Source organism: Stegodyphus dumicola, chromosome X1, assembly GCF_044657685.1.
Source record: "Stegodyphus dumicola isolate Sdum_Otavi_A_Nest chromosome X1, ASM4465768v1".
NCBI classification, from domain to species: Eukaryota; Metazoa; Arthropoda; class Arachnida; order Araneae; family Eresidae; genus Stegodyphus; species Stegodyphus dumicola.
This window is the reverse complement of record NC_140780.1, coordinates 205308331-205430226: the sequence shown is the minus strand read 5'-3', so window position 1 is coordinate 205430226 and position 121896 is coordinate 205308331. Positions and strand designations below refer to the sequence as shown.

The window sequence follows — 121896 nt, the reverse complement described above, 5'->3', positions numbered from 1 at the left end:
GTTTTTCAAACTATAATTTCTGCCACAAGATGGCACTGTATGTCCATATGGTTTCAGATACATGTGCATTAGACCTTCTACTTGAAACGAGAGAAGCATGACTCACATACATGTGTTTTTGATTATATAAACAAACGGGGAACTAAATGTTTCCGAATGGCGTGATTTATGACGTCTCTTTAAATCGCACTTTATTCGCACGTGGTAGTTGTTTATTTTAAGTAGAAGTTTTGTATGCGCTAAAGCGTTGAGTATTTCCGTTTACAGTTCAGTTTTTAGAAAATAATTAGATCTTGTTAGACGTTAATTCTTTCTGTTTTTACCGTTTCAATGTCGAAGCATCGAAAATGTTTAACAGAGCATGAAATAGCAGAAATGATGCAAAATATTTCAGATATTGATTCTGAAATTTTGATATTCTGATATTGATTCTGAAAGATTAACTGAAAGACATTTTCCAAAACTTTGTTCAGAAGAGACTGATAAGAAAATGAGACGACGATGCTTCGTTTGTTCATATTCCCGGAAAAATCCTCCAAAACGGCAAATGAGTTATTACGAGTTCAAGGAATGTAACGTAGGACTGTGTGTAGATCCCTGTTTTAAAATTTTTCATATGAAAAAAGAATTTTAAGTAATATATTTAGTTTTCAGATTATAATGTTAAAAGTCATAAAATGGTGAGTAATTAAAATAAAATGTGTAAAATATGCATTTAAACAAGAAATAAGGTAATTAAAGTATATATATATATAAATATCTATAAAGCATAAGCCGTTTAAATACTCTATAGAGCATTATTAAACAATGTGTTGATACTTCGGAAATTTCATGGATTTAGGCTTAGTAGCAAAAAAGCCCCCGGCCCTGGAGAGACGCTCACGGAAGACACTGCCGGCCTCCGCGATAAGCGCGCGTTTTCGCTACCCGGCTCGAAGGGGTTAATAATACAATAAACTTTGATCTTAATTTTTGTAATCCTTAAATGAATAAAATTGAATTAACTTAAAATTTTTTTGTAACGTAATTAACGAAAACTTGTGAAAATATTCAAATTAAAACCATTCTGAGGAAACTATTCTGTGAAAAGTATAGCATTTAATTTCATTCAGAATGAAACGTTGTTTAAAAATATATTCTTTTCATATACTTAGGCCTCTGAAATATTGTGGAAAAGAAAATATGTACATTTATATGTATATTTATGATGTAATTACAAGATATTTACATCCAATCGTGTCAAAACCCATTGAACTTAATGGTAAATCACCCAACCTTTTTAGTCAGTACGAAGGGATCGTCAGTGCTTCAAAGCAGTGTATGGGGGAAACCGGTTAGGGCCTCTCCTTCTTACTTCCTACCTCCATGATATCAACACTGTGGAAGGTATGTGGGTTGTAACAAAAAAGGATTTCTGAACAAAATGCTACCGACAGTCAGGCAGTATGGATTATACTTTTAATTTTTAATTTTATGAATTAATGTGGCGATGGCAATATACAGATTCTAGTTTGGATAATTTAAAATAGTTTTTGGGTGCTGTTAAGGAATTATGTGTGTCACACATATCGAAAAAGCAGAAATTTTTAAATAAGGTAAGTCGATATTTCCTTTTCGTACTGCGTAGATTACATAACATGTATTTCCATTATTTCCTTGTTTGATTTAAATGCAGTTTATTAAGATTATATATTTTTGTTTTAATTATGTTTTATTGCATTATGTTTCGGATGCCATTTTACTGGGGAGGGCATTAGATGTAAATAGAAACGGCACCAAAAAAACCGCCAAGACGTACCCTGAAACATATTTTTACTGTTATTTCCTTGTTTGATTTAAAATGCAGTTTATTGAGATTACATATTTTTGTTTAATTATGTTTTACTGCATTGTGTTGATGCCATTTTACTGGGGATCGCCAATTTTCTCCAAGGGGTACCCCTGAAATATATTTTTACCTTGAATGCAGATAGAAACATAAATATTTCAGTGCGCTCATTTCTGTTGATAAAATGGATACATCCCCCATACACATATATAATAATTATATTATCTATTTATTTATTCATTACATACATATATATGTAAAATATAAAAAAAATACGATGGCTTTGCTTTTCACGAATATGCAACCTTTAATTAATTTTCTGCAATTTAGGATCTTCTCCCTAGACCAGTACCTTCTAGAATCTGAAAGCCTACTACGTAACCACTACTATAAATACTGAGTATGTGCCATTTTTCAGTCAGATTGCTTCCTAATCTCGCTGCTACAAGACTCTGAGCTGCCCTGTCCATCTTTTCTTCCTTTGTTAGAATTAGTTATGATGCATAAAGTTTAAATTTAATCATACTTAGTTAAAACCACTGTGGATATGTAATTTAAAGAGTGCTATCTAAAGGGAAAATGATCTGCTAATTGGAGTAAATAAAAATGGTCAATTAAAAGCTAACTCAATTTGTGTTGTCTTTGGATATCCTCCTTAACACTCTGCAAAAAGCAACGCCATTGTACTTTTTTATATTTTACATCTGCAGTAATATTACTGAACATTAGTAATTTGCTCCGAGGTTCAAATTCCATGAATGGGCTGGCTGCACGGGTGTTTCTATGGTTCTCCCCATGTGTAAAGAGGTTATCACACATGCCTACAGTCCCTGCTAGACGGGACTTTTCTGAGAAATGAGATTCTGATAGCACTGGTTTAAATGGGAGGATTCCTAGAAAAAAGAGCCCTGCCTAGCTACAGAAACAATGTTGCGGCTACGCGGGATTTTTTCAAACCTCACCAAAAATGTCTCGGATCCTGGGTAGACGACCAATCAGACGAAAGTTCTGGTTCTGAAGGATCATGTGATCCTGATTTGAGCGATAATCAATTACTGTTTGCCGTTCAAGTCTTTGTAGTAAGTGAGAATGATAACCTAGCTACGTGGGTTTCCTGGAATTGTGCGGGTTCTTAGAATTGTCCCTTTTGACGTCAAGTATTGCGTAGGCAAAACATAATGTGATTGGGACCTAACATGTATACGAGCCAGTTTCCCTTAGAAAGTCCTCCAAGATGGTATCCTTCCCCTTAGGCAGATAGTCCTTGAGGCTTAGCCGTACTCACATAACCCAAACCAAACCATAATATGTGCATATACATACAGTCAAAAGTCGTTAATCCGGACACCCATAATCTGGAATGATCTATAATCCGGACCTCAAAGCTACAAACTTTCTGCACATGCGTCAATGCATAATGCGTTCACGCATGCATATATGCGTGTGAGCATAATACGTTTACGCATGCACGTTTAATATATAACGCATGGTATAAGCTAAGCTAAAACTATCTAATTATCTATTTCAGTTAATGTTGCAGATTGCGTAGTTCCTTAATCTTCGAATTGGATCTGGCTTATTATTTTTTGCAGACTGTTAGAGCAATTTTATAAAAGTAAGCTTGAACTTTCGATTATGTCAAACAGAATTTCCGATGCTGGAGCTGCCAAAGGATCTGCAAACCGAAAGCATGTTTCGATGTTCATTAAACAAAAAGTGGAACTGCTGCAAAAAATGGATAAAGGCATGAAGAAAATGACAGAGAGGTGATTTGTTTCTCTAACCATTTCGAAATCTGTTTATCAATTTCACACTGCTCTGCGGAAAGGGGGGGGGGGAACTTCGCAAAGCGCAATGAACTGGAAGTTGATCTGTCAGCACTATCCTCATCTTCAGGGCAGATGGGCTGATCTTTGGAACATGGTAACTGGTAGTTTGGTGACATTTTGGAGGCGATAAAGGTTACTACCCAGGACTTTGGTAATAATGTGAGAAGTACTCAGTTCCGATTACGCATTATTTTGTGTGAGGGAAATGAGAGATCATGAGATATGTCATGTGACATTAATGGACGAATTACAGTTCTTTAATCGGAAAAGGGGGGAAATCTGGAAATTTTGTATTTAGCTTTATTCTGTGTTGTGTGAAACAGTGTTGGTTAATTTTTGGATCCCATGGCCCTAAATAAAGTGAATTCGAAATGGGTATTTAGTGGGATTGAAAGGGGTAGTAATAAGTGTATTTTTAAGGTTGTGCGAGATAGAAGTAAAGATTTTATTAAACAGTATATTCTACCGGGTACAATAATCATATCCGATTGCTGGAAATCATATGCATGCTTGCAGGATAAAGGTTTTCAACATCTTGCTGTGAACTATAAGTTAGATTTTAAAGATCCTGAAACAGGCACACATACGATTGCTTTTTATTTAGCGGAGGAAATAAGAAAAGTGTATCCGCCACGTAATCAAGATTCTGAAGAAGATTAGGTAAGTTAGTATTTTTAATTATTTGAGGATATTATTTTTATGCAGTGTTCTAAATGTAAGGAGTAAATAAAGTAATATGGTATTATTGGAAAATTGTTATTACCAATGATTTAAAGTAATTAGGATTGTAAGCTAATTTTTATTAATTTAATGTATGTGCTTATTTGTATTTTAAGTAGTGTTTTTGAATTTAATTATATTTTAATTAAATGATAGTTATTTTGTGAATTTTATGTTTGTAGGAATTTGGTATTTTGTTTCAGTTGAAGTAAACGTGCATGGAAATAATTTAAATATTTGACACTAAGTATTTGTAACCATTAGTAATGTTTGCGTATGAATTCGTTGGGGACGCTTATAATATAATAGATAATTTAGAGGTAAAAGTTTTTGGATATTTTATTTATTTTATACGTGGAAATGTTCATCTTTGGAAAGGGTATATACTTTTTCGCGATGAGGTAATTTCATATATGTTCTTTTTACCGGGTTTAAAGATTCACAAAATTTTCATGCATTTTCATGAAATTTTTCTAATTTATGAGAAAAAAAGCAGTGTACATGGATATAGTGAAGAGTGTACGCAATGCCATTTTTGTGCAATTCTGGGATTTTTTTTAAGTAAAAATAAGTCGACGTGTACATGGTTTATGTGTATGTGCTATTCTCAAAAACGCGCAAGGAGTTTGCGATTGTGCACTTTTTCCCAATTTTGCAGTTAAAATTTGTCATGATTAAGCAGTTTTGTTACATAAAATTTCTAGCATAAGTGTAATTCGGCTAGTAGATTGTTGGAAAAAGTGTTCAGTAAATAAAAAGAAAAGAAACACGTCTTTACTTCGTGAAGACAAAATGGCGGCGAAAAAAAAAATAGAGGGTTGCTGTAGCAGAGTTGGTCGCCAAATTTTCGCCAAAAAATCGCCAAGTTACCATAATTCAAAGATCAACCGGCAAATGCTTTTATTTTATTCGGCTTGTAATTCCTCACTAAATGTAGTGTTTCATCTCGATGTACTCCGATATAATTTAAATCAATTTCCTCATCATTATAAATATCACGAATACACATCAAATAGTTTTCTGGTTGCGATTTTCTAATTTCGACTATGTGTAATGTATGCTTTACGCATGCGCGCATTGAAAGAAATGTTTAATAAAGTAAACAAATAAATATTAAGCTTTTTTTTTGTAAATTTTGATACTCTTTAGATCATAATTGTTCTTTATTTCATAAATTTCGGTTTCATATTTTTAATTTTATAATTTCTGCATGCCATCTTACCACATTTAAACTGATGATCTATAATCCGGGATCGCCGAAGTCCCAACGAGTCCGGATTAAAGACTTTTGACTGTATTACTTCCTCTCAAACAATATTAATTGCACCTATCAATGATTTATAAATTATTGCCAATAGACCATTTCTTAAATTTCCTTTCTCCTACACCAATACAGCAATTCGTGCACAATGCAACAAAATAATCAGGAGCATTAAGTTATAAAGATAAGAAAATGTAAGTATTTATCACTAAAGCACTATTTATTGATTTTACATTTATGAAACTACAGAAATAGCAGAGATACAAATAGCCTGCAATTAAAATTACCAATCTCATTCTGTCAAAGGTTGTATGGTTTTAAAAATGAGTATTTTTAAATTTTCTTGTTAGCTAAAATAGAAATCGATCAGTTATAACTTTACAGAAGCATTTCTACTTGAAACTGCAGTCATAAAATATAACATTTTACTTTAAAATTATTTAAGTCAGCTCACTGCAAATAATAATAGTAATTATATATATATATATATATGTATTATGTTGAATTCTAAAATAAACACAATCAACTATCACAGATAAAACAAAAAAATAATATGGAAATGGCAAAAAATAACTAATAAAAATGTCTCAAATTATGTGTTGGTCTTTTAAAGAGAATATAATGACTTTTAAGCATGTACTAATGCTTCATAAAATAAGAAACAGGCAATTACACAAGCAAATAAGAAGCAAATTTGTGGGAAAGAAAACAAACTGTTTAATTCAAGATTAAAAAATGCAACTAATAAAACATAACTGTTGAAATTGAATTGTACATGACACAAAATTATCCTGCATATTTGCTAAACAGACAAAAATAGATAGACTGATATATCACGAGATTGGCATACCGGCGCGATAAATTAGAGAACCAGTTCTACGTAATTTAGTAGTACCTTCATCTCGGCGTATCTGTGCAAACAACAAGGCTGTGGCTTGCGGATCACTGTTACTTCTCTGGCGCCGATGGCCTAGTAACTTTGATTTTTCAATTCCACTTAAAGATACAGACATATTAACTTTAAGGCATCTCCTTTACTTACATGACGTTCGCCATGCATTTATACATTTAGAGATCTGTCACCAAACGAACACATGAGGTGATGTAAGGTAATAACACACATCATGATTACAAAAGTAAACAACAGATCAAAAAATGAAACATATATTGCAGAACATGAAATAAGGATTATGCATAAATAGGATCTGATCAGCGTTAACTAACATTTGTGCTAACCAAATATCGAGACAAACACAACACTTCCTCACAACCACATAATCGAGACAGAAGTAACTATGTTTATTATCGAGCGCGACATCTGTGAGAACTAATGGGAAGTATTCGTAAATACAATTTTTTTGTGCTTGCCATTCCTCAAACATATTTTTAATAAAATAATTAAGGGTTTTTGCTAGCATTTAATTTTGGAAAATATATTATTCTGTGAAAAGCACCTCAATATTTTTATACCACTCATATCTTTTAAGAAATGAAATACGCTTTCTTTTAACATAGGCTCTTATAAACATAAGCTTTAATAAAAAAAAAACTAGTGTATTTGAAATATAATGAAGATCATTGCACGATACTAATTTTTGCAATATAAAAGTTAAAAGAAATTTTAAAGAAAATAATGGCTTTAATGTAATATTTATTTTATAAAGCACTTTTTCCTCTGTCAGGAGGCAATCTCTTAAACTTCTGTGTCATCTAATGTATGTAAACAAACTTTCTGTTATTATAGACCGGGATAGTCTGCTTTTGAATTGCTAGAGTTTTTGCAATGGATCGTGAATCTGTATCTAAGTAATAATTTTTATAATTAATGTTGTTCATCTTTGTTATAACAATCTTCTGTTTTTCAAGCATCGTATTAATTTGCTTCGACAATATTTTTCTACTTCTTGCTTGGGTTGATTTGCAACATAATCTGAAGGAAAATAAAATTTCTTAAAGTTTTAATTTATACCATACTGAGCGAAAAACTGTGATTTGAGTGCACTAAAAGTAAATGCTGTAGCATAATTTTTTTTCAAAAAGTGATACATAGTAATTTGCCTTATTGACTAAGTCACGATTCTAGAAGCGAACGTACTGAAATTCTGTCATGTGTATGACTGAGTGGGGGTGAGTTGTCTTAAATTATTTTTAATTTTCCATGTAGAAGGGAAATAATTTCTTTAAATGCCTTTATTTATTATTAAGTAATAATTTATTTCTAATCTTGTTTTATTTAGTATTGTTCAAAGCAACTGAAAGCCTGAAAAATTAATTCAGGAAACTTTTTTTAATCCACTTCTAAACGGCTGGATACATGCTAGCTAAGCATTTTCTTAATCATTTATCTGCTTTGTCGGTGTAGATGAGGAAAGGAGAGTCTCTAACTGGTTCCTTAACAGTACTGCTGTAATCCTGACCAAACTTTCTCATGATTTCATTACATTCATTTCTTTACCTTTTCATAAAGTACATTTAAGACAATATATGAGCATTTATAACAGAAATAAAAATTCACTTAAAAATATAAATTAGTATTAATGTACTGAAATTACCCGGTTAAACGTGATAAACGAAAAAAATTTGTCTTAAATTCCAGTTAACACAGAAAACAATATATTCCTTACACCAGCAGTGGTTTGCTAATTTTGATGACCTATAGTGATTTCCTGTTATGTTTTTACCACCAATCCTCGAATTCCATATCACAGATTATGTTCTTACTGCATTAATATAAATATTAACAAGACATAGTGCACAATAAAAATTAAGCTTTATTTAGGAACTTCGCGCACACTGCCCGACAGCCTGCCTGTTTCGCTCTGCTCGCTACTCGTAAGAAACTTCTCCTCTAGGGTTGCCACACTTATCGGAGGGCGCAAGGCGCGCTCCTTACCGCCATCACCACAGAGTTTCCCCCCAGTTCCTTTAATGGCTATTCAAAGGAACGACATAGGTTATGAAATTATCTCAGAGTATCCGTGCTGTCGGGTATTTTTTTTATGATTACAAAATTAGAATATAAAATTAGAAAAGATCAAAATGAAATTCAATATATAACAAGGTATTGACACATATAATAAACATGAAATAACAAGAAATATGTTAAGATATGAATTTAAAAAAAATGTTTTAAATTGTTATGTAAGAAGCAAGTTTCTTAGGGAAGTGAACATGTCTTCCCGATCTGGTGACAGTTTGTGTCTTAGAGAGTTCGTTTGCAGATTTATTCTGCTGAACTGTCTTTAAGTCTTTATTTGTTTTCAGTTCAGGCAAATTAGAGTCCGAAAGCAAATAGGCTGGTTTCACACGGTCTATAGACACAGTAGATTTCAGACCGTTAACATCAATTGTGAAAGTTTTGTCTGTTCTAGAAAGGACTGTATATGTTTGGCACAGAGGTGGCTTTACTCGATCGACACGTAAGTATACATGCGTACACGACTTTAAGGTAGCACTTACGTAACATTTTTCTTGGCAATGTGCAGATGTTGCTATTGGATTCAACTGTTGCATTCTATGCCGAAGATTCGTGATAAATTGTGTGTCATACGGAGATATCTTAGATGACGTTATCATATCACTAGGCAGCTTGAGAGTTGTGCCGTACACCAGTTCAGCACAAGATGACTGTAGATCTTCCTTTACGGCTGTCCGAATACCAAGCATAACAACTGGTAGTGTTTCAGTCCAGTTATTGGTCTCGTGAGCCTTGAGAGAAGATTTTAAATGTCGATAAAATCGTTCAACAATGCCGTTTGACATTGGATGATTGGCTGTTGTTGTGATTCTGTTCGTACCCAAAATGCGCGTGAATTCTTCAAAAAGTGCGGATCTCATTTGAGAACCTTGGTCTGTTGTTATGATCGATGGGCAGCCAAAACGAGATATCCAACAGTTGAAGGTGGCTCTGCAAATGGTTTCCGTTTTCATATCCGGGATGGGAATGGCTTCAGGCCATCTGGAGAATCTATCTATTAGAGTCAAAAGGTACACATTGCCTTCTGATGGAGGTAACGGTCCGACGATATCCATATGGATTTCTGAAAAACGTGCATCAGGAAGAGAGAATGTGCCCAGTGGTGCTTTAGTATGCCTAGTAATTTTCGATTTTTGGCAAGATTCACAGGATTTCACCCAATTTTTGATATGACGTTTCATATCGGGCCATGCATAACGAGAACAAATAAGCTTCGTAGTAGCTGCAATTCCTGGATGTGACAGATTATGCAGATGATTAAAGATGAGTCTGCGAAAGGAATTCGGAACAAATGGACGAGGAATGTCTGTTGATATGTCACAAAGAATATTACCATCAGAATATTGGCACGGTTTAAATTCCAGTTTCAAAGATGATGTGTTGTTTTTGAGAAGGTCTTGTACCTCCGGATCATGCCGTTGAGCTTCCGAAAATTTTTTAAAATCCAAAAATGGAGATTTTGTTATGGAATCAATTTCGATTCTTGAAAGAGCGTCAGCAACGACGTTTTTTGAACCTTGCACATGCCTAATATCAGTAGAGTACTGAGAAATAAAATCTAAATGGCGCAATTGTCGAGGTGAACATTTATGAGGGTTCTGTTTAAAAGCGTATATTAACGGTTTTTGATCCGTATAAATTATAAAATTTCTGCCCTCTAACATGTGTCGGAATTTCTTAATTGCAGAATAAATAGAAAATAATTCCCTATCGTACGCGGACCATTTCTGTTGACTTTTACTGAGTTTCATAGAGAAAAATGCTATAGGTTCCCATGTTTGTTGAGACAACTGCATAAGTGTGCCGCCGATTGCGACGTCTGAGGCATCTACCCAGATGCTTAGCTGGGCTCCGGGAATAGGGTGTCTCAAAAGGGTAGCCTGAGCAATGGCATTTTTGGCAGCAATAAAGGCTTGTTCAGCATTCTCGTTCCAATTTAATTGTGGGGATGAATCCTGAACACGAGAACGAGATTTCTTTTTATTAATATAGCCTTCTAACAATTTTATTAAAGGAGAAAGAATATGTGCTGCTTTAGGTATGAAACATCTATAAAAGTTAAACATGCCTAAAAATCGGCGAAGCTGAGTGAGAGTGGTAGGTTGAGGAAAATCTAAAATACATTTGACTTTGTCAGGAAGAGGTTCAATTCCGTTTTCACTAAGGTGAAAACCTAAGAAATCAATAGATGTTTGACCAAAGGTGCATTTTGAAACATTTATGCAAAGTCCATATTCCTGAAGTTTGGAAAATAAAGCTTTCAAATGCCTGCAATGTTCCTCAGAATCTTTAGAGGCTATGAGCAAGTCATCGACAAAAGCGTAAACGCCTTCTAAATCCCGCGTGACTTCATCTATAAAACGTTGAAAAGTCGCAGATGCATTGCATAAGCCGAATTGCATACGGATACTTTCGAATAAACCGAATGGTGTGCATATGGCGATTTTGTGGATGTCGGCTGGGTTAATTGGTATTTGATGGTATGCCTTAATCAGGTCGACATGACTAAAAATTTTAGTACCGTGCAATGCAGCAGTAAAATCGGCTAAACATGGAATAGGGTATTTGTCTTTTATTGTTTGAGCGTTCAATGCTCGATAATCTCCTACAGGTCTCCATTCCAGACTTCCCTTTTTTGAAACCATGTGAAGTGGGGATGCATAATTGCTGCTCGAAGGTCTCAAATGCCCCAATTGCATCATAGTTTGAAATTCTTGTTTTGCTATTTTTAAGCGATCTGGAGCTAACCGACGAGGTTTTGCAACCACAGGTGGACCTTTAGTTATGATATAATGAACGGTGTTATGTTTAACAGGTTGGTTAGGATCTGGTAATCTAGTAACTGAAGGAAATTCTTTTAAAATTTTGTGATATGGTGTATCACTAAATACAGTTTTTACTGAATAAATGCTTGCATTTTTCACGCAACCGACGGTTTTAAAATGCGTTTTTAAATCTTTGAGACATTTGTTTCTGAGATCAGGCACCAATTCAAAGAAATGGAGAAAATCTGCTCCAAGAATGGGTGTACTAACATTTGCTATAAGAAAAGTCCATGTAAACTGTCGTCTTAATTTGAAATCCAAAGAAAGTGTTTTTTGACTATAAACATGAATAGTAGAAGAATTAGCAGCGAAAAGTGTTTGTTGGGACGAATTCCGTTTTTGAGAATTATTTGCTGGAAGTAAGGACACGTCAGAGCCGGTATCGACCAAGAATGAAAGGTTTGTTCTACGGTCACGAACGAACAGGCGACGTGAAACTTGAGGCAAAGAATAAGTCGCCTCTATTCTTTGCTGGTTTCGTTTCCCTGCCATGAACAAGGTTTTGTACATTTGTCATCTCTACACTTTTTCCCAAAACGTCTATGATACCAGCAAACAGAATAATCTCTCCTTTTGGAATTGCTTCTTTCCTTATTGCTATCTCCGCGATTTGGCGAGCGACCACGAGAAAGAGAAATGCGATCAATACGTTTGTTTAATTTTTCTATTTGTTTAAATAATTTATCCTCAAGAGACTGATCGACTGTGCGAGAAACGGCACAAGTCCCTGGGGTTGGATTTACTTCTAAAATTCTGTCGGCAATTTCTGCAGCTTTATCTACAGTTAAATTGGAAACCGCTGCCAAAATAGACTGAACAGTCGAAGGCAAACGTTGAAGGAATAATTCTAACATTAAGTTATCAGGAACATTTAAAGATTCTGCTCGACGTTTCATATTTCTAAGCAAATCGGAAGGTTTTCGAGAACCTAATTCTTCTCCAGATAATAATTGGCGAATTTCTTGCTGAGAAGATTCTCCTGAACGATTTATTAACTCAGTTTTAAGCTTTGCATATGGATCAATAGGGTCTGGTTTCATAAGTAAATCCCGTACTATTGATGCAATATCTGGAGGAAGATGAGCAACTACATAATTATATTTAGTAATGGATTCTGTGATAGGTTTGGGGGTGGCAAGAGCAAAAGTACTTTCACACATAATAAACCATAAAGATGGGTCTGATCGGTTATAAACCGGAATTTGGACGGCATGAACATCAGACATTGTGCAAGGTTTTTAAGCCAAAATAAAAGCAAAAATTTAACTAAAGAAAATTAAATTAAATGATAAGTAGAAAACAGAATTATAAAATGATCTATAATTACTACTCATCTGTGATTCGGAGGATGAAAGCCGATGTAATCCATTACTTCTGGTTTGGAGATCTTGAGTGATGGCTTGTAGTCAAAACCGAAAGTGCTTGAGAACTGTTCATACGATTTAACACAGTCCGGGTTACCATTATAGTGATTTCCTGTTATGTTTTTACCACCAATCGTCGAATTCCATATCACAGATTATGTTCTTACTGCATTAATATAAATATTAACAAGACATAGTGCACAATAAAAATTAAGCTTTATTTAGGAACTTCGCGCACACTGCCCGACAGCCTGCCTGTTTCGCTCTGCTCGCTACTCGTAAGAAACTTCTCCTCTAGGGTTGCCACACTTATCAGAGGTCGCAAGGCGCGCTCCTTATCGCCATCACCACAGACCATAGTGATGCATCAAACTATTCTGTCATCTTAGATAATCAATAATATTTTTTATTTCAATTTAATCATCTATTTATGTCACACCTGCCATCCTCTGAAAGGTTATTATTAGAAAAGCATTAACAATATATCATCTTGTTAAAATTTTACACCATAAAAATTGATTTATTCTCATAATTGTAGATGACAATAACCAATAATAAAAATAAAAGCATTACTTAATTATTTAAATGCACATGCACATTTTTTGCGGCCTACGGAAACAAATTATTTTAGAGGTTGGAAACCTAATGGTTCTGCTCATGGTTCTTAGATCTGTTAATAATTAAGAACACAACGTGAACAGCCGTGTTACAAATTAGCATTCACCCTTCCCGCCGTATTTTCTTCCTTTCATCCCGAACCGAGGACCGGCATCTATCTACGAAAATATTTCTATCTATTCGTTGTTAAAAAATTCAGAAAAAATAATAATAAATAAGAGAAGAATAATATAAATCTGTAAATGCGAACAACGACAGTGATAATTCAACAAAAGGAACGCAAGAGGAATGGTTGCAAACTTCGAACAAGCGAATAGGATAAATCCGCTGGGTTACCAGGTTTGAACTGTTATCGCCAAAGTTGCTGATGTTTACATTTACCGGGTTCTCTGCGGAAGTGCTTCCAAATTTAATATTCCTTTGAGCTAATATTGCTAGTTTCCATGCTAAATATAGGTATTTCGGAATATATTTATTCCCCCCTCTTACATCCCATCTCATTAATAAGGTGAGATTGCATTTCTGAATGCAACCATTGTATAATGTGCTAAATGCAACCAAATAATGAATATGCAATGCAAAGTCTGAGATCCAGACGTCCAATATCTGGAAAGATTTAAAATCCGGACCTCAAAGCCAACAGCAATTCTTTTTGTATGCATTATGCATGTGCATTTGATTTTTTTGTCTTCCATAATAAAACATTCAGAGAGTTCCGATTCTTAATTTCACTTTGGCACTAAATAAAATAATTAGTTATTGAACAAACAATCATTTTAGCATAAATTTATGTGATTAATAATTTGATTCCATAGCTGTGTATGTGCTTGGCATACATCTCAGGCTGATACATAGAAACCTTGTTGATTTTACATCTACTAATATTTTATATTTTTTACGCCAACCTGGTGAATCATTATTTATTATATTTTGCTTTGGCTAATCTTTGGAATATGGTAACAGGTAGTTTGGCGACATTTTGGTAAGGCGATAAAGGTTACTAGCTAGGACTTTAGCAGTGTACATGGATAAAGTCAAGAGTGTGTGCAATGCCATTTTTGTGCAATTCTGGGATGTTTTTTTAAGTGAAAATAGGTCGATGTGTACATGGATGATACCCTGTATGTGCAATTCTTAAAAGTGCAGCAAGCAGTTTGCGATTCTGCACTTTCTCCCAATTTCACACCTAATCTTCGTCATGATTAAGCATTTTTGTTCCATAAAAGTTCTAGTACAGTCAAAAGTCGTTAATTCGGACACCCATAATCCGGAATGATCTATAATCCGGACCTCAAAGCTAAAAACGTTCTGCGCATGCGCTGCGTTGACACATGCGCATAGGCGTTTGCGCGTGCGCGTAAGACCTTTACTACTGCGCATATGCGTGTGCGCAAGCGCAGAATACGTTTTCGCGTGCGCGTTTTATGTATAACGGACGGTATAAGCTAAAATTATCTATTTCAGTTAATGTTGATGATTGCGTTGTTCCTTTTAATTTTCGAATTGGATCCAGCTTATTATTTTTTGCAGACTGTAAGAGCAATACTATAAAAGTAAACTTGAACTTTCGATTATGTCAAATAGAATTTCCGATGCTGGAGCTCCCAAAGGATCTACAAAACGAAAGTATGTTTCGATATTCATCAAACAAAAAGTGGAATTGCTGCAAAAAATGGATAAAGACATGAAGAAGGTGACAGAGAGGTTAGTGAAAACGAAAAAATTTCGATTGACAAGTTAGTCGGTATTCTCGGCACAGCAATTACGGGACTTGAACAGCGGAACTTTGTAACTGAACAAGAAATTATGTCTGTTTATAGGGTGTCCGCCGATAACATCGCGGACGATAACGTCGCGGAGAAAACAACGCAAGGCGAAAACATCGTGCTACAAAACATCGTGGGAGAAATCATTGCAAAGAGAAAACATCGTGGTACAAAACATCGTCGTCGAAAATAAAGCGGTTCAAAAACTTCGCAGTTTAGAAACATCGTCGTCGAAAATATCATGGTAAAAAATAAAGTATCTACAAATCATCGCATGACGATAACATCGCAGACATGCTTTTTCCATACATGCTTTAATAACTGTAAATGAATATTCCCATAAAGATTTGTGAGCGCAAAATGTAAAGAAGGATAATTTTTACTTTCACATTTTTTATTAACTAATAAATTTTTTCTGAAAAAGTAAGAAGGAAACTTCAGCATAGAAAATTAAATGCAACTTATAGATTATACTTTTCACGAAAAATTACCAGTAAAAACTTTATGAAAATTTATTTATTAATGGCCTTTGTTAGTTAACTATGTCGGTTTAAAATTCTATTAATTGCTATAAGTTGCATTAATTTGCTATGCTTAAGTTTCCTTCTTACTTTTTCAGAAAAAAATTATTAGTTAATAAAAAAATGTGACAGTAAAAATTATCCTTCTTTCCATTTTGCGCTCACAAATCATTATGGGAATATCCATTTACAGTTATTAACGCATGTTTGCGAAAAGCATGTATGAAAAAGGCATGTCTGCGATGTTATCGTCAAGCGATGATTTGTAGATACTTTATTTTTTACCACGATATTTTCGACGACGATGTTTTTAAATTGCGAAGTTTTTGAACCGCTTTATTTTCGACGACGATGTTTTGTACCACGATGTTTTCTCTTTGCAATGTTTTCTCTTTGCAATGTTTTCTCCCACGATGTTTTGTAGCACGACGTTTTCGCCTTGCGTTGTTTCCTCCGCGACGTTTTTGCCGCGATGTTTTCGGCTGTAACCTTTTATAGAATTAAAGAGAAAGTATTATCAGATAAAACGAAGCAACTTAAACAACTTACATTGAAAGAAATGTTTAATAAAGTAAACAAATAAATATTAAGCTTTTGTTTTGTAAATTTTGATACCCTTTAGATCATAATTGTTCTTTATTTCATAAATTACGGTTTCATATTTTTAATTTTAGAATTTTTGCATGCCATCTTACCAGATTTAAACTGATGATCTATAATCCGGAAAAATTGATAATTCGGAATCGCCGAAGTCCCGACGAGTCCGGATTAACGACTTTTGACTGTATAAGAGTAATTCGGCTAGCAGATTGTTGGAAAAAATGTTGAGTTAAAAAAAAATAAAAATAAAAATAAAAAAAGCCTTTACTTCGTGAAAACAAAATGGCGTCCAAAACAAAACTAGCAGGTTGCTGTAGCAGGGTTGGTCGCCAAAAAATCGCCAAGTTACCATAATCCAAAGATTAACCTTTGCTTTCATTGCTGCATGTTTATCTAACACATGTCAACTTGGGTAATGACTCATGCAGCGATGTTCAAATAATTTTTTATATTACTATTTGAATAACAAAGGGTATGGTAGCCCTTTCTTTTGGTAGTGATTACAGATTTAAGTTAAATGAAATATTGACGAGGAAAAAGTTAACAAAGATTTCTTTCCATATGCTAAAAAGAGTTCGTTAATGATACTCATAGGCCAAAAGATTACATTTAGTTCTATTTAAAATAAGAATAACTAATTTGTTATTCACATAAAGCCAGAATTGGCACCACAGCTCGTATGGCTGCACCAGACGGCAGAATTTAAGGAAGACAGAGTTTTGGAATTTAGAGAAGAATTGAGCAACAAAATTAAGGGATGGCAAAATCTTTAGTATTTAGGTAAATCACTAGGACCCAAAAATTTAGGGGTGGCAAAAATTTAGAGTTTAGGGAAGTACTTCGTAGCAGAATTTAGGACTCGCAAAGACTGCATCTGGCAGTAAGCTATCTAGAACAGCCCTCGATAAGTCTCAAGTATAATGTGGGAATTTATTTATTGTGTGGGAACTCAGGTAAGCCTTAAACATTTGCCAGAAATAGATGTAAGTATAGTAAATAACTAATACAATTCAGGCTTAATTGCCTCAGTGCGCAACAGAAGCAAGACAAAATTTAGCGAAACAACCCGACTTTCATCACCAATCTCATGCTGTATTGCCAATAATGTTAGTGAAAATTTATCTGCTGAACAAATTTACAAAGCTGATCAAACTGGCCTTTTGTGGCAATACATCCTGTGAAATGCCTTGGCAACCTCTACAGAAAAGACTCCAACTGGTGTCAAAGATTCCAAAGCGAGACTAACAATTTTAGCATCCACAAATGCTGTAGGAACGAGCAAGTCTAAAGTTTCATATTTGGAAAAAATACACGGCCTTGAGCATTTAAAGGAGTAACAATTTTTCCGGTTATATATCTTGCAAATAAAAGAGCATGGATGATATAAGCGTTAATAAATGATTGGTTTGAAAATCGTTTCATACCCAAGGCTCAGCAATATTTGAATTTGGCTGGTTTACCTGATGACGCAAAAGTTGTCCTGATCTTACGCAACTGTACAACTGGTACTTCACTAGTGAAATATAATGTATTCATAATACGAGTATTTTTCCCTCCAAATTATACGTCCATCATTCAGGCTGTGGATATCGGAATAGAGTGCGCGCTGAAATGCAAATATAAAGTAGCATTTTTAAAGTGCATGTTAAATTTCTTGAATAATGTCAAGACAATTCAAGAATGTTTTAAATATTTTAGCATAAAATCTAGTGTGTGGAGTATCACAAGATCATGGGAGGATGTGTCTTCAGATACTTTAAAAAAATGTTTGTCATAATTTATGGCCAGCAACTATATTTCATGGTGAGGATGATGAAGATAATAGCCACAAATATAAAAGTTTTCAGTTATCGCAAACCAAAGGTAAAATTTTTCAATTAATGCATTTTGTAAATAAATGTGGAGAAGTGGTAATAAATGAAAGTGATATAACAGAAGTTTTTCATTGCAATGGCAATGCCCCAATTCATCAGTCAATGAACGAACTGCGAAATCTGTAGTATGATTTAGATGCAGAAAATACCACTACTGATAGTGAGGAAAGTGACGGAGGGGTTATTGAAAATGAAAAAATTTCAATTGACAAATTAGTCGGAATTCTTGACATAGCAATCACAGGACTTGAATAATGGAATGTTGTAACTGAACAAGAAATTATATCTGTTTATAGAATTGAAGACAAAGTATTAGCACAAAAACAAAGCAACTTAAACAATTTGCATTTAAAGAAAGGTTTAATAAAGTAAACAAGGAAATATTAAGGTTTTTTTTTTTTCCTTTGTAAATTTTGATACTGTTTAGATCATAAACGCTTCATTGTTTTATAAATGACGATTTCATATTTTTAATTGCATAATTTCTAGATGCCATCTTACTAGATTTAAGCTGATAATCTAATATCCAGAAAAGGCTCTATCTACTCTTATATATGCCCACCAAAGATCACCAAATGTGTCGATATGTGTTCTACGCTGGGTTTTGGGGATGATGTTATTCATATGGCAACCCTTTTGACATTGAAACTTAACTCTTTTGCTGCGGTGGTTTAATTGCTCATTGGTTCGTGTCGTGTGTGTTTTGAAATGGCCTATGTTGCAATGATAGACGTGGTGGCAAGATTTCAGTGGCGTATTTTAGATTGTGTGGAAAGTAAATTTAGTATTAAAGGGTACGTTGCTGGAGTTGTTAACGAGTCTTTTGTTCACGGGTGTGTTTATGAGGATTGAAGTGTATTTTTCGAATTTCTGTGACACTTTTAAAACGGAGTCTGAAATGCGGAGTTGCTGTGAGAACTTGGATGAAGAAGGGCGTTTCTGATAGTTCTTGTGTGGATTTGCAGTTAAATGGTTGCTGGTAAAGTATGTGGCTGTCAGCAGAGTTTAAGATTTGGATCGGGGTTTTTGTGTAGTAAGTTAACTTTGTAGGAAGTTTCTATCGTTAGTTTCGAAATTTTGAATCGCAGAAAGACATGTGATATAGCAAAATTGTGGCGCTTTTGTTGACAGACGTTGTGTGACTGGCAAAATTTTATTAACGAATTATTATGGTTTGTGCATTTTATTTTACTGGTTTTATTTTGTAGAATGTTATGTTCATTGTTTTTTTTTTTTTTTTTTTTTTTTTTTTTACTATGAATTTCTATTATTGCTTGTAATTTTAGTTTATTTGTGCGCAATGCCTAGATTGTGCAATTCGTAGATTTTTTTTTAAAGATTAAACAGGATGCTGTGTACATGGTACTCTTTGAAATTTATTATTGTTATGTTAATTTATTAAAGCAAGGTGTGTGTAGTTCGCAGATTCTTTCGCTGCCTAGATTGTGCAATTCGTAGATTTTTTTTTAACTTAACAACATATTGCTGTGTACATGGATTCTTGCCAAATATTTTTGTTTAGAAACTTTGTTTTTACTATCTAAATTTTTTGTTTTTGTTTTGGATTTTTAGCTTAAATTGTGTGTTCAAAACACAGTTTTTGCACGTGCGAAAACCGCGTTTTTGGAGACATTTTAAGCTTAAAGTTTGAAAAAATGTAGACAAAAAATTTAGATAGTAATATGGCACCATGGAGTTTCTTGCCAAAAACATTTGGTGAGAAATTTGTCGCCGAGCGAGGTTAGTTCCCTAGAAAAATCCCAAATCTGGGATTGCCAAAATCCCGACGAGTCTGAATCTCAGACTTTGTACTGTATAATGGACTAAAATTCCATAAGCGGGGTAAGTTGGTGCCAAACTATTTTGGCCTTCAAAATTTGGAGAATTTTTTAGGCGCACTAAATGAAAGCACTAAAATGTGATTTCTAAACGTAAACAGAATAGTAACTTTTAAGTTTTGCAGTTGTGAAACGCCGTTATTTTATGCAAACAGAATAGTAAAATCAGATGATAAAATACTAGATGAGTAAAACAAAGTCCAACAACTTTGCAAGTAAAAGCATAGCCCTATATATATGTAATTCATCATAAAATAGTATAATGAACAATTCTTGTAAATAATTATTGAGTAAATAAATGTATACACTTATAAGGTCAGAGCACTGCGAAGTCAGTTTTAAACGTAAACGGAATAGCAAATTATGCGTATTCAGCATTATAAACTAACTAAAATATTCAAGTTACTATCGTCGTGGAATTCAACACACTAAAGAATTTTCGTTAAAAGCTTTTAATATTCCACATCTTTCGATTGCCACATGCAAGAAACAAAACTTTAAAAAATAAATAAATAAAATTAAATGAAAACATTCATAAATTATAAACTTCATGTTATATGAAATCCAACATTCTCCCACCAACAACAGCTTAACCTTCTGCAAATATTTATATAAATATAATATATATAACAATAATATTAAACAGTGAAACTTTTAAAAACAAACACAGTATTTCAAAATTAAATTTAAAAAAAAAACCTGGCTACACTAAATTCGCACTTTTACAGTTACCGAAATAAAGCTCTAGGTTTGCCACAAGAAAACATACAGCTGGAAACCACAACCAAATTAAAATCGCGCCAAATAAAAAACTCTCGCCAAGCTTGGCGCTCACCCCGATTATGGAATTTTAACTGTATAATGTTTAATCAAAGCGAAATCTAATATCCAGAACAAATCCGGGATCACCAAAGTCCCAACGAGTCCGAATCGCAGACTGTGTACTGTATAATGTTTAATGAAAGCAATCTAAAGTGTTACCCTTGATATATAAAAACTTGCTCATCAACAAAAATAGTGGAGCTTCTTTTATTTCTCCCATTATGCCGGCATCACCGAAAATGTCGTCCAGGGATGGATGATATTACTCTTGCAGAAGAGTGGTTAAGATAAGACATAAGCAGCCAGTTTAATAGCGCAAAAATAATATAGTTCAAAAATGAAGGTGAAATCATGTAAATCAAGAGCCTCAATTTTGAATTAACAGTGAGTCTGTGCAAACCACCATGCCATCACACGTAACATCCAAACTGTTATAAAGTGTAAATAATATCCAGTTCTTTTTCTTATTACTGTTACATTATTGAATTGCTGAGGGATGAAAGGCAGTTGTAATCTGCTACAACTCTCCGTCCCAATCTTTTTTTTTTGGGGGGGGGGAGGATGTAAAATCTGTTAAATTTAAATATCTGGCAGTAAGTCTTGAAATAACAACCAATTCACGTTGTGCAGGATGGTTATAATTAAAATGACCCTTCTCAGACATATGTATAGCCTATTCTGGTTGATATATTTTGTTGAAACTTCGTACGTATCTTATATAGGCTATGGGAAACAGAAAACTACAATTTAAACTAACAGTTCAAATTTTTTGACCATTTGATGGTGCTTTTCATGCATTGTAGATGCTTATGCAAATTAGGAACTTTTTAAAATGCCATTAGTCAATGCTCTATATAATGATTTTTCACCATGCCTTTAAAGAAGAAAAATGAACTTTACTAGTCGAGTTTTTTTTTTTTTTTTTATTTTTTTTAATCATACCTGCAGTAAGAGTTTTGCTGCATTGCGAGGATATTAAAGTTTGAAAGCCATGCAGAAAGGGCTTATGTTCAAAAGATATTTTGTAAAAGCTGATAACAAAATCTGAAGAGAATGGCCATTTGGATATGCTGCTAGGAACAAGACATAAACAGTTTTAAGATGAGGCTAAAGAAGTCACTGTAACTGTGTTTGACAGAGTGTCCTCTTCCGGATATTCTCCAAGAAGTCTTTGAGCATTGTCACATAATTTGTCTACCCCTTAATCTGCAGTATGAAAAGTTTTGCATTCCATTTTAACACTTTGAGTGGTATGGGTTTTTGGATCTGTCAAGAAGACCTGTAGGTACTGTTCTGTTACTGGGATCAGATTCTGAAATGTAGGAATGTGTGCGTGTGTGTATGTATTTGTATGTGCATATATGTGTTTATGTATACACATACATTCATGTTTGCATATATACATGCATATATGAACACATTCATCCATACATACATGCATACATTTCGGGATCCGGTCTCTCTCTTGATAACAGAACAGTCTCTTGATAATCTCTTGATAACTGTATTTAAACAGCATTTATTAGCTAAATTTGTATAATTTCTTATTTTATTCTCTCTTTTCATAAACTTACATTCATTAAGATTGAGGCTCAATTCATTGAGGCATTCAGCATTCATTGAGGTTCTCGAGTCATTCATTTACATTATTAAAGAAAGTGAGAAAGCAAAATATCTTAAATTATGAGCTAATATATACCAAGTGATAAAATTTCTCATGACTGAATAAAGCCAATCATGGTAATCAGAAGACTGAAATGGTATCCATAAAAGATCCTCATGGTAAAAAAAGCTGCACACTCTAGACTCATATTAATGCACTGGCTGAATTTCGGCATGGATATTCATTGACACTGCATGTTTGAACATCTAGTGATGAGACAAGGAGCAGTCTATCTAGATGGAGCAGCAAATTCTTAGACCTGTCTCATGTGGGGCGATTCTCATATAGGCCACAAGTTTCAATGGTGGGTAAGAAATGCCTCTGCATTTTGATTACCTGACTGTATGGTTTGGTTTTACTGCTGACTTCATTCTTGGTCCCTTTTTCTTTGAGAAGAGTACTCCTGAAGGCCCTAAAACGTGTACCCTCACAAATATCAATTACTTGCCATTACAAATGCTAAAGCAGCAGCTCATTCCTGCTTTACATGAACAAGAATGGTTAGAGACTGATGTCTTCTTACAAGGGAGTGCAACATACCAAATTGGTCAACAAGTGAAGAAACTACTTTGTACTCACATTTGAGATGATCAAGTAATTTTGAGAATTTTTTCCGAATGCGTGGCTTTCTCATTTTCCAGATTTTAATTCCTGTAATTTCTGGTTGTGGGGATTCCTATATGATCATATCTGTGGAAGAAGCATATGGACTCTGCCTTAACTTTGAAAGAGAGCGTAGCATGCCATGATGTTGCAATTTCTTTAGAAACCCTTCACACTACTGTTGAACATGGTACAAACCTCTTTCATGACATATAAGACACATGTCAGTGACGTAAATATAATGCACATCGAATAAATGCTGTCATTAAATAAAGTTTTATGTTTACACTTTGTGTTTCTTGTTCTTGATGCTCCACTTTTTATCTGGTGGTCATTATTTAAGGTATTAAACTTTATTTCAGTTTTTTTTTCCTTGTGGTCTATGTCATGTATGTGTCAGGTTTCAGTGAAATACAGAGGGTGTTTACATGTTTTCAGAAAGATTCTGATAAAGACTTAAAAAAAAAATGTTTTGGAATAAAAATAGGTAGCAACAGTTGTTATTTGAAATGAGAAATATCATCTACTACTTTCAAGTTTATTCTTCATTCAAAATGTCACGTGTGAACAAGTTGTGCATTGCAGAATATCTTTTTGCACTTTTCAAAGAGAAATATTCCTATTTCGTGATAAAAAAAAATATTGTTAAATGTATTTTAAAACTTCTAAAAGGGAAAAACCATCGGTCATTACTTCTACATGGAACGAGGACTCCAAACGAATGTCCAAAAGAGATACATACTGCCAACACAGATATCAAATGCAGAGTCTTTAAATACATCTGCGGCAACAATAAAATAATAAGCCAAGATTTACAATTTTAAAAAGCTAAAAAATGTAATATTTGTCAGCAATTTCTGTGGCCTGTTTGAAAACTATTTAGTAGGAGAGAAATTGAAATACATTATGACCTTTGATAAAGCATGGGTTTACGTAAATGATGAGTAAGGGGTTTATGATTGTTTACAGGATTCTGTTATTATGGAAAATTAAAAGTAAGAAGAGAGGGAGGGAAAAAACCCATTAAAATCAGCTCAACGTGCTATCAAGAGAATGTTTTACATCCGTTATTTACAGAAGAAATTCTATTTCTTTATCTCAGTGACTTTCAAATAGTGAAATTTTATCAAGACAAGCTACAAGTCACACTTCGAAAAGTACCATTGCATTCCTTAAAAAAATTGATACAGGTATTACATATATACCTTCTCAACATATTCTTGCAAAGCCCTTGATGTTTCACCTGTGGACCATTGTGCCTTTGTACTTTTGAAAATAGATCTTTTTAAATGCAAACTTCTCATGATTGATGGATTGTGGAACGTAGTAAAAGAGAAATGGAAATCAGTAATCCTGGAAATTTTGCAAAAAAGCTCTTCTGTCATGGAAATCATGAAACAGACTAGCCAGAAAAATCTCATAGCCATCTCATAAATAGAAGAAAGGCTATGAGATCAAGCATTTAAAAAAATGTTGTTAACAATTTAAACATTAATTAAATGGCTCTGATATCACTCTAAAAATGTGTTAGCACCCTCTGCACACCGACCAGAACAGACTCTACATACATCTGAGTAGGGTTACTTTAATTATTACCAACCTATATATAGTTAGTTGATATCTGAGAGCAGGCGAGGAGACCAGTGCTTTACTGTGGAATTCAAGGGTGCTCTCCTTTCACTGCAACTTTCCGTGAGATAAAGGCTTTCTCAGGATGGAAGACTTCTCTTATGCTTGAGCGGATGTGGGAGAATGAATTCATAGTACATGTGTGACCTTTGTGACCTTTGCAGTTTTAACGATGCAATGCTTATGATGAGTTACTTTGCTGAATATTTTCTCGGAAGGTATTTATAAGATAAACTCTAAAATGAAAAAGGCAAACATTTGTACTATTCTTATACTATATGCCCTCAGATGTATGGCGTCGCCAAATGGGGGGATATGTGTTCTACACTGGTTTTTGGTACGATTGTGTGTTCTGCGCTGGTTTTTGGCACGACGTTGTTTGTATGGCAACCCTTTTGACGTTGAAACTTTTATTTTACTGGAGTGGTTGGTTTGGTGGGCGTTTTGAAATGGCTTATGTTGCAATGAAAGGCATGATGGCAAAATTTCAGTCACATATTTTGGATTGTGTGCAAGGTAAATTTAGTATTAAAAAGTATGATGTTGGAGTTGTTAACTAGTCTTTTGTTCATGGGTGTATTTATGTGGATTTTTATTCACGAATGTATGCTGCACGTTGTATGCTTTGTTGTCTCAGAAGATAAGGTGGAAGAATAAAGTGGTGGAAATTGATGAGTTTTGCTAATGTTTGAAATTGATATTTCTGCTCTTTGAAGAAGCATTCGCAATGGTAAGTGCATTTTATTTTATTTTTGTTCTTATTTTGTAGAATGTTATGTTCGTTTTTTTTTTTCTCCCCTATGAATTTCTGTCGTTATTGTTGTTTTTTGAATTGTTTGTAATTTATTTTGTTGATTTGTGCACAATGCCTAGATTGTGCAATTCGCTGATTTTTTTGTAAGTTAAACAGAACACTGTGTGTGTGGTATTGTTAAATTTATTGTTGTTAGTTTATTTTAGCGAGGTGTGCATCATTCCTAGATTCCTACGCTGCATATATTTGTACAATTATCTGATGTTTTTTTAAGTTAAAGCAGGTCGTTGTGTACATGGGTTCTTGCCAAATATTTTTGGTGATAAACTTTACATTTTTGCTATCTAAATTTTTTGTTTTTGTTTAGGATTTTTGGTATAAATTGTGTGTAAAAAATGTGGTTTTTGCACGTGTGAAAACCGTATTTTTGCAGACAATTTAGGCCTAAAGTTCGAAATGTAGACAGAAAATTTAGATAGTAATATGGCGCCATGGAGTTTCTATTTGGCAAGTTTTGTGTAGCGGGAAAATTGCCGCGACACAAAGATAAAATAACAAGTCAAAGAATGCACAAACTCGGTATCCTTGTACACATTGACCTATTTTTCACTTCAAAAAACATCAAAGAATTGCACAAACTAGGCATTGCGCACTCCCCTAACTTTATCCATGTACACGTCGTCCTATTTTACCGTAAAAAAGGAGTCAAAGGTGTTGACCTGCTTATGAGCATGAGTTGGTATTACTTTTAAATATCTTGTGAATGTAAATAATAAATGTCTTTACATGAAAAAAGATAATTAATTATTTTTATTTTGTTATTCATTCATTTTTATGTTCGTTTAATTTTTAGGATAGGAGTTTACATCTTTGGAATGTAGAGCCAACACCTTAGGACAAGATTTCTGCCTTCAAATTAATATGGTAAGCATAGGTAAGTTCATTTGGATAGCATTTTTTCTACTTGTTTTAGTATTAGATTTTCATTTTTTATTCGTAATAAAATTTTTTGGGAAGGATAATTTTAAATGTGGGAAACATTTATCTTTCTTGATTTGCCAGTAATTAGTTTATGTTCAGGTAGATCTCACATTTGCTTCAATTATAGCTTCAATATTGTGGCTGATCATAGTTGCAGCTATATGGGGCCTTTCCACGCCGTTATTACGACATGGGAGTGCTGGTATTGAAAATGTTTCTGCAGATAATCTCTTGAGTCAATGGCTTGCTGAGTTAAAATTTCTTATATTGAACTGGAAGGTAATTAACTAGTTCATAAATGTATTTTAAGTGTTGTTTTTATATTCAGCATATTTTTTAAAAAATTTTCCTGTATCGCTCTAAAGCTATCTTGCTTGAATCCAGAAAAGGCTAAATTTACATTGATTATTAATTTGCCTGTAGTGGTATCAAAACTTTTTAGCTGTCACTAAATACATATAGCAACTGAAATGTTTGAATTATCAAATTTTGTTTGACGGAAACTTTTTCACTTGTTCTGCTGAATGATACTTATTACTTAATAGTTCACATTATAGCCTTTTAGGGGCAGAGCTAATTTGAATTTTAAAAGGAAAGGCACACATGATGTTTCTTTGCTAAATAATGTATTCTGTAGTAATATTTTATCAAAAATACTTAACCAGAAGTTGTTTAAAAAAGTCATCATAGTTGGAAAGCAAGAAATAAATTGATCATTAAGACATTAGTTTTATTAAATTTCGGTACTTGCATATTAACGCGACCACCTTGGTGCAGTTTGGGCGATTTTTTAGGGGTAAAAAGGTAAAAATTACTTATCTTGTGCAAATTGTTGGTTTTTGTGCCATTGTTTTAGAACAATTCCCAAACTTTTGATATTTATTGTAAACTGGTAAATATAATCAACATATGAAAGGAAAACTTACTTTAGCAAATTAAAATACAAATTTGAATTACTGAGTAAGGATTATGTGATACATTAAAAAATAAAACACTTATATTCTTCAAGTCTTTCTGTAATTTTTACATGCTGTTCTTCTCCTGAAGTTAACAGAAATCTGGTTTCACTTAAAATTCAGAGAATTGCAGAGACTCAGCTTCATGCAATCCTCAGCAACAGTGGCTATCTTGAAATCATATCTCCTTATTATTTATTCCCTTCAGAAAATTTTCAGCAAAATTCTGTATTCCTACAGAAATTTTAATGCAGTTTCTTCCATTGCTGGTAAATTCCTAAAGCTCATACTTTAAATTTAAATTTAAAGCCAAAAAAAATTATGATTTGTTATAAAAACTGTTGGAACTTGGAAAACAACAAAAAGAAAGCATGTGAAAATGGCAGCATTGCTTGTGTGAAAGCTTGCTATGTGCATGGTTGCTGGAAGAATGGTTATGCACATGGTTGCCAGAGTTTGGCACATTCTGAAAATTTGGTGACAACTACTAAGGTATATGTTGATACGAAAGTACCTAAATTCTAAATTTCTTCGTAAAATCTTACTTTAACGTCAAAACAAGATCCCCCCTTTTTTTTTGGTGACCTAAAATGACCCATTTCATGCTGTTTTGGTAAGCAGTTCAGTTTCTATTTGTCGTGAAAACACTCACGTAGCTCTTTATTTTCTTAAAATGTTTTCTAAGCATTAACAGATATTATTGTAATTTCTCTTCATTAGAGAATGTAACTTACTATAAACTCTTTCAAGTATCAAATCTGAGTTGCCTTTCATTAGAGCTACTTATACAAAAAGTTTGTTTACTAGCCCTCTTCACTGATTGTCAAAAATTCTTGCCATTATCTTTTCTATAGTTACAACATGTATAGATTTTTATGGAGCAAGATGGCTAATAGAGATATCTGTTCTACAAAATCTTGAATCAATTATTTTCAATGTATTCTGAGAAAAGTTTATTATATAATGTATTAATAATAATAAAACCTATTGTCTATTTAGTAGAACTCCCAATATCTGGCCCAACTCGTATCACAGTCCATCTTAACATTAGGATTAGGATTACTTGATTATTACGTTTGTTCCTAATTTGAATTATAAATTGGTACTATTTGGTTTTGAGGGCCGTAAAAAATCGCCAACCTGTTGTTGATGCCAGTGCTGCCAAAAATAATTGCGGCAACCCGGACGCAAGATGTTTTAATTTAAGATGAAAGGTTAATTTCATATAATACTTTTTTATTATTACAATTTATATAAAAAGGCTAAACATGACTGAATGGAAGCATAAAAGCAAATAACTATTTCAGATCATTATTATAATTTATATAAAAATTGCTAAACATAACTGAATGGATGCCTGCATCGCTATTTCGCTACTGAGTTATCGCTAAAGCATAGTTTCATCTCGTTGGTTGTTCAAACATAATTTTCTATAATGAATGATGCCTTTTCTTTGAAAAAATTCTCGGTAAAGTGCAGAATCGCCCACTTATTTGTTTGCCGCTTTTTACAAGTGTAAAAACAATTGGATTTTTGTCAATTTTCTTTTAAGTGAAAGTAGGTCGATGTGTACATAGATAAAGTCAAGGGTGTGCGCAGTGCCATTTTTGAGAAATTCTGGGATTTTTGTTTTGTTTTTTTAAGTGAAAATAGGTCGATGTGTACTTGGATACCGAGTATGTGCTTCTTAAAAACGCGTCAAGCAGTGCGTGATTCTGCACTTTGCCCAAAATTCTATTGCAAACTTTTCGTCATGGGCAATTCCCAAATTGTTAAATCCATAGGATATCAAAAAAGGATTTAAAATAAAAAAAAAAAGGATTTTAAAATTAAACTCGTATTTCAATGCTATCTTAAGAAATATAGAACTATATAAACTTACGCAATCTGAAATCAGCGCGTACGCTAGATTTGGTGCATTGTTAAATGGGCGCGTTTGCTACATTTGGCGCTTTTGCGCATACATTTTCACTGCAATTTTTTTACGGTCCTCAAAACGGAATAGTACCTATACATTTTTACAAGTAGATGCATAGAGGATTACCTGAGCAGCATATAAATTGAGAAATTTTCCCTCTTTTTCTGACATATTGTTCGTATGCAGTGCCGAAGTAGTGTAATGAGTTACAGTGAGCTTGCATATGGTCGGCTCAGGCAAACTCATAGAGTTTCGCAAAAACGGGTACCCGCGTGAAGTCGCTATCCCGGCGTAATGCTTCCGACTTTAGAACAGTTTGTAGTACATGTCGATAGAAATGAAAGTTCAGAGCAGTAATAAAAGTCTGGAAGAGTACGTAGATGAGTCCAACGGAAATACCCCTGTGGGTGCGGGCCATGACGAAGGTAAGTGCGCATGATGAGCAATTGGCATTGAGAGAAGAAAAACAAAAAAAGTCCCTAAAGCTCACTGAATATGAGAGTCCTCGTGTGAAGTGAACATAATAGTAGTAAGTAACATTGAATATAAAGCATGGTGAAAAATAAAATATATACAATATATACAGGTCAAACATTTACAGCAAAACAGCAACACCAGAAAACAATCAGTATGAAATAGTGTATAGATATATTTAAGTTGTGACAATTAGGTGAATGCGTAAATTAAAGAGACAGGTTACTGATCTAGGTACCTGAGGACCGCAAGCGGTCGTTTTCTATTTCTTTCAGTATTAAAGTTGTAGTTAAGCACTGGAATAGTGCTGTTGTTGACATTAGGGATATTTTTGTAGAATATTTCAGCAAGGTTAGCAAAATGAACATATATCGTTGGCATCTCAAGCTCTTGGTGAACTGCCGAGTTTCTGATGAACCATCGACAGTTCGCCGCTTGTCTAAGTAATATATTTTACTGTGTTTGAAGTTTCTTAACATTAGTAATACTAGCGTATCCCCAAACAGGACAGGCGTATGAGAGTATGGGATGCAAAAGGGTCTTGTAAATGAGCAATTTGTTATCAATAGAGAGAACTGAGTTCCGGCCAATTAAGGGGGTAAGTGTTCGTTTACGGGCACGGAACTTGGCAATAATCTGTGTAATGTGTAGGGTCCAGGTGAGTCGCCTATCCAAAGTAATTCCAAGGTATTGGGCATGCTTAGTCTACTGAATAGGGGTGTCGTACATATGAATGCAGTCTTCGTTGTCGATGGTAGTTCTTTTGGTGAACCAGATAGCTTCAGATTTTTCGACGTTGGTCTTAACTTTCCAGGCATTGAGCCAGGACTCAAGTGTGTGGATGTGTGTTTGGAGTGCTTGTATAACTGGGCCAGGAGATGCATTTTTTGAGAGAATTGCCGTGTCATCGGCGTACATTGCCAGGTTGGTGTGTGGTGCTTGTGGGATATCGTTCGTGTAGATATTGTAGTAAATGGGCCCAAGGAGGCTCCCTTGCAGGACGCCAGCCTTGATATCCCGTAGAGTGTGAATTGTTTACACGAACGATAAAGTGTCTATCCTTAAGATAGGAGTAGGTGATGGCTGTGATGTACTCTGGGAAACCCAGAGTGATGATTTTGTACATGAGGCCCTCAAGCCAAACCTGATCAAAGGCTTTAGCTACATCGAGGAAGATGGCACCTGTAGCTTGTCGGTCTTGAAGTCCTTGTGATATCATCTCAGTGACTCTGTAGAGCTGGTGAATAGTAAAGTGCTTCTTACGAAACCCATACTGCTGTGGGATGATGATGTTGTTTAGCTCAGTATAGGTAAGGGTTCTCTGTAGGATGATGTATTCAGCTACCTTGCTGAGCGAAGATAGGAGGCTGATGGATCTGTAAGAAGCTGGCTCTGTAGGTGGCTTTTCCAGGCTTTAGGATTGGGGTTATGATGGCTGTCTTCCATGGCCCAGGCGATGGAATAGTGATATAGGGGCCCAGGCGAAGCATATCGTTGATAATAGCAACAAGTTTTAATAGCATGAGGGTCTCCATGCTTTCGATCATTTTGTTTGAAATTTTGTCCAGCCCAGGACTCTTGTTTACGTGTAGTTTCTCGATGTAGCCGTAGACCTCTGATGGTTTGACAGGAGTAATGTTGTTCGTGCGTGGCTTTGAGAAGAATTCTGTTAGTGTACTGTTAACCAAGTGTTCTGCTGGAGTGTGGGAGATGTTGTTTGTGCAGAATTGAGAAGCATAGTGATCAGCTAGTGACTCAGCTTTCTCAATTTCGGTGGTGGCAATTTGTTGTTGGCCGTTTAAGGGCGGAATGTTGGTGTAGCATCTCTTTAATTTTGCAGTTGCCTTCCAGGTGGAGCTTTTCTCCGCTGAAAGGGAAGAGAGATAGTTGGCCCAGTCGCGTTGTGCGTGTTGGTGTGCGAGATCCCTGACCTGGTGGTTTAGTCGATTTAATACAGTCTTATCCGCAGGATATCTGTACTTTTGCCATTCCTTGCGGGCAGCATTTCTTTTTTGGATGAACGTTTTAAGTTCAGGGTCTGTGGCCTTTTTTCCTGTGAGAGACAGGAGTGCTGTTGGCATCAAGAGCATTTATCAGATCAGTAGTGAAGCTGGTAACCAATGCGTCTAACTCATCACTTGTGTATGCTGTTGGAATGTGTAGTGTGGTGTTGTTTAAGGCTTTGGCATATCCTGCCCAGTTTGTAATAAAGGCCCTTTTGTGTGATGTGCTACAGACAGAGGTCCCTACTTTAGAAGGAAGAAATCCAAAACATTGGCTGATTTGTCGTTGTAGCGTGTTGGGGTATCTGGAGCTGCAATAATAATTCCTGCCTCATTGGCAAAGCGGTAAATTACAGTACCTAGGTATGTGGAGTGATTGCAGTTCCATGCGCGGTGGTGTGCGTTGAAGTCTCCGCCTATTATTGTTTTTCTATTGAGTTGGAATAGCGCTTCAAAGTCACGCGCAATATTCGCTTGAGATCTCTTTTTGCATGGGACATAGGCAGAGATAACTGTGAGTATGGGTGACTGTGATAGCAGTGGCCTCGACGGCTAAAAGCTGTGGCAGTGTTGTGAGGTGGTGGGTGATGGAGCGCTTAATGAAGATGATAAGTCCTCCTCCTGGATGTCTGATACCTGTACGCTCACGGTCATATCTGTAGAGGCGATAGTTTGCAATCTGAAAAGTAAATTGTGAACTAAGCTTGTGTTCTTGTAGGAGTAAAATATCAGGGCAATACTCATTTGCAAAGATATGCAGTTCGTCTAGTCTATGGAGTAACCCGTTAGCGTTCCATGTTACAATTCCAAGATCATTATCCATAATTACACATTATTAGCTAGCCCGTGAATTTCTTCAAAAATCATATGCAATACTTGAATTTTGTCTTATATATTATCACATTTGCGAAATTCGGGTAACTTGCTTTTGTAAATATAAATAATTTGGCTGATATTACATCCAAATATATTTTCAAGTTCTTTCATAACTTTGGTTAATTCAAATATATAATTTGTGCTATTTTTTTTACAGAATTTGGATTTACATAAGGTAAATCTTGACTTTTAGCATTTGCAGAAGTACTGGTACTCTTATTAGCAGGAATATGAACAGCATCACTTTGTACATTTTGTTTAGTAGTGTTACCCGCATCCGTAGAGACATTGGTGGCAGAGGCATTGCTTGAGTTTGTTGAGGATTTTATTGCTTGGACATAACTAACTCCTGGCTTAACAATAGATGGTTTAATAGACTTTTTGTAGGTGGGGAACCTAGGGTACCCCTGTAAGAAGTGACATGTGGCCCAAGGCAATTTACACAGACTGGATTATCAATTCTGCCAAGTTTGTCACAATTCCCAGTTTTACGAAAACCGGTACATTTGACGCACCTGATTGCAACATGGCAATTTTCTGATGAGTGGTGCCACTTCTGACAGTTATGGCATTATGACATTGTGGCACCGGGTTCTTAGAAACATATTTTTCTATAATGACATTAAAGTACACGAGATGTTTAACTTTATAAATTTCATTAGTATTCTTATCTGGAAATATCTGTGCTTGAAAGAGAGGCATTAGTGCTTTAGGGCGATATCTAGTAAGTTGAACAACTTTGTTTACGTTGTAATTCAACTTGCACAAGGCCTCTGTGATTGTGCTAATTTCAGCATCTATAGGTAGACCTCTAATGAGGACTTTAATTGTTTTTTTATTCTTAGGATTAACTACATAATGCTCTATGTTATTTAGCAGGAAGAATTCACTTAGTGCTCTATGATCATTGAGGGTGGAAGGTTCAACTTTTAGAAATTCTCCTGTTACATGGCCAAAGAACTTACATTCTGGTAGTTCGCTCGATAGGTCTTTAAGAAAGTCATGGGGGGTTGAGTGTCAAACTGCGGATGTGGGTTTCCTGTTTGGGGATTTACATCACCAGCAGGAGTATCCATATTTGCATTATTATTTGACATGTTTACATTTGCAGCATTATTGTTAGGCAAATTTAAATCAGAGTCAGTAACATTATTAACAACATTTTCTATGCAGGCATTAACATGATCATAACATACATCATTACACTGTATATTATTATTATTAGAATTAGCATTTTGTACAGATAGATTTGCAAATTTATTTTGCAAGGGTATTAGGGCCTGGGGCTGAGTCAGCCTAACACCCTTGGCCATTTTAGTAGGTTTTCGGAATCCATCATTATTCTTATCAGCGTGTTTAGCTGAGTTTTTTCTCTTATGCTTAGCAGTTTTACTAACATTAGTATTAATATCACAAAAATTTTCATCAAGTACATACTTAGCAGTATCATATAAATTATAACATAGCCATGCGCACTTACCTTGAAGATCAACAGAATATTCCTGGTACAGATGCACATTTTTTCGAATTTCCTGTATAATATTTGATGATAAAAACACAGGTGTATCAAGTAATCCATTATCATGTTGCATAGCTAATTGTAGCTTTTCAAGACACACACCATAAAATTTAATAACTGCATCTGCATGAGCTTGATCTAACTTTTTAGCTAATTGCACATTTATGTTGACACACTTTTTCTCCACATTAATATCTGTAGGATTGAGACGATCAACATTCCGCAGAAATTTCAACGATTCGTTTTCCGAAATCACATTATCCGTGTTATTTGCAAGGGTATTGATATCCATTTTATCGGTACTTCCCATTATATCACTCCATGAGGTAGGCTTAGCGCCCTCGCCATTTTGATATGGGGTAGTACATAACAGTGGAAAATTATCCTCCGAGGAAGAAATATTCACTTGACTCCCTAGCAATCATGCCGAATACAATTCACTTACAAGCAGGAAAAAGAATGCTCCTCGGAAAAGCAAAAAGTAAGTCGGATAATTTGCACAGAAATAAGCAGCAGTTTCGTCAGACATTTTGCTTTGTCTGCATATGGTCAGACATTTGTGTTGGTTAAAATAATCTGCTTCCCAAGCCCTAAATCGTAACTTTAAATTCATCACTATGTTTACATAATCACTTAAGTCAAGGCCTTTAAAATGAAATCATTTAAGATCTAGCTTCAGTTTTATTTAAATCGTGTATGCCAACTATAGAAATGCAATGATAATAACATTAAGCCAGGATAAAACTCCAAATTTATATTCCTTACAATCTTGACATGTTCATAAAAATTTTATGAAAAATTTCAGAATCAAAAATTTTGGTACTATTCGGTTTCGAGGGCCGTAAAAAAATTGCAGCGAAAATGTATACGCGAAAGCGCCAAATCTAGCAAACGCGCCCATTTAACAGCGCGCCAAATCTTGCGTACGAGCTGATTTCAGATTGCGTAAGTTTAAATAGTTCTATATTTCTTAAGACGCCATTGAAATACTAGTTTAATTTTTAATTCCTTTTTCGATATCCTATGGATTTAACAATTTAGGAATTGCCTATGATGAAAAGTCTGCGATAGAATTTTGGATAAAGTGCAGAATCACCCACTACTTGACGCGTTTTTAAGAATTGCACATACTCGGTATCCATGTACACATCGACTTATTTTCACTTAAAAAAAAAAAAAAAATCCCAGAATTGCACAAAATTGGCACCGCGCACACTCTTGAAATTATCTATATACACATCGACCTATTGTCACTTAAAAAGTAAAATTAAATTTACAAAATTCCAATTGTTTTTAACCCTTGTAAAAAGCGGCAAAGAAATAAGCTGGCGATTCTGCACTTTACCGAAAATGTTTTCAAAGAAAAGGTGTCATTCATTATAGAAAATTATGTTTGAACAACCAACGAGATGACATTATGCTTTAGCGATAACTCGGTAGCGAAATATTATATGAAATTAACCTTTCATCTAAATTAAAACATCAATATTTAGATAGATATTTACTATTGTACTTCCTTTCTTGCGTTAGGGTTGCCGCAATTACTTTTGGCAGCACTGGCATCAACAATAGTTTGGCGATTTTTTACGGCCCTCGAAACCGAATAGTACCCAAATTTCCTTCTTATTTTGTTGCATTACTCTTGCTTACATTATTAAAGTGATATTCATAAACAAAACCAAATATTTAAAATTCACTTCAACATTTAAATAACTTATTATTAAAGCATGTTCTAATCTTTAATGATAAAGTTATTTTTGCTGTTAAAATAATTTAATAAATTGTGTAGCTGGGAAGCCTTCATGAACTCACTGTAATATCAGTTTTTTATGTGTGATTTATTTCATTTTAATAAATAAGTAATTTTGAAATACATCTTCTTCCCCCCTTAGTATATTTTCCCATTTTTAATAAATCAAAGTGGATCTGCTGTCTATGCCCTTGCACTTGGTTCAGCAGGTATGTAATTTGAAATAATTGAATTTTTGTATGCATGAAATATCAGGCAATTTTTTTTCTCTTCCTTCAAGCCAAAACGTTATGACCACCCTCACATGTTTCAATGAACTCATCTGGATGACATGGAGGACACATGATTAAGTGGGAATGGTATTTAACTGCTGCTGGAGAAGGTAAGGAAACATTCTTGCACTTACTTTTTGTGAGTGATGGGAAAGGCTGCTGATTTAAGCAAATTTGAACAAGGGCAGATTGTAGTGGTCCAAAGACTCGGAATGAATATCTCTGAAACTGCATGACTGGTAGGTTATTCATGACTAGCCATTATTAGTATTTATGCAGAGTGGATAAATGACGGTGAAAGCAGCAGTAGACACCAAGGTGTTAGAAATCCACCTTATCAAAAGAAAAAGAACATTGGAGACTATCCCGCTTAGTAAAGCAAAATTGGTACGAGATTGTGGCTCAGCTGACAGCCTAATACAACGCAGGCCCAAGTCCAAGACTTTTGGAACACACAGTTCAGTGCAAACTGTTAGATATGGGACTGCATAGCAGACGTCCCACTCATATGCCTCTGTTGACCAAGTGTCATTGTTAAGTACACCAACTGTGGTCTTGGATAAGTGTAATATAATTTTCGCTGGTCAGATGAATCATGATTTCTCATTCATCATGTCGATGGACATGTCAGGGTAAGCCGTTTTCCAAGCAAATAGTTGCTTCCTCCCTGTACAGCAGGTCATACACAGGCTGATGGTGATGGTATTATGCTTTGGGTAGCGTTCTCATGGGTGGCTCTGGGACCCTTAGGTGTGGTTGGACCATGAAAGCTGTGGACTATCTGAACATAACTGCAAATCACTTGCACCCTTACATGGCATCTGTCTTCCCAACTGGAAATGGAATCTTCCAACAAGACAATGCCTCATGTTACGAGGTTTGTGTTTGAGTGGTTCAAGGAGCATAAGGATGAATTGTAATTAATGTCCTGGTCACCTAACTCGCCGTATGTTAACCCAATAGAGTACATTTTTTATGTCATGGAAAGGCAGCTCAGAGCTCAAGCACCACCACGTCGGAATATCTCAACTTTGCATGACTGCTGGTTAGACATTTTGTGCAACCTGTCTCCAGTCATCTACCAAGAACTTGTGGCATCCATGCCAAGACGAGTTGCAGTTGTTTTGCAGGCGAAAGGTCACCAGCGCTTTGTTGAGTAAATGGTCATAATGTTTTGGCTCTTTAGTGTATATTCTTGTGTGGCTGAGGGAGGATTAATTCCATGAAAAGTTAATTATAAGAGTTATAAATAATTTTAGCAGATACATCAGTTCTTTTTTGATTTTGCGCCTAATAGTTACGAAAAATTATACAGCATTTTATTCTAAAATGTTGTTTTATGTGGAATATTTTGTTCTTCCTTACAAATTCTGTTGCATCATATCTCATTTTTTGCTTTTTATTTTGAATTATTTACATCTCTTATGCTTCTTCTACAAGTCACATATTTATGGGCATATGATGTCCATGATAACTGTATGCCTACTTAGTTTGCAGTTAGTAAAGCATAATAATGTTGCCCAGAATTCAGAATCTGAGTACACTAAGTAAAATTTTTGTGTACATTAATGTTAAATAAATGTTTTTTAGGTACTTATGTGTATTATCTAGTCAACCGTGAAATTGGCTACCATCAAACCATGAAAGTTGGAGGAGATTATATAAAGGTATGCCAGTCATTTCTGCGGAATTCTGAAGGAACTGAAACCTCTTTATTTAATAACCAAACAGTATCTGATACACTTGAGAAAAATACTTTCAATTTTTACCGTTTAGTTAGGCCCTCTGATTTTAGTGGAAACTATTAGTATGCTATGAGTAAAAAATTCTGGCAGGTAACTGTTCCACTTTATTATTGTTTTGTTGGCCATATGTAACTGACTACATCTTGTTCACTATTACACAATTTTTGATGGCAGATTCCCATAATTTTGAAAAAAATCCGCTCCGTGGTGTTTTGTAGAAGGCAGGTCCAAAGTATTAATATTTTTTTTATCAAAATGCAAGGAAAAATAAAGTAATAACCGTTAATTTATATCTCTATTCATAAAAATGAAACATGGTTTTTCCAGACTCGATCAGAGTTATATCAATGAAAGTGCAAATATTATGAGTTTGATCGCGCTACTTCATGACAGTTTCATGGTTGACAAGATAATATATAATACCTCTTTCTTTTTCTTTTTTCACATATATGTTAAATTCATATAATGTTGTAGATGCAGTACAGGTGTACAATTTTGAATATTTGTGCCTTTTACACATGAGATATGTTTGATCAGGAAAACTTCTTTAATTTTATTAAAGTATAAATAATGCTTGTTATTACTGTATGTAACACTTGTTAATGCAACTGTATATAACTATATAGAACACTTGTTGATATTAACTGTTAAACACTTGTTTTGTAGTTGGTTATGAGTGCCACAACAATCGTTTGTGGTGTGAAATGAATCCCCATGGTACACGCTATAACAGTGTTTATTAGTATTTTAGGTTTGCAGAGTGAATAATAGTATTTTAGTGATGTCATATCTTTGATTTTTCATGATCAGAGGTCACAGACACTAAAGATTTCATTTCTTAATATTTTCCTTGAATTCTGCCCATTGTAGTTTGGGGCATGCAGCTATACAATGCCTGGACACCAGCTATTTTATGCATAGCATCTCAGTCTTTTAAAATGAAAGTTTCCCTGGACTGTGACTTTTTAATTCAGAGGCATATAAAACAGTTTCAAGGAAGGGCAAAATAATTGACACTGAAGATAAACTTTATAAAAAGAACAAAAATCATATTTGACAATATCCAAAATAGACTGGGAATTTTTGAAATGATATAGCAGTTCCTGATAATACGAATCTATTGTTGTAGGAATGTTCGTGGTTGATATTTCAGATGGCAAAATTAATTACCCATGATTAATTAGTAATAAGAAATATATTTTAATTTAGTCAGTAAAAAATCTTAATCAGTGTATTGTTTAATTGATAAAAATGCTTTCATGCAAATTAGCATCATTATAAAATTGTACAAAAATCAGTTGTGTTGTATTTAGCAATTACTTTGTGCAGCTAATATGTGGCTTCCATGGAATTGTTGCCAACTACAAAGTTGGCAGGGAAGGAAATGATGCCATAAAATTTAAGATTTAATTATCTCTTTAATGAAGCCACACTTTGAAAACATTGCAAAAGACTTTCTTACTCCAGTGAAGTCACCTGTTATCCTTTAAATGTTGTAACACTGATTATAGCTTGTATATTTTAAAAAAAGCAAGCACTACACCATTTACTATACATTATGTAGAGCAAGGCTTCTTAACCTTTTTTCAGTCGTGATCCCTTTTTTCACCGAGATTCTTTCGTGACCCCCATGACTCCATAATATTTATGAACATTTTGTGGGACCCCATAAGCATTGCGCAAATCCGACACACGCGTGTGTGAAACTGTCAATTTTTTCAATTGTTTTGTAATTTACTATTGCATTTTTAGGTCATTAACTTTAATTTCTAGTTTTAAGAGATAGAACAATGTGAATATTTTAAATAAGTAACAGACAATATGACAGCGTCACATGCAAAGCAAATAAAATTAACGTTCCTGTTATAAAAAGCAATGGTTGAAACATTTTCCTTTTTTCTTTGTCTGCATTGTCTTATCTTTATCTATATTCAAATACATTGTGTAAAAATATTTGGTAATTGTGAAATTATTATAATAAGTTAAAGAAATAGCAAAAATGCTAAAATTTTTGGTGACGCCTCTCCCTGCTGTAGGTTCCGCGACCCTCAGTTTAAGAAACGCTGATGTAGAGGCCTTATTATTTTTACAAAGCTAGAACTTGCTATATACATTCACGATGAAAGATATTTGATTCGTTAAAAGTGTTGAAATATGTATTTAAATCAATAAATTCAATTTTTAATTGTTCTACTAGAGTTTTAAATGTTTTATAAAGAGTAGATGTTTTATAAAGTGTGCATTTTTAGTGGCACGAAAGCAGATGCTGATGATGAAAGTTAATGGGCATGTAACTGGAATGTATTAATTAAAGTTAATAATTTTTTAATTCCTTTAGTTTTTTTTTTTTAAAAGAAGCATGTTTTGGCATGTGTCCTCTTGAAAAGTGATAGGGGAAATTAAGACTGAAAAGTGTGTGGGGGGGAGGAGAATTTGCTATTATTTCTATTTCTTTCGATAATAGAAAGTTATAAAACTGCATGTGCATTTAGAATATATATATCATGGCAATGTCAATTGAATATATATATATATCATAGCAATATCATATAGAATATATATATCATGGCAATATCATGGCAATGTTACATTTTTAATTGGAATTACAAAACAAGGAGGAATTTTACATTACTAGGTTGGGAACTTCTCTTATATGCGTCCTCAGGTCGCCAAATTTTTTGTCTACATTTCGAATTTTAAGCCTAAAATGTCACCAAAAATGCGGTTTTTCGCACATGCAAAAACCACTTTTAAAGATGCAACTTAAGCTAAAAATCCGAAACAAAAACAAAAAATTTAAATGGCAAAAACATAAAGTTTCTAACCAAAAATATTTGACAAGAATCCATGTAGACATTGATACACTTAACTCCAAAAAACATCTATGAATTGCACATTCTAGGCCGTGAAAGAATCTACGAACTACGCACACCTCGCTTCAATAAATTAACATAACAACAATAAATTTCAAAGAATACCATGTACACAGCATTCTTTTTAAACTGAAAAAAAATCTACGAATTGCACAATCTAGGAATCAACCAAATAAACTAAACTAAATTACAAAACAATTCAAAAAACAACAATAACAACAAAAATTCATAGTAAAAAGGCAATGAACATAACATTCTACAAATTAAAAACAGTAAAATAAAATGCTCTTACCATAACACATTCGTTAATAAAATTTCGCAAGTCACACAACATCTCTGAACAAAAGTGCCACGATTTTGCTATATCACATGTCTTTCCGAGATTCAAAATTTCGAAACTAGCGATAAAAACTTACTACAAAGTTAACTTACTACACAAAAACCGCCATCCAAATCTTAAACTCAGCTGACAGCCACATACTTTACCAGCAACCATTTGACTACAAATCCATACAAGAGCTATCAGAAATGCCCTTCTTTGTCCAAGTTCTCATAGCAGCTCCGCATTTCGGACTCTGTTTTAAAAGTCCCACAGAAATTTCGAGAATACACTTCAATCCTCACAAATACACCTGTGAACAAAATACTCGTTAAGAACTCACATCGTACCTTTTAATACTAAATTTACTTTTCTCACAAACTAAAATACGCGACTGAAATCTTGCCATCACGTCTATCATAGCAACATAGGCCATTTCAAAACACGCACGACATGAACCAACGAGCAATTAAACCACTCCAGAAAAAGATTTTTCAATGTCAACAAGCTTGCCATACAACACGCAATTGAGCCAGAAGTCAGCACAGAATATATATTGCCACATTTGGTCATATTAGGGTGCATATAAGAGTAGTGTATATGGTAAGTTACTGTCAGTAAGGGGCCAAAAAATAATAAACTATATAATTTATAGCTGTATAATAACACAATATGATTTATATAAAAAAAAGTGCTACATGATTATCTGTGATTGGCATGCTGTTCATGTCTGCTCTATAGCACTAAAAATGATTAGAACATGTTACATAAGAATTGAATGCAAATTTACATAAGAGTCAGATGCAAATCGAGAATCTTATTTACATGACTGGGGATTGCCTCTAATTTCTTTTTTTTAGAGGGAGTCTGTATTTCAGAAAGATATAGCTCTTCTAATTTTCATGTGCACAAATGCTTTGTTTTTGGAAAGGTCTGAAGTAAATATTGAAACTTATCTGAAATATTGTGCATGCTATATGAGATAAATCATGTATCTTATATTAGTAATATATAATACCTTATATTAGTTAATTATCTGAGATAAAGCACTCAAATGGCAAACAGTTGGCTAGATGGAATTGGGCCTATCACAGCCTAAAATGGTAAGGTGATTAAATGTTAATCGCAGTATCATTAGCAAGCTACAGAATCAGTTCCTTAGTGAGTCTGGAGTTTCAAGAAGAATGGTCTCATATTGTCCAATTGTTGCAGCCCCTTTTAATGATTGCTTTCTGGCCCTATCAAAAAGTGGAAGTCGAAATATTCACTTCTATTTTTATGCTGTCAACCAGATGATGGAAATATCTCTGATAATTATTGTGTGAGAACAGAAAGCTGGATATGTATTTCAATGGTGAGACAGCTTCTTATACAAGGGTTGTGTATCAGACCTTTTGCATATGTTCCACTGACTCGTTATACTGTCACCCTAATCGGTATAGTGATTAGCTATACTGGCTGCTTTATCTTTGGGCCTGGGGTCAAATTCCAGAGAAGGCATGAATGTTTGTAAGAGTAAAGTGGTTGTGCATATGGGGTCATTTAAAGTACTGACAAGCCAAAAGTCCTCTCTAGTGGTTTGGTGTTAGAGAAAGAGAGGTGGAAGATCCTCAGATCTGTCCTTTCTCCCAGGTATTCTCCATCAAAACTAGGACTGGGATGCACAGTTAATGCGGTAGGACTATACCTGTATGCCTGATAATGATATTCTGGTGTTCGTGCTACTTCTACCTGTACCTGACTTACACTGTGCAGCTTGCTACATTGCCGAAGTGAACAAGTTATGTTGAGCAAGCAAGAATGAAGCTCGGTAATAATCTGTATGAATTCTGATCTTGTGTTGGCTGCGACTTACATCATGTTATTTATCAGGAGAATGGGGGAAATATGATGCAATATATTATCCAAAGGGATATTTACAAAAGGAGCAGTATCCTGGTTTGCTCAGCAGGGCCTTTGGGCGCTCACAACGACCTGCATGTATTTAGTAATGTATATCTATGTGTTCTGGGATCAGGATGAAATTCTTGATCAGCATGTGAAACCTTTTGTTTCTGCCACAGGTGAATCCTTCAATTTAGTGAATGATATGTCTGATCATTTAAAGCTGTTTACTCAACAAGTATCTTATTGACCATGATATTACAGCGAAATCTGTTGACTTTGACCACTGAACTTGAGTTCAGTTGAGCATCTATGAAATAATCTAGGAGTGCATGTAGCTACTCTGTCCCCCCATTCCAAGGTTTTTGAATGAAGTTGGGGCATATATGGCCATCATTTTCAGCTAAACTATTTGATAACTTCATTGACAGCATGAAGAGGTAACAAGCTTGCTTTCAGTTAAAAAGTGCTTGTGTTATATATTATTTTATTTTCAGTTATTTTTACAAAAGTTTGTCATATTTCCATCATTTCTATAATTTGTTTTGGTTAAGAATTTTTTCAGAAATGTAAAGTATACCAGCATTTCAAAGTACAATAAATCCTGTTGTCCTGTTCAACTTATATGTGTGCTAAATTGTATTTTTATATCTCATTTCTCTTAACAAGCATGTTATGAGTGTGCAGCAGATACACGCATGTGTGCTGCACTTTTTGCTTGCTGAAACATTTGAAATTTTGTTTGGGCAGAAGTCCTTTCCATATGAATTTGTTTTCTGAAAATAATTGAGGATCCTTAGTATTCCCAATTATTTATTATTATTTTTTTAAGTTTAATAGTTTTTTGCTTTTTTTATCTGAAATAAATGGGTGCTCAATGAAAAATTGAATATTTGTATAGAATGACCGGAATCACATTATGTTTGTGCTTTTTATACAATTATTTTAAAATGCACTTTTCAAAATGTTCAACTGTGTGTAATTTTCAATAAGCTTTTTCTTTCAACTTTTTGTATTCTTGCCTCAGTGTATGCACAGCTTTCAGTGCACATTTAAAGATATCTGATACCTTTCTTTTACATTGTCTCACCCTTCTTCTTGAACCTGAGTCTCCATTTGATTAGATGCTAAAATTCCTTTAAAAATAGTTTGGCATTTTTATTTTTCCAGACTTAAAAATCCAGAATCATGTTTCTCACATATTGTAGTTTGGGGAAATATTTGCATTATATCTGAAACCGATGTATATCAAGATGCATACTAACTGGGGAACATTGTATAGCATATTTGACAAGGAGAAGTTCCAGTCTTTGTTGTTTTAACTGTCCATACTAAGCATGTACTCCTAACTACAGAGTTTCTCAAAATAAGATAGAGAATTTTAATAAGCAGCTTCAGCAGTGAGGGCAGATCGATTCTGAAAATACAAAACTTCACTTTTTATGTTTTCCTTGTAGAGCAAAACATCCAATTAGCAAAATGTTCATTATTCTTTCACTTCTTAAAATACAAAATATTTCATATATTTCATGAAAGTTTAGCTAATATTTTTTAATTAACAAAAGCTGTTGTTTCATGCAATAGAGCCATTAAACACTGAAACACTTATTTTGTAATTTCTTCATGAAACCTGCTTGAAAAGTATTCAGATTTGTTCATTGATGTGCATTGAAAAGAGATGTAAGTCAACAGAATCATTTTGTTATATCTGCACGAATTTTGCTTGTAAAATTACAGAATGTACGAAATCATAACAAGCATACGAATTGGACCTCTTTTTTTTTTTTATAGGAACCTTGTATGAAGTAAATTTTATATTTACAAAACTCTTCAGGCCTGAATATTGAAACTATAGTCACAAAAGTTTCCTACATTATTTTGATAAAATTTGCTTTTGGAATTACTTGTGTTCCAGTTACAAATTTTCCTAGGATCTATATTTAAGGTAACAAAACCTTTAGCAATCTTTCTGTGATGTCCTGTAAGTCACATATCCATCAAAACTGCAAGACTCTGTTTTAATTGGTGTTTGTCTTTTTATGGCAAACTGCACAGCTTAAACAGTTCTCGTATTTTCTTTATTTCTATAAAACTTAAAAAACATAGCCTTCTTTCCTTTTTTAATCTTTTGAACACTTTTCATAGCCATATCCTAAAAATCAGCACAACATTTTTATTTTAGTGCATTTTTCATGTACATTCAGAAACATTGATTTGATTTGAAGAATTATGTAAATTTTGGGGAATTTTTATTTATTTTGGTATAATTTATATGTACACTGAGATGATTTTGTTTGGTTGGTTTATTTAATTATGGCAGAGCACTCGAGGGCTATCAGCATAAGGGGAGGGATGCCTTATGCTTTTTATGTGGAGGACTTTCTAAGGAAATTGGCTCATATACTCGTTACGCTTAAGGAAAATCATGGAAATGTCCACACAGCCAGCCTGTTCACCAGGGTTCAGTGACTATACTGAGATGAGCACAGAAAAAGTCTGTTGGGAGAAAAATTACTTCAAAACTTGTAAGAAATTTTATGTGGAAATATATTTTAATTGCCAAAGAGGGCGTAAATCTTTCATGATGTTATACTTCTTGTTCTTGGATCTGGCAGAGCCAGTTGAATGTGTGTTAGATTTGAATAAACTTGGCAGTTTAGAAATCTGATTCGTACTGTTCATTTACCTCGATGTTATGTGTGATTTGAATTAGTGTTTTTTGAACCAGGATAACTTGAAATTCTTGACAGTTAATATAATATTTTACAATTTTTGGCGCCCAACGTGGGGCAGGAAAAATTTTTTTGAATGCGGTGTGTTTCGTGTTAGTGAAAATTTATTCCTTTGCACTGAACATGGCAGGATTAATGTTCAGAATATTTTTGAATATGCTTCACCAGGAAAGTGAGTTCCTAAATTTGGATTATACCATTTGAAGCCTGCACCAGGTAAGAAAATAAAATTACTTTTGTTGTTATTATGGCAGACGATATTATTAAATTGAAATCTACTAGAAAAGTCATGAGACAAGCTATTTCTAAAATAATAAATGTACTAGAACCTGAAATTAAAAAAGACATTTGGGATAAGAATATGGTAGAAGAAAATGTGTTTTAACTTACTTCTAAACAGTCTGCGTTGAAAGAAATTGATGAAAAAATATTGGATTGTTTTAAAGGGGATGAGTCTGAAATTGAGAAAGAATGTAATACTGTGTTAGGGTATGATGAAAAAATGAGTTTATGTATTTTTAGGGCTAAAAAGAAACTTAATTTAAATTCTCAGATAGTGAGCATTGAAAGTGAATCGCCTGGTAAACATATTGCTGCCGTAAAGGTCGAAAACAAAACTAACATTCGGTTACCTAAAATTTCAATTCCTAAATATTATGGTGATCCTAGTTTATTTTTGGAATTTTATAATTCCTTTGAAAATGCTGTTGGTAATAATAATGAGTTAACAAATGTCGAGAAGTTTACCTATCTTAAATCCTTACTTGCAGGACCTGCTTTAAGTGCAGTATCCGTGTTTACACTAACTTATGAAAATTATGACACTTCTATAAGTTTAATTAAAGATTTGGAGGAACAGATTTGGTAATATCTTCGCACATGAATAAACTCTTGAATCTTGAACCGGTTAGAAGTTCGTCCAATGTGAAAGCACTAAGAACACTATACGATTCCTGTGAAATCAATATAAGAAGCTTAAATTCATTAGGTATTGTGTCGGAAGCTTACGGAACTCTATTAGGACCTGTTATTTTAAAGCTTTTACCAGTTGATATGAATCTGGAGTTTAATAGAAAAAGAAACTCTAAACTGCAATATAGCCTAACAGAACTTCTCGAATTCATTAGATTGGAAGTTGAGAGTCAGGAAGCTTCTAGTTTAATAATAAACTCAAAGAAAAGAGACACAAATTACGGTGTTAAGCAGAATAAAAATAATTACATAAAAAGGGCAAGCGTTCCTACTGCTTCAGCGTTAACCACGGTGACTAAGCCGTATTGTTTCTATTGTAATCAAAATAAACATGATGTAGGAAAATGTGAGAAAACTAATGAGCAAAGAAGAGCGATATTAAAATACCATGTACGTTGTTACAGATGTCATAAGAGAGGTCATGTATCTTCCAGATGTAAAATGAAACTTCAACCTTGTAAGTTGTGTAATGCTTTAAATAATAATAAGCTATTTTGTTAAAATATTCTTCCTGAAGTGGAAGCAGTTTCAGATGTTAAACAGAAAGTAGTTACAGTATCAGATTCTAAGCAGAATGTAGTTGCATCCCTGTCGTTTAACTCTAAGACTGTTTCTGAAACTGCGGATAAAGGTGTATATTTTCAAACTTGAACTGTTTACGCTGTAAGGATCTTAAGTTTTACTAACGTTTATTTTATTTTAAACCTTTACTATCACTTCTTATTTTCTACTTCCGGCCAGAATTGAAAGCTTTAACTTATTTATGCAAATTTGTCTGGCGAACGCCAAGTACTTAAGTTGTGGCTTTTTGCCAAGCTAGAGAGAGGAAGGAGTTAGTAGAAGCAGGCAGCTTGCCTTAGCAGTTTTACTCGGTTATTGGTTGCCTTCCAGGCCAGAGGTTTAATCCTCTTAATAATTTTAAACGTATTGTAGTGTTAACAGTTCTCTGTACTACATACGGCTTCCTGTTAATATACCGCCAATCTTCCACGTAAGCACTTGTTTATTATTCCAAAGTTAAGTTAGAGTTTAGTTAATATTTTTATATTCTTACGTTCAGACCACAAGTGGTTGGTCTCTGTATTCCGAAGTCCGGAAATTATTGTAAAGAGTGAAAAATAAAGGGTTTCGTATACCCTTCCTGTGTATCTTGTCTACTTCCACATTTATTGAACATAGCTTTAGTAAGCTCCTTGTTCCGAGTCAGGTCTTTGCATGTTCCCAAAGAAAGTAAGGAGAAACACTGAACCTGATAGTGGCGTCCCACGAAGAAGAATAACCTTGGCCGAGTTTCAAGAAGAACCTGTGCTGCCTGCAGAAGCGGCTCAGAATCCAGAAATACCAGCTGCCGCCCTGGAAGGATTTGGTTACATCGTCCAGACCATGCGCGCAGCGATGAAACCAGAAGCAACATTTAATGGAAACTCACCGGTTACCAGTTTTTTGGAAAAACTAGATGACCACTTCATGATGTATCCCGTGCATGAGTTCCAAAAAGTCACCTTAGCTACTAGCGCTTTGAGGGGCCAAGCGCTTAATTGGTTCAAATGCATAGGCAGAAGTCTCTTGGGTGAAGCGGGAAGTCCCACCTATACTTACGAAAATTTCAAGACTGCCTTAGTAAAAGCCTTCCCTGTCGTAAGGGATCGTGCGAAATTAGAAGCGGAACTTTTCAGCATATACCAGAAACCAATTGAAAATCTCTCAAGCTTTATTTTAAGAAAAATTCACGTCTTCAAACTCTTGTATGGAAACCGTCCGGATCCTGAGATAATTCAAGCGATTTTGCCGAGGTTACTTCCCCAAGTACAAGACTTTATTGAATTAAGGAATCCGACTACACTGGAAAAGTTATTTGAGCTAGCAATCCAGTTTGAAAGTAGAAGAACGGCGGACATTGAAAGAAGACGCCAATATCAACAACGAAACCAATTTGGTGAGCCAAGACCACAGCAAAGTCAAGCACACTGCTACGGTAGCAAAGCGAATCAGTGGGCAAGGAAACCCGAGCATCCAAAAACAGCCGGCGAACGTCGACAGTTCAATAGCAATCCAGGAAAAAAGTCTCAAGGCCAGTGGAAAAAGAAGGAAAGCATGGAAAGAAAAAAGGATTTAAACTAAAACGGATTTCTGCTGACGGGAGGGTGCGGAAATCCGAAGGCCACGAAAACCCCTCTTCCTACAAGATAAATACAGTAATGGTCAAAAATTTGACTCTTCTGAAGATTGAAGTGTTGGTGAATAGCATCCCAGCCACCGCACTCCTGGATACAGGCGCGCAGTTTTCCTGTGTGGCAGAAGATTTTTTTAGGAAGTATTTTCGGAAATAGTGTTAGCTGCAGTGTTAACAGTGTGGAAACAGTGTTAGCTGCGCAGGGAGAAAGATGTAAGTGCATAGGTAAATTACCGCTATACGTTCGTATCAAGGACGAACAAGTAAAAATTATGTTTTTTATAGTAAAGAATCTGCAAGCACATATCATCTTAGGAATAGATTTTCTTTCAGAGGCAGAAGCAACGATGGATTTTAATGAAGCGTCCCTTAAGCTGACGATGAAACCAGTTCGAGAAGAAAAAACGGAACCGCCAATGTTAAACCTTGACCACCTGCCTAAGGAAGAGCAACAAAGAATCCGACAAGTGGTAAGTGAATTTGCTTCGTTATTTAGTGATATTCCAGGATTTACTCAAGTTACTGACCATAGTATCGACACCGGAGATTCATTGCCAGTTCGCCAAAAAGCATACCGGTATGATAAGAATAAAGAAAAAATTATAGAATGGCACATTAGAGATATGTTACGGAAAAAGATCATAACGCCCATCTCAAGTAGTTATGCTAGCCCGGTGGTTTTATGTAAGAAAAACAATGACTATCCATTAACACATCCAAAAAGGTGGCGTTTCGCGATTGACTACCGTAAATTAAACTCCATAACTAAATATCCGGTATATCCGTTACCTATTATTGAAGAAATTCTAAGGAACATAACATCCACCAAATATATGACGACTTTAGACTTAACGACTGGTTATTTTCAAATAGGGGTTAGGCCTGAGGACGTGCCTAAGACTGCTTTTATAACCAAGTCTGGCACTTATGCATTTTTGCGTATGCCGTTTGGCCTTTCAGGGGCACCGGCAACATTTCAGCGATGTATGGACATTGTGTTAAGGCCTGTTCTTGGAAAGTCCACATTTATCTATTTAGACGATATCATTATTACTAGTGATAATCTCGACCAACATGTACAGGATTTAAGACGGGTGTTTTCTTTATTAAATGAGGCCGGTCTAAAAGTTAATGTCGAAAAGTGCAAATTTGCAGCCCCTGAATTAAAATATTTAGGTTACAAAATATCTCAGAAAAAAATCGAGACAGACGAATCAAAAATAATCGCTGTGCAAAAGTATCCGCCGCCAAATACGGCTAAGAAGTTCTCTTCTTTTCTAGGACTTTGTTCATATTATAGGTCCTTTGTAAAAGATTTTGCAGCTATTGCTGAACCATTGTTAAAATTAAAAAGGAAAAAGGCAAGATTCTCGTGGACGGCCGAAGCCAATAGTGCTTTCGAAAAATTAAAGCAAGCATTATCGCAAGCCCCGGTTTTGAAGATTCCTGAAAAGGATGAAAATTTAAAAAATTCAGCGGATGCTTCGGATTATGCGGTAGGAGCGGTACTTTCGCAAAATCAGCAGCCCGTGGCATTTTTTAGTCGAACTTTAAATCAAACACAAAGAAATTATTCCGCGACCGAGAGAGAGGCACTTGCAGTTCTGTTAGCAGTGCAAAAGTTCCGAGTCTATTTTGGAAGGGCGCCAATAACAGTGTATTCTGATCATGCGGCGGTAACTAGATTGTACTCAGGGAAAAACTTTTCCCCAAGGTTAATAAGATGGGCACTCAAGTTACAAGAGTATAATCTGGTAATCAAGCACACCCCCCGGAAATAAAAATATCGTAGCAGATGCCCTATCCAGAATAAAAATAGATGAAGAAGGTAATACTGTAAAGGTGGCAATGCTCACAGCATGTACAATAAATTCCCGAGAAACTGTAATAACCGAACTGGCTAAGGATCCTGAGTTTGGAAACATTTATGAGTATTTAAAGGATCCTGAAAATTTTAGCCACCAAGATATTGTGGTGATAAGAAATAGGGCGGCCCATTACGAACTAATAGATGGTCTATTATTTTATACAAAAACTACAAATTCCAACAATGAATTTCGACCTGTTATCCCAGCTAGTCTTAGATTAAATATCCTGCAGGAGTTACATGACAGCCCTTTAGCTTCTCATGCTGGTATTCGAAAAACTATCCAACGCGTACGCGAAGCAATGTATTTTCCTGAACTGCAAAAGTTAACAAGGGCGTATGTCCAGTCCTGCCCAACATGTCAAGCAGTTAATTATATTAATTTCCGCCCGGCCTGGTTTCTAAATAGTATTAAATCCGATTTTCTAAATGAAATAATTGGCATCGATTTATTGGGCCCTTTCCCAAAAAGTCAGTTAAATAAAACTCGCTATCTCCTTGTTATGGTTGATCATTTTAGTAAGTGGACCGAAATTGTTCCCTTAAAACGAGCCTCCGCGAAATTAGTTACTGATTCTATTTTAAATAAATATATTTTAAAATACGGGGCGCCCCTAAAAGTTATATGGGATAATGGTCCTCAATTTGTAAGTAATATATTTGAAGACATGTTCCAAAAACTGGGCATACGCCATTTAAAAATGGTCCCGTATCGGCCGCAATCAAATATAGCGGAAGGGGTCAATATAAATATAGTGAAAATTATCCGTAGTTATGTTAAAAATTTTCATAAAAGCTGGGATAACTATGTCAATGAATTTGCTTTCGCCCTTAGGACCGCAAAACATGATACAACGGGCAAAACTCCTGCTGAGTTATTTTTAGGCAGAAAGATTATAACGCCGTTAGATAAATTATTGTATGTTCAACAAAGAGCCCCAGAATTTAAAATGGGTGATATAGAAAAATTAATTAAAGAAGCAAAAAAAGAACACTGAACTAGCACAAAGAAAACAGAAGCTCTATTATGATTTGAAACGACGAGGAGTAACTTATAAAGTAGGAGATGAAGTATTAAAAATTAAGCATTTACTTTCTTCAGCACCAGAAGATAAAACCGCCAAATTTTTTCCACGATTTGAAGGACCATATGTCATAGAAAAAATAACTCACGCTGTAGTGGTGTTAAAAGCCAGGAATGGTGAAACATGCTCCGCAAACATTGACCAAATAAAACCATACTATGACCGTAATAAAATGCAAATATTTAAAGATCTTTTTCCAGGATCTGGCACGGCAGGCACGGCAGGCACAAGCTCCAGAGGTGGAACAACGACAAGCACAAGGGCAAGCCATTAGGAGGCAGGAGCAATTGAAAAGAAAGTTTCCCCGTTGGAAAATTGAAGGTAACAAGAAAAAGAAGCCGTTCCACCGACCACAAAAGAGAGCGCACGACCACCCCTAGAATGAAGAAGGGAGAAGTACGACGAATGCAAAGAGAGCCAGGAGAAATAACGGCAACTATAACCCGGCTCCCAAACGGAAGATCTACTCATCCGACAGGACTCTACGCAGCAAATGTCGCCGAATTACGGAAGGACCACCAGCGGCGGAGGAAAAGATACAAGGAAAATTTGAACGGCCAGGAACGAGAGAGAAGTGTCCCGGTTCCGCCAAGACTAGCTGCCATCATACGGCCAAGACTACAGGCAGAGGCGAAAAAGGTCGTCTTCAAGGGTGACCGAACTGGAAGGAAAAGAAAGCTCTTAGAGGAAGGAACTGAAGGGCGAGCCCGCACAAGAAGGAAGATAAACCAAACGCTAATCTTTGCTACCTTCCAGGACTGGGCAGAAAAAAGAATGTCCGAATATCACAAAGATAAGTAAAACTTTATGTTACTTTGCAACCTTAAGTTAATCTTTCATTCTTACTGCAAGTGGCAGATTTCAAGACTTTTTACCTCATGTGAGGTCTACTTTTATCGCCAAAAAGGCGAGAAATGAGTTGTTACCTATTTTGGTATTATGTTTTTCAATTACTCGCGAGTAAAACTAAAGTTGATGTATAATAGGAATGTGTAAATACTTGAATGTTGTAAAAGTTATTGTATAAATTTTATTTAAAAGATTCTGGCAAGAAAGAAGTTTTAGTCTGAAAGACTTTTGAAATGTAGTATTTCAATGTAGAAGAATTGGCACTTGCTTGGAAAAGAATAGAAGTTAACAATGTACTACTAATGTATGTTTTAAAATGCGTAAAATTAACGGCATGTTAATATGTTCTTATATACAATGTGAACTGTTATTTTAAATGTTAAGAAATACTGTGATATGGTAAAAGTGAAAGTAATGCCAAAAATTTTAAACTTACTCCTGTGACTGAAAAAAAAAAGATAAAAGTATTGTGAATATGTGTTAAAGGTTGAATGAATGTAGTTAGGCTCTCTGACGCTACACTTCAGAGTTAGCCATTTTCAGAATAGTACCTCAGGGTTTAGAGATGAAGTTAGGGTGTGTTACGAGGTCTTGTTATGTTGAATTTTAACACGTTAGTGTTTTGATTGTAGGCGGCAGTGTTGAACACTTGTACATAAAAACATTCGTGTTTGGTGTTTTCTTTTACAACACATGTCAGAGAGCACGGGGAGAGATAATTAAAATAAAGTCATGAATGAAATAAGAATGTTAAGAGAAATATAAATATTCATGTGACTTGCCATTTCATTGTGTAACATTTCATTAATTTCTGGAAGGAACCAGATTTCAACTAAAAGCTCCGGTTTAGATGCAGTACAGATGAAAAGTAATTGTCCATGGAGCTGATAATGTAAAAACAGATTTTTTTTTTTTCAAATTTCTAGTTTCTAGTGAGAAATGTTTGTAAAAGATTGGCCTCGCGTTAGATTCTAGAGCTAAAAGTTTTCAACAAGGTCGTTTTAGACCTCAGTTTCAAACTAATTAACTCTGGCGGGAAGTATGTAAGGATCTTAAGTTTTACTAACGTTTATTTTATTTTAAATCTTTACTATCACTTCTTATTTTCTACTTCCGGCCAGAATTGAAAGCTTTAACTTATTTATGCAAATTTGTCTGGCGAACGCCAAGTACTTAAGTTGTGGCTTTTTGCCAAGCTAGAGAGAGGAAGGAGTTAGTAGAAGCAGGCCGCTTGCCTTAGCAGTTTTACTCGGTTGCTGGTTGCTTTCCAGGCCAGAGGTTTAATCCTCTTAATAATTTTAAACGTATTGTAGTGTTAACAGTTCTCTGTACTACATATGGCTTCCTGTTAATATACGGCCAATCTTCCACGTAAGCACTTGTTTATTATTCCAAAGTTAAGTTAGAGTTTAGTTAATATTTTTATATTCTTACGTTCAGACCACAAGTGGTTGGTCTCTGTATTCCGAAGTCCGGAAATTATTGTAAAGAGTGAAAAATAAAGGGTTTCGTATACCCTTCCTGTGTATCTTGTCTACTTCCACATTTATTGAACATAGCTTTAGTAAGCTCCCTGTTCCGAGTCAGGTCTTTGCATGTTCCCAAAGAAAGTAAGGAGAAACACTGAACCTGATAACGCTTCAGATACACATAATACTAGAAGCCAAATAGTAAAAAGCTTAATTGATGGTGGATCACAGAGGTCATTTATTAGATCTGATTTAGCTAAAGAACTAATTAATTAAGGACTTTAAGGAAAGAAAAGTTATATATTTATTCATTTGGGTATAGCCAAGGTAGATTAATAGACTATAATGTTGTTCAAATTACCCTGAAAAGTATGCATTGCCCTTATGACTCAGTTACTGTTGAATCTTTTGTATCTAAAAATTCCCTCCAAAAACATTTTAGAAATATTAAAATCAGAAAATCTAAAATTAGCCGATAATGGTGAAGCAGCTGAAATAAAAATATTGTTAGGATCTGATTCATGTTGGGAAGTGCAAACAGGCGAAAAGAAAAGACTAAGTAATAAATTATTTGCAGTGTCTTCTATATTTGGTTGGTCCTTGGTTGGATCTTTGGAAGATGATCAGTCTAATGCCTGTATTTTTACAACTGGTACTTCTCATTGCTTGAAGGAAGATAATAATTCAGTTAATGACTGTTTGCGAAGGTTTTGGACTCTGGACCATTTGGGTCTAGAGTAGAACGAGAAAAAGACTTGTATTTTACTAATGGTAGATATGTAGCTCGTTTGTTATGGAAATCACATCATGCAAACTTGGGTAATAATTTAGAAAATGCCAAGCGACGTCTAGTTCTGAAATCTGATTCGTAATGTTCATTTACCTTGATGTTATGTGTGATTTGAATTAGTGTTTTTTGAACCAGGATAACTTGAAATTCTTGACAGTTAATATAATATTTTACAATTTTTATGAATTGTCATATTCTGTATTAAAAAAGGGAAAAAGCAAGTTGTGTGTCTGTCTGTCTGTGTGTGTGTGTATGTATGTATGTATGTCTGTCTGTCTGTGTGTGCACGATTTTATTATCAGTATTTTCATCCATTTTTAAACACTTTTATTTTGTATGTAGTTGGATATAAAACTGTAAAGAATTTCTTGTTTCAAAAAATTATTTAGAGTTATTGCTTTTAAGAAAGTGTGTTAACTTCTTTCCATTATAATGATTTTACATTATGCTTTGTTTCTAATTTTTGTTTTTTAGACTTGTCATTGGCAGTTCCTCTGACAAACTCTCTGACATTCATATTTGTGAGTATTTCAGGACGTTTATTGGGAGAAGCAGGAGGGAAATCAGGTTCTCGCCCATTTCTATTAAGCTTTTTATCTTTTTATAGAAATTTTTTTAATGAATATTTATTTGTTAATATATGTGCTTCTTCCAAATATTAAATTCTCTTCAAGTGTATCATGGCCATAACTTTATTGAAGTATTACTTATGTAAAAGGATTAATAAAAATGTGTGAATGCAAACTTTAAGGGAATCAAAAATATCAAACTATAACTTAATTGCATTGAAAGCTGCAGTCAGATGTAGGCATAAGTGATGGATTAAAATTTGAAATTGCAAAAGTTATTATAGGTCAGTAAATGATTAAACATCCAAAAATGGAAAGGCATCATTGCCCTAAAAAACAGCATAAAAACTTAATAGAGAGGCATAAATAGTAAATAATAACCCCAAGTGAATTTCCTGAAAAGGTAGAGAATCTTTACTCAATTAAACACTAAACTTTTATAAATATTTCTGAAAGCAAAATTTATAAAAGTCTTAATTCAGAAACCAAAATGTAAAAGCCTGAAAATACCCTTAACTGTAGATGAAGTGAATAATTAAAATTTAATCTTAAGTGAAACAAAAGTCAGCACTAATTTGTTGAATATAATTTCGAAACAGTACAAAAGAAAGAGTGAAAATCAAACTTGAGCTAATTCAGACTTCCATGTGTTGTTTCGTAATATATGTGTATATTTTTACAATGGCATAAAGCTTAAGAAAAGATAAATGTAATATTTTATTGGATTTCATTTTATATTAGTTTTGGGAGTTTTCTCGTCATTCTCTAAGTTAGTTTTGTACTATTACATATGTATATACAATTGTTATTGATTAGAAATTATCTTCTAAAAAAAATCAGAGTAAAACTTATGTAAATTAGAAAACTATTGTAACATAGGAGCTACTAATAATTATTGTTGATTCCATGAAAAAAGGCTGACAAGGGTATCAGCCCTTTTTGATAAAATCACCAACAATTAAGGGTATCTGATCATGTTTCGTGTTTCTTGTCTACTTGAGAGAAGATTCAACTTAATATGATTTAAAGTAATATTTCAACTCAATTCAAGCCAATTTGAATTTCAAATAGATGGCAAAAATAACCTGACATGGTCCAATTCTGTAAGTATGCTGTAAAGTATGGATAGACATCCAAATATGCACAAGTAATCAAACATTAAAAATATCTGAACATATATAACCTAAATAACATAATTACAAAATGTATTTAAAAGTAATAGTTCAACTGAATAAAGTTAGTTCAAGTCAATTTTAAATGCAAGTGGACGAGAAAATTACCCTAACATGATCCGATTCTTAAGAAAAAGTACTGTAAAATATGTATAAAACACCCAAATATACATAAATAATCGAACATCAAATTTTGTATATTCAGTTGTTTTGCCCAACATTCAGGTGATTCATCCATATTTTACAATATTTTCCCTTAGGAATCAGATCGTGTCGGAGCATTTTTCTTATCTACCTGAAATTAAAATTGTCTTGAATTAACTTGAGTTGAAATACTACTTTAGATTATACTAAATTGAATAGATATTGTTAAATGTTAGGGGTCTTATTTAGGTGGGCCAGTACCCTTTCAAAAATCAGCCTTTTTTTCTAGGACATCAGCAATAATTATTAGTTTTTAAAGGATTGTTCTAAATGAATTCTATGTTAGAATAGTTTCTAATTTACATAGTTTTTCCTGAATTTAATAATTTAATTAAACTTAGCATCATTAGTGCTAGATTTTAGCTTTGCAGGTCCATTTTTGCATTTTTTAAAAGTGTTTTTATACAGGGTGTTTTATAGACCATGGGACAAACTTCGAGGGGTGGTGGAGCGTACTAAAACATGCATTTTTTTATAGGAATGCAGGGTCTAAAGTGGCGGATTAAGGCAGGAATGCAAGAAAACAACACGTGAGGAAAATGTATTTATGTACAAAATCAATGCAAAGTGCTTCTTTGTATTCACAATAAATGTTAAAAATTGAGACCACCAGCAGTAATACATGCTTGGTGACGTCGCAGAAGGGACTAACGAATATTTTGAAAAACGACAGGCATTTCGGGCGCGCTTGCAGTCGCAATGGATAGTCGTGCAACAAGGTCCTTCAGTGAGTAAACGGGAGTCTCGTAAATGATGCTGTTTAGATTTCCCCATAAAAAAAATCCAAGCTGGATAAATCTGGCGAACGGGGTGGCCATCGAACGGGTCCACCACGGCCAATCCATCGGCCTGGAAATGTCCCAGGTTGCGGGCCCGCTTGTGGTTCGTGATCGCATGTGGTTCCAGCATGATGGGCTGGTGCACCATCATGCTGGAACCACATGCGATCACGAAGGACAGTCGGAACATCCTGCAGCAATTACGGTAGCACCTCTTGCAGAAATACACTGGTTATCATAAATTAAGGAAAAATCACTAAAATAGCGATAATTCCCTCAAAAATAAGCCAAACCGTGTAAAATTTGAATATGTTGCCAAGTAAGAGTAGCTGAGTAAAACTGCGATGTGCACATTAGTGGTGCTGCTTTCGGAATACGTCATCTGCGAGGAGCATAAAAGTCTATGTTTGAGAGCAAACCCACATATTTCACTGTGACGGTGACATCAGAAATCTGAGATAGCCAATTCGTAACAATGACTTCCAGGCATCATTTGCCTGCAGAACTGCGATGGAGATCCATTGGGAGACTAGAGGCAAGACAAAGTCAAACAGAAGTGGCCAGGTGGCTAAATGTGAGTCTTTCTGTGGTTCATAGACTTTGGAGGTAATTTCAAACCACAGATTCGACATCTAGGAGGTTCAGCCAAGGACGGCCAACTGCTACGACGAGCGCCGATGACTGATATTTGACATTATTTGCAGGCAGGAATAGAAGCGATACTCCGACTCTTCTTAGATTCTCTCTTGCTGCAGCCACCGGAAGGTTCGTGTCAATGTCAACTGTGCGTAGAAGGCTTCATGAAGGTGGTGTGTATGCGAGGCGACTAGCCATTCGTGTGCCGCTCATGTCACGCCATGTTCACTGGACGCCTGATCAATGGAGGGTGGTTCTCTTTACGGATGAGTCCAGGTTTAGTCTAGAAAGCGATAGTAGGCGTTATTTGATATGGAGAGAATTTAGAACCCGTTATCATCCGTCAAACATCCGTGAAAGAGATGCATACAGAAGGGGCAGTGTCTGTGTTTGGGGTGGTATCTCTTTGGGTGGGCGCACAGACCTCCATGTCTTTCCAAGGGGAACCGTGAATGCTCAGATTTATAGAGATGACATGTTGATGTTTATGTGCGCTCATATGCCGGGAGAATTGGTGATGCTTTCCTGTTACAGGACGACAATGCAATTTACTTGCAACGGAAAAAGATGCCAAACCAGATAAGACTAAAATTGCAATCTTTTTGAATTTACTCGGTACTCAAGGACTTGAAATTTATAACACGTTTCGATTTGAACCACCTGAGAATAAAGAGAAATACGAAGAGGTCTTGAAATCTTTTGAAGATTATTGTTCACCACGGCAGAATGTCGTATATGAACGTTACAAATTCTTTTCGTGTAGCCAGCAAGAAGGACAAACAATTGAATGTTATGTCACTCAGTTAGACTTTAGCGTCAACTTGTGAGTTTGCTAAACAAGAAAATGGATTGATTCGCGACTGTATTGTATTAGGCATTCGGGATAGAAGTCTGACCGAACGTTTGCTTCGAGAATCTAACCTAGGATTAGAAAAAGCTCTAGAAATAGTCCGTGCTGCTGAAACAAGCAAAGAACAACTCCGGAACATGAAATGATCCAGCGACTGTGAACAGCGTGAAGAAATACAGAAAACAGCAGCATCAATCAAAACAGTCAGTGCCACCGAAATTGTCGTCGCAGCAGGAACAGTCAGCACTAGAATATGACTGCAAGAAGTGCGGAAAAAGGCACAAATATCGGGACTGTCCAGCTTTCGGAAAGACGTATGCGAAATGCAAAGTAAAGAACCATTTTGCTGCGAGGTGTCCCAAGAACATTTATGAAGTTGGAATACCAAATAATGATTAGTAGTGTATTTGTTGACTCTGTAATGATAGATCCACCAGTAAACGGCATAGTGAATTTAAAATAAGTGCAAAATCAATCAGAGATCTAACAAATTCCATTGATGAAGTAAATAAGGATATTCACAAGATAAGTGAAACATGGGTGAAAAGTATTACAATGTATGTAAATAATAAGTCTTTCAAGGTTGATTTTAAGTTAGATACTGGTGCAGAAGTAAATATTTTGCCTTTATATGTTTTAAATAATGTTAAACTGATGCCTAAACTTAATGAAACTGATTTTTTCTTAACTGCATATGGTAATTTTAAGTTAAAACCAGAAGGTACTCTTATAATGAATTGTTCAACTGAAAGGCTTAAGAATGTACCTTTACAGTTTTATGTTCTTGATGTAAGATCTAAGCCTATATTAGAGTTAACAGCTTGTTCTGCTTTAAAGCTAATTGAAAGGATTGATTCCTTAAAGTGCAATATCATTAATAAAGATGATTTAATTGCTCAGTATAAAGATGTATTTACAGGTACAGGGCAATTTCCTGACGAACCATATCATATAACCATTAAAGATGATGCAATACCAGTAATACACCCCCCAAGACGTGTTCCTCAAGCTTTACAGCCTAAATTAAAAGATACTTTAGATAAACTTAAAAGAGAATGGATAGTATCGAAAGCAAATAAACCAACTGATTGGGTTCAAAGCTTGGTTATAGTTGAAAAACCTAATAGGAGTCTGAGATTATGCTTGGATCCTAGAGATCTAAATAAAGTAATTAAAAGGGAACACTATCAAATTCCATCTCCAGATGATATAATTAGTAGGTTAGAAGGTAAAAAAGTATTTTCAGTTGTAGATTTAAAAGATGGATTTTGGCATGTACCACTAGATGAAGCTAGTTCTGAACTATGTACATTTAATACTCCTTATGAAAGATATAAATTTAATAAAATGCCATTTGGAATATCCTCCGGCGCCAAAAATATTTCAGAAAAGAAACCAAAAATTATTTGGTGATATTGAGGGTGTGGAAGTTTATTTTGATGATATCATAATTGCAGGATCTGATGAGGTTACTCATGATATAATTATCTCTAAGGTTCTTGAAAGAGCTAGGTCTCTAAATATAAAATTTAATCCTGATAAATTACAATATAGGGTACCGGAAGTCAAATATGTAGGCCAAATTATTTCTGAGTCAGGTGTAAAAGCCGATCCTAGTCATATTAAAGCAATTATTGATATGCCAACACCAAAATCAAAAACTGAAGTAAGAAGGTTGTTAGGAATGTTAAACTTTCTATCAAAATTCATACCTAATGTATCTAAAGTTACTGCTCCTTTAAGAGAAATCATTCAAGAAAAGGTAGAATTTATTTGGGGAGAGACTCAGGAAGAGTCATTTAACAACATCAAACAACTGCTAACCAAAGCTCCAATTTAAAAAGTTTTCAGTGGTAATGAAGATATAATTATACAGTGTGATAGTTTGAAGGATGGCCCAGGATCGTGTCTAATTCAAAAGAGTAAGCCTGTATCATTTGTGTCTCGCAGCCTGACTAACAGAGAAAAAAAACTATGCACAGATCCAAAAAGAGCTATTGGCCATAGTATTTTCTTTTGAAAAGTACCACAATTTTGTTTATGGACGGAAAATCACAATACAAAGTGATCATAAACCGTTAATGGCAATTGTTAAGAAACCATTGCATAAAATCTCGTCTAGAATGCAAAGGATGATCTTAAAATTACTAAAGTATAATTTTGAGATAAATTATGTTCCAGGTAATCAAATGCTTTTTGCTAACACTTTGTCACGAACATATCCTGTGAATGAAACTATTAGTGATGATCCTGAAATGCTAAATGTTGTTCACATTATTTCAAAATATTTGCCTATGAGTGAAAGAAGAGTAGTGCAATTTAGGAAAGAAACTGAATCAGATCCAGATTTGCAATTAGTTATGAAATATATTAAAGAGGGTTGGCCTAAATGTTACAAAAAAGTAGATAGTAGTGTAAAAACATACTTTAAAGTTAAAAATTATCTTGATATTAATGACGACTTGTTATTTATTAATGAAAAATTAGTTGTACCTTATGGTTTGAGAAAAGATATGTAGCAATTAATTCATGAAGCGCATTTTGGAATTGAGAAATGTAAAAGTAGAGCCCGTGAAATTTTTTACTGGCCAGGTATGACAAATGACATTGAGCAGCTTGTTTCCAAATGTGAAGTATGTGAAATATTCAGAAATAGAAATTAAAAAGAACCTCTAATGCAACATGAAATTCCAACTAAACCATTCGAAAAAATTGCCCTTGACATCTTGCAATTTGGTAATCAAAATTACTTAGTAGTTATTGATTATTACTCTAAATGGATTGAGGTTTCTAACATAAAAGATAAGACAGTAAATGAAATTATGATAAAGTTAAAATGCATCTTTGCCAGGTATGGTATTGCAAATGAAGTCGTTTGCAACAATAATCCCTGTAATAGCTACTTATTTAAGGAATTTGCTGAAGATTGGGATTTCGAACTTAAATTCAGTAGCCCCAGATATCCTTAAAGTAATGGGTTGGCTGAAAAAGCTGTAGGAATAGTGAAAAATATGAGAAAAGTGCAAGATATAAGTGCCTGCTTGATGGAATATCGAAATACCCTAATTAGTGGAATAAATTTGTCTTCTGCACAACTGTTACTTAATAGAAGATTAAGGACAAAATTACCTATCAATAATAAATTGTTAAATACTAAAATAAACAAACCTTATTCTAAATTCCGTGCAACTTCAAGCTAGGCAAAAATATTATTATGATAGAACCGCACAGAAACTGCCTGAGTTAAAACCTGGAGATAGTATAACCATGTTCAACTTTAGAACTGGCCAATGGGATAAAGGTGAAATAATTTCAAAACATAAAGCTCCTAGATCCTATATTGTAAGAAATTCAAATATGGAAATATTATGAAGAAACAGACGCCATATAAAATTCTCAAAATCACCTTACAAAGTTAATAATGATTATGATGATATATTATTAGATAAAGAGGAACATTCAAATGGAAGCCCTGAGAATGTTTCTGTGTCTATTAATATAGGAAATCAACAAAATAATCTATCCAATAATACAATAACAAGAAGTGGACGGTTGATTAGACAACCTTCAAGATATAGAGACTTTGTCATAGAATAAAATAATGTAACATATTGCATATATCATTTTTATGTAACTTTTTTTATTGTATATCCTATTGTGAATATACTTGTATTGATATTATTTGCTATTTTTATTATTGTTTATAAACTGGAGGAAGGGATGTGATGTATATTTAAAATAACTATAACTATAACAATAACTGTAACTTTAACTGTAATGGCGCTCATGCTATGCGATTCCGTTGTTGTGATGCACATGTTACTGTGCTAGCTGAATGTCATGTGAACTGTTTAAAAATGTAATAATAAAAATTTTGAATTCTTGAGATATACTAATTAGTTGAGTCTACTTTTAAAGTATAGAAGTTATTAAGCTTAACAAACTAAACAAGAAGTTACATGGAGTGGCCAGCTCGATCCCCAGACTTGAATCCTATCGAGCACGATTGGGATGCTTTAGGGAGACGTCTAGCTGCTCTCAATCCGCCCCCTCAGACCCTTGTCACACTTGCAACTGCTTTGCAAGAGCAATGGCTTTCTCTTCCTATGGAACTGATAGACCACATAATTGAAAGCATCACACATTGCTGTATGTGCTGTATTGCTTCTAGAGGCGATCATATTCCATATTGAAGGTACTTTTCCTATAGCAAACTGACACCTTTGATTTGTTCATTTTATACATGTGGTAATTTCTATACTACCATATTTTTCTGGTAATTTCTTTTTATGTTATTTGATACCTTACTATGTCCTGTGTATTGTGGGTAAGTTTCATTAAATTCTACATGTAACTTTTTCAGTAATCGTGATTTTTGTGATTTTTTTCTTAATTTATGATAACCAGTGTATATAACATAAACCATTTGTACGTGCAGTTAAGAGGTATGGGCCTGTGAGGTAGTCGTTAACAATACCTGCCCACACATTCACGGAGAAGCGGGTTTGGAATACATGTGGACGTGTGCCGTGTGGATTATGAGTTGCCCACCCATGCATGTTGTGGCTATTGAAGATGCCGTCCTGTGTGAAAGTTACCTCGTCTGTGAATAGCACACTGCTGCAAGAACCAGTGACAGAAATGCACTCGAAGAGGGTAATCTGTCTCTTGCAAGGCTTGCCTCTCTGCAAATGGTATGGGTGCAAACCATTTTCATCCAATACTCTCCAAACGGTGGAATGACTCAGCTGAAGATGACGTGCAATAGCTCTTGCACTTGTCTCAGGTGATTCATGCACAATGTTCAAGATGGATTCTTCAGTGTGAGGTTGTCGTGCACTTCTTGTTCCACTCCTAGTGTCAGAGGTGGCTTCAAATGACCAGTTTTCACACAGAGACTAATGCAACCTCTAGAGCACTGTGTGCTTCAGCATACGCCTGTTCAAAAACTGTTCCTGGTACAGACGTCGCGCTGCTCTGCAGTTCCCATTAGCAGCACCATACATGAGATGCATGTCAGCTTTTTCCCTGTGCGTAAACTCAACCATCGCGCTCGACATCAGAGTCGCAAATGATCCTCTGATGCATCGGACCATAGTTTGTCAGGCTCAGTACCACCCTCTACTACTGCATTGCCAGCCAATCACAACAGCAGTTCCTATTACTGCTAGTGTTCCCTTTTTGGACATTTATTGTGAATACTGTATTGCTGAAAAGAAGCACTTTGCATTGATTTTGTACATAAACACATTTTCCTCTCATGCTGTTTTTTTGCGTTCCTGCCTTAACCCGTCACTTTAGACCCTACATTTCTATACAAAAAATGCATGTTTTAGTGCGCTCCACCACCCCTCCAAGTTTGTCCCATAAGCTATGAAACACCCTGTATATACTCATGTATAGAATAGAAATGAAAATTGAATTTTAAAAATAAATCCCATTAGTTGTGGGCAGTTGCTGCTATAAATAATGTGATAAAGTAAGTAAATTGTTAAAAAAAAATTATATTTTGTGGTGCTAGCTTAGAAGACAAAGTACAAGAGAATAATTATTATTTTAAATAAATTTAAAAACAGAGAATTAAGGCCAAAAAATGGAAGAATTGGGTAAAATTGTAATTCTTATTCATTGAGCAGATCACAATTTCACTTGATCAACCCGTTTTATTAATTTATATCTGGAAGAATTTTGAAATATTTTTAAGGTCAGTGGTAAAAATAAAAACCAAGCTTCATTGCCAAAGCAAATCTGTTTCAAAGTGATTGGAACAAGCAAAGTCAACGTGCAATTTCAAAACTAAAGAAAAAATTATCATTAATAGTCAGATGTTTCCAAACAATATGAAAAAACCAGCAGATTTTTCATTCCAATGAAGAAATGTATGCTTGTGTTTGAGTCACACTCTAAAACAGTATACTACTTGAGTATACTCATGCTAAAAAATAAGCAACTAATGCTAAAAGAAAACATACAAATGTAAAAAGGGGAATTAAAACATAAAATTTACATATGAGATAGAGCTGGATGAAAATAGGCAACCAAAATTAGCATAAATCTCAATCCTGCAGTCACATCACAACACCTTTAAGAGGGGCATGCTGGACCTATGACAGTTTGCATGCAGCAATAGTTCCGTGTAATCCGAGGTAGCCAAAGCAGAAAGCGTCAGCCGCAGAAACCATTTGCATGGTGTAATGCATTGAGGGCTGTCCTCATGTTGCAAACTGTCATACACCACTTGTATTCATGTCCAATAAATGTTTCAAAATAATCATTCTTGCTTCTTTTCCCATCTTCTACCTCTACTACCACCTACCCCTGACATTTGCATGCATGGGTTCTTATGCAGTTCTTAATCAGGGTTCGTAGCGGTCCTTATAAGTGCTTATAAGTCCTTATATTTGAAAATAAAATATAAAGGCCCTTATAGGTGCTTACTTTTTCTTTAAAGCCCTTATTTTTTTTTGTTTTTAGTGCTTATTTTTTGCTTTTAGTGCTTTTTTTTAAATGAACGCGCTATTTTTCCCCTGTACCAAAGCCGAAACTAAAACAACTTTTCTACCTAATATGGAATGTCAGATAGTGAATCATACTCCCGGAAATAGCTTTTGCCCCTTTCTCTGCATTATCATAACCTTTGGTGTGCACGAATAGTACAGACAGCTGCCCGTCGTTCTATTGGTCAAAGAATTGCGAAAGCAGTAGAAAATTCCAGTACATTCGGCATTCTTTTCCTCCCAACCAAATACTACATACGTTTGAATTTCTATTAAGATCTTAATAGTTTGCATTCTCGTTCCGCTTGGTCAGTTCATATTCGTGTTTATTATGATCATTATGCTTATATTATGAGCATATGTATGAATGTTTATAATAACATAGTTGCAGTAACAGCTGAAGTATAGTAAACTTCCAAAAATGGTTGTGCTTTAACACAGATTAGCTTTCTAAGGAATAATATTCGGAATGGCTTAAATAAAGGGAAAGTAATCGAATAGTCAAAATAATTTCATTTTTTTGGCCAATACGTTATACAGTACGAAGATTGGTAGGTTCTCCCCTTTCTCCGCAAAATCTCGAATATTGAAAGTGTTACAGTTCGCTGCAAAACAAGCAACAGATTTTTTTTTTTTTTTTTTTTTTTTTTTTTGTTACTTTCCAATCTGGAGACTAAAAGTTCTGCGGTCTACCAACCCAAGCGAAGAATTATTCTATTCCGGAAATTTAACGCCGTCTGTTGAAAATTAGAATGAAAAACACCCAGTTATTTAGTTCTTTATTCTCCCAATACCGGCAGCTGTTGGCTGTTGATTCCGATTGCGTAATATCACGTAGGGAAGAATTACGGCACACGTATTGTGCAATAACATTTGCGATATTTTGCAGAGATAATTAATTTTGATGTTCTGTCCGAGATTTGTTTATGAACGCTTAAAAGAGTTTTACTGTGCTTGCTAAGCAGAAAATTTTTCAGTTCCATTGGTTTATTTTTATATGATGCACATATCGAAATGTTAAAAGCATTTATTTAGCGAAAAAATCTAAAGAGTCTACAGTCTACCCCCTTCTGCTCCTCTTTTTCAAGTTACGCTCGACTGTCCGAATATTCGCCAATTTCCAAGTATGCGGGTTAGTTAAGCTTTTACTGTTAAAGGATGACTGCATGAAGCTAATTTCTGTCTTCTGATTTCAGAAATGTTCCTATTTTTTACTTAAATTACTTTGCTTGCAATATCTGTTAAGGGAAAACTGATATAGAATGAAAAATTAGAAAATGTTCAGAATTTAGATTTAAAATATTTAAATATCAATATAAATTGTATTTATTATTAGGTTCCAAGCGAATGCAATAAATATGCCTTATTATTATTTATTTTCTGTATTTTGAACTGTGAACTGGTATTTAAAATTAAAAAAAAAAAAGTAATTATTTTCCATGGTTGAGGTAATGCTTATTCTCTCTTAATAAATACTGCATTTCTCATATTTTAAATTACAAGTCTAATTTTTAAGGTTAGGCAGTTGTGTATAATGTAATTAGACAGGTGCTTATTTTTTTCTTAAAATGTGCTTGAAAAGTGCTTATTTTTGTAACTAAAATGTGGCTATGAACCCTGTTAATCCTTATGATGTGCCCTGCCTCCCCTAGAAGTTTGTTGTAACATTTATAGTAACATCCTGTATATATATACATACAGGATGTTACCATATATATATATATATATATATATATACCATATAGGGATATTTTAATTTTATTTATATTTTATTTATATTCATTTATTTTATTTATATTTCATTTCATTTTATTTATATATATAGGGATATTTTCATTTTATTCTTCACTTTACTTGCTTGTTTCTCAAAAGACTTCATTAGTATTTTCCTTTTAAAACTTTATTCTTAAATGTTAATTTCTAAGGGTACCACTTTATTGGTATTACTTTTGGTTTTGACTTTTGCCCTTGCCTACATGAATGACGAAACACGAATTGAATGATTGGAGAGTTAGGTTTGGAGGCAACTTCCCCTTGATAAGTCTGTCTCCTGCCTACTCTACTGTCATTCACTTATGCATTTTTAAAAAAATTATTTAGTTTAATTTTAATTTGCTAAATTAGTGAATTTATTTTCATGGATTGATTTTGCACTTGATTTGCTTATGCTTCTGAATTTAAATGATATTGTAGATTAGTTCGAGAATTAAATCTTTTATATGTCTGCACATTTTTTTAAATTTTTTAAAAATTATTTTAGCTGTTTTTAGGATTTAAATTTGCTTTTTTACTTTTATACGTGTTTGTTAAAAATTAAATTTTAATTTGTTTTAATTTAAATTTCATTCCTTGCAGCAATGGCGCAAAGAATTTTTAATTAAATTTGTATTTAAATTTAATTTTTAATTAAATTCAATTTATTCTTATGTATAGGGATATATATATATGTATATTTTTTGTTTTTCAGCAACTGAAATCAAATTCTATTTTTTGTTTCTGTTAGCACAACTTGTGATTTCTCTGTACTGTATTTTGTAGACTATCATCATTTATTTTTGTTTGCGTAGTGAACTTGTGAAAACCTCCAACAAAGGTTATTAACATTCAGACTAAGTCCCTGATTTGCTAATAAATCGAGTAAGCGAATAGTAGCGTCTCGCTAGGTTATGAATTGCATGGGAATAGCAATGAGAGAATTGAGAAGAACAAGTCAAGAATAAATCCAACTTTATAGTTGTACAGTAGATGCCGCTTAATGTTGTACTCATCAGGATAATCATGCTTAATATTATTATTCGGATATTATTATCGAATGGCCTAGGTCCCGCCTGTTTGTATACGAAAGCATGGAAAACACTTATTGTGATATTTTTCTTTATTGTGATAACCATCCGGTTAATATGATCAAAAGATTATAGAACAAATTTTTTAAACTGAGGTAAAGTCACTAAATAAGGTAAAAAAAGATTGTAAACATTGGCAAGTGACAGAAAAATATAGTAAGGGATTAAGGCACCAAACAGCTTCATTTCGATTTAAATCAATCATTTAAGATTAAGCAACAAAAAGCAACCTTAGTTTGGCTTAGAGTTTGAATAACTGTCTGGATTTTGAGGCCGGTCAGGCAGAGGGCCCTCTTCTTCAAGAGAATAGAAAAAAAAATCTGCAGATTCACCTCCTTTTTTCTTGCTTGTGCCCCCCTCCCCAAAAAATAAAATAAATTACACCCAAAGGGGCATTTTTTTTAACATTTTGTGTGTTACCTTTATTTATTAAATATCATGTTCTTCGCACTTAATGCTTAAAATTCAGTTCAAGAGCAGTATTGCAAAAGAATTTTAAAATGAGTATATCTTTAGAATTTTTGATACACAGTCTCGCACGCTGGTGATAATTTTTTTTTTCGGTACAATGTTGCCATTGCTCGCTTTGAAATAAAAAATTCGTTACATTTTTACAAAGTATGAAATCAATAATAAGATTAATTCCTAATTTTGGGCTTCTAGATGCCCAGATTAGGAGGAGGATTACGTTATTTAAAATTTGATGGCTCCAGGTAACGTTGTTTTTTATCACAATGCGAGAAACATACATACGTTTATGCATATTCTTCATTATTTAATTTCTTTAAATATAATACAGGGCTCTAATATTTGGTGACAACAATTTGAAAACTGAAACATTGTTTATAGTGAATCAACGCAAAATACCAAAACGAAATTAATAGTCCTTCTGGGCAAATTGTCCCTTTGAAGTAATTTATTAAGTGTTTGTGTGTATGTGTGCTTTAATTTTTATTTTACTTCGACTTGTTATTTTTCAATGAAGAATGCTCTCCAAGTATTAAGATTAGGGGTCTACCATCAATCAAATAATTTCTAGAAACGTTATGAATAGTTCGTAAATGAATTTTTGTATTGAAAAACATTATGAACAGTTCATGAACAATTTTTTGCCTGTTCGTAATTAAAATGCTGTGAAACCATGTACTTGCATGTTTCTCGTTATATTTATTTCAAATTAATTAAATTCCATTGCTGTTTTGAAAGGCATACGTTTTCATCATTTATATTTATCATTTGATGAATGATATCAAAATAGCCATAGAGAAACGTGATTATATCAAGCGATACATAATGTATATACATTTTGCGATTTGGTGATAAGATTAGACAAAATTAAATAAGGAATAAATAGTATTAAATAAAGATTAAACGTAGGTGGATCATTTATTTTGTTGTTTTATTTTAGAAGATAACTATGCGTAACAATGAGCAGTAAAATTAGTAAAATAAATTGACTCATGAAATTTATCAAAAGTTCACTGTATGCATTGTTTTGGAGTAAAAGCATTGCTAAGCATTAATGAACATTCATCAGCTTAGTACATTTTTTTATGGCTGAGTACTTACATTACCACTGAATACAGGCCATGTTTATTTTTTTTTTTTCCTCTTCATCTTTTATAATGTAAGATATGCTCTTTATTGTGAAGAAACATTTTTATTTAATAATATCTTTTCATTATGTAGTGTTAATAATATCTTTTCATTATGTAGTGTCCTATTTGGGAATGACCTTAGTGGTGGCTGGAGTAACTCTGTGTGTGTTAGACAGAGCATGGAAATAAAGTAAATGTCTGAAATCATTTCTTAGTGAATAATGCTTTGTGATGCTTTGAATATCTTATGCTTTGTGATGTTATTTAGAATAGTGGTAAAGCAATTTTATATGCAAAATATTAGACTGAACTGCATTTTTGATACATGCTTAAAGGTAGTTTGAGGAATCATTATAAACCTTTATGAAGCATACGTAATTATTTTGCTTACATTATTTCTAATCATTTTGAAGACTGCATAAAAATATTTTTGGTAGTTTGTTTTAAAATTTGTAAGCATGAGCAAGAAATTTAATACTTCTGTTCAATATATGTACCGTATATTCCGGCTTAAAACGCACACTTTCAATACAAAAAATAAAATCAAAATGTATATGTGAGCGTTATTCGCCAGGTATAAAATTATAGATTTAAAAATAAGTAATGAGCATAAAATAAAAATAATTAAATTTTTTTATGTACCTAAATGCTGTTTGTTTAAAAAAAAACGTACCATATGAACTTTAAAATTTTCATTATCGGATAACTTGAAAAGTTCATCATATTCACCTTCTGTTATATCTTCAGTCACATCATCAAATTCTGTTTCATCTTGACAATCACTGTTATTCTAATCCGTAATTAGATAACCATCCATTCCATCTAGATCAGAGTTTCTTAAGGGGTCGTGAAATTCAGTTTGATAGTTCAATTTAAAAAAACTGCATTCCTAAGACTTATAATAAAATTACATTAATGTGCTTAGACTTTTAAAGATATTACATTAATTGATATTAATGAGATTAATTACCAGTTAGATAAAGTGCAAAAGGAATTTGTAAAGCTATCTAGTGATTCAAACTTAAAACTTGAGTTTTCACAAAAATCCTTGATGAATTCTGGATTGGAGTTAGATTTCTCACTATTTCTGAAATGGCTTTCAATGTTCTCTCATTCAGCACTAGATATTTTTATAAAACTACTTTTTCAGCTTCCAAACCAAATGTCGTTCAACGTTGAAACATACTGAAGATGCTTTATGTCCAGCAATGTCAAATATCGCACCAACATTTAATTTGTTGTGCAGCAGAAAACAAGTCCATCTGTCTCATTAGAATTTTCTTTAATTTTTGTTTGCTTAAAATAAATCCTAAAACTAATTTTTTATGCATATTGTTTACCAAAGAAGTAAATTATTTATAGGAGGATATTTAATTTTATATCTTTATTTTATATTTAATATCTGGGGTCACGAAAAAAGTCAAAGTGATAAAAAGTGGTCGCGATTGAAAAACGTTTAAGAAGCCCTGATCTAGATAGTTAGATATACTGCACTTTTTAGATGACTTTTGAATTATACCAGGTTTAATTTTATTCCATGCTTTTATTATTGTCTCACACACTAAGCTGGCATGATGCATTTGGCCTCCTTTTGTAAATGTTTTTCCACCTTCTAACATCCACATATTTCACTGTCATTTTAAATTTTCTTTGAATGGTTCATTAATACACACACCTAAAGGCTGAATTAATGGTGTTCATGCACCTGGAATAACTGCCATGTCTGCATTACACTCTTTCATCAATTTCTTCATATTATCCGTTAGATGAGAACTGAACATGTCCCAGACTAAAAGACTCTGGATTCTTTAAGGCAAAAAAAATTACTTTTGCTAAACATTTCTTATTCAGAATTTCACACCGTTTTCGTCCATCCATCCTTTCTTGTGAACATGAATTAAAACACCATTTAGGAAATTGCATTTTGGAATCATCTTTCTTTTAAATTTACCATGGGTTCTAATTTTGAACTGTCTGCTAAGCAGAAAAGTGCTATGGTAAAGCGAGATCTTCATGGCCTGTTGTTTTTGTGTGAACTGTTTTTGTTCCTTTCATATCAATTGTTTTATTTCCTGTCATATCAAACATTACTGGAGTTTCATCCATATTTCCAATATGTGGCAGTAAATACTTTTTTGCCTTCGTAGGTCAATAATATAGTTCTGGAAACTAATCAATTTATTATCAAAATCTTTCTGAAGACATTGCAAAAGTTTTGTTTTTTGTCATAGAATTAAATTATTCCATGCCGTAAATCTACTACACCAACTCAAAGTTGCTTTAAAGTTTTCACTTTCATTTGCATTCTTTTTGGCCCACTTTAAGGCTTATGTATACTGCTTCTTGTTACAATTAATCCATTCTGGCACTTTTCTGGGACCCAGTTCGTAACTTTTTCTTCTAGAAAAGGCCATTTCATTGCTCCTTTGTGCAAAGCATATTTATTCTTTGGAATATTAATTATTCGGATTCCATTTTCTTCCACTTACATATGGACCTTTCATATATGAGTGGAAACATCCTTACTTCGGCACCATTTCCATTTTCCATCTTTCGCAAAATGAATGGCTTTGTATTTGAAACCAGGGCTGTGGGTTTTTTTCCACGGTAGGCATATTTACTACAAAAAGGAACACTAGATCAATTGTATTTAAGCTAAAGCAAATGCTATTTACTAAAACCTTCAATTTTCACTTCAAAATCATGGCTTCAAATGACTACAGAAAGAAAAAACATCTAACTCCTAATTCGATAAATTCATTCAGGTTGGAAGTGCATTCTTACTCTAAACTATAACCCCATTTTCTCGAAACCCTACAATATATTCTTTTGGATATCTGCATTGAATAAAATCCACCCTCTTTGCAGGAATATTTACTCCCTCAAGCATTTAAACCCACACACATATCGTTCCCCGTATCCCTTGTCAATTCAGTATACCATTGTTCGAAAGGCTAGGACAAATCTTTGAATAAGTGTCCTCAGAAAATCAGAGCATTGCACATGTATCTTTTTAAGTTTCTTCAAAGAAGAATCGTGTGTGCGGTATACGGCGAATATACCTAAAAATGTTTTTTTAAATATAGCTTGAAATTATGGATGCAGGTTATATGCTGGAAAATACGATATATATATGATATTTTAATACAGTCATAAGAATCTAGTACTTCTGTCTGTTGACATGGCTGAGTGCAAAGGCATACAGACAAAGGTAACAAAACAATTTGAAGAATCATCATCTTTATTTTTATGCATATCAAATCATCCTTTTGCAGACAAGATATTTTTAATCATAGTTGAATATAATAATTTCCATGTATATGGGTTTTAAAATACAACGTCATATTAGATAAGTAAGCATAGCAGCAGAGATTTTGCATGGCAGGAGAAGTTAAGAAGAAGAAGCAACCGTAATTGTTCACGAAGCAGTATTTATACTAGGTAGGTGCATAAGTAAAGCTAAGCTGCAATTGTTTAATTTTAGGTTTAAGTTTCCTTTTCTAGCAGTGTTATGTAATTTTGAAAGATCTCGAATTCGGGAGAACAGATGAACTTAGGGGGGAGAACACCAAATTTAGAATAGTAAATTTTGATGTTTCCAATTAATTCTTAGTGTAGCCATCATATTTTATTATATCTTACATATTTTTAATAAGAGTTGACAGCTTATCTATCTGCTGCTACAACCTCCAGTAAATAATCATCAAGTGAATCATCAAATTGATTTTCAATTTCAAGAAATGAAAGTGATTTAATGGCGTGTTCAAAAGAACTTTGAAGGTCATTGAACTGCATGTTTGCTGTGTTCCTTCCTTCCTCCTCAGCCATAACAACTATACAAAGTTAATGCAGTTCTTCTACGAAATTAAAATATTACATATTCATTTGTATTCATGTATATTTATATTCATTTATAATTAATTAACTATGTATAATTTGTTTCATGTTATTTTTTTCATAAATCTTTTTTATTTTGTAATTTGATAATTAAAAAAAACTTTGGGCTAAAGTTTGAACTTTAATGTCCAGTTCTTTTCATCTGCATAGAATTCCATTTGGATTTAAGCACTGTTATTTATATATTGCTTTTTTAAACATATTTCAGAATTCAGTTCCTATGTTTTCTTTACATTCATAAAATGCAGTGCAATGCATTTTTTCCTTTTAATTTTGTACAGAATATATTATAAGTATATATTTCTATTCCAGATGAGAAGTAATCATATAAATTCTCTGTATTTTACAAAGAAGTTGAAAATTGTAAAGAAAAGATTTTTAATAGGCAAGGAAATTTAAGTTGTGAACTGAACTTTTTGAAACAATTTTAATAAAATAACTTTTTATGAAAAGTGTATTTTGTTCATATTTAGTTCTTATGTTTTGATTTGTGGTCTTTTTTTTTTTTTTTTTTTTTAATATTAGTGTATTTAGTATCTTAACTTCCCCTGTTTTATAATGGTTGATAGCTAGTAGAAAACATGGCTAAAAAACCAATTTTGCTTCTGACAATGGTGCATAATGAATGAAAAAATATTTAAAAGAAGTAGATATGGATTAATTAAAAGATTTAACAATTTGTTATTATTTGTTAGTTAAAATGGGAAAAAGATAAATAATGATAGTTCAGTGATTTAAATCACATGCACTTTCTATGTTATCCTTAAAAAAAGATTTTTTATAAAAGTAATTAAACAGCTAATTCGGTTGACTTTAAATTATGGAAAAGAAAATGAATGCTCAACAATAACTATATATTGTTATTAATTTTAATATGACAAATGTGGTGCAAATTATTTTTCACTCTTAGCTACTTTCTCTAGTGTGATTTTTCATATCTGCAACTGATAACAAACACCACAGAGATTTTAATTTGTCATTCTACATTACTCATTTACTTTTTATATTAAAATCTCCATTAACATTAATTTGAATTCACATTTATGTTCATTTAGACTTGTGTTCTATGCTTTGAAATAAGATGATTGTTTTGAAATTTGGTACCTACCAGTGGTCAAGCAGTAAGACCACTTAACATTTTTAGTGTGACCTAGTTTCAAATCTAAGCGAGCAGCTATGATGTCAAGGGCGTTTTCCTTGGTTCCTTATGCATAACTTGAATATGATCTAGTGAGCCGATTGCTATAAAAATTTCTGCTTGAAGGTATAACTTTCTCATAGGCAGATAATCTAATTTGCCTTGATATTCCAATGTGTTGTTTTAAAATGAAGTATTGTAATATTAAATATCATGCAGAAAGTGAATCTGAAAGTTTTCTTTCAAAGGGAGAGATTTAATTTTGGACAAAAATGAAATTATGTCTCTTGTCTCTAAAAGGTTTTTTTGTAGTTTCCAAAGTTTGAGATCAGTCTGGTTGACTGATAAATTAAACTTTAATATTTGTATTTCAGCTCTTCTTATAATTTGATGTACGCTGCAGGAGAGGGGTAAGGGATAGTCTTATATCTCCTGTTCTGCTGGGCCGATTCAAGAAATTCAAATTGAGTGTTTCATGCCTCAAAAGCATGACTTAGGGTTTATATTAGATTTATATACGGCATTGTTCTAATACAAGTATTTTTACACAAAATCGGACTTTTTTTTAAATGACATACCAATTGGTTTCCATATTTCGATTCTATGACTGAAATTATGCCTAAATATCTGCCTATATATTTTTTCACCTGAGGCAAAGTGGTAAATGTGTGCCCCTGTATACAATGCAAGATTATTTATTTACCTATTTGTGTGGGGAGATAAATAAATAATACTAAATGATATTTTAAAATCTAACATTATTCAAACATGCACAATATATATAGAGAGAACACTGAGATGTACATGTGTCGCAATGCTGATTGCGAAGATACTTGATGCTTAGAATGTCCACCCATTCTGAAGCAGTCGAAGCCAGATTAAATTTTATATTTATTTAAATTCTTGTTTGTGGCCACGATTCACTTGGCACTCCAATTGTGCCTATTTCCAGAACAATTTTGATACTATTGCCATAGAAGTGAACTTAGAAGATTGCTGCAGCGTCTTAACAGAATGAAAGCGTAAGCGAGAAGAAAAGAGTATCGCAGTACTTCAAAGGAAGAAGGGATGTAGTCAGAAAAGTTTCTGTTCCGAGTTTTGGTTTACAATTATTTTGATAGGGCAAGAGATATCTGCTTTAAGGATTGCGTGATTAATTTGAATGACACAGTTTAGACTTACGATGCTATTTTTAGACAGAGAGAGGAAGTCCCCAAATTAAATGAAAAATAAATGACGTTATAGCCATTTAAAATTAGAAGTTTGCTTTCATATTTTTATCTTATTTCATTTAATATATGCATTATTGCATATATATACATATATAGAACAAATTAACTATATTTTATGATCATTAAAAGTAATTACACTCTTTTGCAAAAAGCAAAAGAAAAGCATGAAGGAAGTGGTTGCTTTTGATGAAATTGAGTATGTGTATAGCTCATACAGAGATAATAAAATGATTCAAAAAATCAAGGTCATAGTACCTGGTCACGGCTCACAATCACCCATTGAGTGTTCAAATTAGTAGTTGGTCGAACTGCTCCAGGACGCCTATTCTATTATCACTGGATCTGTCTACAACTTAAGCGAACAATATTGACTCAAAGAAACCGGTATGGACAGCTATCAACAACTTATCCTAGAAAGCCATTCTGTGGTCCTCAGTTGGTGGGCGGTTGGGTCCATTTAACTTTACTGAAAGGGGACAAGGCTTCAAGGAGCTTTAGACCAATCGCAGTACAGACGAGTGACGAAATTTATAGCGGGCGCTGGCTGAAGTTCTAGGAATATTCTCCCATTATTTCACTAACTCACACCAAAGAATCTCCTTAGAGATTCTTTGCTCACACGCTGCATTTGTAGTTCGAAAAAAATTGCACAAAACAGTATTATGACCAACACGCAGCGGAATATGCTGCTGTGTTATGTGAAGGAAAATTCCGTTTTTTAAGGGTAAACTTAACTCAGGAATTTAGAGCTAAGAAATAGTGATATGGGATACCACAAAAGCAATGGTAAATAGATAAAAGTAAATGAATTAAGCTTACTTCAAATCCTTTTAGAAATAAACAATTTTAATCATTTAAATTTATAATATGATTAATTTGCATTACAATCTAATAGCAAATTAAGTTTTTTTTTTCTTTTTTCTTTTTTTTTTTTTTTTTTTTTTTTTTTTTTTTCCCATGCTTACATTAAAACCGTTTTCCCGCAATTTGTTTTACAGTTACTATTGGAAAAATATTTCTTTACATAATAAATTAGAAAGAAAATATTTCTTTCTTAATATTTCTTCCCTTTTTTTTTTTATTTTCTTTTACTATGAAAATTTCTTTCAGGAAAAGAAATAAAATTCATTCGCTATTACAGTATGGCCGATTGCTGCTGCATTCAACTATCACACACGCATCAAAAATCAAAATGCTTTATTTTAAATAATTTATTCTATAATTAACATGAAAGAAAATATTTTTTCAATATAAAATATATAACGAAAATTAAACTAATCTACCCTGTATGTGTGATTAATTCGTTTTGCAATTTTTGTCGCACAATTACTAACACCTTTTTTTTTAATATTACATTGCTGTTACTTGAATTTTTTATATATATAAGAACTGCTCAGTTTAAATATTCTGCCTTCACAAAAGATTTTATTCTGTTAAAATAATTAAAAGATAGTAATATTTTCACAGTGTAAGTACTAAAGTAAAAGTAATCAGTGTAGGTGTCTTGCAGTTGAAGTCCTTGTCAAACCAGCGTTTCGACACATTTTAAATAGAAAACTAATAATAATCAATATCTCTTTTACAATATAAAAATGAGAATGCTATGAACAGTTTTTTTTTTTTTTTTTTTTGTTGTTGTTAAATTTGCAAAGAAACAATGATTTTTTAATACTATAATAGGTTACAAAAGTACTTTGTAACCTAACCCTCAGTCTTATAGCATTGTTACTTTATAGCATAATACAATAATAATGCAGTATAATTCTACTAACAAACACACCAGCTGCCGAGCGGTAGAGTCGCTGAACGCAGGTAGTTTGGTCCGAGGTTTGAATCCCGGGAACGAGCTAGCCGGCGTTTTTGTGGCTTTCCACATGTGTAACTTGTATACGAGCCAGTTTCCCTTAGAAAGTCCTCACTTAGAAACCAGTTTTAAAACGTAATAAAATTACACACAAAATAATAATAATAATAAATAAATAAATAATTCTGAAAGCCTTCAGATTTTATATTACTTCCAAAGGGCCATTATTTAACGTTTTGCGTGTTATCTTTATTTATTAAATATCATGTTTTTCGCACTTAAACCATAAAATTCAATTCAAAAGCAATATCATATAATTTAAAAAAAGCATATCTTTAGAATTTCCGATACATAATCTCCCGCGCTAGAGATGAAAATGTTTTTTTCTGTACAATGTTGCCATTGCTCGCTTTGAAATCGTTGGGTTTCTTAATCAAAAACTCGTAAATGCTTTACAAAATATGAAATAGATAATAAAACAAATTCTCAGTTCCAAATTTGGGCCTCCAGATGCCTATATTAGGATGGAGGATTACGTTATTCAGAATTTCATGGCTCTAGGGAGCGTTGTTTTATCACTGTGCGAGAAACATTCATACATTCTGCAGATTCCTCATTATTTAATTTCTTTAAATATAATAGAGTGCGATAATACTTGGTGGCAACGATTTGAAAAGTGAAACGCCACAAAATGGCAAAACGAAATTAATAGCCCCTCTGAGCTAAAACTTATTTTTGAAAGTATCACATTAGTAGTAGTACAGCTACTGAAAAAGATATAAAGCTATTTTATAGTTTTATAATTTTTTTTTTTTTTAAATTTTTATTTTACAGTAGTGTGAATTTCGCGTAATAATGAACGACATTCCTTTTTGTGTTCACAGTATTATTGGTAAGGTATTCAACTGTTAGATTTTAAAGTAAACGTAATTCTTGCTATACATAAATCGAGTAGAAGCTTATCGGATGTCTATATTTGTGTTAAATAAAGAAAGTTTATGTGCTTGATAAACTTATTATCTTCTACATTTTTAAAGCATACAATTACAATTTATATCTATAATTTCTGGAATAGTATAACTTTTCTTTCAGTAGAAATTGCGTTCTTGTTTTCTGAATGTGGCTCCAAATACTCTCTCAGTTCATCGCAAATTAAAATAACTATAAATTTTGGCAATCTGAAATACGCAATGAAAACATCTTTTGGCAGAGCAAAAGCATCAATATATTTTCTATAAATTCGCCACCGATTCAGAGATCTACGACCGTATTCTTCGTTTAAATATGAAAAAATCAGCATGCGAACACACATACAAAGCCATTGTCTACTTAGTACGTCAACTGCACAACCCTGATTGGCTACGCGGCAACACTTTTTCACGTGCTTTCGACAACTTCCGTACTCAGAGAATATAAGGATGTCGGGCAAAACAGGTCTGCCCGATTCTATTTTAGGGCCCGTGCTCTATTTATTCTATCTAGCAGATCTACCTGCAGAACATCTAGATCCAAATTTCTTCATGGGCTGCTACGCAGACGACACAGCTTTTGCCGTTAAGTCTGGGTCACCTAATTTTGCGATTAAGAAACTACAAAAATTTATGCCAAAACTTGAAACCTGGTGTACCAACTGGAAAATTGCAATTAATGCAGATAAATCTAAGCTTATGATTTTTAAAAAGAACAAAATGAATCACCCTTTAACTGAACAACTTTTGTTATTTAATACGGTAGTTCCAGTTGTAAAAACTGCTACTTATTTAGGTCTAAAATATAGTGCTAATTTCCTTTGGAAAGAGCATGTAAAATGTGTCAGAGGTAAGACTATTGGAGTAATTCAAAGTCTAAAGCCGCTTCTGTCTGCGACCTCCAAATTAGACATCAAGAGGAAAAGACATATTTATAACTCCATCATACGCCCTATTTTTGCATACGCTTCTCCGGCCTGGGCAACAGTTCAGAAAAAGGAGTTGAACACGCTACAAATCATCCAGAATAAAGTACTTAGAATGATAGCAAATGCGCACTACTACGTCTCAAATCAAACATTGCACAATGACCTGAAAATGGAAACGGTAGAAACTTATCTACACAAAGCGAATGATAAATTCTTCAATAAAGCGCAAGAATGCAATCATATGTCAGATTTAAATGTATTAGACTATGTTATTCTCGAAGAAGATGCTTCACTTAGACCGCTTGCGGCCCACCTCGCCCGGGACTTAAATTTTCCCACATAAAATTATCTTGATGGGAATGCACAGTATATATATTGTATTTAGTGTATAGTGTATTTTATTTTATTTTACTTCTCATTTATTATATTATATGCTTGCTGTATTTCTTTTCACTTGTTTTATATACTTGTGTATGATTATGTTTAATTGTTATGATTTATATGTATTCAGATATAGTGACTGAATCTACTGGATTATGTCTATGATCTCTTATAAAATACAACGCAAACATAGGATACAGACCCTCACGGCTCCTGCTTTGCATATTTCTTGATGCGCGCGCCACTCATTGGCCTTGCTACTCATGGTCGCCCCCTATAGCCACCTTTGACCTCCTGTAACTTGTCATGAAAAATTCAAAGTCTTGCGCCCTCCGGGCTTATTTTTCAAGAGCCGGATAAGTTGCGTGCTGCGCGACACTTCGGCAATAACCGTGCTGACTAGACTAGACTAGGTCTGCCCGACATCCTTATATTCTCTCAGTACGGAATTTGTCGAAAGTGCGCGAAAAAGTGTTGCCGCGTCGTCAATCAGGGTTGTGCAGTTGATGTACTAAGTAGAGAATGGCTTTGTATGTGTGTTCGCCGCTGATTTTTTCATATTTAAACGAAGAATATGGTCGGAGATCTCTGAATCGGTGGCGAATTTATAGAAAATATGTTGATGCTTTTGCTCTGCCAGAAGATGTTTTCATTGAGTATTTCAGATTGCCAAAATTTATAGTTATTTTAATTTGAGATGAACTGAGAGAGTATTTGGAGACACATTTAGAAAACAAGAATGCAATTTCTACTGAAAGAAAGGTTATTTATACTATTCCTGAAATTATAGATATAAATTGTAATTATATGCTTTAAAAATGTAAACGATAATAAGTTTATCAAGCACATAAACCTTCCTCATTTAATACAAATATAGACATCCGATAAGTTTGTATTCGATTTATGAACAGCAAGAATTACGTTTAAAATCTAACAGTTGAATACCTTACGAACAATACTGTGACCACAAAAAGGATATCATTCATTATTACGCAAAATTCACACTACTGTAAAATCAAAATTTAAAAAAAAAAATTATAAAACTATGAAGTAGGTTTTATTTTTGCAGTAGCAGTACTACTACTAGTGTGATACTTTTAAAAATAAGTTCGAGCCCAGAAGGGTTATTAATTTCGTTTTGCCATTCTGTGGGGTTTCACGGTAAATGGCGTTTCACTTTTCAAATCGTTGCCACCAAATAGTATCGCACTATATTATATTTAAAGAAATTAAATAATGAGGAATCTGCATAAATCTATGAATGTTTCTTGCACAGTGATAAAACAACGGCACCTAGAGCCATGAAATTTTGAATAACGTAATCCTCCATTCTAATATAGGCATATGGAGGCCCAAATTTGGAACTGGGTATTTGTTTTATTAGCTATTTCATATTTTGTAAAGCATTTATGAGTGTTTGATTAAGAAACTCAACGATTTCAAAGCGAGCAAGGGCAACATTGTACGGGGGGGGAGAGGAAAAAAAAAACATTTTCGTCTCTAGCATGCGAGGCTATGTATCGGAAATTCTAAAGATATGATCTTTTTTAAATATATGTTATTGGTGTTGGATTGAATTTTATGGTGTAAGTGCGAAGAACATGATATTTAATAAATAAAGGTAACACGCAAAACGTTAAAAAAAGGCTCTTTGGGAGTAATATAATTTTTTTTGTATGCGTGTAATTTTATTACGTTTTAAAACTGCTTTCTAAGGGAGGACTTCTTCTTCTTGAAGCTTTGGCTTCCCTTTGACGCCTTATGCTCCAACTTAAATGGGAGGACTTTCTGAGGGAGTACTGGCTCGTGTACACGTTACATATGAGGAAAGCCACGAAAACGTCGATGCGGCCAGCTCGTTCACGGGATTCAAACCTCGGACCAAACTACCTGCGTTCAGCGACTCTACCGCTTAGCCGCTGGTGACCTTATTAGCAGAATTTACTGCATTATAAATGTATTATGCTAGTAACAATGCTCTAAGACTGAGGGTTTGTTCATGGAATAGTATAATACTTATATAATCTATTAGTATTAAAAAATCATTGTTTCTTTGTAAACTTAAAAAAAAAAAAAAAAAATACTGTTCATAGCAGAGTTTTCATTTTTATATTGTGAAAGAGATATTGATTGTGAATTTTAAAAAGCGTATTTATTCTACTGTGGTTTATGCGCAATCGACGAAGTAGACATAATTAAATTCAATAAGTTTAAATGAAATGCTGGAAAAAATGCGTATAATTTAATATTTCATACAAGGAAGTCATGTGGTGTACACATTAGATTTTTTTTCTTTGCAGACGAGCGGAAAAAAATTGTCGTTCACTCGTACTTTCAAATAATTTTACAATGTGCGTAAACCACATTTGGCGTTATTATCGCTTATAACAAATATGTCAAATTTCAAGACGCGCCAATATGTAATATCTTAGAAAAGTTTGAATAAAAAACTCAGTTTTTTTTCCAGGTGTGCCTAGAAATACATCTACTTTAAGATGATGTTAAAACTTTTATAGGTTATAATTCAAATTTGTTTTCGAAAAATTTATAAAAATTATTTAAAAATACAAATTTCAAAAATAAATCATAAAAAATGGGCGAATTTTATTTAGAATGCTTTCCGAATGTGAAAAGAAGACTAACGTAAGTTAAATGATAAAAGACTATTAACAACCAAATTCAATTAACATTGAGGAGCTAAAATTTTGATAGCTTATTCTTTAAACATTTTTGGTGGGATTTTTACAAAACTTGGCAGTTTGGATAATTTGAGTCGTAGAATCGAAATATGGAAAAAAAATCAGCATGCAATTTCAGAAAAAGTCCGATTTTTGTGTCAAAATACCTATGTTAGAATAATGCTATATATATAAATCTAATATATATTTTAAGTCGCGCTTTCGAGACATGAAAAATGAAATTTGAATTTCGTGAATCGGAGCAGTAGGACGGGAGATATAGAACTGTTTTATTTCCCCCCCCCCCCTCCTTTTGCTCAGTGTACTTATTAGATTTAACAGCAGTTTTTCCCAAATTTTATTATTGATGACTGATCAAATACTTACAATACAGATTAACCGTTTGGGTAAACATTTATTTGAAAATGCTTTTTCACTTGGAGCATATTTAATTTTGTGGGCAAGTAAGAACAGTAGATTTTATCCAAGAATTAATTTATTTCTTATTATGCATTTATATACTTCTACATAATATTGAAATAACTTTAGGCAGTTAGTATTACAAAATACTTTTAAACAAATAAACTGTGGTTGTAATAACTAACAAATTACCAATAATTTTGAAACGTGCGATACTTTTCAAAACAGGCTGGTAAATGCAGTGGTAATTTTCTTTCTTTGCACTGCCAGGTAGTAGCCTTCCTAATTTGGTATTGACATATCAGAATGTCATGTGCGTCTTTGCCCAAGCAAATGCAACAAATAATCTGATGACCTATCAGAATGTCATGCGCATCTTTGCCCAAACAAATGCATGAACGTACTGATATGTCAAATGTAGCCAAATGGTTAACATAGTATTTTCATTTCTTTTCTCCTTTGGAGGTATACCAAGAGTAGAAGCAAAACTGATGCAATGAAATAATGTGTTGAGACTGAAATATCAAAATGTATATAGTAAACTTGATATCCTAAAGCAAATGGAAAAAAAAGTAGTTTGAGATAACTCAAGTTTGAATTATTTCAAAAACAATGTAAGGACTTTGTACTTTTATTATGAACATACAGCAGCAGTTTGCGATGGGGATAACTTCTGACAATGGGTTTGAGCCAAACAGGATTTTTGCCTATCTCTACGGAGTATATCTAATAATTGCTAAATTCCAGTTAGGAGTGGATTGGCAGTTCAGACCGTATTTGTACATATAAATTTGAAAGATTTAGCATCGCCACTAAGTAGTGCATAACAGTTGAAAATGTTACGAAGTTATATAAGTAAACATTATACATGGCTGTACAAGAATACCTTGCACACAGTTACACAGTACATTATACACATATGCACATGATTATACAAATTAAGTTGTTATATAATTGCAAAGTTATTCAAAAATTTAAAATCTTAATTGTTAACACATGTACAGTATTCTGTTATTTCCAAATACTTTGCTGTATGGCTTGAGTATGTGTATGTGTGATTTATGGCAAAGCCTCGAGGGCTATCTACCTAATGGGAGGGATGCCTTCGTGGAGGATTTTCTAAGGGAAACTGGCTCGTATACACATTATACATGGAGAAAACCACGAAAACGCCCATGCAGCCAGTTCGTTCGCGGGATTCAAACCTCGGACCGAACTACCAGTGTTCAGCGACTTTACCGCTCAGCCGCTGGTGGGCGCTTGATTATGAGTACTAATTGCTTTTATTTATATTTAAATATATTATACAGGGATACATTACTTCAGGTTGCAATACATGAATATATTAATGCACTAGATTTTGCAATACAGGATTACACTGATTAATTTACATTAAAAGAATGCACAGTAAATATACATTAAGAGTAAGTAATTAACATTATTAAATATACACTAATAAAATGCAACATAATTATTGTTAATAATAATATAAAATGAAATTAGCAATATATTGAATGCATTAGATGGCACAATTTGCAATATGCAGATACATTAATACACTAAATTATATAGTATGGGAGTGCACTAATTGCAGTTAAAATAAAAAGAACTGTTGTCCTCAGTATGTCATATGTCCTGAACATGTGAGTTAGCAAAATTCATATTATATAAATAAATACAGTTAATGCTCACTGTACTAATATAATTACTATTCTGACTTATTAATATACTAATGCAATAATACACAGTGCCATAATAATATTAAGAAACCAGAGTAACAAAATTTGCAAAATGAGATTATACTAATTGACTGGCTTTGCAATATAAAGTCACACAAATTAAACAAATTTGAATGCAGTGTTGTTAATACTCTTTAAAGAATACAATTCTGCTAACACAATGTAGTTAATAATATATAAATACATGAGAAACACAATTTACTATTTTGTCTGTGCAGCCAAAATATAAATGTTAACTTGTCTATAGCTGTTGGTAATTGTTTATAATGTAAATGTTACTAAAATTATTCAAGTTACTTAAAATGCAAAAGTATATTAATAGAATACTTAGGAATGCACGAAAGCTTAGAATAACAAAATGCATACCCTAACATAATACAATTAGCAGTATATATAAATAGTGTAATGAATTTCATATATATGTAAATAATTTTAGTGAAATTATATGTAAATTGCAGCGTCTGTCTCTTGTTCATGATGCAAAGATTATAAAGAATTTTTATCCTTAATAAATGGATGTTCATTGGGGCGAGGTTTCCAGAAAGTGTTTAAACTAAAGATTTAATTAGAAATTTTGAAAATGTTGTTCACTGGGATTTGATTTCTAGCTATCAAAAATTATTTGAAAATCTCATTAACTGAGATATTATATCTGGATATCAAGTATTATCTGAAAAATTCATTTTAGGTAACAAAGATAAAATAAATTGGGATACAGATTCAGAATATCAAACTTTTAAATAAAAACTTTATTTTATAAACTTTTAGGAAACTGAATATGAAATTAGTTTCTAGATATAAAACTTCCTTTCTTTTTTTCCAGGCCTTCCTTCTTTTTTCCTTTTTCAGGCCTTCTCTTTAAATTCATTCCTAGTATTCATTCCTAGCAACTGGTAGCGAATCACATTATAGTACATATATTATTATTATATTGTTGCGCATTTGGTATATAAATAGCTAATATTAGTAGAATTATAAATTAAATTGTTTTATTCCCCGTGCAGTGCAGCATGTGACGAATATTAAAAGAAGAAAGCTAAGCCGGAAAATTAAAAATACAAGAGCAGGTGCATTTAAAATTTAATAAATAAATATCTCTTTTTGATTTCGAGAAATTGCTAGAACAATCTCGCATGTGATTTAAAAAGCTTATAAAAAGGAGGAAAACCTCTCAATTCAGTTGTTGTTTTAAGAGTTTGTTTAGAAAATTGCTCTTGTTGACTGTAGCGTTGCGCGGATTAGCTTTCTCTAGCTGTCTTGAATTAAGTCCTGTTGAACGTTTGAGTAGTTAAAGGATAACTACTGTGAGATATTGTACGAATATCTGAGGAAATTTAAGCATTTTATTTTATTTATTTGTGATAATAATAAATTTTATTCCTTTTTTTATCGGACTTGTGCATTCAATTCATAACGAATCCGTACGCACGCAACAATTTTTAGTGTCAGGAGTGAGGTTTGAATGCCAATAACAAGAGCGATGAAAGAACAATTAAGGCAGTTGATATCAGCCTTTGCCTCATTTAAAAGAGAAATGAAGGAAGAGATGAAATCGGGACAGGAATCCGTAAAGAGCTTAACAGTTAAAGCAAAGATGGATGCTGGTCAAGAGAGATGAAATTGGGCCAGGAATCCGTTAAAATAACGATGAATTTGGGCCAAGAATCCGTTAAAGCGGAAATGAAAGCGGTTTAAAAAAAATGGAAGCTGTTAACGCGGAAATGAAAGCGGTTCAAGAAAAAATCGAAGCTGTTAAAGCGGTTCAAGAAAAATGGAAGCTGTTAAAGCAGAAATGAAAGTGGGCCAAGAGGAAATTAAAAGAGAAATCATATGCATAATAGAAAACAAATTTGAAGCTATAGAAGACAGAATTGACACGGTCGAAAACAGAGTTGGAGAAATTGAAGAAAACGTTTCTGGCGTCCAACAACAAATCGAACAACAAATTGATGACAGGGTTTCTGCAGTAGCCAAAGAAGTTGATACTTTAAAGAAATTTGTAGCGACGACAGGGAGCAATAGTGATGGTTTAAAATTTTTACCAATACCTGCTCGTCCTTGTCTGAAGCTATCCACGTATGATGGAAAGACCTCCTGGCAAGTGTATAAGACACAATTTTCTATAGTTGCGGAAGCGAATGGATGGGATTCCCAAGCTAAGGCTGGTCATCTTGCCACTTCTTTGAGAGCAGACGCAGCGGATATCCTTCCCGAAAACCAAAGGGTAGATTTCGAAGTTGCTTGGCGCATTGGAGCTGCGATTTGGAGAGAAATGTATGAATGACTACAGTAGACTTAAATTAAAATCGCGTCAACAGAAGCCCATTGAAAGACTTCAGGAGCTCGCCACGGACGTTGAAAGGCTATCCCATCTCGCCTTTTCGGAGTGACGACAGAAACAAGGGAAATCCAGTCCCTGCAATACTTCATCGACGGCATCCGGGATCCTGAAATATAGAAAGCTCTACGAATGGCGAATGTTAAAGATTTGAAAAGCACTCAAGTGTACGCCGTGGAATTCGAGGCAGTCTAGCAAGCAACTCGTAGAGATCGCTACCCAGTGGGAGCTGTGTTACTCCACGAGACAGTGAATCAATTGATGCTTTAGATGATTTATTCAGACAAGTCGACGATTTGATACGGAGTAGGAGTGAGAACGGACTTGCTCTAAGGTGTTGGAGATGTGGTGTTGAAGGCCACATACGACGGCATTGCAGAACACCCCAGGACACGGAAAATAAAACGGATAATTTGACAAGACGAATCAGTGCTTTGAAACGGAATAGCAGTGGAAAGAAACCAGTCCTAAAGTGCTGGAATTGCAGTATTGAAGGCTACATACTAAGGAACTGCAGAACACCCCAGAGCACGGAAAATGAGACAGACGAGTTAAACAGACAATTAAATGCGATGAGACGAAAAAGGAGTGACCAGAAACAAAAGTGCTGGAACTGCAGAGCTGAAGGCCATGTACGAAGGAAATGTAGAACACCCCGGGGTAAGGAAAATAAGATAATTTCCCAGCAACGACGCAGGAAACAAATTAATGATCATATGAAGGAACGAAAGTTGCCAGATAACGAAAAACACCGCTTTTAAGCGCTCAAGATTTCTGCAGTGAGTGGCAATAGTAATGGACTATCATCCGTTCATCAATCCGTATCATCCGTTCATCAATGCGTATATCGATGGGGTTCCTTGCAATATGATCATTGACACAGGAGCTAATGTTACCATCATTCGGAAAGATTTAGCTCAATAGTTTAAAGAAAAACTCCTTTGGACGTTATCCTTTGTTACCCTCCAAACTGCGTCTGGCAATGAAATCTCCATAGCTGGGAAGTTAAACGTGAACATCATGTTCGGAAGTGCCGCCTACTATCACACGCAATATGTGGCCGATATTACAGATCCGTGCATACTCGGAATGGATATTTTAAGGAAATACGATTTTTCCTTAGACTTCCATGGTCCACCAACGGCCGAGCGGTAAAGTCGCTAAACACTGGTAGTTCGGTCCGATGTTCGAATCCCGAGAACATGCTGGCTGCATGGGCGTTTTCGTGGTTTTCCCCATGTTTAACGTGTATACGAGCCATTTTTCTTAGAAAGTCCTCCTCGAAGCCATCCCTTCCCTTAGGCCAGTGGTTTCCAACCTGTGGGGAGCGCCCCCCGCAGGGGGGCGCGAGACTGTTGCAAGGGGGGCATGCAGCTGTTTCAAAATATCGAATACAAACCAAAAAAGTCGAATAGGTGTCAAAAAAATGAATCAGCAGTATGCGTAATCCACAATCCTCGCCGCGAATTTTTCGGGTACAAATGCTAAAACATCCCATCTGTTACAACTGGACTCTGAACTCCCAGCGCCATCTAGCGAACTTTAGAATTAATTCCTAAGTAAAAAACTTTGAACTCGATTTGCGTAAGTAGATAGAAAATGATGGTTCACCTGCACGGGGTGTGAGGTGTGGGCGTGGTCAATGACGTCACACAGAGGGCGGGGCCAAAGGCAACGTCATCACACTAGGAGGCGTGGTCAGGAGTTGAGTTGAGTTGTTCGTAGACTGCTGATTGAGTTGTAGACCTCTTGCTTTTCATTCAAAGTTAGTTTTTTTAAATTGGCAACGGGGTACTATTGCTCATGGCGTCCTCTAGGGACGAAAAAAGAAAATAATATATTTTTAAAATGCTCATGGCGTCCTCTAGGGACGAAAAAAGAAAATAATTTATTTTAGAAGTTTCTTTTTCTTATACAGTCAAAAGTCGTTAATTCGGACACCCATAATCCGGAATGATCTATAATCCGGACCTCAAAGCTAAAATTTTTCTGCGCATGCGCCGCGTTGACGCATGCGCATAGACGTTTACGCGTGCGCGCAAGACCTTTACGACTGCGCATACGCGTCTGCGCAAGCGCAGAATACGTTTTCCCATGCGCGTTTAATGTATAAAGAACGGTATAAGCTAAAATTATCTAATTATCTATTTCAGTTAATGTTGATGATTGCGTTGTTCCTTAATCTTCGAAATGGATCCGGCTTATTATTTTTTGCAGACTGTAAGAGCAATTTTATAAAAGTAATCTTGAACTTTCGATTATGTCAAATAGAATTTCCGATGCTGGAGCTCCCAAAGGATCTACAAAACGAAAGTATGTTTCGATGTCCATCAAACAAAAAGTGGAATTGCTACAAAAAATGGATAAAGGCATATCCTTTGTTTCTATAACAATTCCGAAATCTGTTTATCAATTTCACGCTGGTCTGCGCGGGGGGGACGTCGCGGCGCGCAATGAACTGGAAGTTGATTTGTCAGCACTATCGTTATCTTCAGAGCAGATGTTTTTATTTTATTCGGCTTATAATTCCTTACTAAATGTAGTATTTCATCTCAATGTACTCAATCTTTGATATGATTTAAATCAAATTCCGCGTCATTATAAATATCACGAATACAAATCAAATAGTTTTCTGGTTGCAATTTTCTAATTTCGGCTATGCATAATGTATGCTTTATGCATGCGCGCGTTGAAAGATATGTTTAATAAAGTAAACAAATAAATATTAAGCTTCTTTTTTTGTAAATTTTGATACCCTTTAGATCATAATTGCTCATTATTTTATAAATTACGGTTTCATATTTTTAATTTTATAATTTCTGCATACCATCTTACCAGATTTTAACTGATGATCTATAATCCGGAAAAATCGAAAATCCGGAATTGCCGAAGTCCCGATGAGTCCGGATTAAAGACTTTTGACTGTATAGGCTTTTTTACCTAAATCTGAATGTATCTCACCAGCTCAGTAGTTTGAAGATTTTAACCACTAAGCTGACGAGATACATTCAGATTTAGGAAAAAAGCCTATATAAGAAAATGGAATTTGAATCGGCTCATCAATTTTATTCTGATACTTTTATCCTTTCTAGTTTTCCATGAAACTTTCACTTATTTCTCAGGTTTTCTGTTCATAATAACATATTCATTTACTGTCATATTTTTTTAATACTTAACATTTCTAATTTGTAATATTTTATTTAATTTCCACATATTATTCTTTTTCATACCTTTCATAAATTTCAGCATACCCTGATTTTTAACTTATATGTTATATTTCACAAACGTTCCCGCACATGCCCTTTATTTGTTACATTACTTAATTTTAGATGCAATTTCACACTTTTTTTAACGTTATAATGTTCAACATATTCTGAATTTTAACTTCATTTACTGTTTTTTAAAACCACTCTAGTATTTTATACACACTTTAACTTAGTGGTTTGAAATTCTATTTAAAAAGAAACGTTTATTTTTCGTGATCTTAGTTCTTTTACTAAATTTTCTACAGAATTTCTAATTTCTTTCACATGTTCAACAATATCTTCCTTACATTACCGAATATTTTTTTTAAAAACTTAAGTCTATAACTGTTAATTGCTTTTCTTACGTTTATGATTTCCCTTCTGTGTTTATATTTCTTAATTCTAGTTTAACTTATTTATTATAATGTTTTTATTTCTGTCTCATCACTCGTAATTCCAACATTTTATCCCTTTTTATTCATTTTAACGATATGGATTGTTTTCATTTACTCCATATTCAAACATTTCCTTACATTTTTTAAAATACTTGTTTTATTCTCCGATCATAATAGATTATCTACGGGTTTTATTCAGAAATTTCCATTCACAACTTTACAGTTTAAAACCATTTATATCTAAATGTATTTCTTTCTAATATAGTTTTATGGGCTTCAAAGTGTCTAACTTCATGTTTAGTTTTAAATTCCGATTACCTTTAAGTGTGTTAATAATTTTCATTTCTAATTTTACAACCACATTCAGTGTTTCATCCACACATACCAAAATATTTCTTACATCTTCTGATATTTAGTAAGAGATCACTTTTTCTTTTAAACACTTGTAAACAATGGATGCAATTTATAAGAAGAGAAGTATCATGCTGTTACAAAACATCATCATCAGCATATTTCTGTTTCTTTTGACACCGGCAAAATTGAAAAAAAAAAAAAGGTCCGTGAGATTTTCTTCAAATTCTGTTTTACTTGAAAAAATGTCCTAACATTCAATACGATGTAAAGTTTCATATTGTTTTAAATTCTTATGCTCACTAAATATTTTTTATCATGATTTACTCTTAAAAGTAACTTTATAAGTTTTCATATCCTTTTTACATGAAAAGAACTTGTGATTATTCACTACAAAATTTTAAGACAAGAAGCTTCGCGACTTTTCAAACTATAAACTTAAATTTCTTAGGACATACACTACATCTGATGTTTCTTTCATGAGATTTCAAATATCTCTTCAGATTACTCGTATTCAAGAAACCTTACAAATATATCACATAAGTAAAACTTCAGTGAATAATCGCTTCATAAACTCTTCAATCTTCAACACGAGTGAATCACTTGAAACATATACTGCATTGTAAACATATAATACTTAAAAAAATTGTTATAAAAAATAAAAATACATTCATTTCACCAAGCTTTTCTATTTAAATACATTTATTTATTTCCAAAGAACAAGTTTCTGTATTATACATAAAATATACTTAGAATTTTCTTTCATTAGTTAATATCAAATTAACAGCAATATCCATTTACTGACATTTGATATACAAGTTTGCTTTAAAATTAAAACTAAAATTTCAATATATTTCTATTAAAAAAAACATAAGGAAAAAAAAATAGTCATAACATCAACCAAAGACAGAAATTTAAATAGAATAGCTGTACTTATATTAATGCATTTTTATAATCTTCATAACATTTCGATTCAAAAAACCTATCACAAAATAAATGAACAAATTTTTTCTGCCTTAAAGAATCTCTTATATTTTTAAAATTAATACATAAAAATATATCTTCACCAATATATTTAATTCTGTCATCAACACTTATTATAATGCATTCATGTCTTGTTTGTGAAGCATGATTTACAATGCAACCTTCACTTTTAAATAGTTTTTTAATCACTGAATTTAATTCAGTCTTGATAGAGTTTATGAGTTCTTTAAAAAGTTCATCATCATCACTTGCCATATCCGAACAATTGTTTTTACATTTGATTTGCAACGGTAAAATAATTTCAAAAATACTTTTATATAAAGTATTAGATACATCAGGAATAATTTCTTTCAATTTTTTTTTTAAATATCACAGTTTACTTTTAGGTATGTAGGTTTTAGCTTAAAAAAATTTTCATCGTGTTTAAAAACTTGTTGAAAAATACACTCACCTTCTTTCTTGAAAACTACCAACTTGTAGGGTTTATATTTATTTTAACTAACATTTATTTTAAGTTTAAACTATCTTTCCTGTCAAGCCTTACTTTCCCCTGGAATTGCCAATGCCAGAATATGTAAATTTTAGTAGAACGCGCAAAGTATTCAAATTGTCAGCGGAAGTAATTTGAGTTAAATAGAAGGGAAACGAGTTCGAAAGTGTGCTTTCTTGCTTCACGAGCGTGGAGGTGGCTAGGTAGAAATTGAAGAACCACGCGTTTCGGCCTGTGTGCTTGCCTCGGCAGATAGTTGAATCTTTCAACTTAATATTCAGAAGTTTGCTGAAATATCAGCGGTATCTTAGAACGCGGTTAGGTTAGTTACGTTTAGAGAGCCTCGTAGGTAGTAACTTGTTATTATTCATTTTTAGTTTCTTATTTTTATTTTACCGCCGGGTCGGCGTAGTTTGTGAGCGTCAAGAGCACGCATCTGTAATTTTTAAAGTTGAATAAAAAGGGATTTAAACCCTTCTCAAGACTTTGTGTACTTTCCAGTTCATAGCAGTCATCACTTTTGTTGCGTGCAAGTTGGGGCCGCGCAACATTACAAACTTATTATTGCAAATGATGCTGGCACTCGTATAGACAAGATTAAATTCATATATTGAGGAAAATTCTTGCCATGTTGCAGGAGTTATAACAACACCGCGTGTAGTAGGGTATAATATTTTATTTTGTTCCACACATTCACGTAGATGAATGTTCATTCTGTTTTCAAACTGATTTATGGACACAAAATATCCCCAACCAAGAGTCCACTGTGCAATCAACTTCGAACTTTCTTTTTTCTGTTCTCGATTATTCGGCATGAAGATATTTTCAAAAACAGATTTCATATAGTGGGCAAACCAGTCATCCTCTGGAAGTTCATCCTCATTATCTTCCAAGCGTCGTTTTTTAATTTTCGAAATTTTTATGTTTCGGAATGTGATACTAATTCTAGGATCTTTAACGTCAGGTTGAGAGGGTATTCCATGCATCCAAAATTGATTCGTTGGGGGTTTCATTACAAGGAGAGTTCCATGAGTTAAGTCCCCGCTTCGAGATGTGAAATTTCGCATGATAAATACCATTTGACGTTTTGCACCTAAACTGATGATACGTATATCACTTTCAGGTTCGAGACAAGTTTCATTGTCTTTATGAATTGAAATTTTAGCACCTCCATCAGGATAATAGTTCAATAAAGCAAAATTATATTTTTTGCCACTTATTGTTTCAACATAATCTTTTACATTTAGAAGAGTTTGAGTCCATGGTTCTGCACAAATGCTCGTTCCAGAGAATTCGTAATTAAGTCCTTCATCACCAAAACCGAGTACTTTTCTTCGTGGAACATACTGAGTCCCATTAATTTCAATACTAATAGGTTGTTCTCGAAACATTTTAGATTTGTATAATCTGAACCAGGACAACAACATTATGATAACCCTTTCTTTCGAATACGATTTCAACTTCCATTAATCCTTATCATGATAACGTGAACCTTTAAAGTCTACAACGCTTATCAAGGATCTTCCTTCACTTCTGTATGTATTGTAAAACTTGGAATAGCAACAACAACCTTAAGATAATACATTTTTTCGCGTATGATTATCAGAGTTTTAGAAATTTTCCATTACTCTATCATGATAAGTGGATGATGCTTTTAAGATTCTCCTTATGCATATATGTAATATCGAAGTTTAGAATAACAACATTAGGACACTATAACTCTTTCCCACTATCCTATCATGATAATGAAATTTTTCTTTTAAGATTTATCCCTTTACCTTATATGTGTGTGTGTAAGTAATGTCAAACTTAAGAATAACAACTCTTTCAAATAAGTTTTCAGTGATTATCAGAGTTTTCCATTAACCTATCTTATCTTGATAACGCAAAATGCACTTTTTCCGATGCAGCGCTTAGTCTTTTATGATAACAGGAGTTTATGAAGGAAGAAATGACACTATCTGATTAAAGAAATCATTTCGCGAATGTATTTTTTAGATAATTTTTGCTATTTAAGAAAGCTTCTTGTTCCTAAATCATTCAGAATTGTCATTAGATTCTAAAGCGAATATGAGGAATATATGTGATACAGAGTTAAATGTGGAAATAGGCGACGAATTTTATTCGCGAGATGAAGCTAATCGTTTGTTAGACGAACTATTAAATTATGATTTTAAAAATATTAGTATTGAAATTAATGGGACTCAGTATGTTCCACGAAGAAAAGTACTCGGTTTTGGTGATGAAGGACTTAATTACGAATTCTCTGGAACGAGCATTTGTGCAGAACCATGGACTCAAACTCTTCTAAATGTAAAAGATTATGTTGAAACGATAAGTGGCAAAAAATATAATTTTGCTTTATTGAACTATTATCCTGATGGAGGTGCTAAAATTTCAATTCATAAAGACAATGAAACTTGTCTCGAACCTGAAAGTGATATACCTATCATCAGTTTAGGTGCAAAACGTCAAATGGTATTTACCAGGCGAAATTTCACATCTTGAAGCGTGGACTTAACTCATGGAACTCTCTTTGTAATGAAACCACCAACGAATCAATTTTGAATGCACGGAATACCCTCTCAAACTGACGTTAAAGATCCTAGAATTAGTACCACATTCCGAAACATAAAAATTTCGAAAATTAAAAAACGACGCTTGGAAGATAATGAGATGAACTTCCAGAGGATGACTGGTTTGCCCACTATATGAAATCTGTTCCTGAAATTATCTTCATGCCGAATAATCGAGAACAGAAAAAAGAAAGTTCGAAGTTGATTGCACAGTGGACTCTTGGTTGGGGATATTTTGTGTCCATAAATCAGTTTGAAAACAGAATGAACATTCATCTACGTGAATGTGTGGAACAAAATAAAATATTATACCCTACTACACGCGGTGTTGTTATAACTCCTGCAACATGGCAAAAATTTTCCTCAAAAATATATGAATTTAATCTTGTCTATACGAGTGCCAGCATCATTTGCAATAATGAGTTGGTAGTTTTCAACAAAGAAGGTGAGTGTATTTTTCAACAAGTTTTTAAACAAGATGAAAATTCTTTTAAACTAAAACCTACATACCTAAAAGTAAACTGTGATATTTTAAAAAAATTGAAAGAAATTATTCCTGATGTATCTAATACTTTATATAAAAGTATTTTTGAAATTATTTTACCGTTGCAAATCAAATGTAAAAACAATTGTTCGGATATGGCAAGTGATGATGATGAACTTCTCAAAGAACTCATAAACTCTATCAAGACTGAATTAAATTCAGTGATTAAAAAACTATTTAAAAGCGAAGGTTGCATTGTAAATCATGCTTCACAAACAAGACATGAATGCATTATAATAAGTGTTGATGACGGAATTAAATATATTGGTGAAGATATATTTTTATGTATTAATTTTAAAAATATAAGAAATTCTTTAAGGCAGAAAAAAATTGTTCATTTATTTTGTGATAGGTTTTTTGAATCGAAATGTTATGAAGATTATAAAAATGCATTAATATAAGTACAGCTATTCTATTTAAATTTCTGTCTTTGGTTGATGTTATGACTATTTTTTTTTCCTTATGTTTTTTTTAATAGAAATATATTGAAATTTTAGTTTTAATTTTAAAGCAAACTTGTATATCAAATGTCAGTAAATGGATATTGCTGTTAATTCGATATTAACTAATGAAAGAAAATTCTAAGTATATTTTATGTATAATACAGAAACTTGTTCTTTGGAAATAAATAAATGTATTTAAATAGAAAAGCTTCTTGGTGAAATGAATGTATTTTTATTTTTTATAACAATTTTTTTAAGTATTATATGTTTACAATGCAGTATATGTTTCAAGTGATTCACTCGTGTTGAAGATTGAAGAGTTTATGAAGCGATTATTCACTGAAGTTTTACTTATGTGATATATTTGTAAGGTTTCTTGAATACGAGTAATCTGAAGAGATATTTGAAATCTCATGAAAGAAACATCAGATGTAGTGTATGTCCTAAGAAATTTAAGTTTATAGTTTGAAAAGTCGCGAAGCTTCTCGTCTTAAAATTTTGTAGTGAATAATCACAAGTTCTTTTCATGTAAAAAGGATATGAAAACTTATAAAGTTACTTTTAAGAGTAAATCATGATAAAAAATATTTAGTGAGCATAAGAATTTAAAACAATATGAAACTTTACATCGTATGGAATGTTTGGACATTTTTTCAAGTAAAACAGAATTTGAAGAAAATCTCACGAACCTTTTTTTTTTTTTTTAATTTTGCCGGTGTCAAAAGAAACAGAAATATGCTGATGATGATGTTTTGAAACAGCATGATACTTCTCTTCTTATAAATTGCATCCATTGTTTAAAGTGTTTAAAAGAAAAAGTGATCTCTTACACCACATTCGAATGCGACATGGTTTGATACGAATCTTACAAAAACGAAGAAACGTTGAGATCGTTAATAAATGCAAGTCTTCTAAAATCGCAAGTCTTAATAGTATGTTCGCAATTGAATCGATTTGCTAGAACATAGAAAATGATCATGTCTTAGATATACTTCTTGAATATATAAAATTGTAGTTAGTAGGGAAAAAATGAGTTATGGTGTAGTGTTAAACTGAGTTATGATATCGGTGTTTGAAATGGTAATCAATAGTTACATTTAAAATGTGTCGTGAGTGTGAAAATGCAGAAATAAAAGAGCTTTGGCGAATTTAATAAACGTGTGGTTCAATGTGGTTGATGGGAAAATTTGTTCCATGTGAATTAAATAGTGCAAGATATTAACCTCTTTCTCTCAATAGTAAATTATTCAATTGTAAGACAATTAAACTTTAAATATATATGCATATAGTACATGTAATGATTAACATTACATTGATTAATATAAATAACTGATGATATGTGTATTAACATAGTGAATGTTCACTTTTATGAAGTTCTAAGCATTACTTTAAATATCATTCATAAAACTTTTATCTCATATATATAAACATGACAATATCTATTGAGTTTTCGTTTGTTCTTTGGAATGTATGAAAGTTTAAATATTTTTTTTAATTTAATGTAGATTGGAGTAAAATATCTGTATCTTTCTTCATTTCAATCGGTAATATCTGTATGCTGGTAAAGGTACGTATGTTCGTAAGAGTTATACTGTGTCACATTTTTGACAATCTTTCATTCATATTAGCTAATAAGAGAATTATTGAAGTTAGTAAAGTAATGAAAATCAACGTTATTGAAAGAAAACTCTAAAAGCATTTACATTTCCAGAAATATATCAAAGTTCCTTTTCTTAAAAACAGCAGGTGTATCGTAGTTTGTATTTCTATTTCGTTAAAAGCTGAACTTGTAAAATAAAAATTAAAAATTTTCTATTAGTGTAAGGTAACCAAAAAAAAAAAAAAAAAAAAAAAAAAAAAAAAAAAAAAAAATCAAGAGACAATCCGTATCATGAATGAAATTCAAGTCTTACATCGGATTAAAAAGAATTATTCTGAATCTAAATGTTTATGCTTATTTAGCACAAAAGTTTATTTGTCTTATAAATTTAACTAAAACCATTCTTATAACAGTATGTTGCCTTTAAACTGGGTAAAAATGTTAAGTATATTTTCTGATGGTATTGATATACTTGCCAAAGAAGTTCTAAAAACCTCAAATGTCGAAAGAGCATATGATAAGAGTCTCCTTTCAATCAAATACGTCAGTTACAGGTTAAAGGGGTGTCTTGAATGGATGAAGGTAATGTTTGTGCAAAAATATAGTAGTTCTATTTTGAAGTGAGAAATAATTCGCTTTTTGTCAATTAAGGAAACTTGTAGTATTATCAAACAGAATGTCAGTGAAAGACATTGCGTTTGCATAGTGAATTATGAAGGTACTGAAAGCTAGTAAAGAAGGCGAATTAAAGAACTAATTTGAACAAATAAGGTAAGGCTATCATTAAAAGAAAAACTGTTCAAAAGATGTATGTTAGAATTAAAAGTAAGATGTTAAAATTTAAAAAGATGTAACAGAGTAACACCAAAGAATATTGGTAATTCCCATCTGGAAAACAGTAATTAAAGTACGATATTGAAAAAGTTGGTTTTAAGAATTTTTTATGCATGTGATGCAAAACAATTGCTAGTTTATCATGAGTGTTGACATAGATGCAATTAGTGTAGGAAAAATAGTAAAATTAGTATAGTCAGTCTCTCTAAAACATGAAAAAATAATAGTGTGAGCAGTGTAAATTCATTTGAAGTACTGAAATATGACATAGACTAAATATCAGAAAATGTAAGAAATATTTTGGTATGTGTGGATGAAACACTGAATGTGGTTGTAAAATTAGAAATGAAAATTATTAACACACTTAAAGGTAATCGGAATTTAAAACTAAACATGATGTTAGACACTTTGAAGACCATAAAACTATATGAGAAAGAAATACATTTAGATATAAATGGTTTTAAACTGTAAAGTTGTGAATGGAAATTTCTGAGTAAAACCTGTAGATGATCTATTATGATCGGAGAATAAAACAAGTATTTTAAAAATTGTAAGGAAATGTTTGAATATGGAGTAAATGAAAACAATCCATATCGTTCAAATGAATAAAAAGGGATAAAATGTTGGAATTACGAGTGATGAGACAGAAATAAAAACATTATAATAAATAAGTTAAACTAGAATTAAGAAATATAAACACAGAAGGCAAATCATGAACGTAAGAAAAGCAATTAACAGTTATAGACTTAAGTTTAAAAAAAAATATCCGGTAATGTAAGGAAGATATTGTTGAACATGTGAAAGAAATTAGAAATTCAGTAGAAAATTTAGTAAAAGAACTAAGATCACGAAAAATAAACGTTTCTTTTTAAATAGAATTTCAAACCACTAAGTTAAAGTGTGTATAAAATACTAGAGTGGTTTTAAAAAAAGTAAATGAAGTTAAAATTCAGAATATGTTGAACATTATAACGTTAAAAAAAGTGTGAAATTGCATCTAAAATTAAGTAATGTAACAAATAAAGAGCATGTGAATTGCATGTGACGTTTGTGAAATATAACATATAAGTTAAAAATCAGGGTATGCTGAAATTTATGAAGGGTATGAAAAAAATAATATGTGGAAATTAAATAAAATATTAGAAATTAGAAACGTTAAGTATTAAAAAAATATGACAGTAAATGAATATGTTATTATGAACAGAAAACCTGAGAAATAAGTTAAAGTTTCGTGGAAAACTAGAAAGGATAAAAGTATCAGAATAAAATTGATGAGCCGATTCAAATTCCATTTTCTTATATAGGCCTTTTTTCCTAAGTCTGAATGTATCTCGTCAGGTTAGTGGTTAAAATCTTCAAACTACTGAGCTGGTGAGATACATTCAGATTTAGGTAAAAAAGGCCTATATAAGAAAAAGAAACTTCTAAAATAAATTATTTTCTTTTTTCGTCCCTAGAGGACGCCATGAGCAATTGTACCCCGTTGCCAATTTAAAAAAAACTAACTTTAAATGAAAAGCAGGAGGTCTACAACTCAATCAGCAGTCTACGAACAACTCAACTCAACTCGTGACCACGCCTCCTAGTGTGATGACGTTGCCTTTGGCCCCGCCCTCTGTGTGACGTCATTGACCACGCCCACACCTCACACCCCGTGCAGGTGAAACATCATTTTCTATCTACTTGCGTAGGAGGAGACAGTCGAACTGCTACGCAGTAGGAGAATTGGAACCGCTTTGTATCTGAAAGCGCATTTAATTATCATGGATGTTAAGTGTAAATCAATTATGACTGTATATATGTATATAATAACAATAATAATTTTATTGTAATCTCTATAGAAGGATGTGCCTTAAATTTAGTTTACAGTTTTGACGATCTTCATATCGATGGAATACTCGCCGCCCGGATTCGAAAAGGTAAGAGATATTTTTACCTTTATTCATTTGAACTTTGTTGTTACACCGTCCATACTCTTCTTGGAACGAAATATCTCGCTTTCACGTTTGGAGCCGAGCACCGGTGGGGCGTGGAATCAAAAGATAAGAACTCGCAATATCCCGGGTATTCTCGTGCTTACTCGCGCCAAACTTCAATAAACAGAAGCATCTGATTGTTTCTCTTTTCTATGAACAGAATTAGTTCGTTAGTAGTGCTTGCGATAACCACGTTGATATATAGAATGAAACACTTCGCTTTGGTAACTTTTAAATAAATTAACATTGAGGTAAATTTCATAACTGTTATAATAGTACCTTATTAACCAGGAAATGTTAATTTAATGTTGAGGTAGTTTTTCGGCACGAGCGCGAAGTGCCAGGGTTATAAACATCCGAAACAATAAAATAACATTCTGGTCGATGTTAATATACTATTTTTTCACTACTAGCGCTGTTTTACTTTCTCGTAAATTTACCAGTAACCGTTTTAATTGAGTAATATGAGTATTGTTATTGGAAAAATTCACGTTTATGTAAGAAGAGCGCAAGTTATTTTTATGTTGTTTATATTCCAGTAATTAATTTTGACAAAAAATGTTTTTAATTCTACATTTAAAAATTATCCCAATTAAGACTGATATTTAATTTAAAAGAAAATATTGATATAATTGTATTGTATTTTAAATTAATATAAAGTCATTGATTTAAAATAATACCCCTTTTAGATGGATAAATACGTAACTGGCTTGAAAAGAAAATTAAATGAAGCAGAAGCAGAGGGCAAAAGAAAAGATGATGAAAATATCGGAAATATATCTTCGCAAAATAGTAAACCTAAATATAGAAAATATGATCCAATTTACTTATCATTAGGATTTACATATAAGGTTATTAATGGCCAAGAACGACCATTGTGTTTGCTGTGTATGAATACTTTGGCCTCAGACAGCATGAAACCAAATAAATTAAAACGACATCTTGAAAAAGTATATGCAGATCACGTTGGCAAGACAAGAGAATTTTTCCAAAGAAAATTAGAGGATTTAAATAAACAACAAGAAATGTTTTCAAAGACCATGTCTGTAACACAAAAAGCATTGCTTGCGTCATATAAAGTTTCTTATAGAATTGCTAAATGCAAAAAACCCCATTCAATAGGAGAAACTTTGGTGCTACTTGCAGCTATTGACATGATAGAAATGATGCTCGGTGAATCATATGCTGATCAACTTAAAATCATTCCACTTGTAGATAATACGGTGGGAAGACGAATATCCGATATATCTGAAGATCTTTGCGATCAGTTAATAGAAAAAGTAAAACTATCTTCTTTCCCATTGCAAGTAGATGAGGCTATTGATGTTCTTAAGGATGCACACTTGATAACATAGTATGTAAGATATGTTGTGGAAACTGATGTTAGAGAAGACATGTTATTCTGTAAACCTATTGAATGCAATACTACAGCAAGGGTAGTTTTTAAAATCATTGATAATTTTTTTAATGAAAATGGCATTCTGTGGGAGAACTGTGTTGGACTATGCACAGATGGAGCTCCATCTATGGCAGGAAAAAATGCTGGTCTACAGGCACTAGTTCGAAAGGTGGCTCCTTGTGCAGTTTGGACGCATTGCATGATTCATAGACAATCACTTGTTTCAAGAGATATGGGTGAAGATCTACTAACAGTATTTGAAGTTATTACAAGAGTTGTAAATTTTATAAAAAATAGCCCATTAAGAGGAAGGCTTTTCGCAAAATTGTGTGATAACATAGGTTCAGAATATAGATCATTTCTGTACTATTGTGAGGCACGTTGGCTTTCTCGTGCCAAAGTACTTCAAAGGGTGTTTGAGCTAAAAGAAGAGATCGCGATATTTCTTAGTGATAATAATAGAGATGAAGCACACTTGTTTTATGACACGAAATTCCTTGTAAAACTTGCGTATTTAGTTGATATTTTTCAAAGACTCAGTATTTTAAATAAATCAATGCAAGGGGCTCAAATTCATGCTTTTACGCAGAAAGACAAGATTACTGCATTTATGAAAAAAATTGGAACTGTGGATAATAAGTTTGAAAAATAATAATTTTGACATGTTTCCCACTTTTAAAATTACCTGTCTTGCTGATGAAATAGAAGAAAGTAAAGTTCTTATTAATAATCATTTGACCAGGAATGGAAGCAATTCTCGTTGTACTTTAAAGATCTTGACATGTCCAAATATGAATGGATTAGAAACCCATTTGTGATTGAAACATATGATGATTTTGGCCTTACGACAGCAGAGCAGGAAATGATAATTGATTTATCTAGTGATAGCACATTGAAGCAGATGTTTCGAGATGAAAATAATATTGTTACGTTTTGGCTACGAGTAAAGGACGATTTTCCTACTTTGACAAACAAAGCCTTAGAAATTTTATTGCCATTTGTAACATCTTACCTATGTGAAACTGGTTTTTCTACAGTAGCTGTCTTAAAAACAAAGTATCGATCTCGCTTAATGATTGAAAAGGAACTGAGAACCGCGATTTCTTCAATGATACCACGGTTTGAGAAAATTTGTGCTGAACAACAAGCTCAACCGTCACATTAAATATTTATGTTGTAGTAGTATTAATTATGTATTCTTTTTTTGTTTTGTTATTATATTTCTTATAATAAATATATTATATTTTTACATAATATTGTATATTATTTTGTAGCCCATTAAATAAATTATAATATCAGTTGAGTATTTATGAAATTTGATTTTAAGATAAATTAACGGGACGCAACAATTTGTTTTTTAAAGGGGGGCGCACCAATTTTTTTAAAAGGGGGGCGACGGTACAGAAAGGTTGGAAACCACTGCCTTAGGCAGACAGCCCTCGAGGCTTTGCCATAATCACACACACACCTTAGACTTCAAGAACAACAAACTGCTTTCAGCATCTGAAGACATGACTATCAATCCTCAGAAGAGATCCCCCTCAGGGGGCTCACTTTTGTGAGTACGGGTGTGGCAATCCCGAGGTACCCTAGCCCTTCAGGGGATCATCTTCTTGGTGAGACGTGTGTCACGATCCTGGAGCTCCAGTGATCTGTCCTCTTTTCTATCTCCTCTCCTCTTGGCTGGAACTTTTCCCCTTCCCTTCTCCCTCGTGGTTTCTCTCTACGGAGTTTGGGGCTCGTCACGAGAGACTGGAGCAGCCCTTGTCTCTAGTTTTCGAGTGGCGAGAAAACTGCCCACGTGTTTGCCGTGCGTGGAGACCCGTGTCGCTGGAAAGGAAGGTCCTGGTAGTTGAGGGGCGAGGTACTGTCCCCAACACACTGCTTTGGCTTCTGCTTCAGATAAACGGGAGGCACCTTAGTCGTCCTGACGGGTGTCAATCGGCTGGTCACTAGTCCTTGTGTCAGTGGCTTGGGGTCAAGCTCTCGGGAGTACCTGCTTTCGGGAAAGCCGACTGTAGGGCTTCAGTTTGCGTATAGGTCCGGCTAGCCCTAACACAGGAATCTGTGTTCCCTTGTTGGGCTCCGTGGTGGGCGGGGCCGTCGGACCCGAATCTTATATTTTTCAATCATGACTTCTCTTTTTATTCTAAAAAAACCTGAATCAAATGACACCAACAAAGATATAGAAATTGTTGACAAATCGATTAACAAGAAGATCCGATGAAAATACCAAAGATATTGAAGTTACTGACAAATCCATTACCAAGAAAATCCGTACCGATGCAAATGCCAAAGAATCTACTGATTGTCCGCGCTTTGTTGTTGTTTCCAGTGCCTCTGGAGAATTGCAAAAGATGCCGCCTTTCCTGGTCAGCAAATACATTCATTCCTGCGTAGGTGAGCCAAGGAACATAAAGCGTCTCCGTTCTGGAGACTTGCTTATTGATACCCTTTCGGCCACCCAGTCTGCTTCACTTTTACGTCAAACCAAACTTGGACAAGTAGCTATAACTGTGTCAGCACACAAAACACTTAATACCTGTAGAGGTGTGATCTCGGAGATCGACCTTCTGTGTGTTTCAGAAGAAGAGTTCGTCTCCGAGTTAGCTGACCAAAATGTCTGTGGTGCTAGGCGGATCAAGATGCGAAAGGAAGGCCAGTTGATTGACACGAAATACGTGATCCTGACCTTCAAATCGCCTGATCTGCCGAAGAATATAAAGGCTGGGTATCTTAACTGTTCTGTAAGACCATATATTCCCAACCCAATGCGATGCTTCCAATGACAGCGGTTTGGTCACTCTAAGACATCCTGTCGTGACATCCTTACGTGCGCCAGATGCTCGTTGGTTGGCCACGATAGTGAGAATTGCACCGCTGCGCCATTGTGTGTTAATTGCAAGGGTGATCACTGAGCATTTTCTCGCTCTTGTCCAAAATGAAAATCTGAAAAGGAAGTGCAGGCGACAAAAGTAACTCGAAATGTGTCTTATGCTGAAGCCAGGAAAATAGTACAAAGCTCACAAGTGCGCCCAAATTTATCTTTTGCCAGTGCTGTTAAGTCCACAAGATCAGTTGCCGTCCAAACATCTTTCATTTCATCAACAAAAAGCCAAGAGCCTCAAACTAATAACGAAAACAAGAAAGACCCACTTCACACAATGCAGAAGAAAGAAATAATAATTCAAAAAAATCCAAAAACAAGCCTACAAAACACAGCTAACAAAAACCGAAATCTGAGCAGTAGTTCAATTGACGATTTAATATCTGACACCCCGGACTCGGATAATATGGAAATAGAAGAAGGAATGGAAATCCCAAAACACCTGCTCCCTCGAAAGACAAAAAAGGAGCACCGAAAATATAAACAAGAGACATAATGGCCACCCTTATCTCTTGGAATTGTCGCGGTTTCCACTGAAATTTGCTTGACATCAAAGCTATAATCAATACCTATAATCCTGTGTACATAGCAATACAAGAAACAAATATGAAACAGGAACAACAAGCAAAACTTCGGAGGTTTTCTATTGTCAGGAAGGATAACCTTGCAGGTGAGCGTGCCAGTGGGGGTGTAGGCCTCCTCACCTCACTGGATTATCCATCAAATGCACTTCCTTTGACGATATCCCTCCAAGTTGTCGCAACTCAAGCAGAATTTCATACTGTTGTCTCAGTCGTTTCTCTGTATTTGCCTTCAAATGAGCGCATTCATCAGCAAGATTTAAATGGTCTCGTAGAGCAGCTGCCTCACCCCTTTATCATAATAGGAGACTTTAACGGCCATAGTCCGCTCTGGGGTAGTAAAGATACAAACTGCCGAGGAAGACAAATTGATCGAAGATCATAGCCTTTGTCTCCTGAATAATGGGCAGGATACGTACTTCCATGAGCCTTCAAGGACATTCCACGCTCTCGACCTTGCCATCTGTTCACCATCTCTGTTGCCATTTTGCACTTTTAGTGTGGGAAATGATCTTTACAACAGCGATCACTATCCCATTCTTATATCTCTTGCACAAAGAGGAGCAAACCCCATGTCAAAATCCCCTCGATTCATACTCGATAGGGCAGACTGGGAACTTTTCTCTTCCACCGCAGAGCTCACAGAGAACATAGTAGAAGATGCGCACATCGATGATGCTGTTGAAGCTGTTACTAATACTAATATTGCGGCAGCTATGCTTTCCATTCCTAGAACATCAGGAAAAATACGAAAATGTACGAAACCATGGTGGAATCGCGACTGTCATGAAGCACTGAAATAACAGAAAAAAGCATGGGGAATTTTTCATAGATATCCTACACTGCGAAACCTCATAGCATTTAAAAGAGCCAAAGCGAATGCGCGAAAAGTAAGAAGGCAGAGCCAGAGGGATTCCTGGATTTCATATGTGTCATCAATAACATCCTCTACGCCTAGTAAACGGGTTTGGGAAAGAGTTAAAAAAGCATGTGGAATATATAAAAACCACTCACTTTCCTTTCTGGAAAAAGATGGCCGAGTGATTAGCTCCATAGAAGAAATTGCGAATACTATTGGTGAGACATTTGCTGCCGTTTCTTCCAGCAGAAATTACTCACCTGCATTTCTTTCTACCAAGCAGCGCTCTGAGAGAAATCCCATCGCTTTTAATACTTCCAACCTTGAGCTTTATAATAGAGACCGGGTCTGGATGGCGTGTATGCTGAAGCATCTGTCCTATAAGTCACTGACTGCCCTTCTCACTCTTTACAATAGGGTGTGGAAGGAGCGTTCCTTCCCCAGTGCATGGAGGAGAGCTGTTGTCATTCCTATTGTTAAGCCAGGGAAAGACCCGAGGAATCCCTCAAACTATCGGCCAATTGCCCTTAGCAGTTGTGTTTGCGAACTGTTTGAAAAGATGGTAAACAGCCGCCTAGTCTACTTCTTGGAAAAGAATAATATTATATCGCCTTATCAAAGCGGTTTTCGAAAGGGAAGAACGACTGTAGATAATATGCTTCTTTTAGAGACATCTATTCGAAAAGCCTTTGTCAGAAGAAGTCACCTTGTCTCAATATTCTTTGACATTGAGAAAGCTTACGATAAGGCATGGAGATACGGTATACTTCGGGATCTTCACGAGAGTGGCTTGCGCGGCAACCTACCAATTTTCATTCAGAATTTCTTGAACACTAGGACTTTTCAAGTAAGGATTGGCTCTGTTTTGTCAGATGTTTTTGAACAGGAAGAGGGTGTGCCTCAAGGCTGTGTGCTAAGTGTAACCCTGTTCATTTTAAAAATAAAGTATGTACTAAAAGAACTTCCTCCCACCATCTTGGGATCTCTATATGTTGATGATCTGCAGATTAGCTGTCGAGGGGCAGACATGAGATACGTAGAGAGGCAAATGCAGATGGCTCTGAATAAAATCCAGGAATGGTGAGACAAACAGGGATTTACTTTTTCCAAATAAAAAACTTTGTGCGTGCACTTTTTTTTAGAAAGCGAGGTTTCCAACCTGAGCCTGAATTACCGAAAATTGACTTTCCTCTCTCATGTTTTAAACCTGAGAAAGAAGTGTTTAAGAACACTAAATATTTTAAAAGTGTTGGCGAACACCTCCTGGGGTGCAGAGCGTTGCTCTATGCTTCGCATTTACAGAACGCTTGTTCGCTCTAAACTGGACTATGGCTCAGTTGTTTACGGATCCGCCCGGTCATCAGTATTGTTGAAACTGGATCCTGTTCACCACCAATCTCTGCGGATTTGTTCAGGAGCTTTCAGGACTTCTCCTGTCCAGAACCTGTATGTTGACTCTAACGAACCATCACTTTATCTGAGGCGTGAGCAATTGTCCCTTTTGCAATATTTTAATATCCTATCGCAACCTGATCATCCTAATAAGCTGGGCTTACTTGATAATGCGTGTAACACATTATTTGAAACACGTCGATCCTGTGTCCCTACCTTTGCTTTAAGAGTTCGCCTTGTCGTTGAGGAACATTCCCTCTCTGATATGCGCCCCCAAGCAGTACAGAATTTTGAAATCCCACCTTGGGAAAAGTCACGTATTCAGCTTCTTGATGTTTTCAAACATCACGTGAAGGCAAGCACTAACGAGATCGTTTACAGACAACTCTTCGCTGAGCACAGGCACAAATATAGCAGTTATCATCCTATATACACAGATGGATCAAAGTCAAATGATCATGTCGGGATGGCATTTGTATTTGAAAATTACATAGAGGGCAGATGCTTTCTCAGTTCTAACATCTTCTCAGTTCTAGCACCATGCTTTCTCAGTTCTAACATCTGGACTAATTGCAATATATTATGCTCTTCTGTACATCTCAAAGCTCTGCCACAAAAAATTCATAGTTTATACAGACTCGTATAGTGCTCTTAAAACTTTGGAAGCTTTTCCCAACACTCAAAATCCTGTTGTAGTGGATGTTCTGAAAATTCATATAAACTTAAAGATTCGAGGATATGAAATCCTGTACTGCTGGGTTCCCGGGCATACGGGAATAAAGGGAAACGAGCTTGCAGACATCGCGGCAAAATCTGCTGTTGAACTGTCCAGTCGCCTTATCCCCTTTAGAGACATCTGCTGTGTCATCAAGGGGAAGATCCAAAAAAAAATGGCAGCAAATTTGGGACGTTCAGCTTAACAACAAGTTGAGAAATGTAAAGCCCAGAATCGAGCATTGGGATTTTGCTGGAAATCGTAAGGAGGAAGTTCTTTTGACTCGCCTCAGAATTGGTCACACTAGAGTGACACATAACTATCTTTTAAAAGCTGAGAATGAGCCTGTTTGTTTAAATAGTAATGTTTGTTTATCTGTCCGTCATATTTTAATTGAGTGTCCATATTTTAATAGTCTTCGTCAGAAACATTTTAATAGCTGTGACTTGCCTCTCGACCGTTTAATCGGAAGAGAGGTCTATTGTAATTTATTTTATTATTTAAAAGAGACTGGCTTTTATTATCTAATGTAATTTGTTTTGACGATTGTATCTTGGATTTTAATGTCTGCTTTTACCTTGTTTTTATATGACTGCATCCTCTGGATTTGGTACATTTGTCCACTTGTTTTTATTTATTGTATTTTAATTTCATAAATTTTGATCATCTCACCTTGTGTTTGGCGCGTCATAATCATCTTTGGTTTTGCGCCAAAAACCCCACTCACTCACTCCGGGTTTTGATACCAATTTGTTTGACTACCTGAAAGAAACAGTTTTCTATTATTTAATTTGATTTTTGTTCTGAGATTTTATGTTAGAATTTTAATGAATCAGATATTTTAAGATTTTATATCTATATTGCATATTTCATTATCTGAATCGTAATCAACATTTTCATCCCACCGTTTCATTAGCTTTTTACTTGCCTCGATTTTAAAAGTGTGCTGTTGCTTTAGATTTTTTTCTTTTATACTTTATATGCTGAAATACGAATCCTGCGTTTGGCGCATATGGCCTATAGAGCTTTGCGCCAAAAATCTACCATTACCTCAGAAGAGATCTTCACCTGGAAACGCCGACTTCTTGTCTGAAAGACCCTGCTCAGAAAGCTTCCGAATTCCTACTAGTGTCGAAGAGAAACACTAGACTACCGGCTACTCTCCATCCCAGATGCCTTTCGGTCGAGTCCTTCGTCTGCCTTGTGACCGGCTGTTTGATCGCCCTATGGATGCGCCTTCATCGCCTGAGAAATACATCCAGGATGCCCAATTTGAAGTGATGCACCGTTCTGCACGAGAGCGAGTCAACTTGGCGAAGGAGATAGTGAAGACCAGATACGACACGAGAACTACTGGACATCGATTTGACGGAGGAGACGAGGTGTGGTTGTGGAACCCGATTCGACGAAAAGGAGTCAGGCCTAAATTACAGTCACCTTGGGATGGTCACCACATAGTCCTAAACAGACTGAATGACGTCTTGGTTCGGATCCGTAAGTCATCGAACTCTAGACCTAAAATCGTCTATTACCGACAGGTTAGCTCATTACTATGGCCGTAGTACGTAGTGTAAATAATTGCAAATAGTGTAAGACCATGGTCCTTTTTGTTTTTAAATGGGTATTTGATTTGACTTGTATTTAGTATTTGATTTGTATTTAGCATTTAATAGCATTTGATTTGTTTAAGTTAGTTATTGCATTTATTGTTTATGTTGTTTGTTATTGTAATGTAATGTTTCTTATTGCATTGATGACTTAGTTGTAAGTTTGGCTTCCTGTCCAGGGATTGTACTGCCCGGGACGTGCAGTTCTTGGGAAGGGGGCAGTGTTACGGATTTGGTATTTAAATAGCTAATGTTAGAATTATAAATTAAATTGTTTTATTCCCCGTGCAGTGCAGCGCATGACGAATATTAAGAGGAAGCTAAGCCGGAAAATTAAAAATACAAGAGCACGTGCATTTAACATTTAATAAATAAATATCTCTTTTTGATTTCGAGAAATTGCTAGAACAATCTTGCGTGTGATTTAAAAAGTTTATAAAAAGAAGGAAAACCTCTCAATTCATTTAGTTGTTCTTTTAAGAGTTTGTTTACAAAACTGATCTTGTTGACTGTAGCGAATGCCCTGATTAGTTTTGTCTAGCTGCTTTTAATTAAGTTCTGTTGAAAGTTGGAGTAGTTAAAAGATAACTACTGTGAGATATTGCACTATTGCACGAATATCTGAGGAAATTTAAGCATTTTGTTTTATTTATTTGTGATAATAATAAATCTTATTCATTTTTCAACGGACTTGTGCAGGACGAACCCGTACGCATGCAACAATATTATATCATTATTATTTAATTATGATTTAACAGTATTTACTCAGCGACACATGCAGAATCCCTTACCAATATAAATGATGAGGCTAAAGTCATTAAGAAATGCGAAGTAGGTGCAGCATGCACTCCAGTGACTGCATTAAACGAGCTAGTAGTCCTCTAGTCGCTGTGCCTTTGGAGAGCCTAATATCGGAGTTATTCCAGATGCACAACTAAGCGATTCTAAGAGGACTGCTGCAGAACGTTTCATTCAAAATTTTAAGATGTTTTCCCCCACACATCTGACATATGTCGAACTAGTTTGGCACAGCATAAAATTGATGCGGGGGACCATCCGCCAATTAAGCAACATCCAAAACATCTTTCGATTGCTAAACTGGAACAAACCGAAAACTTCTAAAGGATCTACAAAAGAAAGTTACGTTATCGAGCCTTGAGCAACTCTTTGATACTCTCCCATCATTCTGGTCAGAAAGAGAGGTTTTTAGTTGGATTTTGCGCTGACTATTGCCGATTAAACGATATTATGAAGACAGTTACACTCTTCTTAGAATTGATAACATTCCGTGTACTTTCTGGAAGAGAGTGATTTTCAATGCTTGACTTAAAGAGTGGATATTGGCAGGTAGATAGAGACCAAGGAAAAGACGGCATTTAGCACCAGACAAGGACTTTGGCAGTTCAAGGTGATGCCGGATTATGTAATGCGCCGTCCACATTCGAACGCCTCATGTAGACCGTTCTGAAAGGTCTCTCCTACGAAGCCTGAGGGATATACCTGTATGACATCTTCATCATCGGAAAAGTTTTGAAGAGCATTTAGAAAATATTAGGAAGGCTCTTCAGAAATTGAAGGAGACCAATTTAAAGTAAGTCTTATCAAATGTGAATTGTTCAGACATGAAGTGATTTACCTCGGACATGTCATCTCTGACGAAGGTGTGTGTACGGATACAGAAACGTCTCATCAGTTAAACATGGGAGACTCCTCTAAAATGTCCATCGGCTGAGAAGTTTCCTGGGGCTTTGCACCTAATATAGATTTGTGAAGGACTTTTCTTCCATCGCAAGACGCCTTCAAAGACTGACAGTGAACAAACAAATGTTCTTGTGGACTAAAGAATGTGAGGATGCATTTACAATCTGAAAGAGGTTTTAACATCTCAATCGTGACGTGTCTCCAGCTCGACAAACATTTGTTCTTGACACGGATGCGAGCAATAAGAATATCGGTGCTGTTTTGTTCAAAACAAAAAAAAGGGTCAAGAACGTTTCGTAGCATGCTGGAGCAAGGGTTCATCTGTCTGCGTCTTAATGAAAGTGATAAAACTTGAGTATGACACCTTGAAAGGAGATTTTGGCCGCTATATAGATTGACAGAAAACCAAATAAACTAAGATTCGATTTAACCATTGGCCCATATTTGGTTGTTCGACACCTTATGATGTAAAGTGAAGCAATAGAGTGTGCAATCAGTGATTTCCTTCGTTTCCTGATTGCTAACTCTCTTTCTGTTAGACTGAAACGAGGACAGTTAAAGATAAATGCATGCATACAGCAAATCAGAGAAAGTTATTTAGCAAGTTACATGTATGTTAAAAGTGCTAACTGTATACGGAAGGCTTTTAAACATGCACAGAGAGAAACATTTCCTTCTGAATCAACTCATTACTAAAAATAAACTCGTTACTAAATATACTACTTTTTACGATCAAATATTCGGAAATCAGTGGAATAACACTTTTATATTCACTACTGCATCGAATGTTAGGGTACTAGAGCTGGCTAAGTACTGAATAATGGAGCTTACTGTTCTTCAGGCAAGTGCATGGCATTCATGTTTCTATTGATAGCTCTGCAAAATACAGGTGTTTCCTTTAGTGTTTGTTTAAAGGCAAGTAAACCGAAACAGCGTTATAGTCGACTAATTTTAGGTTTACTAGATTATTTACATGTAATGGAGATTGAGTTGGAACAGGGTGTTATTAATTCTGATTTTGATGATGCTACAGTTAAAGCCATCACTGAAGAGCTTCCACATACTAAAATCTCATTGTGTCTGTTCTGTTTTATCTAAAAGCATCGGCTGACGAATTCAGTCCTAGGCCTTGGCAGAAAGTGTGAGATTAGCCTGATTTCGCATTGCTTGTTTAGCATCTTACTTCTTCGCCTTTTTACTAACCTCTTAAATTCCTACCGAGTTTGAGACCTTGAAACTAAATTTTGGTCTGAATCGTGAACTGAAAAGCTGTTTACTTCTGTCTTGGAAACATACCTTTTGTTGTTGTGACGTATCTCACTTGTCTGATAGTAGCATCAAAACAAGCCCACGAACTTCATCGTGGCAAGGAGTGCAAGATTGGGCCTGTCGTTGATAACAGCCTTGAGCATCATACAGGTGACAGTACGACTTTACTTAATTCAGCCCCCAATTTTGATACAGAGCATTCCGAGGGAACGGGTCCGAGGTCTCCAGCAATCACTCGAGAAGATTTTCGGCTCGCCTCATATGTAGAGTGCACCTATGCCGCACAGACACTATGCATTTACAAATATCCATGCCTTCTCCGGGATTCGAACCAGACCCTACGGTACGGCAATCAGCGTCGCTAACCACAAACCCGGTTGGGCGGCGGAAACATACCTTCTTGGCCGCATTTATCATTAAAATCATAAAGAACTGATCGATTCCTTCTTTTTTCTTCGTTGTGGTCATGGATTGGACGACATTCCTCGAACACAAGCTGAATGAAGGCATCTACGGTTGGATACAATTATAAGATTTCTTCTTCTTCGCGTTATTTAAACTAAGGGTCTCAAAATAAGTGTCAAGATGTCGTAAAAAATAAAAAAGTTCATAAAAAAATCTGAAAGCTTTCAGATTTTATATTAAGCCCAAAAGGGCGTTCTTTTAACGTTTTGCGTGTTACCTTTATTTATTAGATATAATTTTCTTCGCACTTAAACCATAAAATTCAATTCAACAGCAATATCACAAAATATTTAAAAGAACATATCTTTAGAATTTCAGATACACAGTCTCGCGCTTTGGAGATAATTTTTTTTAACCATACTGTGTTGCCATTGTTCGCTTTGAAATCGTTCAGTTTCTTAATCAAAAACTCATAAATGCTTTATAAAATATGAAATAGATAATTAAACAAATTCTAAATTTGGGTTTTCAGATGCCCATATTCGGGAGTAGACGTACATTATTCAAAATTTGATGGCCCCCTTGGTACCGTTATTTCATCATAATGCCAGAAACATACATATATTTATGCAGATTCTTCATTATTTAATTTCTTTAAATATAATACAGGGCTCTAATATTTGATTATAACAATTTAAAAAGTGATTCGCCGTTTATAGGGAATCAATGCAAAATGCCAAAACGACATTAATAGCACTTCTGGTCAAATTGCCCCTTTGGGCTAATTAAAATTATTTGCATATATTTTCTCTATGTGTCAAAGAAAAATTTAATAAACAAGAGAATAAGTAAGCTGTCATTATTTATTTTTAACTTTTGTTCTACACTAGGAAATTTTTCGTAATCTGCTCTAAGTTTAAAGTAAGTTATTTAGCTGTTAGTTCAACATATTAAAATGATTTGAAATAAATGTTAGGCTGAAAATTTAGTATTTAGCTGTCAATACGTTTTTGTATTTGAATTACAAAGTGTAATCAAGAGAAATTTCATGTTGGTACCAACCTTTAAATTTCAAATAGAAAATATATATAATCAGATTTTTTTGCTTTATTATTATTGTATATGTATGTTTTGATAAAATAATAGGAAGAAAAATTGTAGTGAGCTCGCCAAAAAGTTACCAGGAGCTGTGGCTCCAAGAAATAGTTCAACGCAGTATTTTTTAAAATAATAACATTGAAGGGTGGAAAAAATAGCCTACACGCGAAATAAAATGCAGAATTTAAAATCTGTTAAAATCAATCGATGGAAACATGTGAATGGCAAAAAATACAGTAAAAACCTATCGATGTGATAAGTGAAAAGTTGACACATATAAGAAACTGATCGACGGAACAAGTTAAAACAAAATTAAATCATATGAAAAACATAAAATTACAAAAATTATAAAGCGGAAAATGGTAAATTAGCCTAATCGACATCCAACCTGGCTTTTCAAGGGAAATTTCAGTTGGACGTCGAACCAAGCTAACTCCATTACGCGTTTCGCCGAAAAATTCAGTTAAAAATGTTTTATTCTGTTAAAAACCTTTTCATTTTGTTAAAAGATATTCGAGCCCCTCAGTTGCTTTTTGATCGTGCTTTCAGCCCGCATGAAATTTGAGGCTACTGTTAAGTAGAATAAATAATAATAATAATAATAAAACAATAAAAGAAGTTGAGGAAGCAGGACTTGATTTCTAAAGTTAGAAGTGCTGGAGCCCTATAGAAGGCCATAAGAAAGAGGGAAAATAAGTAAGATAAATAAAAATTAAAATATTAAAATTAAACTTAAAATGAAGTGATAATCAGTAAAATGTAAAGAGATAAATAAAATAATAATCAGTAAAATGTAAAGAGATAAATAAAAATGTAATACGTTATTAAATTAATGATAAATAGTTAAATAATAAAATATCGAATAGTGTCTTATTAAGCAGGAATTACAATTTCACTCAAGAACTAAGAAATAGCTAGTATAGCCTTTGGCGGAATTTCAGCCTGGAATACACTGTATAATGCACTATCAAGGGATGATAGAAACAAAGACTCTTTTTTTTTCCATATATACCACTAAAAAAAGGTGAAACCGTTGAAGCATCGCTTGTGAAAATAGAGAGAATACTAGAAACACTATGAGAGTATGGAAGGAAATTTTAACGGAGAAATGTAGCGTCGAAAACAAAGAGAGAAAAGTTCAACAATGTCTGACTGCGATCCTCTGCCGCTATAATTCTAGCTGTCAATCAAAATGTGGCGGGGAAAAAAACTGAATCCGATCTTATAAGAACGTAAGAAACGTACAAGGTGACAATTTTCTTAACCCATACTTGGTTACATTGTTCCATAGAGCCTATTTTTCCTTGGGGAGTTACTATCGTTGTACGTGCGTGACCAGGGTAATCGCGTTTAGTAACTTTCGAGGACGAACAATTTTCCCGTTCTCATAAATCCATTGCTACCGAATAAGCCTTAGCCATGTATGTGGAGAGCTTTTCTTTCCTTAAACGTCTTAACCTCCACCAAAGGGTTTGTTTCTCAGGGAAAGACAGGCTTGCATTCAGAAGTGAGAATAGATTTTTAAGGATTATGTTACAACTCACAGGGCTACAACGTGCAGGTTACAAATTAAATAAATCACAGCAGGGATTATTAATATAAAGATTTAATATGGATATCTCACACAAGCTGAAAACGTTACATTACTTTAACTAGTGCATACATATAACTGAGTGAAAAGGGAATTTCCCCGCTTAGTTCGCAGTTAAAGAAAAAATAAGAATAATAAAAAATAGTCCAATCAGATGCGGCGCTCCTTCTGTTGACCTTCGCCGAGCCGTTATGTAATCGTCTGTCTGCAGCCGCCGTCTCCAACATTCTCTCCCTCTTTGAGTCGACTTCAGGTTGGCTCAAAGACATACAGTACCTGGTCGAAGAGATCCAATTTCTGAGGCACCTTGATCACACGTCCAAATCTTGACACTTTAGCACCTTGCAGGATGTTACTAGAGTCATTAAAATCTGAATGCTCATCACTAGAAATAAAAGAAATAGGATTAGTAAAAGAGTTATCGTTTATGGGATCAGTGGGTTTGTCCGTTAACTGCACTTCCAATGGAAAGACTCGCTGAATGGGACGAAGCAGCGTACCAGCTTGAGTCTTCAGTTCTACAGTTCTCACCTTGCCATCTTTCCCAGGAATTAGTCGAATGACCTTAGCTAAAGGCCAGTGCATCCGTTTTTTGGTGTCATCTCCTATTAGGACAATTTCACCCAACCGTAGCTCTGACGATGGATCCTTCTTATTTTGAACCAGAAGGCCTAAATATTCTTTCCTAAATCTATGCCTTAAATTATTAGTTAAGGCGATGTCTAGCCCTTTTTCGAAGACCTTTCGAATCGCAGAAATGAACATCAGGAACACCTAAGCTACGATTCTCGATGAGAAACATGGCTTAGGAAAGTGGGATTAAATCATCGGGATTTTCCGACACATAGGTAAGAGGTCTAGAGTTAATTATTGACTCGCAGTCGCACAATACTGTGTACAACTCCTCGGTTGTAAGAACCGCGTTACCGAGTGTCCTTCTCAACAGTTCCTTTACTACACGAACTAACCTGTCCCACCAGCCTCCCCACCAAGCGGCTGTGGGAGGATTAAACTTCCATATTATACGTTGTATAGCCGTTTGCCTCAAAACTTTTTCCCAATCAATGTTACTAAGTTCTCTTTGCGCTCCTCTGAAATTAGTTCCGTTGTCGGAATAAATTATTCTCGGCCTCCCCCTTCTGGCTACTAATCGTCTCAATGACAACAAGAATGCGTCGGTAGACAATGAGGAAGTCAATTCCAAATGAACGACCCTATATATTGCACATGTGAACAAAACAATCCAAACTTTTTCACCTCCCTTCACATACAAGGGTCCTGCCAAATCAACTCCTACCACCTCGAACACCGCTGCGTCATTGACACGATCGCCTGGTAGCGACACCGGCTCGCAACCGGGAGACTTGGCCTTGTATCGATTGCATCTTACACAACGTTTTACGACTTTCCTGACCGCTCTTCTGCCCCTCACTATCCAAAACCGCTCCCTTAATATTTCAAGTAATATTTGGGTTCCAGCGTGACAATTTTGTAAATGATAATATTCTATCAGACGCTGGGTGAATATACACCGGTTTGGTAAAATAATTGGACAAATAAATTCAGGGTCGTCTGATCGCTCTGTAATGCGCGTTTTCACCCTTTTAATACCCTCTTTGTATGAGATGACACTCATATTGGGAATAGAGTCGGCGGAGGGAAAATACTTAGTTTGTACAATTTTTATAAGAGTTTTTTCTGCATGTTCCATCTCATGAGCGGTTAAATCTCCAGTCTCTCGAAATGCACGTTTACTTGTTGCGTTTTTCACAAACCCAATATCCATGCAACTAATCGAATGATGGATTGAAAATTCGAAAACCTAATTGCATACCAAGGTATTTCCTCTTCAACTGAATTAAGGTTACACAATCTAACCTTCCTTTTTTCTCGTTCTACCTCAGAGATCTCGTAAGCCAAACGGTCTGGTGGTCAGTCGTTATTAGGTTCTAGGAGCCAGGATGGACCCTCCCACCAAAGAGAATCTGAAAATGAACGAGGGGAACTGCCTCTTGAAAGCATATCTGCCGGGTTTAAATTACCTGGAACATGGCGCCAACACTGAGAAGAAATCAGACAGTTTATCTCTTTTACCCTGTTCGCAACCAAAACTGACCAATCACCACGGTTCTTAATCCACCAAAGTGCTACCATAGAATCACTCCATGCAATAATTTTCAAATCAGGCAAATCTAAGGCGGCGTATACTGAGTGAACCAGTCTCGCGCCAATGCAACAGGCCATCAATTCTAACCGGGGTATTGTCAGAGATTTTAATGGCGCTACCCTGGACTTGGCTCTGATCAATCGAATTTTGACTCCCACGGGCGTTACAGTTCTAATGTAAACACATGCACTATAGGAGCTCTTACATGCATCAACGAATAGATGCAGCTCTGAATTCTCATTTATCTCTACATATCGTGAAATACTAATTTTCTGAAGATATTTAATTTCATCTTGCAACTTCTGAAAAGTTTTCTGAATGTTCTCTGGCAAGGGGTCATCCCATTTTAATTTCATAGTCCACGCTTCTTGTAATAGCAACTTAGGTACCAAGGAAGTTGGACTCAAAAAACCCTGCGGATCAAAAATTGTATGTACCATAGCCAAAATATTACGTTTACTTATCTCATTATCCATTGAATAATTAAGATTACATTTTAATGTATCGTTATCCAAATTCCATAAGATTCCAAGAAGAGAAGTTATACCTGAACTACGGGAAATACAATGACCCGAAACATTACTTTCCCAACCCCGTAGGTTAAAACATCCCCAAGCCATTACTTTTGTAGCCTTAACTATAAAATTTTCTTGCTGTTTGATATCGTGAACCCCAGTGACACAATTGTCAACATAAAACGAATGCTTTAATTTTGGGGTCACATCGTCAAACTCAGCAGGGGAATTATCCAAGAGATGCTCTATCGATGCAGAGAGTTGGAACGGAGAAGAACAAACGCCGAACACCACACTGCAGTGTCTTTAAATCATAGGTTCTTCAAGAGTTGGAAGAAAAAACCTCAAATAATCTCTGTGTTCTGGGATAATACTCAGCTGAAGAAATGCTTTTTCTATGTCCGATGATAAACCAACAGAATATAATCTTAACCTGTTGTAAGGATCTTAAGTTTTACTAACGTTTATTTTATTTTAAATCTTTACTTTCACTCTTATTTTCTACTTCCGGCCAGAATTAAAAGCTTTAAATTACTTATGAAAATTTGCCTTGCGAACGCCAAGTACTTAAGTTGTGGCTTTTTGCCAAGCAAGAGAGAGAGGAAGGAGTTAGTAGAAGCAGGCCGCTTGCCTTAGCAGTTTTACTCGGTTGCTGGTTGCCTTCAAGGCCAGAGGTTTAATCCTCTTGATAATTTTAAACGTATCGTAGTGTTAACAGTTCTCTGCACTACATACGGCCTTTCTGTTAATACACGGCCAATCTTCAAGTAGACCCTTGTTTATTAATCCAAAGTTAGTTTAGTTAGAATTTAGTTAATATTTTTATATTCTTACGTTCAGACCACAAGTGGTTGGTCTCTGTATTCCGAAGTCCGGAAATCATTGGAAAGAGAGAAAAATAAAGGGTTTCGTATACCCTTCCTGTGTATCTTGTCTACTTCCCACATTTATTGAACATAGCTTTAGTAAGCTCCCTGTTCCGAGTCAGGTCACTGAATGTTCCCCAAGCAAGTAAGGAGAAACATTGAACCTGATAGTGGCGCCCGACGAAGAAGAATAACCATGGCCGAGTTTCAAGAACCTGTGTTGCCTGCAGAAGCGGCTCAGAATCCAGAAATGCCAGCTGCCGCTCTGGAAGGATTTGGTTACACCGTCCAGACCATGCGCGCATCAATGAAACCAGAAGCAACATTTAACGGAAAATCACCGGTAACCAGGTTTTTGGAAAAATTGGAGGACCACTTCATGATGTATCCTGTGTATGAGTTCCAGAAAGTCACCTTAGCTACCAGCACTTTGAGGGGCCAAGCGCTTAATTGGTTCAAATGTATAGGCAGAAGTCTCTTGGGTCAAGCGGGAAGTCCCACCTATACTTACGAAAATTTCAAGACTGCCCTAGTAAAAGCCTTCCCTGTCGTAAGGGATCGTGCGAAATTAGAAACGGAACTTTTCAGCATATACCAGAAAGGAATTGAAAATCTCTCAAGCTTTATTTTAAGAAAAATTCACGTCTTCAAACTCTTGTATAGAAACCGTCCGGATCCTGAGATAATTCAAGTGATTTTGCCGATGTTACTTCCCCAAGTACAAGACTTTATTGAATTAAGGAATCCGACTACACTGGAAAAGTTATTTGAGCTAGCAATCCAGTTTGAAAGTAGAAGAACGGCGGACATTGAAAGAAGACGCCAATATGAGCAACGAAACCAATTTGGTGCGCCAAGACCACAGCAAAGTCAAGCACACGGCTACGGAAGCAAATAGAATCAGTGGGCAAGGAAAGAGTATCCAAAAACAGCCGGCGAACGTCGACGGTTCAGTAGCAATCCAGGAAAAAAGTCTGAAGGCCAGTGAAAAAAGAGGGAAAGCATGGAAAGGAAAAAACAAGATTTAAACTAAAACGGATTTCTACTGACGGGAGATTGCGGAAATCCGAAGGCCAAGAAAACCCCTTTTCCTTCAAGTTAAATACAATGATGGTGAAAAATTTGACTCTTCCAAAGATTGAAGTGTTGGTGAATAACATCCCAGCCACCGCACTTCTGGATACAGGCGCGCAGTGTTCCTGTGTGGCAGAAGATTTTTTTTAGGAAGTATTTTCGGAAATACCGCATATGTAATTCGGATAATACGACAGTGTTAGCTGCGCAGGGAGAAAGATGCAAATGTATAGGTAAATTACCGCTATACGTTCGTATCAAGGACGAACAAGTAAAGATTATGTTTTTTATAGTAAAGAATCTGCAAGCACATATCATCTTAGAAATAGATTTTCTTTCAGAGGCAGAAGCAACACTGGATTTTAACGAAGCGTCCCTTAAGCTGACGATGAAACCAGTTCGAGAAGAGAAAACGGAACCACCAATGTTAAACCTTAACCACCTGCCTAAGGAAGAGCAACAAAAAATGCGACAAGTGGTAAGTGAATTTGCTTCGTTATTTAGTGATATTCCAGGATTTACGTCTACCAAATACATGACGACTTTAGACTTAACGACTGGTTATTTTCAAATAGGGGTTAGGCCTGAGGACGTGCCTAAGACTGCTTTTATAACCAAGTCTGGCACTTACGCATTCCTGCTTATGCCGTTTGGCCTTTCA

At 34.3% G+C, this 121896-nt stretch overlaps 1 protein-coding gene across 4 annotated transcripts; it reads left to right on the top strand.

Moving 5' to 3' along the window:
* Positions 1-7322: 7322 nt before the first annotated feature.
* Positions 7323-74499, top strand: LOC118183039 (transmembrane protein 234 homolog). Of its 4 annotated transcripts, none has more exons than XM_085808270.1 (7): positions 7323-7444; positions 26346-26426; positions 26601-26752; positions 36112-36178; positions 55474-55566; positions 70266-70337; positions 74357-74499. In XM_085808270.1, exons 2-6 carry the CDS (start codon positions 26414-26416, stop codon positions 70334-70336), a joined length of 396 nt encoding a protein of 131 aa, XP_085664396.1. In that variant the 5' UTR covers positions 7323-7444; positions 26346-26413; the 3' UTR covers position 70337; positions 74357-74499. The 4 variants fall into 4 exon arrangements, with proteins under 4 accessions (XP_085664396.1, XP_035208334.1, XP_085664397.1 ...); XM_085808271.1 differs by having other exon boundaries at positions 7352-7765; XM_085808273.1 differs by lacking the exon at positions 7323-7444 and adding an exon at positions 24708-25468.
* The last annotated feature ends 47397 nt before the right edge of the window (positions 74500-121896 follow it).

Coding starts and splice junctions, on each gene's coding strand:
- LOC118183039 (XM_085808270.1), top strand. Junction 36,179..55,473: donor CCTTGCACTTGGTTCAGCAG/GTATGTAATTTG, acceptor TTTGTTTTTTAG/ACTTGTCATTGGCAGTTCCT. Junction 55,567..70,265: donor AGAAGCAGGAGGGAAATCAG/GTTCTCGCCCAT, acceptor TTCATTATGTAG/TGTCCTATTTGGGAATGACC.